Source organism: Amblyomma americanum, chromosome 10, assembly GCF_052857255.1.
Source record: "Amblyomma americanum isolate KBUSLIRL-KWMA chromosome 10, ASM5285725v1, whole genome shotgun sequence".
Taxonomy (NCBI): Eukaryota; Metazoa; Arthropoda; class Arachnida; order Ixodida; family Ixodidae; genus Amblyomma; species Amblyomma americanum.
In genome coordinates this window covers 69083383-69227099 of record NC_135506.1, presented here as the reverse complement: position 1 = coordinate 69227099, position 143717 = coordinate 69083383, and the positions used below count along the sequence as shown (strand labels likewise).

The window sequence follows — 143717 nt, the reverse complement described above, 5'->3', positions numbered from 1 at the left end:
CTTCGAGCTGGCCGTACGTGAATGAAACAAGAGGGCTGTAGCTGCGAATACCGCTAGACGCGCAGGTCACGTGGTGACCGACGACTGCACTTGCGCACTTTGGCCTTGTTGGAGCCTACAAGTATTACTATTTCATTACCGTTAGGAGAGTGCCTCAGTAGGAGGTAACTCCGGCACGCAGTCATTTGAGGCATGCCCCCACGCTCTCCCGCCGACCTTGACTGAGTTGCTTGCCTGAAAGGATTCCGTTGTCCCGGCTCTCTCTCCCAGGTCCCCTTCCAGTCTTCTGTAGTAGACAAAAAGGAAAAGCGATAAGTAGAGTTGGCTTATATTCTATGTTACACAAGCACAGTGCCCAAAGTAATAGATCTCTTAATCTTTTGTGTAGGCCCTTTTTCTGCTCTCTCTGTCTCGTTTGCTCGTATTGTTGCTCTAGGGTCGCAGACGTTTAAGACATTGAGCGAGGGGAGTTGTAAGGCGGTCCGTCACTTTTTGCGCAGTTCCATCAGCCCGCCCTTCACTTCTAGGCCCCGTTGCTGTAGCGCTCGGTAGCGCGCCGTTTCGTCATCGCGCCATGTCTAGACCCTTAATAAGAAAGTGCCGGACACGCTTTCCTGGGTTTTTGTTTCCAGTCGATCTTTTTCGCGTGTCTGTGCGCTCCACTTTCCGTATGTGGCGCACGTCGATTGCCGAAGACTAAGAAATATGATGTGATGAAATATGATCGATGAGATTAAGAAATATGCAAGGCTATGAGGGGGGCTACACCTGGCGCGGATCCGTGGTTAATGGGCGAGCTCTTTGTCTTGCAGAGAGAGTGTGTGGAGGGGGGAGTGATGAAGATGATGATAATGCCGGTACTTGTGGCGATTATGTGGAGAGTCTTCTGAAGTCCCTTTGGCGCAAATTGAAGGGCGGCAAAACAGTTTTTCATTGAGGTTTCGTTTCTTCAAATGTCTTTAAGACCACAGTTATTGGGCCAGTGACTAGACCGCCGCCATTGGCAAGCCATGGAAGGAAGACACTCAAAGGCTCGTCGAATGACCCCTGTGCTTATGATCGCGCCATCTCTTGGACCCATATATATCCCGTGACCACTGGGGGTTCGTCCTCAAAAGAGGCCGCTCCTCGTTTACACTGGCCCCATGCGCCGGGCCCACTATGATACCATGCCCTGGGCCAGCTAATGACCGCCGAGGTATTTGGTTGCGACATAATACGATGACGTCTAAGATACCAATAAGCTCACGGATAAAGCTTATTAGACAGTTTTCGCGGCGAAGGTTGACTACCACTCAGCAGCTTAAAGCACTGAACTAAGTGATGGAATACGGAACTTAGATTCCGCAGTGTTCATAGAATTCCGCGCGGTTATTTATTTGTTCGCGCGATGATCGGGACGGAGGAAGATTACTGATGAAGTAAAACACCCCATTCGGTGAAAACTTCGATATAATAGAGGTTAACTACATAGCAATGCCCGTTTTCCTATCCTACACGCGAGGACGGGGATGAAAGCAGTCATGCAAAGAGTTGAGAGAAATGGAAGATGAGAGCACAGTATATGAGATGTGTCCGTGGCAGCCGTCACTTTATGAGGACGCAGGATGCACATAGAGCGTCTGTATTCTCGTGTTCAAGCCAGTGTCCTGTAAGTATTTGAAGAGCGCAGCCTCACATGGCTAATAATAATAATAATTGGTTTTTGAGGAAAGGAAATGGCGCAGTATCTGTCTCATATATCGTTGGACACCTGAACCGCGCCGTAAGGGAAGGGATAAAGGAGGGAGTGAAAGAAGAAAGAAGAGGTGCCGTAGTGGAGGGCTCCGGAATAATTTCGACCACCTGGGGATCTTTAACGTGCACTGACATCGCACAGCACACGGGCGCCTTAGCGTTTTTCCTCCATTAAAACGCAGCCGCCGCGGTTGGGTTCGAACCCGGGAACTCCGGATCAGTAGTCGAGCGCCCTAACCACTGAGCCATCACATGGCTGCCAAAACACCGGATCTGCGGATGGAACCTTGAGACCCCCGCCTACATCGTCCGATCGCTCGACCAACGATGCTAACCAGGACGGCTAACAGATTGCAGGGGGAGTCCGTATTGATCGACAGTTCCAAATGGTGCGGCAGACATTTCATTTGTGCGTCATAGGTCCTTGAACTTTTTTGTGTGTGAAATTAAAGCTTTTGTCTTCCCGCAGCAAAACAGATGGTCCTGGTCAGTTTCCTTCATTGAAGAATAGCCGGGGAAACCTGAATCATCGAGTAGTGTCTACAAAGGCCCGAATTCTACCATATTTCTCGCTCAAGAAGCGGCGCCCGACATTAAGTATCCCCCGCGAATATCGAAACATATGAATCCGAAAATGAAGGTGGTGTATACAGGGTGTCTCATTTAATTCAATGCAGGTTTTTAAATAAAAATAGGTAAATAGCGCCGTTCCCGAGGTTCGGTTATCTGATCTAGCGGATAATTTGTTCAGTATGTGCGTCAGTTCAAGCTGGTTATTTACCATACATGCAGTACTTAATCCACGTTCAATAAAATGAAGCGCCAGAACAGTTCAGAACCGGTTTCGAATAACCGGCCCATCCAATCTAAACGGTCGAACGGCTTCAATTTCAGCACAACAGTGCATACAGCCTAACTCGCTTGTTTTAGCTTTGTTTATACTCGTTGCCGGCGGACTTTCCGAAACTATTACTCCCCCAGAAGCCGCAGCAGGAACTACGTGATCGACCATGGGAAACTCCTCGGGTGGACTTTATTTTCAGCTTGTTCCGCATGGTCGAATTCGGCCTGCTCGCTCCGTGCACCGCTTCGCCGGTTAAGATCTCGCCGTGTATGTGCCCTAGTTACGGGTGCCTGGTTCCTATGTTGCCTCAGACTGAAGAGACATATGTACAAACCCAAACTACACGCGTGTATATCTTAGTCAACTCAAGCAAACACGTATCCACAGCCCCCCCCCCCCCCCCCACCTTCCTGTCGGTGCAAAAAATTCATAGGGGCACTTCAGAGGGGCAAGACTGCTTACGTGCTGTGAAGGCGAAAGCATGTGTGTGTCATTGTGAGCGTTCGACTTCGAACCAAATTGCGTGCTTGTAAATGAAATGAAGACGCGCCTCCGAACGCTCATTCAACAAACGCTGAACCCACAAAGGTCCCAGTGAAACATTCGGTTGAATACATGTCACGGTCTGGACTCCAACCAGACTAAGAGACGCATGCCACATGCAACAAGAAATCGTAGATTGTTTCCAGGAAGAAAGAAAAGTGCACAGGACTGCTCACTGGCTCAATACGAGCCACAATCGCTACCACGTGCAGATAGCAAGAGAGTTGAAAGATCGGATAGAAAGACAGGATAGTAAAGACGCGCTAAAGACAAGGCCGATCCCGGAGGTAGTGCAATACCGGGCCAATCGGTGGCGGGAGTGAAGCATCCTTCAAACTCTCCGCCACATTTTCAAAAATAAGTCCAATTGAACCCGTATCAGATACTCTACGGGGTCCGGACAAATCGTATTACACCATCCACAACTATGTACGACGCACTGTTGGTTCACAGTTTTAATACGAAAATTGGTTTTTGAGGAAAGGAGGAAAGTAAGAGGTCGCCCCGACTGGAGGCCACCCTGGACTCGCCCCAGCGCCAACTAACCCCTTCCCTTTTATGGCAATAAAGTTGTAACCACCACCACCACCTCCCACCCTTGAACACATAGCTAAGGTGTACACTTGTTGAGAATCGCAGCGGTGGCCAAGTGGTTGAGCATCCGCCTTGAATGCGGGGAGGCGCGGGGGTCGATCCGCAGTGCCGCCAGGTACCCACCGCTGATACATTGGGTACAAGCTTTCCCCTGGCCTGGTGTTCGGCTTATTTGGGGCGAAATGCTTGGAAAAATGGGTCATTCACGCCACCTTGAGTAGTCGAAAACACCTTGTGCCGTGGCGCTCTTTGGTGATAGATGCCCTTGCACCATAAAAATTCATAATCACCATCGTCGTCTTGTTTTTTTCGCGTTTGCAAGAGCTCAAGAAAACACACCTCCCGATACCCTGCACACTGCTTATCTACCTGCAAGTGAACTGCATTGACCGAATTCACTGATCACCGACCATGGTCGAACAAAAGAATTACGTTTCGAGGGCGCTACAGCTCCCTTGTTCAGAGACGTAGCGCTTTCGGAACGTCATTCTTTCGATGGAGGCGAAACGCAAAAGGCGCCCGTGTGCTGCGCGATGTAAGTGCACGTTAAATATCCCCAGGTGGTCGATATCATTCCGAAGCCCTCGGCTACGGCACTTCTTTCTTCCTTTCTTTTTTCACTCCCACCTTTTTCCCTTCCATTACGGCGCGGTTCGGGCGTCCGCCGACATGTGAGAGAGTTACTACGTCATTCCCTTACCTGAAAACCAATTTTCATTTTTTTCTATTATGGTCAATGACAAGCGAACTTCATCAACCATGATTCCTTACCAGACGGTATGTCGTCGAACCATCGACTGCATCAAGTTAACTGCATGTTACGAACGAACCTTCTCATCGGGACGGCCACACTTCCGAGGACATCCCGCCAACGAGCATCAGCTACAGACATCTATAGACTGCCTCAGAAGCGCAGTAAGAGATTAAACTCCACAGCGCGACCGAAGGACAAACACGTTTTCTTTTGTGTTTTGCTGTGTAGTGTCTCCTTCATTGCAGCGCCTATTAGGCACTCAGTATGAACACCGACCAACTAGTTCCTGTCCCAGCCTTGCTCCAGCTGTACTGCGCCGTAAGGGAAGGGATAAAGGAGGGAGTGAAAGAAGAAAGGAAGAGAGAGGTGCCGTAGTGAAGGGCTCCGGAATAATTTCGACCACCTGAGGATCTTTAACGTGCACTGGCATCGCACAGCACACGGGCGCCTCAGCGTTTCGCCTCCATAAAAACGCAGCCTCATCGGGATACGTGCCATGTAAACGGTTCCTGTCTCTCTTTGCAGCTTCTAAAAGATGGTTTATGGTTTATGGGGGTTTAACGTCCCAAAGCGACTCAGGCTATGAGTCGCTTTGGGACGTTAAACCCCCATAGACCATAAACCATCTTTTAGAAGCTGCTGAGAGAGCTTCTAAAAGAGTTCGCTAGAAAACGAGTGTCGTCTTTTTCACCGCACATTTCAATCCGGCAGTGTCACCTTTATTTTCACGATGTCCCAGTATACGCGAGTAAAAAGCGTCTACCGTCTTTTGGCAAACCGTGGTTACAGCTATTATTGATGACTTTTAGACCCTGCAGGCCCGTTGCGTAAGCGCAGATAACTATTGGAGCAGCAAGCAACAATATCGCTTCGTCCTAGAACCGTGGCAGCAAAAGAGAAGCGAGCAGAAGCACAAGTGAACCAAAGGGCCGAAGCACGGTAGGCGAGTCTGCACGCAGGGCGCACGAGCGTGCGAGCGTCACGTATGCGTAACAGATACCAGCGCCGTTGATATTTTTTGCTCAACCGGCACGCGCTGGCGTGTACGGGTTTCCGCCCTTGTGCGGACCATTAGAGACTGCAAGTGGACACTGTAAACACAACATACCGACCACTGGAAACCTTGACCAACGAGCAACCCGCCTCTGACGCGCAGACAGCTAGGGCTCGAATTAGCTGCAGCCAAGTGAAATGCGAACGCAAAGTCGGAATCGATTCGGGCGACTGGATGTTTGCTGTGGGCCGGCTGCACAGCTACACAGCTGACGTCCCTTGGCATTGTTCGGATTTCAAAGCGGTCCTATACACCTCGTCTTTGCGAGCACGTGTGACGCGATCGAATCTTTCGCCGGGCAGGTATAGATGCGTTCCTGTCTGAAGAGCGTGATAGGCGTATTTGAAAGGCATCGTGGCGGTATCGGTAGATTTCGTCGCTTCAACCGTTGATTTTGCGCTTTCCGGCCGGCGTTAAAGAGCGACTCCGGCGGTTTTTCCAACATTCTGAACTGATCGCACCGCATTTCTTGGATCCCCACAGCTCCCAAACTTGCTGCAAAGGGTAAGGGCGGAAAGGAAAACAAGAGTGAAAGTTTCGTTAGAACACGTACATCTCTAAAAACCCCTGGAGTTGCCCTGCAAGGTTGCTGCCAGAGCGGCCTGCCAATCAATCGTGTGCTTGTTCGGAGCTGGGTGCGGAATAACTATATCTCGAATTACACGATGCTCTCCAAAGTCGAGGCCAAAGCTTGGGAGAAAAAACAAATCTTCAAACTTTGAGAAAGCATGGTTTACCCGGTGGTCGAAATTATTCCGGAGCCCTCCACTACGGCACCTCTTTCTCCCTTTCTTCTTTCACTCCCTCCCTTATCCCTTCCCTAACGGCGCGATTCAGGTGTCCAACGATATATGAGACAGATACTGCGCCATTTCCTTTCCACCAAAAAAACAATTATTATTGAGAAAGCATGGAACGTGCATGGGCAGCGCCATTGGATATTATATTGAGCTCGCATGCGTATAGTCAAGTACTTTTTCCGCATATATGGCAAAGGTAGCAAACAAGTTCTAATGAGACGTCAAAATCTCGATACATGATTCGGGTCTACTCATGATCGGGCCGTATAGGCAGTAAACCGCTGCCAGCGTACTGATCAGGAAACCCATCTGAGCGCGGCCCTTTGCCGAGAACACTGCGCAGAAAGTATTTAAAGAACAGTCTAAAACGTACGGCTTTGCTGCCGACACGTGCGATGAAAGTTCTACCTAGGTAAGACGAAAAGAAAAATGACGGTCGATTTGCGCAGTCGGTCCAATTACGAATTTGGTGGGCTCCTTCCACCCGCCGCGACCCGCCGCGGAGGCTCGGTGGTTAGGGCGCTCGGCTACTGATCCGGAGTTCCCGGGTTCGAACCCGACCACGGCGGCCGCGTTTCGATGGAGGCGAAGCGCAGAAGCCACCCCTGTGCTGTGCGATGTCAGTGCACGTTAAAGATCCCCAGGTGGTCGAAATTATTCCGGAGCCCTCCACTATACGGCACCTCTTTCTTCCTTTCTTCTTTCACTCCCTTCTTTATCCCTACCCTTACGGCGCGGTTCAGGTGTCCAACGATATATGAGACAGATACTGCGCCATTTCCATTCCCAAAAAAATTTTTTTCACCCGCCGTGGTGGCTCAGTGGTTCAAGGCGTCAAGCTGCTCAGAATGGAAAGCCAATGTTTTCTGATGCTAAGTATCGATGTATACCCTCGTCCTAATAGAAGAATCTTGTAAAAGAAAATTCTAGAGTCGCATCAGCATCAGACGACGCACCAAACTGCGTACGCGTCAACTCATCAGCGCAGAATAGGAGTCCTTTAACGTTTTTACATTGCTTATTATGTTATGCTTTGTTATTCATGATATTGATATGTGATTAAAGTGGTATATCATATGTATCCTGTGTGTTGTGTATGTTTGCACGGCGTAGATGAAGCACGGTAGTTACATGACACTATGTTTATTACAGCCGTTCTATGCATTCATATCAGTCACGGCTCCCCTGCTGCAGAAAATCCAGCGTCGTCGGCGTTGTCGACGTCATCCTCGACGGTGTTGTGAGCTGTAAAGCAGGTGGCTCGTCTGGCACCAAGGTCACATGACCTTGGTGCCAGGTCTCATGATCTGTCACTACCTGCCCTAACTAGACGTATTTCCTTTACCACTTTCAGCACCTCGCTGCCAATTGTGAACTGCTGTTTCCTTGCTAGAGTGTTGAACATTACTTAGGTATTCTGCATATTAATTTTTAAACCCACCGCTCTGCTTTGTCTGTCTAACTCATTGATCATGATTTGCAGTTCACCTCCTGAGTGACTCAGAGAGGCAATGTCATCAGCAAATCGCATATTATTCAGGTATTCTCCATTAACTCTTATCCCCAACTGTTCCCAATTCAGGCCTCGAAATACCTCCTGTAAACATGCGGTGAACAGCATTGGCGAGATCGTGCCTCCTTGCCTGACGCCCTTCCTTATTGAAATTTTATTGCTGATTTTGTGGAGGACTAGGGTAGCTGTGCAGTTGCTATATACATCTTCCAGTATTTTGACATAAGGCTCTTCCACACCCTGATTCCGCAATGCCTGTATGACTGCGGAGGTTTCCACCGAGTCGGACGCTTTCTCATAATCAATGAAGGCTACATGTAGTGGTTGGATATATTCTGCTCATTTCTCCATCACCTGATTGATAATGTGAATATGATCTATTGTGGAATATCCTTTACGAAAGCCTGCCTGATCATTTGGTTGATTAAAGTCTATGTGCAGATGACATTTTTTTGCACACCGCTTTCATATTGCTTACTGAATTTGCTTACCTGTGTGCATTTAGTTTGCTTCTCCTCTGCACCCTCTTGATGTGCCACCATGTTTATAGAAAGTAGCTGGCGAGCTGGTTACGTACTGCATAAGCTGCGCATTATGTTGCTGTTGCTAAAAAAAGGTACGCGTGGAAATGCGTAAGGCGTCTTGCACCATTGCAACAGCGTCTTCTAATCTATCGCCCTCAAGTAACGTGGTTATGTATTGAAATGTCACCTTGCCTGTGTATTGAAATGCAATACATGTCAGTTATGTTCTCTTCAGAGTGTGTTAGTAGCATTGACGCCAGCTGTTGAGGTGCTCAGAGGTCTAAAACAAACAAACTGTGTTGTAGATTTGAGGCCCAGTGCTTTCTTTTTTTGCAACATATAGACCTCCTTCATCCCGCGACGTCACGAAGATGCGGTGGCGCTGATGTCAGCAGCGACTGTCGCATGGTAGGCAAAACAGGTTCCGCCTGCCCGTGCCCACCGCAGCTGCCGCAGCTACCGGAGTCTGAATCATGCCTGCGCACTGCCGAAGCAGCATGCATTGACCAGCTTCATCACCGTTGGATTCACGTAGTAGCATAAAAGGAAATTTAAATGAACCTCGATAGGTTTCTCGCAGATAAATACCGCATTAGGAAACTGGCTAACAGGGAATGGGCTGCGGAAGTAAAGCGCGAAGTCTGGGAGTCGACCGGCACTGCCACTCAATGTACTTAATAGCATGCAAGTTACTGCGTCCATTCACCTGAACATCAGCATAGTGCGCTTATAACTGCGCAAGGAAAAAAAAAGCTCGTATATAGCTGCACACGTATTTATCACCCTGAGCTGGTGTGCACGGGGCGCCGGCAGGTTGACTCGCCCCCAAGGAATGCGTTCTTTTTGTTAATAGCACAGCATGTTTGAATGGCGCATTTTTGTGGCATTTAATATATGCTTGAAAGTGTTTTCTATTATGACCGTAGTACATGATCGCGAAGCTTGTTTTGAAAGAAGCAGCCGCGGGCGTGCTGCTAACATACACGTGGCGAGATTGAGAGGGGACGCGGCAATGAAAAGTGTTTTCGTTATTTCTGCATGCGCCCCGCCGCGGTGGCTAAGTGGTTAGGGCGCTCGACTACTGATCCGGAGTTCCCGGGTTCGAACCCGACCGCGGCGGCTGCGTTTTTATGGAGGCGAAACGCTAAGGCGCCCGTGTGCTGTGCGATGTCAGTGCACGTTAAAGATCCCCAGGTGGTCGAAATTATTCCGGAGCCCTCCACTACGGCACCTCTCTCTTCCTTTCTTCTTTCACTCCCTCCTTTATCCCTTCCCTTAGGGCGCGGTTCAGGTGTCCAAAGATATATGAGACAGATACTGCGCCATTTCCTTTCCCAAAAAACCAATTATTATTATTATTATTATTATTATTTCTGCATGCGATATGTAAATAAATTTGATGCAAACAAGAAATTGCTACTCTAGTTTCAGTGATTCGTTTTATTTTTAGCTATACCTGGTGCAGTTCTTGGGTAGTTATAATTAATACCCTCGTCAAGTCATCCCAAGGTCTTAAATAATTGAGTAGAAAGTTCGCAATTTTTTTTACACGACCATGTTCACAAATTCCTGTTCTGTATGATGACGCTATTGGTTCTCTTTTTAGATGATCATGCACTTATGAATGCGTAGTTACATGAAGACGTTTCTCGCAAAAATAAATGACATAGTACTGCACGTGTAGGAAAAAAATTGAGATATTTATTGCACTCCTCAATGTCTCAGCAATCGTTTGCGACAAATAGGATCATTCTATTTTCATGCGTTACGAAATTACGAAGGGGTGAGTCTTACCAATGGCAGAAAATGTGAAAGTTCAGAAAACGAACCTTAACGTTTATTTCCTCGTTTTTGGCCTCTTCGCTTGCGCTTTGGTCAAATAAATGCGGCACAGAACTCAAAGAAAGTATCAAAGAAGTCAAAGAAATTACCTCACAATTTTCGACGACCACAATCTAAAAAGCGTAGTTTATAAACTCCTATTTTGCTATAATTTTTCGCCACGAAACAGAAGACTTCGAGGCTAGCGAAGAAAATAATTCCAGAAATAAAAAATATTCACCAAATCGACCAGTTTAACAAGGGGAGAAGTCGGCCTGGCTGGTGTGTGATCTTGGGGCTAAAAACAGCGCTTAGGAGATCGGGGACACGACGATGCCCTCGCTATTCGCACAGCGCGACCCGTGTGTCAACACACGGTAAGCGCACGTCTGCTACGCCGAAACAATGCCAGCACTTCCCCTCACTACTGTCCCGAATTAAAATCATTCCGGCAAGTGCAGAGTGTCAAAAACTTGTTATTTTATTGAATCCCTAGCTTAGAAATCAATGACCGAAACGTTTTCTGTTTACTGCTAACCATATATACAATACACAGTGGCGAACTATTTCTCTGAATACGCCGCACGTTACCAACGCGAGCTCGTGTACTTCGAGAAATTACTAAGTTGAAAGCATCAACCATTGATGTGATTCGCAGAAACTGAAAACGCGCCTATGCAAGCCTTGAAAACCCGCGCTCAACACCTGTCCGCGATGCCACTCCCTAGCTTTTTGCCTACCGCGAGCCCGCTAGCGACTGCAGCGCCACCTCGTTTGTTTGCAAACATGCAGGAGGTCTGTAGGCCCCTTTCGGGCCGCATTCCGGCCTAGTGCTCGGTTTGCAATAGGCTCGGGACATTGAGTGCGCGGTGCCTTCTCGCCAAGATCGGCGAGGGACGTGGCCATCGCAGCTGAAGCTCTGCACAGCCTCATTGACGGAGCAGGTACCGCGCACATAATGTCGAGAGCCTGCTGCTGATCGAGCACAAACCCGGGATCCGGTCCACGTCCAAGGCAAATAAGTTACCGCAATCCCGAAGACCCCTGTGAACACCATGCATGCACACGCTTGAACTGCAGGTGGTGAACGCGTTCAATTCTGTTCTTGTAGCTCTCCAGTAGCGGGCACAATGGCTCCTCTCGCCTCATCGTCCCGAGAAGATGCCGGGGATGTGTCACTTTCTCATCCACATCATCTACTGTCATCTATTGCCTTGCTTCACGGTTGAACATCTCTTGTGTGGAGGTCCTGTTTGGCGAAGAAGGGAGGGCGCTGCGCTGTAATGAGGCTGCAGCGATCGGCAGCCTCAAGACGAGCAAGTCACTCGAGGGCGGAATATGACTTTCCAGCGCAAGCGTCTTGTTGCCGTTGCCCCTGATCCTATGTCACTCTTTCCTGCTTCTCTTTTACATCTCCTCATCCTTTCCCTCAGTGCACGGTAGCCAACCGGAACGCTCTTATGATTAAGCTTCCTGCCTTCCCTCTTCCTATTTCTCTATAGCGGTCTCTCAGTCGGATCAGCCTAATGCGTCGTCACACACCTTACTGCATCTGCTGCAGCCTGGTTCTTCCTGATAACAATTTTTTTCTTCTGTTAAATGTCAACAAGCACCGATCCCCGTCGTACTATACATGGCACGTACCATATATGGAACGACGGGGATCGGTGCTTGCGAAGTTGGTTAATTGATCTCGACTAATTATGCAATTAATCAAAATACAAAAAGTAGTTCGACTTGCTCCATACAACAGCCAGCCACATGCATTTGGTCGCGTCGTCTTAGAGTGCCGCGGCATATTTTTAAACCCTGGCTAATGTTATCTGGGGCACCCTGTGTATCCTGCCACAGGTGCCTGTCCAACGGAAAGCGCACCCCAGTGCAGAGCGACCTTCAATGCAATCTATACGCCAGAGCCACGTACGCAGAGCATGCCGCAAAGTGCCCAGCACAGGCGGAAAAACGTGCCTCTGCAATTCGAGCACTACACGCGCGCCATCCAACAAAAGAAAGCAAAAGGCAAAGAGTGGCACAGTGGACACGTGGCTGGAAAAACAGCGCACGGTGGAGGCCGCCTGGACGGTACTCCGTCTCGTAGCTTGCTCGCATTTGCAGTGGAACAGGAGGGCACAATCGAGCGAGGCAACGGCTTCCAGACCAGCGTGCTTGGCTCGCGTGCGCCTGTGTACACCGCACCTGTGGAAGGCGTCGGCCCGCGCCTACACAAAAAAAAAGGTTGTAATGAAAGGAATGACTGCAGTACTTCATTAGGGCGCTCGGAGGAGGAGGAGGTAAACTTTATTAAAGAAAAGGTCTTTGGCGCGGGTTGGGGTGACGTTCCCCTCCCCGCGGTGGGCACCTCTTCTAGGCCGGACGCCAGGTGGCCGACCGACGATGTCGCTCGGCGACCTCTTCGGCCCGCTCCGTGACTCGGAGTTGAACCTCCGGGTCCGAGCTGAGCAGCGCGGCCTCCCACTGCGATTGGGTAGAGAGCTGAAGACTGTTCGACGGCTTGTCTTGACGACATGAGTATAGGATGTGGGGTGTGTCTGCCTTATGGTGCCCACAGAGAGAACAGATGGGGCTGAACTGCTCTGGAAACCATTTGGAGTACATGTACGGATTAAAGAAAGTGTTTGGGGCTGCCGCCAACTGACTTGTTGTGTTTTACTTAGAGATCTATGTGGGTCTGGGAAGATTTGTCTTTATTTCTTGAAGTGGGTAGTAATTTCTTGGTAGGTCGTCATTCGCTCCTTGGCCGACCTGAGCTCGGGGTAACGCACCTCCCGGTTAACTACGAATCCTCGGGCAAATTGATGCGCCGCCTCGTTTCCAGGATGGCCCGAATGGGCGGGGACCCAGATCAATGTGATCTGGCGGGTATTGGAGATTTTTTGTAATATTGTCACGTGCTGCGCATGGGCTCTGAGGAATAAAGAAGACGTGCGGCGGCTGGAAGTAGAAGAGGAAGTAGAAGAGAAAGTCAAGTATTCTGCCGCCGGCGCACCAGGCTCCTCTCGACCTGCCTTGTAAATATTATTTGTAAATAGAACCTGTAACAGTGTGGTGGAGGTGCTGGATCGATCACCACGGATCCCTCTCGCAACCGCTGCAGCCGACGAATCGCCGGATTGCCACCGTTACCCGTGCAAATGCCCAAGGAAGCCGACGCACGTCCGACCGGCGCCGCAACGCCCGCTTGGCACCACTACCGTGAGCCGCGGACGTTTTCCGGGAAGGCTGGCGAAGACGTGGATGATTGGCTCACCAATTACAAGCTGGTGAGCAAATACAACGGCTGGGATGCCACTCTTCAGCTGGCCAATGTCGTCTTCTTTCTCGATGGCACCGCGCTAACTTGGTTCGAAAACCATGAGGCATCAATAACAAGTTGGGACCGCTTCATGGAAGAGCTCCGCAGCTGCTTCGGGGATACTGTTGCCAAACGAAAATGCGCTGAGCAGTCTTTGCTTCAGAGAGCGCAAGTGCCTGGAGAGACCTGCACGACTTACATAGAAGAGGTCTTGAAGCTGTGCAACGTCGTTAATCCCAGTATGTCCGACGAAGATCGCGTTGGTCATCTCCTCAAGGGCATCGCAGAGGATGTCTACAGCTTTCTTATTAGTAAAGAAAATTTAGACTCGCCCACGGATATCATCAAGCATTGCCGCACCTTTGAAGCTCTAAAACTGCGTCGAATTACTCCCAAGTTCGGTCGCCTGCCTAACGTCACCACCGTCGCCAGCGTGGATTTACACGAGCCTGTGAATGCGGCGACTCTCCCTGACGTCATTCGTCAAATCGTGCGTGACGAACTCTCCCGGCATCAAGATCTTGCGCGCCGCAGTGAGGTCCCGTATGGGAGCTGTTCTCTGCAGGCGGCTCCCGCCTACCGCTCCTCCCAGGCCATGGTTAACAACATGTCTGCCCAGGCCCCTACCAGTGCTACTCGCATTGATTACAGCGACGCTACCCGCATCACCCGCCCCGGCCCCAGGGCGCCAGCTCATCCGCAACGTCACCTGCGGCAGCCGGAGTGCGATGGTCGTTTCGACACTGGCTACGAGGAGTGTTATCCCGAGTGCCCCCCCCCCCCCCCCCCCCCGACCCACCACTTTGTTACCGCTGTGGTATGATCGGTCACATCTCTAGATTCTGCCGTCGCCGGGGCCAGTTTTCCCGCTCCCAGCGCCAATGGTCGAACCCTCGCCTGAGTTTCAATGCGCCTGTTCATGACCGTGTCTTCACATCGTCTCAGCGCCCATCCAGTTACGCGCCACCACGGAACGACTCCCCTGCCTCTGACCGAAGTCTGACTCCACCTCCGCACCGCTCTCGCCGCTCGCCTTCCCCCCAACGTCGTTCCCCACCGTCCCCGGGAAACTAGCGTGTGCGGCCGATGGAGGTGCGGTCGCCGGATCATCGATAGTGCCAATTCCTCTGCCCATTGTTATGTTAAGGAACCGCCTTGAAGTTTTAGTGGACGGTATTTGCGTCATGGCCTTAGTGGACACTGGTGCCACGGTGTCAGTGATGAGTTCAACTTTCAAGAACCGTCTGGGTCGTAAAATAATGTTCGCTTGGGATCGTGCTGTTATATTCCGGGGTGTAGGGGGAGAATCATTGGTTCCGATTGGTATTTGTTTTGTGAATGTAGTGATCGCTGGCCACATGTTCCGAACTGAATTCACGGTGCTCCCTCGTTCTACGCATGACATCATCCTCGGTATTGACTTTTTGCACCAGTGCGGCGCTACTCTCGACTTCCGCAGTGGTGGCATATCGTTAAGTCCTGGCCTTCGGTCAGCTCTCATAGAAGACTCGCCAGTGGTTGCCCAAGTGTTTTCTGTCTCTGAAGATACCGTCGTTCCAGCAATGTCTGCCATATTCGTTCCCGTTGTGTCCTCGAGCACGATTTCTGATGCCTTCGATGCTGTGGTGGAACCTTGTTCCCTTAACTGTGCAAAGAAAAGTGTGCTAGTACCCCGCAGCGTCGTCCATGTGACCAAGGGCCATGCCACTCTTTGGACTGTCAATCATTCCAACGAACCTGCAGTATTGCCATGTGGTTTAAAACTTGCTGGCTTTGAAGAACGTTTTTCTGTACCAGTTGCCGCGATCACTGACAACGTGTCTCGTCCAACTAGACGCCGCGATCTGAGCGACTCTCAATTCCTAGCCATGGTTAACAAATCCCTACCCACTAGCGACCGCCAGGTACTAGTGGCCGTTCTTATGAAGCATGCGGACGTGTTTGACTTTGGTCGCGACCAACCACCGCCGATTCCAGCTTCCCGTACCCATCACATGATCAATACTGGATCTGCACAGCCGATTCGCCAGAAGCCATACCGCGTCTCGCCTTCCGAACGTCAGATAATCGATGAACAAGTCCGTGACATGTTGCACCGCGGCATCATTCAGGAATCTTCAAGCCCGTGGGCTGCTCCAGTGATCCTTGTCAAAAAGAAAGATGGCACTTGGCGATTTTGTGTCGACTACCGCCGGCTTAACACTGTCACAAAAAAGGATGTTTACCCGCTCCCGCGCGTTGATGATGCCATTGACTGCCTCCACTCAGCCTCCTACTTTTCCTCGGTGGATCTACGGTCCGGGTACTGGCAGATCCCGATGCACCCGCAAGACAAAGAGAAGACAGCATTCGTGACACCTGACGGGTTGTATGAATTTAATGTTATGCCTTTCGGCCTTTGCAACGCTCCTGCCACTTTTGAACGATTTATGGATACGCTTTTACGTGGCCTGAAGTGGCAAGTTTGCATGTGTTATCTGGACGATGTTGTTATTTTTGGTAGGACCTTCGCCGAACATAACAGCCGCTTAGCCATTGTCCTAGACTGCATAGTGAGAGCGGGCCTCGTGCTGAACTCGAAGAAGTGTCGCTTCGATGAACGCCAAATTACTGTGCTTGGTCATCTCGTTGACAAGGATGGCCTCAGACCCGACCCGCAGAAGGTTGAAGCTGTAAGCAGTGTCAAAGAACCCAAATCAGTGAAAGAGCTCAGGAGTTTCCTAGGACTTTGCTCATATTTTCGGCGTTTCGTTCCCAAGTTTTCTGATTTAGCCTACCCGCTTACAAGTCTCCTGCAGAAAGACGCCCCTTTCCACTGGACTCCCGAATGCGACTCCGCGTTTCGGCAGCTCAAGTTTCTCCTCACCTCGCAGCCAATATTGCGTCATTTCTGCCCGACAGCACCGACTGAACTCCACACTGACGCCAGCGGCATCGGCGTGGGTGCTGTGCTTATCCAACGCCATGAGGGCAATCAACACGTTGTCGCTTATGCAAGTCGCACCCTCAGCAAGTCGGAACGCAATTACACTGTAACAGAGCAAGAGTGTCTCGCCGTTGTTTTCGGCGTACAACGGTTTCGTTCGTACCTTTATGGACGTGCTTTTACAGTCGTCACAGACCATCACTCTCTGTGCTGGCTCGTCAATCTACGCGACCCCTGCGGTCGGTTGGCCCGCTGGGCGTTACGCCTCCAAGAGTTTAACTTCAAAGTGTCTTACAAAAGTGGCCGCCAACACGCCGACGCAGATTGCCTCTCGCGGCTGCCGCTCCCGGTTACTACTTCCGATGATGAAAACTTCGATGACTATCTCGCTGCCGTTTCCCAAGAGTTTCCAGATCTTGGCACTTTCCAGATGGAACAACGCAAGGATCAGCACTTGGCGCCGCTTTTTGCCGAAGCCCGTGACCCGACATCCGCAAGCCCTTTCTGCGTTCGCGACGGTTTACTCTACAGAACGAATTACTCGCCTGGAGGTGCGCGCTTTCTCCTCGTCGTTCCGGCTACTCTGTACTCCTCTGTTCTGCAGGCAATGCACGATGACGTCACGGCTGGGCACTTGGGGTTTGCCAGGACCCTTACCCGCATCAAAGAACGTTTTTACTGGCCAAAAATGCGTCACATGGTTCAGCGCTACGTGGCCACCTGCGTGCAGTGTCAGCGGTTCAAGCTTCCCACGACTTCTCCGCCTGGACGCCTGCATCCTTTGCCACCTCCGAGCACGCCACATGAACAAGTTGGACTCGATCTGCTCGGCCCGTTTCCCCGCTCGTCCAACGGTAACCGCTGGATTATAGTGTGCGTTGATCACCACACCCGTTACTGTGAGACCGCCGCCCTACCTTACGCCACCGCTGCTGAGGTCTCGCTCTTCCTTCTTCGTGCTGTCATCCTCCGGCATGGACCTCCTCGAGTTGTTATCAGTGACCGCGGTCGCCAGTTTACGGCAGACGTTGTGGAAGAGCTTCTGCATCTTAGTTCATGCCATTTTCGCCACTCGACGCCGTACCACCCCCAGACTAATGGACTGGTTGAACGTACCAATCGGACACTCACGACCATGCTGGCCATGTATGTCGATTCCCGCCATAAGAACTGGGACGACGTGCTTCCCTTCATTACATACGCCTATAACACGTCGAGGCATGAAATAACTGGTTACAGCCCATTCTTCCTTCTTTATGCCCGTCCGCCTCGAAGCTCCCTCGACAGCATCTTACCTTTCTCTCTCGACCCCAAGCCTTCTATTGCCAACACTCTATGTCGCGCTGAAGAAGCCCGTCGGATTGCCCGGATACGCACCTTGGCATCACAGCATCGCTCTAAGCAGCGTTATGACCGCCGGCGCAAGGATGTCTCCTACCTGCCCGGTGACGTTGTATGGTTGTGGACGCCCCTACGCAAGCGTGGCTTATCAGAAAAGCTGCTATCCCACTACACAGGCCCGTTCATCGTTGTTGCTCGCCTCAATGACCTCAACTATGTCATCTCTCCCCAATCAACGCAAGGACGCCGCTCAAGGACAACCCAGGTCGTGCATGTCGCACGGCTGAAGCCATTCCACTCTCGGGACCCCGATTGATTGACTGGCCCGGAGGGCTTCGTCTGCGAACGGGGAAATGTCACGTGCTGCGCATGGGCTCTGAGGAATAAAGAAGACGTGCGGCGGCTGGAAGTAGAAGAGGAAGTCAAGTATCCTGCCGCCGGCGCACCAGGCTCCACTCGACCTGCCTTGTAAATATTATTTGTAAGTAGAACCTGTAACAATATATTGATGGCTGCTGAGTGGGCCCTTCCTTTGAAAAAATTTCGAATTGCGGTTTTAGAGTCGCTGATGATGTATTTGGCAGTGGTGGAGGTAATTTCTAAAGCTATGGCAGCTTCTTCGGCCTCCTCCTGAAATTTTGTTTTATCGATTGTCGCCGATACGACGGGAAAACCTCGATTAGGGCGCTCGGCTACTGATCCGGAATTCCCGGGTCCGAACCCGACCGTGGCGGCTGCGTTTAGATGGAGGCAAAACGCTAAGGCGCCCGTGTGCTGTGCAATGTCAGTGCACGTTAAAGATCCCCAGGTGGTCGAAATTATTCCGGAGCCTTCCACGGCGGCACCTCTTTCTTCCTTTCTTCTTTCACTCCCTCCTTTATCCCTTCCCTTGCTGCGCTGTTCAGGTGTCCGCCGATATATGAGACAGATACTGCGCCATTTCCTTTCCCCAAAAACAAATTATTTTTATTAATCGTACTTCACAGTGTACACCTCAGCCGCGCCGTGAGCTAGGGAAGGAATGGAATTGGAAATTGGCTTTTGGGGAAAGGAAATGGCGCATTATCTGTCTCATCTCGGCGGACACCTGAACCGCGCCGTAAGGGAAAGGATAAAGGAGGGAGTGAAAAAAGAAAGGGGTGCCGTAGTGGAGGGCTCCGAATAATTTCGACCACTTGTGGATCTTTAACGTGCACGTACAGCACACGGCCGCCTTTTGCGTTTCGCCTCCATCGAAACGCAGTTGCCGTGGTCGGGTTCGAACGCGGGTACGCGGGAAGGAATGAAGGAGAGAACGAAATACGGAAAAAAGAAAGGGCGGTATATAGTCAAGACCTCGGAGATGATTTCGATCTCCGGGGGCTTTAACGGGACGTTCCGCCACACTCAAATGTATTTTCGTATTTACCCAACTGAAAGAAGGAGGAGGAGGAGGAGGAGGAGGAGGAGGAGGAGGAGGAGGAGGAGGAAATGAAAAGCGCAGTAATTGTCAGCAAAAACGACACCGTGTTTTAGTATTGGTGAAGGACACGGTCAGGCCCGTGCAAGCCTTCATGATATCGAATATCACGTACTAAGCCCCGCATCTGGCGCTTTGGATGCAGTCATCCGAAAAGCCTTCAAGCGGGCGCAAGGGCTGCCCATGCAGAACTCGACGGAGAAGCTGGGCGTACACAACGCGGTAGTAGTTCCTAATAAAAAGTCAATGATTTCAGACATCGCACTCATCAGGAACTCCTGATGACTTCTGCGCTCAGTTTCTGATGCACTGGTTATTAATACTGGCCACCAAGTTTATTATTAAGACGTGATGTGTGTTTCCTTTTCGAGGTTGTCATTATTTGTTTTGCGTACATGCTGAATTCATTATGCATTTCTGAACGGTTTATGATGCATTCAATCTTAGCGTTGTGGCTAAAAAATGTCGTGAATTCTATTTACGGCTTTTAATCCACAGAAACCGCTGCGGTGAAGCTCTCTTACATGTAATTTAAACATCCACTAACTATTCTATATGTTACTTTCGCTGAAACGTGGAACCGCAATCTGCCAATCACTTCTGCAAACAGCTTCCATCGACCCTCTGAAAGAAGCAAGTAACAAGGTCGAGAAAAGGGAATTACAATCTCTGGAAGTACATGCCACACTAGTACACTCGCCTGATGTGTTATTCCTGACAGAGCGGGCTCATGCTTATGTACTCCCAATAAGACTCCCCCTAACAAGCGTTAGTGAGGAGCTGTTAATAAGTAGAGTTTTCTGGTACAATTTTGGCGTCATATACACAATCTCCAGCAGGTACAAAGAAAGAAACCTAACTGCAAAGTTCTGTTAGTTGATGTGCATCATTGCTGCACGAGAAATTGAAAAAAAAAATGTCTGAGGCAGTGCTTCAAAAAGATACTGCTCTGATGTCTTCACGCATCAGGAAAACTATTTTTTTAATCAGGAAAGGTCATGCAAAACACATCAAAAATTTTGTTATCAGTTCGGTCCCAAAAAGTTAATGCGAGAATTCATCAAGAATTTATTATGTCAATCTGGTGCAAAAAGTTACTGCAAAAACTCGTTTAGAATTTGTGATGTCGGGCTGATGCAAAAACACGATATATGTGGCCTTTGTGATTAATTTCTGATTACTCATCACAATTATATCATTAAATATCAGAAATTCAATATCTATTTTTGTTATGAAGGTAACTTTATTTTCCTACAGATACAGGATTGGCTTCATCCCATCCACCTAGACGACGGCCTGGAGTCTTCGGACCCGGGAAGCGCACTCGGCAAGTCGGACGATTCTCAGCTGAGTTTCAGAGTCTGAGCTATGCATTAGAGTCTCCCAAAGATCATCCGTCCTAGTTTATTTGTGTGCGTCATATGTTCTAGGACAGGTCCATACAATGTGTAAGAAATCTGCCCTATCCTAGCATAACCGATATCTATCTGTATATACCACTGGCTAAGACAAGCTAGGTTCGGATAAGTCCTCGTTTGTAATCGTTACCAGATGTTTTCCTAATTCTTATTTAATTTGCTATCGGCTGGCGGGTATTCTACACTGCTGAGCCGATAGTGCTGCGTGATGTCTCTGTAGCTGACTATCCTATCTCTCCCGAGGGTGTACTGAGGGCTTGAGCCTGCCCGGAAAGTGAGACCACGGGCAAGCTCGTGTGCTCTCTCGTTACCGTGGAGCTTAGAGTGGGCTGGTACACTAAAATTCCTCTTTCTTTCTAGAGTGGGCTGGTGTCCAAATTAGTTGGATCATTCTGTCGTCTTGAAGAGTGTCGAGAATTCTTTTCGGTTTCGAAGGGATCCTTTCGTAACAACGTACATGGAAGATAACAACCTTTTCCCCCACAGTATGCTCGGCTTTCGTGCGCATCTATCTGAGCAGGACGCCTTACTTCAAATTACGCATGGCGTGCTTGATGATACCATCTCACACCACACTAAAGCTATCCTGGCAGTTGACCTCACCAAGGCATTTGACAGAATTCGACACGATGCCATCTTACGGGAACTGCAGGCTTACAGGTAGGCCCTAAAACCTACAACTACGCTCGCGCCTTTCTCTTGGGTCGCACTGCCTCCCTGCACATAGATCAGATTACCACACCCCCTTCTACACTCGGAGAGCTCGGAACCCCTCAAGTGGAGGTCCTTTCTCCCCTTTTCTTTAACGTTGCTCTCGTACCCCTAGCTCACAAACTGGCTCTTATCCCGCACCTAAAGCATACCCTGCACGGTGATGATATTACCACATGGACCACTCATGGCTCTGACGAGGAAATGGAGAAAACTCTTCAGTTAGCAGCAGACACCATCTCCTCTCACGCGTCATCAATCGGGCTCGGATATTGCCCCTCTAAGTCCGCGCTCTTCCTAATTATGCCAAAATCTGGCGCTAACTCGCCCATCCAAATCGCTTTGAAACGATCCCCTGTCCCCATCACACCCGCCCTCCGCATCATTGGCCTCCACTTGCAGGATTTTGGACGAAATTAATATACCCTTAAAAGACTCAAGGCTTCCACGCAATCCGTTTTGCACCTTCCACGCCGAGTATCCTCCCTTAACAAGGGTTTAGACGAAGCGGACAACATGATAGTAGTGCATGCATTTACGCTTAGCCGCATTCTATACGCAACCCCATATCTCAAATTGAACCGCATGGAAACCGAACGCGTGAACGCCATGAACCGCCTTGCGACTAAGGCAGCCCTAAACCTACCTCGTAGCACTAGCACAGCCAAACTCTTTGCACTAGGCATGCATAACACCATTCAGGAACTAGTTGACGCGCACCTTCAGACACAGTACCTTAGACTTACCACGAGAGCCACTGGCTGCCATATACTCTCCTCCCTTCTCATCAACATACCCGCTAACCAGTCAACCCTTATAGCCATCCCTCGACACATCCATACACCCCGAGCTGTGAAACCCATTCCTCGAAACGTCCGTCGCCGATATCATATCCCTCGCCGCGTAGCTCGCGCTAATGCCCTCCATAAGTATTATGGGCAAGCCCACGATGCCGTTTAGGTAGACGCCGCATGTACAGCGCATGAAGCGGTAGCAGTTGCCTACAATCCAACCCTACCTCAGCCCCTAACTCACCGTCTTCCCTCGGGCTCTATGCCCGAGGAGGCAGAGGAGACCGCCATTTCCCTAGCCCTTGCACATTCGGACGCCCAATACATCTTCAGCGACCCCAAACCGGCTCTGTCCAACTTTGCCAGGGTCAGGTTTCACACCCCTGTCTGGCAATTGTTGAACACCCCTACCCAAAATTTACCGCGCAGAGTAGAGCTCCAGTGGGTGCCGGCTCACTCTGGGAACCCTGGAAACGAGGCTGCCGATAAGTTGGCCCGAGGTTTGATTTTTCGGGCTCAGGACAGTCTCGATCCGGGATTCTCGAGGGAGCGGGCGCACACCTTTGTGAAGCTCACGCAAATAGCCCGATTGGACCGTCGTACTTACCCCCTCCCCACCCCTCTCTTACGCACTCCCAACAGATCGTCTTCAGACGCCTCCAGACCCGCTCTCTGTCATCCCCTCAGCTGTTATCGCACTATTGTGGCACATCCCCTGCATGCTCCCTATGCGGTGACCCTCACGCCACACTCCCACAAATTTTTCGGCTGCCCTGCTGACCCTCCCCCACAGGGACAGCACGCCATCTCGAGCTGGGAGGACTGGGAGGTCCTGCTCACGTCTGTAGACCCGACATCGCAACTTGCTGCGGTGACTCGGGCTGCCGACGTCATGTCCCGACATGACTTACTTGATGCAGTGCGGGACCGCGCGGTGGCCCAGGTACCCAGCAGGGTCTAAAACTCACTTGCGAAATAAAGTTTTTCTGTCTGTCTGTCCTCAAGAAAGTTTCCGAGCGCTGTTTTCGAACCACTTATAATTGTCTTTGCTGTTGTTCCCACCATCGCGAGAGCAATGGCTCGGCCGTTTTGGCTATGCTCGTGTTGACCGGGCCACTCACTCTTGGGTTTAGCCGGCCGACAAGTTAATCGACGCACTTCGCAACACACAAGAGGGTGACATCGTCACGCACTTGGGCTACCCGCAAAGAGCTGGGCAGACTCGGCATCCCATCAGGCACGTAGCCAGGAATTTTTTTCGGGAGGAGCCTGGCTGGCGGGGGCGGGGGGGGGGGGGGGGTCCTTTCGGCTCTCCCTTGGACACTGCCTGCATCCCATACGATGCCTTCAGTTCTCGCCTATTCGCATTTCCTCTGAATGATGCGTCGAACCGGGTTCGGTACGCAACTGCGCCGTCTCTTTCTGACCGGTGACGCAGAATTTCTGACGCTCGGAGCCGCTGCTTCGATGTGTGTTGATCGGTATTCCTGGCTCGGAGCTTCTGTTAGTCGTCCGATGCAGCCTTTCAAATTTTTTTGTTTCTCCGTTTCCCAAAGTTGGGGACCGACCTGCACGACGCATCAACCAATATGCGAGTAAATACGGCATAGTGTCCATTTGCTTCCGTAAAATATTCTATTTAAGCGCTAGGGATGGCTTTTCACTTCTATTTCCGGCAAAAAAAGTTCGCGTTAAGTTCGAGTAAACACGGTACAACGACTAGGCTGCAACGGATACAGCGAAGTAAGCAATTCAGCATGATTGCGGCATGCATGGCCTTCGTTCAACGCAGACAGGAACGACAGCAACATTTAGAATTAGTCCACGCCTTATCGTGTACCATATATGTTCCTGATACAGATAGTCATGAATTTGTGCGATGCAAGCGAAGTTGGTAGGGTTATATTAGGAGTTGTGCGTCGCTACAGCTGCGATTATAGTCCCTCTGCGTTGCGTGTTCTTAATATCTGTTGCCTATATCGCAGAAAGAATAGGAAGCGGTTTCTCTCATATTTCTTTTAACCCGAACTGAAATTAGTTATCATCTTGTAATTTTTTTTTTACTTAATTTTGCAACATCCGCTTTAACAGACTACTGGACGCGCTGTTTACACGGCATGATCGCAAAGTTGATAATACAGTCCATAGCAAAGCAACACAATAAAATGAAAGGTACACCATCGGCGTCAAATGAAATGCGGACAAAACAACTGAAAAGCGAGCTCAAACAATAAGAAATATTAGCGCCTCGGAGGAAAATAGAGGCATGGCCTGTTAATACTTCCAAAGAACGGTCTTTGTCTTTGATGCGAAAGTCACTCGATCTAGTATATGCCTCCCAAGTGTATAGTATCTTCAAGTTTTGCGTTCGCGCTTCAATTCTCTTGTACGCGTTTCCTTCGACGCTGATAGTACACGTCAACTCCTCAGATGCAGAGGGGGAGAACGCTGGAGATAGGATTGAGCGGACGCAGCTTGTCTGCGCTCCGTGGATTTCTCGTCCTGTGCGCGCAAGATCCATTCGCAGTTCCACATTTTTGTACGGATCAGACGTATAACGTCGAGGACTACTCGTGGATACGCTTTGATCCCAAGAAGTGACTTTGTTGGCATTATGCGGGACTTTAAAGCCCAAGCCAAAACGTGGGATCGCTAAGCCTCGCAAGCACTTCGGCACCGGGCCCGGCGTCCGTTGCCGCGTTCGGCCTGACCAGCGAGCAGCTACTCCGCTACGGCTTCGACGATGGATGTGGACCACACCCATGGCTACGACCCCGAGTCTGGAGGATTCGGAAGTGTTCCGAGCAGCAGCAAACAAGGCGAGGGGACCTTTGATAATTCACAGCCAGAACCTGGATGGAAGACGATATACCTCAGGGCAGAACAGCGTGCACAAGGGCACTGGGCACTGAAGACATACGATGACGACCCGAAGTCACCAGCAGCGGATCCCACGAGCCGCAAAAGGCCCCCGAGACTGCCTGACCTCGACAAGTAGGAATTTAAAGTGATTATCAAGCCGAAAGACCGTTTGGACCTAAAAATGTGGGGTGGGAGTGTACACCCACTTAACGTCGCATTCGAAAACGCGTTACGTGGCAAGACGCTACGCGCCAAACCTTACATCAGAGTTATCGAAGAGCAAAACATCATCATCGCGGCAACTTCCCATGTCGAAGACGCCACAGTACTTGCGAAGATCGATCACATCAACCTAGACGGGAAAAAGTACCACATCAATGCCTACGTGAGAACACCGCAAGACTCATGCAAAGGGGTGGTGCACGGGATTGACCCCAACGCATCAGACAGAGACCTAGAGAAAGACTTTTCCTCAGAAACCCACGAAATATTACGCGTCCGAAGGCTCGGCAGATCCAACTCAGCGGTGATACTGTTCAGTGGATACAAAGTCCCTTTCTTTGTTACGTACGGGTGGATCGAGCGAAAATGTTTTCTTTATAGGAAAACTAGACCGTTTTGCGTACTGTGCGGCAGGGAAGGACATAGACCGGACGTCTGCCCCAGCCCAGCTGAATCGAAATGTGACTCGTGCGGCAAGCTGAATCCCGGGGAAGCTCACGATATCACCCCAACTTGTGCGGCATGCCAGGGGAATCACCACACCTACTCAAGGGAATGCAAAGCAAAGTTTCTGGATCCCATCAATAAGCCTAGGAAACATCAACATTTCGATGATCAGGAAGAGAAACCGACAACCAGTGGCACCAGCAAGAGCTACGCGGCAGCTGTACGCACCAGCCGAAAAGAGCAGTTCGACAAGAAGGAATCCAGAAGAGCGGCCTCCAATTCTACGTCCAGGTCCAGGTCAAGATCTAAGTCTAGTCAACGTCGCAACTCGTCAGGCCGATCCGGAACGGAAGAGTCAAGACATCATAAAGAGCAGGGGACCACCAGGTCGGTCTCCTTTGCACCTAAGGCGGATCCACCGGCACAGGAGACGCCACGCACCCGAGAACGCGGACCGTCTTCTGAGAAGCAAGAAGACTCAAGACACATCGTAAAGGTGGGCTATGCTGGGTTGCCTCCATCCCTCCCCGGAAACGCGATATCTAAGGAGTTTAACGACCTGAAAGCAGAAATTATTCAGCTAAAAAAACAGAACGAGGCGTTGCGAGCTGAACTTAAATTGGTCAGGCTGCAGTCACAAACAACTCACGACAAAACACCCGAAGCCCGGCCAAACTCACAGTCAGTTTATGAGCGCGTCATTGCAGAGCTGAGGGCTGACAGAGAGGAGCAGAATAAAAAGTTCCTACAAGTTATTCAGATGGTCAAAAACGAGCTCGCAAACGAGTCCGCCAACACTAGGAAATACATAAACTCTGCCATTGCCACAGTCCGAGACGAATTCAAATCGAAACTCAACGAGTGCAACTTCAGAAATAGGAAATCCAAATATGCCGACAGGCACCCCTTCCAAAAGAGGACGAATAAGGACCATGGCACATAGGGGACAGGAAACAATTATTTGGCAATGGAATTGTCGGGGCTTTAAAAAGAAAAAAGCAAGCCTTCAATTTTTCATCGACACGTCGGAGGCGCCACCTGCTGTAATAGTACTTCAAGAAGCAAATACGGTCATCAGCATGAAGGGGTACAAAACTTTCCAAGACGAGCATAGCCTAGGAATACTTGTTCACAAGGAGTTTACCGCAACGCTGCAAGAACCGCTAACCGAAAATATCGAACATGCTTACATTGAAATTCTTCCCAAACACAGGGGAAAACGCAGCTTGCACATACTGAATGTGTACAGTCGCCCCAGGGACTCAAGTCGTCAGATAGCCACGCTATTTAATAATTTTATCAAGAGGGCAGGTAAGTACCCCCTCGTCATAGCCGGTGATTTCAATGCGCCCCACCAAGCATGGGGATATCACTTTAACAGCCCGAAAGGCAGGAGGATCCTTGAGATCGCTAACAAAGAAGGGCTCACAATCTTAACGGATCCCCTGCATCCCACCAGAGCGGGTAATAGCGTCAGCAGAGACACCTGTCCCGATCTCACGCTTGTGAAAAACTGCCTGCAGTCCACCTGGTCTAACACTGGCGAGTCCCTGGGCAGTGATCACTTCATCATATCCTGCACTGTTCAGGGAGTTAAATGTCGGAAACCATTTGGCAAGGCTAAGATTGTGAACTGGGACAAGTGGAGAGAGGAACTCGCACGTCTCCCGGACGAAGATATCACAGATATTGAGGCATGGACAGCGCTGCAGATGAAAACCGTCGCCAGGCATTCTGCGACAGTGAACACCACGGAGGAAACTCCGGCAGTTGACCCGCACCTGTTACACCTGTGGGAAGCCAGGAGATCTCTGACAAGGAGGTGGAAAAGGCAAAAGTTAAATCGCAAGCTGAAGACCAAGATTGCAGAACTCACCAAAGAAGCGGATGACTACGCACATAACCTCGCTAACCAAAACTGGCTCAAGCTGTGTGATGAGCTCAACGGTAAAATGGGCACGGCTAAAGCATGGGGACTCCTCAGATCCCTTATCGAGCCGAACTCAAACCGGAAAGAGCAAACAGACACGCTCTGTAACGCCTTGCACAGCTATAAAGGGGACAACGAAGCCCTCATTGCAGAACTTGCACGGAAATTCCTCGATCTGGGATCCTCGTACCCTCTCCCTGCGTACACCGGTGCACCCAATGAAGAGATGGACCAAGACGTAACGGTTGAGGAACTGAGGGCGGAGCTTGACGTCATGCGCAAGAACACCGCTCCTGGACCGGACCAGATAAACACCAAGATGCTCTTTAATATGGATGACATCTCTTTAAGAAAATTAGTGAAATACTTCAACACGCAGTGCTGGCACAAGGGCCAGATCCCCGACTCCTGGAAATTGGCTTTAGTGCGATTTATTCCCCAAGCCCAATAAGCCATGCGATATTGATCATTTACGACCGATCTCCCTGACGTCGTGTCTGGGTAAACTGTTCGAGAGGGTCGTGAACGCCCGACTGAAGCGACTCCTGAGGAAGACTGATATCCTCCCTGACACGCTGTACGGGTTTAGAGAAAAGCTGTCTACACAGGATATTCTCCTCCGTATCAGAGAGGATATTCTGGACAACCCCGGTAGATGTCAGGTCAAGGCCATCCTTGCGCTCGATTTAAAAGCGGCATTTGACAATGTCAACCACCAGGGAATACTGGATGAGCTTAACAGCGTCAACTGTGGTGACCGCACATATAATTACGTGAGGGACTTTCTCTCCAATAGAAAAGCGTCAATAAGTATTGGTGATCGGACCTCCTCTCCGTTCAATCTAGGTTCCAAGGGCACTCCGCAGGGAGCGGTCTTGTCTCCGCTTCTCTTCAACCTGGCCATGCGTGGGCTACCAGAGAAGCTAGACCGCATCCAAGGCATTGAGCACGCTATATACGCCGACGACATTACGATCTGGTGTTGCAGCGGTAATGAAGGGGAAATTCAAGGCCGGCTTCAGGAAGCAGCGAATGTCGTGTGCCAGCATGCGGCGAGGTATGGGTTAACGTGCTCTCCCGAGAAATCAGAGTTACTCCTGATCGACCGTGGCAAGAGGCAGAATACGGGGCTGTTGCCGTCCACTCCCTCTGTCGCCATTACGGTCCAGGGTATGAGCATTCCGATCAAGAAAGAGATCAAGATCCTGGGAGCCATCATACCCAGCGGCAACACTAACACCACTACAATCAGACAGCTCCAAGCCTATTCCGAACAAGTCTCTAGAATGCTACGCCGGGTAATCAAGAAAAGAAATGGGCTAAGAGAGAAGGAGGCCCTAAAATTAGTTCAGGCTTTCATTCTCTCTAAACTAACATACGCCACCCCGTACTTACGGCTTAGCAAAAAGGAAAAAGACCAACTAGATGTTATTATTCGAAAGGCAGTTAAGACGGCGCTGGGACTCCCTTTATGCACATCCACTAAGCGCTTACTACAGCTGGGGATCCATAACACCATCGACGAACTAATAGAGGCCCACCGTGTAAATCAAATTGTCAGGCTCTCAACATCTAAGCCTGGCAGGAAAATATTACAGAAGCTGAGAATCAGTCCACCCCGGGAAGTCGCTGACAAGATCGACATGCCCATGCAGATGAGATCACACATTACGACTCACCCCATACCAAAACGCATGGATGAGGAATATAACAGAGGACGGAGACTAGCCAGAGCTAGACACCTCTCTAAGCGCTGGGATGGAAACAAGGACACGATCTACGTCGATGCGGCTGGACCCGCTAATGGAGTCGCGGCAATTGCAGCAGTTTCACCCCGGGGAGATATCATTGCAAGCAGCCTTATCCAAGCGGTGGATACCACATCGGCTGAAGAAGCAGCTATCGCACTAGCGATATCAAAGAACAGCGAGGCGACGGTTATGTCCGACTCACAAGCAGCGGTACGCAATTACCTCAGAGGCCGCGTTGGCGCTCCGTGTTGGGAAATTTTGGAAAGGTCTAATCCTTCCAACATCCAGATCTTCTGGACGCCAGGGCACCTCTCAACGACGGGCAATGAGGCAGCCAACACAGCTGCTCGAGCTCTCCTCCTCCGAGCATCTGGCACGCAGCCTCTCTCTGACATAGTTGACAACCCCTCACCCTTACTAAGCTACGCAGAAATTACGGAGTACTATAAGATCACAAAAAGGGAATATCCTCTTCCTCACAAAACCCTAAGTAAATATGAAGAGCACATAATCAGGCGACTACAAACTAATACTCTGCCCAATCCTTACCTAATGAGTAAATGGTACCCAGAAACCTACAATTCGTCCTGCCCCTTCTGTGGAGCAGTTGGCACACTCTTTCACGCGGTTTGGGAATGTCAAGAAAACCCAGACTTGGACAGCAATCCCGATCCGACTCATGAGCGCTGGGAGGCAACCCTTCATAGCCACAGCCCACTCGACCAGAAATTGCTGGTTGAGAGGGGCCGGATTATGATGGCGACCAATGGGTTCTCGTACTGAACCCACCCAGTTTTTGTGCTCTGAATAAATGTTTTTCCTCCTCCTCCTCCTCAGCTGCAGATTCGGACTGCCAATGTTGTTATAAGGTAAAGAGTATAGTGATACCATTTCTGGGATACCGCAGAACTCTCAGCCACGGCTGCATGTAGACAAATGCGCAGTCGGCCGCGACGGTTGATGGAATACGGGAGCTGGGGGAAAGAAAAGCTGCAACAATATTTGCTCTCCGCCCGGAGAGAATGAAAGGACAGGAAAGGTGACCACGTGGGCCTTGTCTGGTGACGTCATAAGGGATCTATTACTTCAGGAAGGCTACCCGGAGTAATACTCTTGATAGGTGCAGCTTCTGCACGATTGCTTTGCAGCTAGTGAATGTACAGTGAATGAGAAAAGTTTACGAGTTACCGATATCAGGGCAAAATATTGTTCTGTGTTGTGTTCGTTCGAGCAGCTGGAACACATACGCATTTCCTTTCATGTTTTTATTATTTACTTTACAATCGACTCTACAGTACCAGGCTAGAGAGAATAGAAATCGACCCCGATTTACTAAGATGAGGTACTATAAATGTTGTCCCGGAAAAGAGCGCTAAATATATCAGGAAACGAGACCGAATTTCGTGTTTAGAGTATCTGAGATATGCACGAATCACTTACGTACGCTGAGCTGTTCCCAAAGCGGATCCAGACACGGATAGAAAAAAGAAGGAAATTCGCCCGGCAAACAGTACTCACGACATGCTGCAAACGAGCCCTCTATGGCGCGTGTGATTGGTGGCCATTATACTGATCGACCCGGAGCTGTCCCGCGGGCCTTCTCATTGGCTCTCGCGTGACGCGTCTGTGTGATTGTGGCGCGTCACGCCAGCCGGCTGGTTTTCCGGGCACTCATCACCAAATTCATGCCCCATATTATATTGCTCCGGGAGGCGACCTACGCGTCCGCTCATAGACCCGACAGGGCCGCCAATATACGCGTACAGTGCTGCCGTGTGCTCGGGTTATTTGTGCGCACTGCACGGCGATATATTTTTGCCGCTGTCCTTGCGCGAAACTCTGGCGCAGTGCACGCGACATCATTTGATAATTCCTATCAAAATCTTAACCGCGAGCCAGCGACGTAACACAAGAACCACGCGCCACTCGCGCGTATCGGAGAAAGTGCGTTTGCCAAACAAGTTGACCTGCACAGCGTATGGGCGCCACTCAAACTACGCCGAGCTCCTCACGGCGAAGGCGTACGCTCGAAAACAAAGAAAAATAAAAAAAAATACCGCGCGCCACATTGTACAAAAAAACTGCGCCTGCCATGCCCACAAAGTGTCTTCGGTTTCGTGCTCTACGGTTGCTCTAGAAACGATTCCTCTTAGCACGGCCTTTTTGCCTAATGCCCTTTTGTTCGCGGCTGAGCCGAGGCCGGCAGAAACAAGGGAAGACCCGCCGCAAAAGCGGGGCGCACAGGGAAAGCCAAAAACATAATACTCCATGAGCACGAAGTGCCCGCGAGCCGTAATGACTTGTTTCCGGACAGCGCAGAGCGACCGCGGCGCCACACAGGCACCTAGCGGCATCTGCGGGAACGCGAGTCGTACTGCCCGCACGTATGTTGGTGCGTGCCGCACTGAGCAGGGCGGCGCTTTTTTCGTGGCATCTTTTTTCTTTATTTTCGTTGCGAAGCCGGCGCTGCTGCTGCTCTCCGAGAGGGCTCCTCCTCCTCGGAGAAGTCGGCGCGCCGATGGGAAAGACCGGTTTTCGGACAATGAGGGCCGATGGGGCCACAGGATCCTTCGAGATGTCGTCGTTGGCATTCCGTGCTCTGAGTGACTCGATTCAGAGCGGCTAGTGGCCCTAAAAGCAGCAGCGGTTGACAAGCCAACGCGTGCGATATGCCTCTGCGCTGTCACCACCACTACGCACGCTTTGTTCCCGGAGTGTGGCTTCACCCCAACGCCGATCGATGCAAGGTGTGTGCGTGCGCGCGGTGCGGTCGCAGAAACCAGCGCAATAATTGAAGCGAGCCGCCGCCGTGGCCCAGGAGGATACTGCGCCATGTCGGCAGAGTCGTCGAGCCTGAGGCGGCTGCCTACTTTGGTCTTTTGCGCGACGACGATGCGACCGAGCTCCGGAGACGCCGTGGACCCCGCGCTTGTTGTGGTTTCGGCGTGCGCGCTCGCCGCCGTGCTGTCATCGTCGCCGGCGTTCGCCGTGCAGTTGTTGTGACATGGGTGAGGGGGTCGCGCCGTCGCTGCGACGGTCGCTGCTCTGCTTGGCGTGCCTCTTCACGGTCGCCGACTCTGTTGTGACCTCCGTCAGCCCCGCGGATAACCGGCGTGGCTTCGCGGTCTTCCGCGCGGCACTTCGGCGACCCGACGAGCCGCCGCCGTGGACTTATGATCTTCGTGAGTCGGACTCGGCCGCCGGTGAACACCTGTTCGCCGTCGACCGTCACACTGGAGACGTCAGTCTGCAGAACCCCGTGCAGTGCGGCTCTCTTTCCCAGAACCCCGTACCGGTAACCGTGCGTGCTAGAAGGCCTTGTTGTTCGACCGAGTGGACAACATGGGTGCGATTCTCAGGGTGCGCGGCCGTGGACACCTCGCTGGACACCTTGGATATAGTGCGCGTCACATTATATCAGCTCCAAGACAGGTGCTTCGTGCGAAGCGAACTAATCGTAAGATTAGCAGATCTATTGCCGCGCGTTGGGAATTGCAGCCTTACGTTCCGATATTCGCCATCGAGCCAGTGTTGTGCCATAGAAAGAGTTGGAGGAGACCTGGTCGCCCACAGGGATTTTTGTGGACCCGTGACGGACACTGTCACTACGAGGTTTACATCTTGTGGAAATACTAGCTATGACCTTACTGTGGCCTTTGGGCACCATCGGAGCAGGCGCCATACTCTTCATTTTGAGAAAAACCTTTACATTGCTTCAGTACCAGAAGGAAAAGACCGTGGCTATGTGGTAGAAACCATGACGGCATCATCTGGTGGTACTTCATCATCAGAACTGTCATATTCACTTCATGCCGTACTTGATGCAAGGAGCCAGGCTATGTTTAACATCGATCCTCTCTCAGGTGTGGTGACAACGACCACTGTCCTGGACAGGGAGTTTATGGATGTTCACTATTTAAGAGTTATTGCCATCGATGGTAGCGCACATCCACCCGTAACTGCTAGCAGCACTTTGCAGGTGAATGTACTTGATGAAAATGACCATGCTCCCATGTTTGAGCAGTCAACTTATGAAACCTCGATCAGAGAGTCTGTGCCAATTGGTTACACTGTTGTCACAGTCAGGGCAACTGATCAGGACTCTGGTTCGAATGCCAACATTGACTACTCAATTCTTAATCCCGATGGTACAAACAGTGCTTTTGGAATAGACTCAAAAAGTGGCATCATTACAACGCAAACATCTCTCGACAGAGAGATCATTTCCTTCTACTCGCTTATTGTCCAGGCAAGCGACTCAGGTCCAGTCACTGACCGGAAATCAGCATCAACAACAGTTGAAATTACCATCCTTGATGATAATGATAATTACCCTCAGTTCTCTGAGCGTTCCTACTCTGTGAAAGTCTCTGAAGATATCAATTGGTTAAACCATCCAGAAATAGCAAGAATCCGTGCTGTAGATGCTGATGAGGGCGCAAATGCTGCTTTGAGGTACAGTCTCATTGGCGGGAACACGCAAGGCCACTTTGCCATGGACAGTTTCACAGGTTCTGTTACTGTGCTGTCGCCACTGGATTATGAGTCGGCACGCAGCTATCGCCTAGTAGTCAGGGTCCAGGATGGTGGGACACCCTCAAGGTCTAATACCACTCAGCTCCTTGTAAATGTCCTAGATATCAATGACAATGATCCGAAGTTTTACACCTCACTCTTCCATGAAACAGTTCCTGAAAATGTTCCCATTGGTCATAGTATTGTAAGAGTCCAAGCATATGATGCGGATGATGGGCCCAATGCCGAAATATCCTACACTCTGTCTTCTGCCGAGCATCCAGATTTACCCTTGCGGATTGATGACATCACTGGTTGGGTTGTAACGACTCGAGAGCTTGATCGAGAAGAAAATGCAAACTATAACTTTCAAGTGATTGCTAGGGACCATGGTTCTCCAGCACGATCTGCCACAGCCACGATTCTTCTCAAAGTTCAGGATGTGAACGACAATGACCCTGTATTTGATCCCAAGATCTACGAAGGCACAGTATCTGAGGCTGATCCTCCTGGAACTCCTGTGATGAGTGTTACAGCATCAGACCGAGACGAAAATTCTCGCCTTGTTTATCATATCACAAGTGGGAATATAAGGGATCGCTTCAGCATCGTGAGCCATAATAGGCAGGCAGTGGTGTCTATAGCCCAGCCTCTGGACTACAAAATGGAGAAACGGTTCGTGCTGACAGTCAGTGCAACGGATTCTGGTGGACGATCTGACACAGCTACTATCTACCTCAACGTAAGCGATGCAAACACACATCGACCAATCTTCGAGCGAACTCCGTACACTGCAACTGTGCCAGAGGACGTACCAGTGGGAACAACTGTTTTGGTAGTGGAAGCACATGATGGCGATGTTGGTCGAAATGCGCTCATTACATATACGATGGAAGAAGACGTTCCAGAGTTTAGAATTGACTCAACAACTGGGGCCATCGTAACCACGAGGCCTCTAGACCGAGAGAAAACGAGTGGTTATACTTTAGTTGTCATGGCTCAGGACAATGGAAATCCCCCATTGTCAGATACAACAAACGTAGAATTGGAAGTGGCAGATGTCAACGATAATGCTCCCACATTCCCGACTGCTGGTTACACAAGCACAGTTAGTGAAGACGCCCTCATTGGAACAAGCGTTGTGCACATTTCAGCAACAGACAGCGATCTTGGCCTAAACGGTCAGATTCGTTACACTTTCCTTGGAGGGAATGATGGAAGCGGTGCCTTTGGAGTTGATCCAACATCAGGAATTATTCGGACAAACAGGGTTCTCGATCGTGAGACATTGGCTGTGTATCACCTTGTTGCCTTCGCTGTCGACCGTGGGTCACCATCACTTTCAGCTTCCGTGCCTGTGACCGTTTATATCGAAGACGTCAACGATAGTCCCCCACGTTTTTCGGCAGATCGAATTCGACTGTTTGTCCCAGAAAATAGCCCGATTGGTTCTATTGCAGGAGAAATAGAAGCACATGACCCAGATGAAGGACCAAATGCTATCATACAGTATGCCATCGTTGGCGGCCCCGATGCCGATGCTTTTTCACTTGTAGCAAGGCCAGGAGAACCTGCTGAGATTGTTACAAGGACAGACCTGGATTATGAATCTCCCCACAAGAAGTACACACTGATTGTGCGTGCTTCTTCACCCCCGCTCCGAAATGATGTTGAAGTTGAGGTGTGGGTCACAGACGTCAACGACAATGCTCCTGTTCTCAAGGTAAGTGTCCTTCTCAATGGCATTTTAGGGTCTCAATGCAATTTTGAACTGGAGGATCTGCAAAAAAATTTTTTATGAGCACTTTATAATTTTAATGTATGTTAGAGCTTTTATAACTTTCATACACTGAGTTGACACATAAAATGTTTAAAAAAGACAGTGAAGAAAACTGTACATGATTTTTGTTCTTAGTAGACTGATTCAGTGGTTTTTTATGGCTCTGTTGATGTTTGTTCAGGAGGAAAAGATGTATATATTGCTCAGGAATTTACTTTTTAAAAGGGAGTACGTTTTCTCACCGCCTTTCTTGTTCCCAATCCACGCACACAGCTCTGCTTGAAATAAAAATATTGTGATTCATAATATTGAACGTAAGCTTTACACTGTTGGTGTATTTCTTGGCTTTACCAAAGCCTTCGATTCCATTAAGCACAACATTCTGTTTCATAAGTTGTACAGGTATGGTATTTGTGGAACACCTCACTGGTTACTACAAAGCTACTTGTCTAACCGCACTCAATACACGAGTCTCAATGATGCCGTATTCAACTCGGAAATAATAAACTTTGGCATTCCTCAAGGTTCTATACTGGGGCCCTTTCTTTTTACATTATATATAAATTACCTTAACATTCAAACTCATTCTAACATCGTTTTATATCCAGATGACGCGAACGTTTTCTTTTCCGGTTCTGATCTCAGCCAACTCGAGCGTCGTTCCAACCCTTGGCTACATAAACTGATGCTGTGACTTGAAGTGAACAAATTGGAATTAAATGTTAAGAAAGCAAAATTCATGTTTTTCCAACTCCAGTTCAACAATACCTTGATTAACTCTGTAAGCTCCTATAAATTCCTAGACGTAATTTTTCGCAGTGGCCGAGGCTGGGTTGACCATGTAAATCATGTTCGTTTGCATTTAGTTCGAGCTATTGATGTGCTCAATCACATTAGGCACCTGTTGCCCAAACAGACTAAAAGGGAGTTGTATTTTTCTCTAATCCATTCTAAACTGGCATACTGCAATTTAGTCTGGGGTACATGTAACAAATCTGACTCAGATTATTTGCTTTACAAAAAAAAGCTTTGCGCATATGTTCCTCAGACCCTTCTATGAGAGACCGCATATTTCAGGCCTTTCATATTCCTCCATTCCCACTGTGTCATACGTATTCTATTGCTGTGTATATTTTTCAGATAATTAAGCAGGGCATCACATCTTTCAGAAAAAGCATATGTGAACAGATATATAGACTACAATCTACAGTATATAATGCTTACCCTTCAATAGTCCATAACGCTTCAACTAGTAAAACTATTTTTCAATTTAAAAAGAAAATGAAATTGCTATTTTCACTTGTTCCTCATGTACCAATTACTTATGACATGTAGTGTTTGCTCTAGTCCCATTGTCTTTTTTTTTGTCACAAATTTTAGTGTTGCTGCTGTATTATATGTGTTTATAATGCCATGTGTCTTAATATCTAACTATGTCAAAACATAAATTGATGGTATTTGATTTTTTGTTATTTGATTTGTTTTTTTAAGGAAAATGCATTAGTCCATCCTTCTGCCGTTGATGTGTAACCAGGGGTGAGGTCTCGTCAGGAAGTATGCTATTAGCCTTCCTTTTGCCTCATCCTGTGGGCATGTACTGATTTGATTTGATTCAAACTCATGGCTTTGATATTTACATTGAATGCATTAGGCTATCTGTGTCCACCAACTGGAAGTGAATGGCAGATTGGTCGAACCATAGAGATTAGATCCACGAGAAAAAAATCACTCAACATCATTTGCAGCTTGTTTGTGAAAGTAAACTGTGATGGCAATACCTGCATTTCATTTCTTCATCTTTTCCAGCTTATAATAGCTCCGTTTTCAGTGAAGGTAGTCTTTTTGTCATTAGAACGCAGTAATTGGTCAATATAGGCTAACTTCAGTTTGCTCTGAGTGACCCTTTAAAGATAGTTATCTGATGTAAGGTGATTGACAAATGATATTATACTTGCTTCAAAAAAGCAGGTCTCACAGGACACTCAATTTAGAAGACAGAACGCAAAGTAAGCCGATGGTCAGTGCGCTTCATGTGTCATGGTATTCCTAGCTGTCCATGCTGTTAATGTACCTTACTGTATTAGTAGTTTATATCTTATGGCTTTGTGAATCCTCATAGTGCACTAACTGAAAGCCTTGCAGAAGTTATAGATTTGGAATTTGTAAGTGGCTGCAGATAGTACCTTTGGCATAGTTTCATGCAGAAATCACGCCAAATTAAGCCAACTTTGTTATTACTCCAAGCTTTCAAAGGCGGGAAAGTATTGTAAAGAAAGACTTGCTCACTAGCAGTGTAACATCAAATAATATGTGTCGATAGTGAGTGTTTCATGCCAGGAGTCTGTCATAATGAGCTCAGTTGGCTACAAACTATTTTGGGCAGAAATATTCAAAGCACCACATCTTTTTAACATCAAGCAATATCTTATTTGCCTCGTGTCCGCTGGGAAACAAATTATATATATATATTATTTTTATGTTACATGCAGGATTTTAGCATCGTGTTCAACAACTATCAGCATCATTTTCCCGTGGGTTCAATTGGACGTGTGCCTGCTTGGGATGCTGATGTCGCTGATCAACTGCGCTATCGATTTGTCTCTGGCAATAATGCGAACCTTCTCATGCTCAACGAAACATCTGGTGACATCCGTCTAAGCCCAAGCCTTAACTCTAACGTTCACATCAATGCTGACATGGAAGTCAGCGTATTTGGTGAGCTGACATTCACAGTGCTGAATGTTGTTTCTTGAGTGCTTTGTGCAAGTACTGTCACGCTTTACAGCTCAACAAGGCATAAGTTTGAGGAAGCGGATATACGTTCATCTTCAAGAACCAATTGCACTACGTGGGCTCAAATCTGTGCCAATTTGCCCAACTTCCTGCCTTGTTGCAGCTGATTTCTGGGACAATGAGCCCTTTTTCCTATGCTAATTAAAGTGCTTTGTCCTGTCACTTTCTTCGTGTCTGCGTCAATGTAGTGTAAGTGCTTCTTGAAGATGAACATTAAGATAAAGCAAATGTGACATGTCCAAAAGTAATTTTCACAAATCCGGGAAGGGAGCTACAGTTTGAGGGATTGGCAGCAGCTACATATAGTACACATAGTATTCAGGCCAAGCTGTGATTGCAAATCAGAACAGTAAGAAAGAAATTACAAGGAGTTAGGTTATTAAATCGTATCTGGAAGGCACATTGAGCTTATGAATAGCAGCTTAGAGATATCGATAAAAAGTGTAGACAGTTGTGTTGTGCCTATTTTCATCTGTGGTGCCAAAACATAGGGGATAAAGAAAAGGCTTGAACTTATATCGGAGACGGTACTGTGTGCTATGAAAAGAAAAATAATAAAGGTAATGTGGATGAAAGAGCAAACCCAAATTAATGATATCCTGGCAGAAACCAGGAGGAAGAAATGGACCCGTGTGCAACATGTAATTTGGCAGACATAACCGATGGTCTGTTCGGATAATAGAGGGGATTCCAAGAAAAAGGAAATGTAGATGGAGACAGCCAAAACTTCGGTGGAAAGATAAGATCAGAAAATTTGCTGGCTAGCCTTTGTTCTGCAGTGGGCGTATCATGGCTGATCATGATGATGAAATTAAATTTGATCACTTCTGTTGTACACATTCTTAAAATGGTATTCAGTATTCTTGTTAATGTGGTGCTAAGAGACATATTCCAGTTCTGTTTGCAGCCCACAGCCACTGCATACAAATATGGTGCTGCATGTTTATATGTAGTTAATAAAAATAATGCTGCTCTTATTCATCGCCTTGATTCTTCCTCTGAGTGATTTGTGCGCTGTCAGCTGAAAAGAAAATGAGTGCCGCTACAGACCAACAGAATGTTCTTTGATTAATTTTGACCTCCTGTGTGCATTCTACAATTCTATTCATTCCAGTTGCAACTGACCACTGTTGCTAAAGCCTTTAAACAATGTTTCTGAAGCTTGGTTCAAGTTTCATAACTTGCGTTTGTGGCTTTTATGGTGTTTGCCCTTTTACATGTGCTCCCTTTCCCATCCAGTCTCTAAGTTACATATTTTGTGTCTCTTCTGGAACGAAAGCAGTTATGTTCTTTGTAATAAGAGAGTAATTGGGTGGATTAGAATGAATAATTACTCCATTATTACAAATCTACTTCATCTTGGAGGATTCTCCCAAACTTAGGACCAGCTTGTGTTCTTTGAAACAATATTTGTAGTGCTCTCATTTTGTGTTTCCATATTACAAACCTTATCGAACCGCTCTCTTGATCAAGTATGGCCATCTATTGAAAGGCCATGCATCTGACCTCTTTACTTTACATATATCTGGCGAGTCAAGGACCTAGGATTTCTTTCTCAGTTTCCTAACATTCATAGGATTGCTCTCATGGCTAAAAATTTTAAGAAGTCTTATTTTCGAAGTTGTCACTTGCCTTATCTGCTGAATGAAAATGTGTTCCTTGTTTTGCTAGAGCGACCTTTCAGAAAGACGGAAATTTCACAAGTGTTTTATCGTTAGTCTTTAATATTATGGAGGCAGGGCCCTAGTTGTATAAGGGGCTTGTATCATACAAATGCTGAATTTTTCTTGAGCGAACCTTTGAATATACAATATGATGATGGGAAAGGGTAGACAAGAACTGAGAGCAGTGAAAAATTTCTGAAAAATGGCACAATTTGCTACATGTTTTCGGCTTTGAGTGAGAGTACCGACTGTTGCGTAAATCAGAGAAAATCGAAAAAAATTTCCTCGGGCTATTTGCACATTTTTTTGGGCTCAAATTTCGCACAGAGGTTACATTTGGTGGTCAGTTTTGTTTTATACTACATTTATGTGGCGTACTTGCCTGATTTGGACAGAATTAATCGAAAATCTCCATCGTCTGCGGTGACGGCGGATCAAAACGGGAAGCTTTCGCAGCAGTCATACCCGTAGCGCCATCTGTGCTCACCGAAGCACTCCACCATTAGGCTGCAGCAAAATGCAAAGGGAAAAAAGCGACATCGTGGTTGGTTTGAAAGCGCTTTCTCGGCTATTTTATCAAAATTGGGCACAGAAAACGCTGTTGCACGTAACTTCCCCCCTCCCCGCACCTTGCATTCCTCCCATGAGTTTCTCCGCAGCCTCCCTTTGTGTGAATTTTGAGCGCCAACAAGAGGACGGTTAGGCTGACGGAATTTTTCCTATTTGCTCTGATTTATGCAACAGTCGGTACTTCAAAATGCTTATTTGCTTGAATGAAGTGGCGTAATTGAGGTAGCAGTGTGTGGTAGCATGTCCCGGAGTTTTATCACAAAAATCAAAATGAGAATGATTTGCAGTTTGTTCAAACCAGTGGTGTAGATGAAACCGACAGGAGTGCATATGATAAATCATGTGCTCACATCCTATGCATAAACCTTCAAAAAGCTTACAAATTTGAGAGCTTTTTGGAGGGACATTAGACAATCCGACGAATCACTTTGCAGGTTGAGAGTGAGTGCTTCCAGTCTTATACCACACTTTTCTTAATTTTACACGCAGATGGTATCAACGAGGTGTCGGCCATGTGCCACCTCTCAGTGAGGCTTGTATCGGAGGCTATGTTGTTCAACAGTGTCACTGTCCGTCTGGGAGGCATCACCAAGGAACAGTTCCTGTCACCGCTTTATGACCAATTTGTCAGCGGTCTTGCAGCCATCGTGCCGTGTGCGAAGGAAAGTGTCTTCATATTTAGCATCCAGGTAAAGCCATTGCTTCTATGAATTGTCACCATAATTGCGTTTCACCGTATCAGTCAGCCTGAGCTTATCTTTTAGCATAGTGCTTGTAGGCAACATGCAGTGGACAGCCAGAATATGTCGAGATGTGTGAGCCAAATAAAATTATTATGCTTCACATTCATCTCTTCTCTTTTAAATTTCATGTCATTGAGTATAAAATCTTTTTTTCTATTCAGCGGGAAGCTTCAGAAAAGAAATTGCATCTTTTAACTTTCTAAATTTGCCTCATATGCAAGCACATTGTCGAGCTCGCTTTCGCATTTGTGATTGTGAAAAAGCAGTGTTTGAATTTAGATAAAGACGGTAAATTTTGCAACATGAATGCTTCTTGACCTGTGAAGGTGTTAAAAGCTGTGCAGTTAATTTTTATTAACATCCAACTTGTGTCAGTCATGTGGTTGCACTAAAGCTGTGGCTTGTTCTCATGTGGCTCATGTGTTCATGTGGCTTGTTCTCTCTGATTATTTCTTTCTCTGAGACTCACTCCGCTATTATGGACATATATATATAGTATGGTGGAGCTGCCATAAAAAGAATGTAAACCAATAAGCTCCTGCCTGCACCACTGACGTATAACAGGCTTGACCCAATCGTAAAATAAATGAAAAGGCCCGAAGGCAATCCATCGTTTTGCCACCCGTAGGTGGAAAAGTAAAAGAAAGGGGGGGGGGAAATGCTACAAGCAACCCATCGCCGGGGGAACGGGCCCGGGGAGACTCCCCTGATCTCCCCTAGGACGTAGCGGAGGGGGTGGGATGTAGGGTATGGGAAATTGGAATTGGGAAAGGGTTATGGGAATTTGGATGGGAATGGGGACAGCGAGATTTTGCTCTGATCCTTCATTTGACATCGACTCCATTTCTGGCCTGCCTGGCCATGACAGGTAGGGCATCAAGCTTTTCCAATGGTGCGGCTCCCTCACGGGATGCACGACCACCCACTGGCTCCGACCGTCGGAGACAGGAAAGAAAGAAAAAAAAAAATTCCTAACTTGGGGTCCGCAGCCACCTGCTCCTCCACGATTTTAAGGATTGGATCGGACCGGCCGGTTACTAGCCGTCGACTGTGTTTCGCGGTTTTTCAGACTCCGGAAGTGTGTGTGGTGTGGTCCGGCCAACAGAGGCCCAGGTCGTCAGCCTATCGGCGCTTGGTCCTCGGCACCATAACCCGGTAACCCTGGGGGACCCACCTGTGCTACCTTCCAACCACCTTGCACTTATTTCCTCCCCTTGCTTGCTCCACACCTACTGAGGAGGGAGTATTCAAGGCCGGGCGCCCGGGCCACGAACCAAGAATCAGGCATAGGGTGAGATAAGCCGGGCCTACTCCACCGGTACTCCACACATCGACGGTTTTCGCACTGGTCCTACTGCACACCCTTTACCTCGGCGTCCCCGGTGGTACCCAAGACTGGGTCAGCCTCGGCGTCCGCAATATGCCACCCATCATAAGCAATCCGCAATGAGACTGCTTCCCCGAGGACATCGATTCCGAGGAGCTCGGGCTGTCGGAACCCCCACGCGGACCTGGCCTCTATGTAGCCAGAAACCGTGCATCGGCACGCTACCGCGCGGACCTGACCTCTTCGTAGCCAGAAACCGAGCATTAGTAGCCATGCACGTTCCCGTGAGCGGAGGTTTTTGACTTTTGACATTCCTTTCTACCGGATTTCGTGGGTCCAACCTGGTCTGCCTCCAGGCCTGCCTCCGCACAGACAACGGACCTCACGATTCGGCTGGCCCTCACAGCCGTGGGAGTCGCTGCAGCTCCCAAGAGGATGGGCCCCGGACAACCCATCCCCACCGCTGGCGTTGCACCGGAACAAAGCCTAGTAGCCGAAACTACACCGGCCCGTATCCGGCGGCAGGGGGGGGCCTCGAGCAGGCCGCACAGTCGGATTTCCCCCCCTAGCTATTATGGACAATTCACCTAAATGCTTTGAACTATGTCGCTTCATTATCAAGCACTATATTTTTCCCTTGCTTTGCCACAACTGTTAGCTTTCTTAGCTGAGATGATGCAGTAACTTCTTCCACCTAAGAAAGGGATGTGGAATTCACTTCTCGGAATGGTGCATGTTTTACTTCAGATAGAAATTTCCATTGTAACAACATGACCATGTGGGTAAACATTAATTCTAATTTTTTCCCTCTCAATAACTCTTGTAGAAAATTCTGGCATAATGCATTAGAAATCCACAGTGTCATCACAGGGCATTTTTTTTTCTGAATGCTTGTAAAGCTATATCAGGCACATTTGTGTAATTCATTTCTAGTTTTAATTGTTCTCAGGAGACCGTAAGAACATGCGTATTTTAATTGCAGGACGACACCGACGTTGACAGCACAGTTCTCAACATCAGCTTTTCAGCACTAAAAGGAAGCGAGGATGACTTCTTTCGACCGCAGTACCTCCAGGAAAGGGTCTACCTAAATAGAGCCATACTCGCCAAACTCACTAATGTGCATGTAAGTTTCTTGCCGTCTTTGTTTCCTTGGGGAATCGTGTTCTTGGATTTACATGCATAGACGCAAGTTCGTCAGCTGTTCTCCACGATTCTAATTGCCATTCTTTTGCATCTAGTCTAAACGTACCTTACTCTAGCCAGTAAGGTTGTCAGTACTGGTTCCATGTCAATTTTTTTTCTGGATATGGATTATCAAGGACTGAAAGTGAGCTGCTTCCAGCTGAAACATTAAACAGTTTTTGTATGTTGACTGGTACAGCTATTTGATGGATAGTAAAATGCATCACGGTTATGTTTTGACATGGAGAAATGCTTTGTTTTTTACATGATGTTGTACACAATATAACTTTTCCATTGGCTTTCTGTATGCCATGGCCTTGTGTACGCCATGAGATGTTTGGCTAAATGCAAGTTGTCATAAACTTTTGAATAAAGAATGAGACGGCCCAGATCAAGGGTGTATGAGAGAAAAGAGAATGCCTACCCTCTAAAAAATAAGTTAAAGGATATTGCTTATGCAGAGACAGGGAAGCGTGAAGAAAAGAAAGTCTGGGGCAACTTATGAGGTGTCGTAAAATATCAGTGCATAAAAAGCATAGTTCAAGCTAATTCTTAAGGAGAGTTGAAGGCTCTCGCAACTGGCTTCTCCTCACTAAGAGAAAAGAGAAAGAAGAGACATTTTGAGTGGCTCAAAACAATGCTCCACTTATACATGCTTATAATAAGTCAGGAAAATTTTAGAAAAGTGGCTGTATAAAGCAATTTATATATGAGTGATAAGTGCGTAGCCAAGCAGTGCACATAAGAATGTAATTGTGAGCGTTTTCATGGATAGACAGATGCATAATGGGCATGCACGGAAACTTGATGTTTGCAAACATTGTAATCTACACTAGATTTGGATAAAGGTTGCTTCTCCGAGACATCTTAAAAAGTCCTTACAGACATTTGTATATATCCGTACTCTGCCTAGCAATAGTACATGTTCACAAAAACCTTGCACCAAAGCTCAAATCGCGTAAATGAGGACGTGGCATACATTCGCATGCCATGAATATACGGTATGGGACTGGACGGGCCAGAAAATAAGTTGCGACAAGGTACAGGTACTTACATAGCAAAGTTACATAGCGACCGCAACAAGCTTGTTAAAATGCCAATGTCAACTATAAAGCCTGCATTAAACCAAACAAGGGTCTGTACATTAAAGCAAAAAGTCACTAAAACAAAACATTTAGTTGGGAGAGATTTCTCATAGCTTGGGGATTGTTAGTGTGCTGTTGCCCTGCTATTTGTGGTAAAATGTGCTTTGCCTTTTGCTGTTGCAGGTACTGCCCTTCGATGACAACCTGTGTGTCCGTGAGCCCTGCATCAACTTTGAGGAATGCCTGTCGGTGCTCAAGTTTGGAAACGCGTCCTCGTTCGTCGCATCAGACACAGTTCTTTTCCGACCCATCTACCCTGTCAACACATTTGCCTGCCGCTGCCCAGTTGGCTTTACGGGTACATGCCACTCTGAAAGCTGCATATTTTTGTTTTATTTTACATTCTAAGCAGATTTATAACGGTAAAAACAACTTTATCTTCATTTCACCCCGAAAAGAGGAAAGATGTTTCGTCAGAATAAAAGAAAAATGCAGGCTGCTACAGAGATTATGTTACAATAAAGCAACTTAATGAGTGTACTGATAACAGGAACTTTTTTGATTAAAGTGAAATCCAGTTGGAATGTCACAGAATACATTCTTTGGTAAGACGAAAAAAAAATGAATTGGCAAAGATGATGTAAGAGCAACTTGTGGTGGCTGGTGGTATAAAAAAATGGTTGTCTAATTAGTTGTTTGTACCTGTTTCTCTGCCTAATTTGTTGCACGAATATGGACTCTATATTTTCACCTTAATTAGTTTTTTACTGTAACGATTTCTATTAATTTTGGCTTCTTTGATGTAAAGCCCTAACTTCTGCAATAACAATATTTCCAAAACATTTTTTGATCTTAAGCTCCATGTCTCAGTTTTATTTATGCTTCTGAATGTCCTATTCACCAAGTGTGGTCCGTCATTTTCTAGTACCTGTTAGTTAGCTTCTGTTCAGTGATAATAGTGCTGTGGTCTTCCAGTAGTAAACCATTTGTCCATTACCTTGTGACTTCGAATTTATGTAATGCATGTCGAATGATGGTTTCCCTCTTGTGTTCTAGGTATGAAAAGGAAGTATGACTGCGACATTGAGATAAACCTGTGTTATTCAAATCCTTGTGGCCAGAACGGGACCTGTGTTCGACAAGAGTCGGGATACACTTGCATCTGCCAGGAGGGCTTTACAGGTTGGAAACATCTCATTGCAGCAGCATGCTGTACCTTCTGCAGATGAACTTGTCATCTTGCTGAACTTGTCCTTTTGAGTGGGACTCTGTGAATTTTTTCAACATATCCCAGTGAATATTTGCTTTTGTCAATATGGGAGCAGCTTGTGGAACAGCTGCCAGTGATGCCCAGTCACGTGCCGAGGACAAGGCTCTAGTCTGCCACCTTCCAAGGAAAACGTATGATACAAACCGCCTAATTTTGAAAAAGGGAACTGTGGAGTGAGGTACAAAGACATTTATCGACGATCTCTCTCCATAAAAAGGTAGATTACCAACTCTTGGCACAAGATGTCAACAGATCCTTTTCTAGAGCTCGCAGAATTCAGTCCGCGTTGGCGCTCTCTTAAGCGCGGAAGGAACTTCAATAACGCATCCGGTTCGTCGACGGCAATGGCGAAAGCAACCAAAATATCTTCCTCGTCATTTTCAGATGTTTCGCCCCTTTGCATATAAGTAGTGCGGGAAAGCCCTCGCGGCGGCTGATTTTCGCATCGCTGTAGTTCGTAGGTGCTTCGCCCCCTTTCCCTTATGCACCCGCAAAGAAACATCAGCGTTTCTCCTCTTGTCGTGTCCCAGCAAAAACGCCTGTCTCGAATGCACAGCGCGCCGTTTTTATTTTTGTTGTTGATGGTGGTAATGGTGGTTGTGGTGATTATGCTTCACCTCCTTGCATCCAGGAACCGCAGATAAGCCAGCGCGGCAGGTGACTGCCGCCGTATTTCAGCTTTTCATGTCGCGTGCCCTCACGTTTGGCACACTTGTATGTTTATAACATGTGCAGTTGGCCAAGAAACGGATTATACGACCACAACTTGTCGAAATTTTAAATGTAGTAGCCGGGAAATTGTGTTATCTGGGAACATCCATGAAATGTCCGTGGTTTTGAACGTAGGAACCAGGAAGTCGTATGTACCGGGAACATATCAACGAGGTTTTACTGTACTAGTAATAAGCTTTTCTATCTCCGATTTGTCAGCCGATGGATATTCACTGAGTATATCTAGCAAGTCATTCAATTCCTTTCAAAGTTTGAATGGCTGACACGAATTTGATGGTTTTTAAGATGGACGGTTGCATTTGTTTAAACTTCTTAGAACATAACAATTAAGTGTGCTCACATTCACTATATTTTGTCATAATAGTTGCATCATTTCTTTTCATCGAATCATGTTTATCTTTAATTAGATGCACTTGTTTGCTGCAGCTAGAGGACAACTTGTTTTCTTAGAGGTATGACCCTACCAACGTTTTCTTTTAGCATGCAGGCAACAGTTGCCTTGACTGCAGCATACACAAAATATCTGATATGTGGTGGCCTCGTAGTGTTATTACCATTATCTTATTGACATTAAAGGACTACATAGTTTGGTCAGTACTATAGTTCAAAACAATGTATAGTTATAGGAATATTGCTGCAGGTTTGTGAGCTGACTACTGTGTCTGAAAAGACATCAGAAAAGGGCGAGGGGGACTTGCTTCTAATCCTTGCATCATGCTTGTCCACAGATATTGTACTGCCTCCAGTGTGAGGCAGTTGTAAATTTACCTGTTTCGCTTTGTATGTAACAAACAGGGACAAACTGTGAAATCAAAGTCAAGACCTGTGGCCAAGACTGTGCCAACTGCACGGAGGACCCCCTGTGGACAAATGGCGAGTGCCAGTTGAGGGCACGGAGCTTCAATCGTGGCTCCTATGTCACCTTTCCATCTCTGCGACAACGCCACCGCATGCATCTGCGCCTCAGGTGTGTGCACGAGCCTTTAATGGTTATGGCAGCTCGCATAAAATCTAGTCCAGCTTACTCATATTTGGGACTTTAAGGTAGCATAAATCAGTGCCAAAAGTGCAGCATGTTTTTATCCGTTCTGGTTTCCAAAGAGCAGACTGAAAGGTTGAGTGCTGTTGCGGGCTTTGCCAAACTCCAGCCTAACAAAGACATTAATTTCATGGTACAAGGCTTGCTATTAATGAAACAGAGCCCAACTTCAGGTTTGGATTTCACTCTTAAGTTTGTGTGTATAAGGGATCTCTGAAATCATTGTTTTTGTTAAATTGGAAGATTAAAATAGGCATTGTTCCTTGTACAGTCCAGTGTGGCCCAGAGTGTTTGGTATGATTATTTTTTGTGTTTAAGATCAAGATAGCTGCTAGGATAGCTGCGACCATTAAATGGTAGCTATGCATTCCTGGTCGTATTCAAATAAAATAAATAAATAAACTTTTTGACTGCATAATCTGCAGGACATTATTGCTCACTCTTCGATTATGAGAGCCTGGTTAATGGAAGGTGCTGTGTTGAGGATAGTACCATACTTACACATATATAACGCGACCACGAATATAACACGAAGAGAGAGTTTGAGACCTCGCGAAAATTTTAAAAAAATAATTTATTCAAATACTCATTTTTTCCTTGAGCAACACGAGAATGGAACAATCTAAACATAGATATTTCTAACAGCTCATCATTAGGTGCGTTTAGTGCCCTGATTAGAGATCACCTGTTTGTTTCCCAGTAGTTACTCTCATTTTCCACACTTTCCTATTCTGCCCTGTTTATTTTTACCATTTCTTTTTGTGCCTAGACTGAAATTGCAGCGCTAACTACAGCCGATTTTCCTTTCTTTTTGCTTGTCACAATGTTTGCAGCCTATTATTTGGACCTCAACTTGAATTCTAACTGATTTTGTAACATTTTGTACCATATGTTATTGTTCAAGTAGTTTTACTTACCAATATGGGCTGTACACCTGGTTGTATTATTCACCGCCCTTCCTTTTACAGTCCCTGATGAGACTTACAGTATCAATAAAAAAAAAGATATTACGATTATAAAGTACATGATCACAGTTTGTTCAAGCTGACTACAACCGGAGTGCGGAGGGCTCAGGAAAAAAACGGAAATGGAGTGCAAAAATGCTGAAGCAGCGGAGTCGTCGATGTTATTTAAGAGGCAACACTTAAAAAATATGTGCGACATCATCGACCGCTACAAAGCTCCGATGCTTTAACGCACGTGGCCTTCTACACAGCAGTGGCCCGCTGTCATCGCCGTTCCACTGCTGCTTCGTGTTTTGTGCTGCCAGTCCTGTGCCCGTTTGCCTTCATTTTCTTTCCTTACTCCTCTCAACTCTTTCAATGCCTTCTCTAAAGTGTGGGGTTTTAACGTAGCTAAACCAAGTAGACGTGCGAAAGCATGTGCTAGCCTGGTTGGCTCATGGTTTTGCTTTTCTCGGTCGTCGGCACGTGTGGCGATGACATTAGACTAAGGTTAAGCTCTGATCGAGGTTCAGCTTGGTCTGATCTGTTCGCGCCGCAGATGGAAGTTGATGTAGGTGACGATGTGCAATACACAACGTGAGAGTGTGTTGCAGTTTAAGACAACGCGTCATCGGCTGTGGCGATAGCATAGTGCTCTTGTGCAGTGGCCAGCAAAGCAGAGCTGTTAGCGCCGCTGCAGGTTCGAATCCCAGTCGCAGAAATATTCATTTATTTATTTGTTCAAGGTCAAGGTCAAGGCTTCAGCGGTGAATCGGCTTTTGCAGCTTTAGTCGTAAAGTAGAGCTCTCGCTCTAAAAATTCGCGTTAAGTTCGTGCACTGGTTCCGAATATAACGCAAGGTGCGTTCTCCAACAGATGAACTGAGGGGGAAAAAAACTTCCATTATTTTCATCTCAATACGCTAATGCAGCTCTTGATATTTATTGCGTCTCTGATTTAATTTCTATTTGGTCACCTAGCCCTACCCACTAGCCTTCACCTATTGCTGTTAGTTTTGTTTTCTAAGTTAATGTCATTGTGTATCATCTTTGGCTGAGTTTTCCACTTGATTTTGGTCATTTTCTTGCGATCAAAAAGTTAAAATTCACTGCTATATCAGTGGTTTTCAACGTTGGCAACAGCTTGCATGCTAAGGCATCTATATACACGGTCATAAATGCCTTTCCTTTTCCTTTTATTTTTGCGACCCAGTTTTGCCACTCAGAAACGAAATGGACTGCTCCTTTACAATGGACGTTACAATGACATGCACGACTTTGTGGCCCTGGAGATTGTGCAGGGAAGCATTGTGTTCTCCTTCTCTACGGGTGTCAACATGAGTCAGGTGTCAGTTGCTGTGCCAACTGAGGTCAGCAACGGCCAATGGCATCAAGTTGAAGTCAGCTATTACAACCGGGTAAGCTGATTTACTGCTTCGTGTGTTTTATTTTACGTCTTGCAATATGTCTTATTTTATGTTTTACACTAGTTTTTTTTTGTCATTTGATGACATGGCATGATAAAATGCCAAGAACTAGTTTATTTGATGAGGTAGCACCATAAAACGCTATGAACAACTTTATTTGAATAAGACAGGTTGATAAAATACTATAAAGTGGCGTGCAACTGCTCTTGTTACCTAATATACTAACAAGCTCGGCCTAAACATCGTTATCTTATAGTTCACACCTTGTCTTTATGTATAGTTAATGCCTTATGATATTTACCATGTTCACCCGAATCTAAACCAATGGTTCTGATAAAAACTGCAGGCTCTAAACTCACAGGTCGGCTTAAATTTGAGGATGCAACTTTGCCAGCACCAACTTTGCCAGCACAGTGCAGCATAGGCGTGCTTTGGTTCCGATAGAGGCGATGACTTCAACTAAGCAGTGCCACCACACTCCCACCTGTCTTCAAACTCAGTCTTCTTAGCAGTTAATATTTAATTCACTCTTCAAGTGCAGCAAGGGTACAATGTGGACAAAACGAATGTACACCATTGGTCAAAATCTTCATGCTGACGGTCTGCTTCTGAGCCGTGGTGTGCTGAGTTTACAGCAGCCCTGAAGCTCTAAATCTCTGCAGGGGAAGGGTAACCGTCACCTTCGCCTTTCTAGACCTTGTGGTCTTTAGGGATGCCTCATGGGTTCCACTACATGTAGGCTCGAGAGCTAATCATGTAACCATGTGGCTGTACATTGTTGAAGCCAACAAGTGCACCTGTTCAGCTGTGCGACCACATGAATGACGCTTTCAAGACTGCAAAGAGGTCATTATCATTGAAGTAGCGGAATTGGATGGCACCAAGGACAGCCCCTTGTAGGATGCAAGAAGTGATCGAGGAATACCTAGTGACGACATCAAATGAGTGTTCAGCCAGGTTCAGCATGACTCACTAAACGTGTTGTTTCGGTTTCGGCTATTTATTTTCTGCTGATCAGTATTTGAGAATATCCTTTCTTTTTTTGTGGCTCCACGGTTTTCCTGTGTCGGCTTAGAGTTGAGGTTGGTTTAGGTTCAAGTAAATACGGTATAACTTCATTGTGGAACAAAGCCCAGGCATCATAGTTTCAGAGCTCTTCTGTTTTTTTAGCTAGAAAGCATTGGTTTATAGGTAATAAAAGTGTTGGTTTATTTAAATGCCTCTATATAGCCAGTATTGAGACCAGCTTTAGAAATGGCCTTAAGCATGGCAAAAATGACATTAAAGATTTCATCAGGTGAGAAAATATACCTTTTTTGTTGTACTCCCTTGGCCTTGAATGCTTGTAGAGTCATCAAAATTCGCTGTACAAATTAGATTTCCCCTTTAATAGCACTTCCTAATTATGGCAACATTTTTTTTCCCATGTTTTGCAGACTGTGACACTGTCTATAGACGGCTGCGATTCTGTGCTGGCAACTCGTTTTCAAAACCGTCTGGGCAACTACAACTGTGCAAACAGTACAACACACTACCTCGAAGACAGGTGAGTTGTTGATTGCAAGTGTGCAGTGTTTCTTTTGTGACTAGTGCTTATGGTTCTAGGTGCCACTTTATTAGTGTAAAATTGATGCAGAACTAAGCATTAGGAATAGTCAGCTTGATCATGAATGGCATCAAAATTGAAACCATATTACTCTCTCCTATTTTGTGGGTTTCCTTGTCCTTTAATTTTGTGTGGTCCAGTGAATATATCTGCCATCTACTCACACAATCATGCCTGCACGCTCAGTATGTAGCAGGCACCAAGGTATCTCACTGGTTGTATGTGAGTGGTGTTTCTCAGCTGGAGCCAACACGTGCCACTGGGCTCCCCGGTTCTATAACTGTAGTTAGTCATGCAAACAAATACTAAGCATGTAAGTTGGTGTCAGTGAATTTTTGCATAATAAATAACGCCAGGGAGAAAAGACGCCCAGTTCCATTATTGCCCTTGGTACATGCTACCTTTCATGTAATGATAACATGCATGTCATTCTGACCACGTAGAAATGGTTGTGCATAGTAACGAGGCATAGGCAGCATGACCAAGCTGTGCAAAGTGGATGGGGTTTCGTGGCTGTAGCATTATTTATTATAACAGTGCTGTTATAATAATGCTTTAGATGATATCATTATTCAGCCTGAAAATAGGGAAACACAAACGGCCTGGTTTTATTTGCTTTTTGCCAAAAGAATTTTTGCTTTCCCACACATGATGGTTATGAGCACAGTCCAGGGACTCGTAATCTAGAAACAAATAGATGGTGAGGTGCAGCTGTACTAAGGGCATGGCAGACTGTATTCTGGAACTTCTGCGGAGTCTGCAGCTGCAACTTCCAGGCTGCGCACCTCTTGTTCTTTTCACTTCATGGGAAATGTTCTTCTGAGCTGCGCTGTGTTTTTTTGCTGCCTGCACCATAGGTGACCGTGGTTCTTAGTATTCAAAATGCGCCATCGAAAGCCTCTAAATTTCCTACATTCCGCAGGTGTGCCGATGTGATGCAGACCTGCTACCGCTTTCTGGACCTAACTGGGCCATTGCAGATTGGGGGCTTGCCAGACCTGCCTACACATTTCCCAGTTTCACAGATGCACTTCATTGGATGCATCCGTGACCTCTATGTCGACCACCAGCTTGTTGACCTCAACAAGTAAATCTTGCTTGGTCATTTTTATTTAAAAATAACCTTTGGCGCTGCATTTCTGTTTAAATTTATAGCTCCTTAGAACCTCTCTTTGTGGCACTCACTGCATTAATAGATGCCAAGCACTGTCAGTCATCGCACTTTAACAGATTTATTTTCTTTGAATTCGAATTGAACTTGGTGCTTGAGCAGGAATTGGCGTTCTGTTTAGTGATACATTAATGCTTGTAATTATCTAGTGCAGTAAATAGACTTCTGTTATATAATTAGACATTAGTTGAATTGTGTTTACAGTTCACTTCTTTTTTTTTCTTTTTTTTTTTCTTTCTTTCTTTCTCTTTTTTTTTTAGCATGGGCATCCATCACACCTTTTGGAAGATGCCCATGTTGCTCTGTCGGGGGAAAAAAAAAGCAATAGGGGGCATTTTTGAACCCAAAATTTTGGATATCAGTTGTTATGAACGAGATATCCATTGACCAGGAGACTGTGAGCTCTGCGAGTTGTGCCGAAGGCTTTAAGTGAGAGATTTACTGATCAAAAAGTAGTGGTTGTGCTGACGGGCACAGTCTATTTGGGTACTGTATAGGCGCCCATCCAAGTTTTCGGAACACAAAAATTACAAGAAAGCCTATTTGCTGGACCGTCTAAGCATACTGCTAAAATGAAGGGTGCACTTTGTGACCTGCACAACTGCACAACCCATCCCTCGATGTTTGCTTGCACCTCTAGGCAGCGAGGAACTTCAGCTTTTTCGTGATTTTTTTGTGTTCCAAGACCTTTTGTGGGCACCTGTACATAGCTGAGCTAGTTGCAATTCTTTTTTCTCAGAAACAAGAATGCACAATGGAGAGCAACATGAACTAGAGGCAAAAAGCAAAAAAGTGCGGTCTTTTTTTCGGTACTCGCCATTCTACACTTCTATCTACTATAATTCTATTTGAATTAAACACACTCAAGCATGTAGAATGCTGTATGCACAGGGTACTCCATAAAAGAATAAGAAAGAAAGAAAAGGATTAATGAAAGTCTCGCAGTTGTGACAGGAAAAAATTTGAAGGGGCGTTCATTCGAAGTTCACATATTCTAGTGAAACTTTTACTTTAGGTTTTCCTCCCCACCCTGATCATTTCAACCAAGCTTGGCAGGCAAGTGGTGGTTCATTCCTGCACAAATTGATTTTAAAGTATGCTGTTTCCGTGGTCTCTGTTCGAGTGATTTCTGCAGGCAACACTGCTTTAGTGACATTGTAAACAATAATCGCACATTATTGCCCTCTCCCCACATGAAGAGCGAATTGTAAGGCTTTTATTAGGTCGTCTTTTGCATTCGTTGAACGGAGTTACCATTTCCAGTAGTTACAGCAGCCATAGAAGGTACATATGAGTGTTTTTCTAATAATATCTGTGACGTCATTGCAGCATTAATCAGCGTCATCCTTGCCCATGAACCGGGTTTCAGTTTACTGTTTTAAAATGGGTATAAATGGTATATTTTGAAAAGTAGTTTGTGATGCCGGAGGCAGGGGACTCCATGTGTTGTGGTGTGGTAATTCACTCAGTAGGTTGGGAAAAAAACCCCAAAGTTGCCTTTCAAGGTATTTAGTAGGTCATGTGTAAGAGGATTAATGGAATCAGTTGGTCAGATGAGTTATCAATCACATGGCCAATGGGTCACATTGTCACTGGGTCATGTGTGACCTGTTACTGCTGACATGCGAGCAGTACTGGGTATAGTCATTAATGGGTCATGTGACCTGTTAACTCTGAATCGGTGACGTTGATCTACTGCTGCTATTAAACCTCTTAAACATGGCCATGACCCCATTGCAATGGGACCCGATGATAATGGGTCTTATGACCTTGCTATGTGATGACGCCATTTCATCCGGACGACAACCATGAGACGTCGGGGCGATAAGAACACAACAGGTGATTATGTGAAGACGGCGTGCATGCTCATAAAGCTGCTCATTTGTGACAGCAGCTTGTAACTGGTCCATACTTTACCTGTTGTATCGTTGCCTATTGTACTTGGCCAGTCTACAAGCCACGACATGTCATGTATTTTTGCAAGAAAACGGTGTTGTGAGCCTGGCTTCTGACTAGTTGATGTAATGGAATACATTTGCTGTGTTGCGCATTTATGGCAGCAGCTGCGATGGTGACAGCAGTGCCCAGAAACCATGATGAACAGTTAGTTATGTGATAACGTCGAATATGTTATCTGGTTATGTGGAACAGCTAATTATGTGATTAATGTGGAACAAATTATTTGGTTATGACCATGCAGGATCACACTTTGTACATGAGTGTGCTGGTATGATTTAAAGAAGTATAGACACCTAATTTTAATGGCACATTTTCTTCTCTACATTGATGCCGAAGACACTACTACGTATGAATCACCAGGTGATGTTCACTTATGAGTCATGACCGATAAATAATTTACAACTGAATTTTTCTGTCATGCTGTTTACTACGTATGAATCACCGGGTGATGCTGGCTTATTACCGCTAAATAATTTACAATTGAATTTTTTGTCATGCTGTTTCAGTTTCAACAGCCGAATGATGACTGTGACGTTGACGTGTGCTTAAGGGTCACGTGAGGCATGAAACAAACTGCAATATAATAGCTGCTTCTAAATTCGTTGTCATGCCGTCTCTTGAGGCAGGCTGACTTCAGTAATGTAGAGAATTAAAATGATGAAGCAGCGATTATATTGCAGTTTTTTTCATGCCTCACATGACCTATGAGCACACGTTAACATCGTTAACAATGTTTAATAATGCCTTACACATCATTACAAAAATGAAAACACTCACCCAAAAGAGTTTACTGAAACTGCTAGCCTGTTTATACAGGTGGAGGCACATATAGGTCATAATGAAAACAAGGTATCTGTGGTTTATGACCGTCTAATTTACGATGATTTCGAATTCATCTTTCAATTGTAACGTCAGATAATTCAAGCTGATTTTGCATGTTCCAGCTAGGTCAGAACAAAGGAAGTCTGCTGTACTGTCTAAAGGTTCATTTATTTCTTCGTCCTGTCTGTGTTACAGATTTGTTGCCAACAACTCAACAACGGCTGGCTGTCACGAGAAGCGCGGTTTCTGCCATACCAGGCCATGCCAGAATGGTGGCACGTGCTCCGAGGGGTGGAACACTTACATCTGCAGCTGCCCACTGGGATTTGGAGGGCGAGACTGCAGTGAAGGCAAGTGCATCATTTTTTTTAAGTACCACAACCTGCTTTAAAAATGTTCATCTATCTTATCATCTCTCTCACCACCTACCTCACCATGCAAGATGCAATTATTACAGTCCCATGTATTTTTCAAGGGGAATCACCTTATGTGGGTAGATTTCGATTAGCGTAGTAATTACTCATGAACATCCACTTAACCACTGTTTGCAGCCATATGGCCACGCTTGGGTGGATGCTAATGTGTAATCACTAGGCATGTGCGAATAGTGGCTTTTTTTGGTTTGAATCGAATTCAAAGTGAACAGTAATTTTCTTCTTCGAATATTTCGAATACTTCTGGCACGCAGAAAACGTTGGACGGCAGAATAGGCATTTTCAAAACGCATTTTTTTAACATGCAAGATGATTACATGAAAAAAAAGAACGAATTGAATTCCTAGGATTCACCACTTAAAAGCAACAGCTGCACAACGAAGCAACTGCAATCAAGACCGGTAGTTGGAGGCCCCACATATAGGTCTTGCACCCCGCAGATACCTCAGCACCACACGCAGGCTGGCGCCCCCAATTTTCGATGGTCATTTTTGCAGAAAGTCGACACAGCTTCGAAAAGAGCGACTGCAGCAGTTGCAGTCAGCCCAGACTCATTCATAGAAAGTCAAAGGAGCCGCGCGTCCCAAGATTAGACAGATTTAGCATAGCTGGATTCGTTTCCATGAAGAGCCACTGCGCATGCGCAGATCGCCCCAAGGACGCCACAAAGCTCTGACTAGATGTTTGCTTGCCTGCCTCATTGGGTTCAATCAGCGCTTGCACACTGGTGGTGCGCGGAAGCGGATCGCAGTATTCTAAATCGCTGTTAATGCACGCCACCATGCTGGTTACGGTGTGTGCGCACTGCAGGTACCGTGGCTGCAGACACCAGGCAGGTACAGGTGCGCATGTTCACGTTTATTGCCGTGAGCATGGGCAGACCGGCTCCAGTAACTGCACAGGAGCGCAAGCGCGCGCGCAGAGTCGAGGCTTTTAGTTGCGCACACGCCGCTATGCCGTCTCGGAGGAGGTACGCTGAACTGAAACCACATGCAGTGAAATGTTCTAGAAACGTTATTCTCTCGAGACAAATACTTCAAAATTTCACACACCAAACATTCAGTATTGGAGTAATCGAGTATTGAATACTTTACTATTCAATCGGATATTCGAAATTATCGAATATTCGTAGATAATGCATAATGGGCTGTTTCTTCAGTTTTAAGAGTTGCTGGCAGCATCTTACCACTCTATGGGTTTTTAATCTTTAAGCTAGCTTTGCACTTTATATGGTGCACTTGCCACTTCATGGATCACGTGTTGTTGTGGTCACATGATGCTCAAGTTCCAGAAAAGAATATGATAAGTTCTTCAAAACAGGATCGCCAAAGCACTGCACGTAATTTAACCTTTTTTTTAAATTGACTCGACTTTATGTGCATCAATTTTTGTTCAAAGTTCAAATCTTGGAGGTTCTGTGTACAGGGAGTAGTTGTTGAAAGGACTTTTCTTCTAACGTGGACCACTTTTCCACCAAGGTTACTATATTAGCCGCATTAAGTTGGAAGGAAATAATGTTGTTTTTAAGAAATTTGTGCTTTTGTCTTGTATAAAAACCCCGGCTAAGCAAAGGATTGAGCTCTTGTAACCTGAGGAGTAAATGTAAGCTTTTTTTTTTTTTTCAAGTCATAAAGATACGTTCTACACGTAGCATGGTATTACTTTGTGTGAAAATGCAAGAAATTATTTTCCCTGAGCTGTCTTTTAGTTTCATATTTTCCAAATTATATTTTTTCTTGTGGCTCATCAATCTCCTTTCCCTCCTCATTACCACCAAAAAGTAGCTCCGTAGTTTTATGTCGTTGTAGATTGTGTTTCTCTTAAAGCAGCACTGGGGAAAAACTCCATGCAATTTTTGTTTGTAAAAATTGATTGTTGCGCTCTTTGTGGCCATGTTGATGATCGCCGGTGGGAAGTGAATTAACTGCAACCAAAAAATAAACCTTTGACGTCATTGCAGTTTACAGATGAAAACAACTGATGGCAGCAAAGCTGTGGTCTTTCATTTTTAAGCCTTTTAGCTTACAAAAGCATTTTTCTCAGGGAGACTGGCCTTTTTGTTATTAAGACATGGTATTCTATCGATACAGGCTAACTTCATTTTGTCCTCAGTGTCTCATTAACAATGCTCAATGCAGTGTGTAACTCTTTGGCTTTAGCTGCCGCAGTGGCTGAGTGATTATGGCGTTCGGCTGCTGGCCCGAAAGACGCGGGTTCGATCCCGGCCGCGGCAGTTGAATTTCGATGGAGGCGAAATTCTAGAGGCCCGTGTGCTGTGCGATGTCAGTGCACGTTAAAGAACCCCAGGTGGTCGAAATTTCCGGAGCCCTTCACTATGGCGCCTATCATAGCCTGAGTCGATTTGGGATGTTAAACCCCTATAAACCAAACCAAACAAAACCAAACTCTTTGCCCTTTGCAGCTGCTGTGGCTTGATTAGAGAAAATCGGCGCTTTCTTACAGGTGTGGAACCAGTCCGCCGGTTTGATGGCGATGGGTTCTTGGTCTTCAACCCGCTGTTGCGCCCAATCCAGTTTCCCTGGTCTCTGGGGCTAACATTTCGCACGAGGGCAACCGTGGGGCTCCTCATCCATGTCCACGTAGGCCAGAGCTCGGAAATGTCACTTCACGTATGTAGGCGTTTCTTTTTTCTTCATAGCTACCCACATAAAGACCACAGCCTGAGGCACATCTCTGAAGTCATATTTTATTTACTGTTTCCCTCTCTTTCATTTTATTCCTTTCATCTCTTTTTGTCCTATATTTTTCTCCTTTCTTCTTTTTTATTCCTTTTACTCCTGTCTTCTTTCTTGCTCTGCGTCTGTCTATCTGCCTTTCTATCTTTCTTGCTTTTTCTTTTCTCAAGAATCAATACTAGGTACATCGTGCTGTTAAGTTCAAATTCAGCTTGTTTTGTACCACAACGACTCATACTTCTTGCTGCAGTCTAACATTATTCCCGAATGTGTGTACTTTCAGTGTTGCTGTTACTTGAACAGAAGTTCAAAAAGAATGGCTTTTCCACTCTTTGACTTTTGATTTCATGCTCACTTTGGTTTCATGCCTCTCGGTCTGACTAGCATCAGTGCACAAATTATGAAGTTGCTTCAGACAGGAAGTGCTTGTCTTGTGTTTTGCATTCATGAACTTTCTTTTTTCCAGTGTCTTAGAAAGAACTGGCCCAACTGAGTAGATTAGTGCTAACAGGGATCTATAAAATGACTTGTGGTGTAGAATGTATGCACTTGACAAAGCACATCATTGTTGTTATATTTTGTTTGCGAAGGTGTAAATAAAATGCACTCGAGGCAAGTTTGTAGAACCTTTGTATATATGACGTGCTCTATTTTATAGAATCTATCTCGTCACACCTGTGGCCAGGTAGTGGCTATCAAACGCTGTAGTCATAATATAGAGGAAATTCTTGCTATTGTAAAATGGAAAAATGTCTGCATTGTCGTATTTACACGATTGTAAGTCGACTCGAATGTAAGTCCACCCCCCCACATCACATTTCTGAAAAACAAAACAAAAAACATGGAGGTCGTTTACGCATGGCCTTTAATAACAGAACGCGATAGCACTATCCTGCGTCCTCCACTTATCACCAACCGCTATCGGCTGCCGCACGCGGGGGTGCCCGTGGGCACATTTCAAACTGAAAATGTATTAGTCACTGGACTAGTCCACACTTGCGCCATCGTCCTCACTAGTGCTGCCGTCGTGATCGCTGCTGCAGTCCCACAGCTCGTCGTTCTAACGTTGTCGTGCAGCGCAATCTCGCACTTCGCAAACAGGCACATCACAACGTGGCTTGGAAGAGCTGAAAATTTCGCCTCGCTGCAGCTGCCACACCTGTATCACCTGTTGCAAACATCGAACTTGCGCCCCGGCGCGCAGTTGTTCGTTTCTTCGGCGTAAAGAATGACAGCAATCTTGAATGTAGCCGTGAATGAGCGCCGGTTGCTTACCAGACTCGGAGCACAAATGACGAGGCACAACATTAAAAATTTGTGAAACGCGGCTGGCAGTAGTCAAATGCGTCAAAGCCAAAGAGAAACTACGCGTGAGCGGCGTTGGCTCTTCCATCGGCTACCAACACTCCCCGGCACCTCTGCGGTTACAAGTGGCGGTGCCACTACGATTGGAACAGCGGCCCTGCCATCAACTATCGAAGCTCCCTTGAGCGCCGAATCCGCAGTTTAAAGTAAACAAAATAAAACTTGGACGACACCTATTAAGGTGTATCCAGATGGCAAGCCACGGACTGGTCAGCGGAACGGTCCCCTGAGGCTGACCGCTCGTGGCCCGGCCGATCCGGGCCGGCGACAGCAGCCACACGATGGACCAAATGAGCAGGCAACAAGGCGGGCCAAAGCCCTGTGATCTGCTTGCAGCAACACTCTTCTCTCGCTTCGGCATTCGGCGGCGAGAGCAAGCAGAATCCGCCGCCTCAGCAGATTCCGCCTAAATACCCAGCGGAAAGCCTGATCGGTCCAAGACAGATTTCTGCCGCGGCGATGAGGAAGTTGCATTCCCACGGCGACAACATGGCGGCAGGCTTGAAAGCAGGACTGCTCGCTTTAGACTCAATTCGTTATTGTTACTGCCTTTTTTGTTGCTTTCACTGGCCATAAATGGGGCAAACATTTTTCGCTTGGTCACACCTCACCTGTAAGAAGACGTATGAGTGAAAGATGTGCTTTATTTTTCAATTTAGGGTGACGATTCCGCCCCTTCTAGGCTTAACAGGGGCGTAGGTTTGTTGACAGAAATAGTTCCCATCCTAACAACCATATGGCGCCACTAGACTGAGCTTATCATCACGTCTGTGCTTGCATTATCATCATCATCAGCCTGGCTACACCCACTGCAGGGCAAAGGCCTCTCCCATGTCTCTGCAATTAGACCATTTGCCTGCAAACTTCTTAATCTCATCCGCCCACCTAACCTTCTGTCGCCCCCTACTACTCTTACTTTCTCTTGGAATCCACTCCGTAACCCTTAAGGACCAGCGGTTATCTTGCCTTCGCAGCACATGCCCTGCCCGAGCCCATTTATTTCTCTTGATTTCGACTAGGATGTCATTAACCCACGTTTGTTCCCTCCCCCACTCTGCCCACTTCCGGTCTCGTAACGTTACACCTATCATTTTTCTTTCCATGGCTCACTGTGTTGTCCTTAACTTCAGCCGAACCCCTTTTCGTTAGCTTCCACGTTTCTGCCCCGTAGGTGAGTACCGGTAAGATGAAGCTGTTGTATGCTTTTCTCTTGGGGGATATTGGTAAACTGCCACTTATGATCTGAGAGAACCTGCCATATGCGGTCCACCCCATTCTTATCCTTCTGTTTCCCTCGCATGATCCGGATCAGCTGTCACTACCTGCCCTAAATATTCTTTACCACTTCCAGCCCCTCGCTGCCATTTGTTAACTGCTGTTTGTTTGCTAGACTATTAAACATTACTTTGGTTTTCTGCATGTTAATTTCTGCATGTTCTCATGTGTGTGCAGGTGCATGTGTTTCTGCATGTTCTGCATGTGCTTGCATACACTGAACTAAATGTGGGAATTATGAGAAAGGCTAAACGTCCCAAAAAAATACCTGTGTTTAGCATGCATAAGCGTGCATGCGCTTATGGTACGTAGACAGCGTCAATTTATGTTCTTTTCTAACCACATGTGTGTATGCCGAGAGCGCCCACATTGCGACGAATTTCGCTCGCTCTCGCCGCCGAATGCCGAAGTGTCAACGAGCCATAAAGCTGTACTAAGGCTAAAAAGTAAAATTTAGCGTCATCCGACCACGTTGGTGTGTTAACAGTGGACGCAAAACTATTTTCGCTTGTGTTGCCTCGACTACCCAGAGCACTGTAGCCATCTGTAGCCGGGAAAGACCAGTGTGGTGTTGTTGCCAGACTTGATGTGTGCAAGTAGGCTGAAAAGTCCTTGGTGTGCCGCCAGAAGGGAGTGCCCTAGCATTACTCGCACGATTAAGTCCGCCGGCCTCGTAGACCGGAAGCCATACCCCATGTGACTGCTAGTCGGCGGGCCAAAACAGGTCCGTGGTCCGTCGTCTCGATACACCTTTAAGAGCAGAACGTGAATGCGTTATCGGGCCGCCACTGCTTATCAGCAGACGCAATCTGCGGCCACGTGTGGGGATGGGCTGGTGCCGGTTTGCTACTTATCGACAGCCACCATCAGCTGCCACATGTGGGGTGGGGATGCCGGTTCTGCGCATTGACATAGCAGCTGCTCAAGGCCATCACTAAGAGCGATACGACGGAGCTGCGCAGCAAAAATGCAACCTAGCTGTAACATGCCTAATATCTCATTTGTCTCGCCTTTATTTATGGTGCGATGCTGCGGTTTCGATTTTAAGTCGACCTCCTCTACTTCGGATTTTCAAATTTTGAAAAATGGGTCGGCTTACTGTCGTGTAAATACGGTAGTCTTGAGTGCAATGTGACGATGCCCTCTAGGGCCTACGCATTATTCAGCTTTAACTTGTAAATTTTTCAGGCACCTGTTTTTTCCAAAGCTCTCACATGCTCTTTACATGTGCAAATCTATAGGTTCCTAAGTTTTTAGTACTGCAGATAAGAAACAAACAGAAGTTTAACATTAAGTACAAATTTGTTTGAGGTGGGGTTGTATTGGTAAGGCCCCTTGATTCCCGCGATTTCACAGAAAATCGTGTATTTAAGCCTTTTGTGCGGAATTGTTATTTAAAATAAATATCATTAAAATTATAATTCAATCTTAAACTGTCAGACCAGCCATGTAGCCGATCCCCCACCCTCCCCCCAAAAAATACAATTCACATTATTTTCATACCATGATTCTGAACATAGCCCAAGGTGCATTCCAAAGCATTATTTGATGTCTCCCGCGGAATAATTGCATATTCTTTGTTCTCAATTCACGGAAATGAAAACTTTCCGCTGCAGAAAGTTAGGGGTTGGTTTTGAGCACTGTAGAGCAAAAACTGAAGCAAACTGTGTAGCAAGGCTCTAAAACATAAATACCAACTGGGGGTATCGGAGTCAAAAATAAGTCCTCAAGTGCTGGCATTGTACCGGTGGTTTTTGGAGTAGGAGCTTGAATCATTAGTTGGTTGAGACAGAAGGAACATATTACTGTATGATCTGTAATGTAGAAGTACATTAGTGATGTGTGATGTAACACAACCAAGTTTCTTCACATGGCACCAGATAGTGCTAGGTGCCCACCGCAATGCGCTCAACGCTTGCAGCTAGACTTAGTGACAAGGCAAGCGAGTATTTTGCTTTGCTTCACTGTGACTCATTGCTTCACATTTGTTTGATGTGCAGGTAGAAGGTGGCCACCTCAAGTACACCATAGATGGCGAAAGTGTCTCACTGGAGGACATTCGGGTCAACGACGGCAAGTGGCACAATGTCGCTGTCAAGTGGATGGTGGGTGATGTGTGGCTCAGCCTGGACTACGGCCAGTATGAGGTGCGTGCATAATGTTGCATACTCTTAACACAGGATCCATTTAGGGGCTTCATCTCAAGATTTATTGTTTGTAGTTTTTGTGAGAAGTTTACAAATGTGCCTGCACTTTAGACGCACATAGTAGGGGTCATAACTGATATACTATCTCCATAAAGTTTGATCCTGTCACTATCTAACAGTAATTTTTAAGTCATTAATTGTGCTTGCATAACTTGAAAAGATGTAATTAAGGCAAGGTGCCTGATAGCATGCGTGTTTATAGCCCCTTTAGACACCAAATAATCATTTCACCTATCATAATTGTCATTGTCACTATTATGGATCATCAGCATTGTTGCCGGCAGCTTGCCTGGATGGAATGCACTCTGCAGCAGACAGTCTCAACAAGAGTGAATTGGATTGCAAGTTTCTCATTGTGTGTTGTCAGCACAAGCTGCAAATCTTTGATATTTCAGTAGCTTGATGGTTCCTCTGCTCATTAAATTTTTAAATGTGTTGACACAGCAGTTTCTTGAATATACCCATGGGTACAGCATCTTTCACTACAATTACCCAGTGTTCTTGCACCATGCTTGTTTTTCGCAAAGTGCATTAGAGTTGGAGTAATGGTGTAATAACCGCAGCGTTAAGCATTTAGTGACACATGATGAAGTGTTCTTACAGTTTTTGCGTTACACCTCGTCCTACCGGTTCTGAAGTTATCCTTGTGCTTTAGAATATGCTTCAGAATAATACTCCTGGCATTGTAGCAGTGCTGAGACGGAGAAAAGTGTTTGAGCGTTTTGACACATTGATATTATAAATGTTTGTTTTGAAAGTTTTGAGCTGTCTTGAAGCAGCCTATGCCACATGATAGACATTGCCACTTGGACAATGCAGGTATCCAAGGAGTTTGCAGCTGCTATTCAGGGACTGTACGTGGGCAAAGTCTCCCTGGGAGGGCTCGAAGAAGGCGGTGCCAATTTCTACGGCTGCATTCAGGTAACCAGACTGGGATCTCCGCTCTTAGCCTTAGCTTTCCACTTTTTTTTTGATAGCGTTGCTTATTGCCTCTGGGCATAAGGGGGTTAGGAAGAAAAGAGAAAAGAAAGTAAAGAAAAGAGTGGGTGGGTGTTAAATAAAGCAGGAAAGATGTGCCGATCTAACGAAGGCGAGGAGGGAGCGGTGATGTGGCCCCTGCGTCCAATCAATATATGAGGACGGGTTGTCTGGGTGAAGACCCGCTGCTGCCAGGTGGCGAATTCTAGTTGGCTGCAGTGCCAGGCAATCCCACAAGTGGTGAATGTCAGCCTCAGTGTCTTGTGAGTTGCAGACTGCACATCCTACGCGGGGATATAAGTGACGAAATTGAGGCCACGTCTGAGTTACGGCAGGAGTGAGGGCAACTCCGACCCGGATCCTCCGGAGCACAACCTCCTCTGCACGGGTAAGACCGCGGGGGAGGGTTATCGCACACGGAGGGACGAGAGCACATGTGCAGCGCCGGAGGTGTTCCTTTCTTGTGAAAAGGAGGGTAGCATCATTGAATTAATTGAATTGAGTTGAATTAATGGCATTGAAGAACAGGCAATTTGGGCAGAGGAGATATTTATATCTGTGCATGATAACAGTGCAACATGCTGTTTATGGGATGTGCCTGTGTGTGTCAGGATTGTTTCATTTTTACTTCTTCATATTTGAATTGAAAACCTTAACCCAGTTTCTGCCTCTTTTTTTTCTTTCTCTTTTTTCCTGACCGAGAATGGGAAGACAACTATAGGCTTATTTGCCCAGTGAAGATTTCCTAACCAAAACACTATCTCTGCGTCAGGTTAGGTACTGGGCCTGTCGTTAACCCTCACATTGAACGACGCAGGACGTGCGCATTGGCACCAGCAAGGAAGCCTGGCTGCGTCCCGTGATGGAGCAAAATGTCCGTGATGGCTGTCATGTGCCGGACCCCTGCCTCTCGAGTCCCTGCCCCCAGCACAGCATGTGTGTGGACACCTGGGAGGAGTTTGAGTGCCGCTGTGACGCAGGTGACGTCATCTTATATCTCACAGTCGTCTTCTTCCACTTTTGTTGAATGAGACAAAGGAATTGTCAAGCTGTATTAGTGAGGCATTGTCCAGTGATGGCTTTCTTGTCTGCTCATTGTATGGTTGCCTTCCATCCTCTTGGGTTGGCTAAAGTGACTGCTAGCAAAGGATGTCCACAAGTGACTGCCATAGTAATCAGTGGCAGCTCAGTATTAACAATTTTGTTAAAAGGAATAGCGGAAAAAAATTTCTGGGAAGTGTGGTTGCCTGGAATGCTGGAGCAAATAAAAAAAAAAATCTGCACAGAATGATTGCCATGGATTCACCGTGTGTTTACATGAAGCAATGAGATAACGAAGACTCCCCTCATGTGACTAATTAATACAAAATTTTCTCTTAAAAAAAAAAGTGCTTGAAGATATTAAAACGTGAGGATAAATTACAGCATATGTGTGCTTTTCTGTGCATCCATTTGTGAAGATGTGTGTCAATTATTTTTAAAATTCCAGAAACGGGAAGTATTCGGTACTTGAACAGGGTAAAGAACTTCAATACTTTCACACCTCTAATTAAAAAAACATAAAAGCATAGGTTCAGCTTTAAAGAGAATCTGAGTAGAGCGCCTTCTAATTATTACGCTTGGTTAGTATCGATTCTGTGCCTCTTTCTGTCTGCGTTAATGTTTGTTCAGGAGCAAAAGATGCATTTATTGCTGAGAAAACTGGATTGAGAGTTTTTTTCCTCCACTCGGCTTAAAGTCTTGATGCTCATGTTGAAGAGGACTTTATGATCACCATTTGGAAGTGAATGACAGTGTAAACTAGCTTAAGGGATTCATGAGAAAAAAAGTCATGACACAAAACAGTTTCTTTGCAAAAATGGAGGCGGGGGGGGGGGGGGGGGGCAACATTTTTATTGTATTCACGGCCTTTTCTATCGTATGGAAGCTTCATTTTCAGTTTAAGTATCCTCTTTGCCATTAAAATGCGGTAACCTACCGATGAACGCCATCTTCAATATTCAAGAACAGCTTCCGGGGCAGCTTCGGGGGTTTATCGGGCTTATCATATTCTAATGAAACTTATACTGTAGGTTTTTGTTCTTGTCTGCAATTATTTCCACCATGTTTGGCAGCCATGCAACATTTCATTCCAGTGCAAATTTATTCTCAAGTTTTCACATTAATGTACCCGCTCTCTGCTTAAAAGTAACAAAATGTTGAGGCTTGTATTACCACGCAAAGAAATGTTTTTCTAATAATGTTCATGGCTTCATTGCTGCATCATGCAATGCATCGTCCCTGGCCACGATCTGAGCTTCGGTTTTAGAGTGCTGTTTTTGCTTTCTTAAAAATGTACCACTCGCTGTTTTGAAAGACTGTTGTGGTGCACAGGAATGTGATGTCACTGTCAGCTCAAAACGTTCATAAACCCTTGAGTTGCATCTTAAGATGCAAAAAAGCCCCGGAGTTACAGTTTAAGGTGCAAAAAAAAAGAGAAGCATGGATTAGGGAACAGACAGGAACTGGTGATATCCCAGATGAAATTATGTGACGGAAATTGTCTTTGGCAGAACATGTGGCACGTAGAAGAATCAGCTAGTCTCTCTTAGTATGAGAGAGGGGACCCAGAAAATGGGGTACATAGTCGTCAGCAGAGGCTCATGTGGAGCGTATAGGTTAGAATATTTGGTGGGACAGGGACACTGAAGATGACAGAAGACTGGGGTAGTACACAATACAATAGTATCAGTGGTAGAGGTTTGGTGATGGTGTCGACAGTTAGTGTAGAATCTTGGAGATACAAATGTCGCGAGGTGGCGAAAAATATTCATATAATCCAAAACAAATCAAAATTTGTATACTGAAGCACGAGAAATGCATTCACGCAAGTGTGTTTATGGTTGGCAGAATTTATTTATGGCTGCGCACTATTGCTCAGTGCTCGTGGTGCATATCAACCCAATGGGCACTGAAACTTTCTTAGACGTCCAGGACGTCCATGGGATATCCAAGGGAGCTCCAGTGCCCATTGGGACGTGACTGATGATCGTGGAATCGGCAATGTACAAGCCACGTGCCTCTGCTCACTGCTTGTGCTGTGTACATTACGACTGGCGATCGCATGTTGGCGATATGCGAGCAGCGCCTAGTACTCATTCGTAGTGGTGCGGGAGAGTTTTCGGAACACCCTTAATTTTCGCATTGTACCCAGTGCACTTAAGCCAGGGAACTTTATGAATTCATGTCATCCTGAATTTCATACTGGTCATGACTATATTCTACTGCCTAAGTAAAAATGACATCACCAAAGATGCACTGCCCCGCCGCGGTGGCTCAGTGGTTAGGGCACTCGACTACTGATCCGGAGTTCCCAGGTTCGAACCCGACCGCGGCGGCTGCGTTTTTATAAAGGAAAAACGCTAAGGCACCCATGTGCTGTGCGATGTCAGTGATGTCAGTGCATGTTAAAGATCCCCAGGTGGTCGAAATTATTCGAGCCCTCCACTACGGCACCTCTTCTTCCTTTCTTCTTTCACTCCCCCCTTTATCCCTTTCCTTAGGCGCGGTTCAGGTGTCCAATGATATATGAGACAGATACTGCGCCATTTCCTTTCCCCCAAAAACCAATTATTATTATTATTATTATGCACTGTTTCAGGGGTGGTATTCTGCCATCTGACATACTGTCGCATAACGATGACGGCACTCAAGAGAGGGACGCTGAAGTGATGAAAAACAAATTTGTAATTGGTATAACTCGTGCCCTCAAGAGAAACTGAGTTTGGTGGCACTAATAGCAACACATGCACTAGGCTGTCTACGGGATAAGACTGCCAGTCGTTCTCGGCCGTGCTCAACTTAAGGTGACACCGAGCTTTCGAGATAAGGCTCCTAAAACCATCTCAAATATTGTGTAAATGGTCAAGTATGATCATGACTGTTCCAGAACACACTCGGCACATCTCACTTAGCAAACAAAAGTGCTAAGGCTGTGGTCTGGAGACAAAACAAAGAGAGAACATGCAAAAGCAAGTAACAAAGCTTCATTGCAGTGTATTAAAATTGCTTGCTTGGAACCACAGGTTACGTCGGCGAGCAGTGCACAGCCTCATGCAGCCTGGACCCCTGTGAGGCTGACGCCAAATGCCTGGTGTCTGAGAAGGACCCTGGTGGCTTCCGGTGCCAGTGCGGGGAGGACCGCTGGGGCCGCTACTGCGAGGAGGCAAGCACACAGCCATGCCCCTTCAACTGGTGGGGCTACCCCGTGTGCGGTCCCTGCCACTGCCCCGTCGAGCGCGGCTACCACGCCGACTGCAATAAGACCACGGGCGAATGCTACTGCGAGGTGAGCCAAACCCTGCTTCCTCTGTTTTTTCTTGCTCCTTCAGGAATATCCATTTCGAACGATTAAACACTGCTTTATGTTGTGGGGTTTTATTGGGGAGATAAATAGTTTTTCTCCGCTTAATCGCGGCTGACACAAAACTGCCAGACCCAACCCCGTGATCGTGTGCGCTACCAAGCGCTCACCGACCACAGCGGGCCATGCTCTGAAGGAACAAAGGAACGACACATTGGCTGGCACAAACAGGCATTTATTGCTACATCAATAAAAATGCCAGATAGCAACAAGATATGCTAATGAATCAAGGTTTTTGACTCACCAGCAAGATTTCGATCGAATGTTCACCCACACTAGGGCAAGGGATACTCTGAAGGCCGGACGGGACGAGATATGGGAGCCACTCTTCCCGCCGCTTCCATGCCCCGCTGGCGAAGCACGGAACCGTGAACGACACGTCCGCTCCCACCGACGATCCCAGCCGAAGAGCCTCATGCCTTCTCCCGCGCACGGGCTGCTAGCGGTCTCTTGCGCTGCTTTGCTGGCGCCCTCTCTTGCTAGTTAATGTAACTGACAAGGGAATGTGTTCCTCCTCGAGGCGAGGCTGCTGCTGCACGTTGCCTCGCGGGAAAGCAAACACAGGAGACTGCAGGGCAGGTCCCCGCAATGTAAGCCATCAGGAGATGACAGTTACTTCATTAACCCTTTCACGAGTTTTGTGTGGGAAGTATACTTCCAGGCAACCTTTCGCCACTGCTGGTACTACAACAAGCACACTTCCCACTGTTGCAGCCTAAAAAAAAAAAAATCAGGGGTGCCATCTAGTGGTGCAAAAATGTTTTATGCACTTAGACCTCTCTGCATGATATCAGCAAGTTAGTGTTTCTGCATCCAATCTTCTTCCAGCTATTGCAGTGCCTGAAAAAGTGTGTGGTAATGTTGATCCTGTTTGTTCGATAAGCTCAGTAACCTAGTTCAGCTCAATAACTATCTTTATCCATTCTCTCTTTCTCGCAGGAGAACCACTACCAGCCAGAGGACAGTGATGTGTGCTACCCATGCGACTGTTACGCCAATGGATCCTACAGCAATCGCTGCCACCCGGTGACGGGGCAGTGTCGCTGTCGACCAGGGGTCATAGGAAGGCAGTGCGATGCCTGCTCCAACCGCTTCGCTGAGGTCACGCTTCGCGGTTGCGAAGGTTGGTTTTTTTTTTTTCTTCAGATGTTTTAATGCTTAGCTGCACAAGCGCTTAGGTTGACCTTTATCCACAGTAAGGTGATGTGTGCGATTAATCTCACTCCCGCTGTCGGCAGTTATCTACGATGGGTGCCCAAGGTCATTCAGTGAACGAGTATGGTGGGAACGAGCCCTCTTCAACCAGGAAGTGTCGCGAAGTTGTCCCAAGGGATCCCAAGGTAAGCTTTTCTCTTCACACAAACATTTACTGCTTTAACTTAACAAATTTCTTGCGGTTATTTTACGTTAACTTTGTGTGACTGAGCATGCCTTGTTGAGTCATACTCGTAGTCATGGCTTTTACACGATTTGGTTTGTTTGTCTCAGTCACTGAGTGGTTGTCTGTCATGGCTTTAAGCAGGACAATGCAGGTAATCACAGCTGCAAGATTTTAGCATCTACTCTATTTGCTTTCAACACATCAAGAATGAATAACTGTGTCGTTATCTGCTAAGTAGAGTCCACTACGTGCAAAGAACAAACAAACAATGGGAAACAATGTCTGTGTGGCATCACTCACCTCTATGCGCAAAATAGTGCGACACAGATTGTGTTTCTTCACTGATGTGTTGAGGTAAACAGACAGTGGAGCAACTTGCCATTGTCGCAAGTTTCCTGTGTTATGTAACTTGTGCCACATCACATATCTATAACAAAGCTTCTCACTTCAGAGAACCGAAATTTAAGCTATTTTATCGCATGCACTGAGCCATGCTGGCCTTTAATGTGTATGGCATTGTGATTTCTGGCATTCTGTGTATTATGAAAATGACGACCTGAAATTTGTTTGAAAAATTCTCAGAATTTGATCAATATTTTTATCGCTACCTCTGAATCTCCATCTTTTCTATCTCTCAATTTTTTTTAACAGGCAAGGCAACTCGCCTGTGCGACCAGGAGAGCGGCTGGCTTGAGCCAGACATGTTCAACTGTGTCTCCGACGTCTTTGTGCCGTTGTCCGAGCAGCTCCGCGTCTTGGAGCGCGACAAGCTTCCACTCAACACGTACAGTGCCGTCCGCGTTGCCAAGCAGCTTCGGACCGCCACCAACACGACGCACTCTGACCCTGTTGGTCTTTATGGAACTGACGTTTTGCTGACGTCCCGGCTCTTGCACCACGTGCTCTCATACGAGAACCACCAGGCGGGGCTCAACCTGACCCACCGGCAAGACCGCGGTTTCATCAGGAACCTGGTGAACACGGCAAGCGTCATCCTGGATACACGATACGCAGCACACTGGGAGCGCGTTGTATCACTCACGAACCAGGGGCCGGCACACCTGCTAAAGATGTTCGAGAAGTATGGCCACACGCTCGCCTTGAGCCGGCAGGACACTTTCACGGAACCGTTTGAAATCTCGGCTCCAAATGTTGGTAAGTTTGCTATTTCTATGTGTGGTGTTGCAGTTGGCAAGGAGAAACTGTTTTGTGTTGGACTGACTACTATCAGTCGTCTCATTTATTTATATTTGAACATTTCTTACTTTAAACCTCCTGACCTAAGGATGAGATGTACTTAAGTAAACGCAGCAGAATCAGGAAAGAGAGCAAGATAGAAAAGAAACATGTTACAGTTGCAGTAAAATTCAGTGCAGAAACAAAACAAAGCTACAGAATAAATTTTAGTAAATCTTTTTTCCAGTGTGCACAGATTCAAAAATATAGAACAATAATATAGTTCCCTGAGAATCCAAGTGGGAATGTGGTCGTAAATAGTTCAGACCAGCTAATATTTTCTCCGATGTTTCTTGGGGGCTTTCCGTGGCATCTCTTTTTAAGATGAAGTGCTTTAACTGCTGCAATTTCATTTGTGCCTACAGTGACATAGAAATATACAGCCATCCAACAGCTTCTGCATTGGGCACAGTGAAAATTATTTTAATTAATAAAGCATGAAGTACTTCTAGGTCTGCTGCAAAGAGTGGCACCCCCCCCCCCCCCCCTCCCCCTGTTCTATAAAGTCTATATGTTTGCTAGAAAACATGCTTGCAGCCTCTCCGAAGGGAAGCTCACTGGCCACTACAGCTAAACAAGAACTCTTTTTTCATGCAGTGCTTGGAATGGACACAATATCGCCAGCAGAAACTAAAGGCTCCTTCATCGAGCATGGCTCCTCGGAGGGGCCATCCATTTGGTTGCCAAAGTATAACAACTACGTGCTTCGAAAGCCCAATCCTGAAATCACCTCAGTCTCTCTTTCACTGGCCTCGCTTGGTATCTCTACAAAGTCTGGTAAGTGTCAAGGCGGAAACCTGCTTTTACATGCCCTTGTCGCCCCAGCAGGCAGCCATGTTAGCCACAATGCAAACATACAAAGTCACACTTCAAGTCTTTTGTGGGTTGCAGAAGATTAAGCTTGAGAAGAGACCGTTGGCAGTCTGCATTGGTGCAGGCGTTTTCTGCGTTAAGTAGCACCAGTTGGCAAAATCATTTGGGATGCTGCATGCTCATTTTTGACCAAAAGTGCAAGGCAAACAAATACCGTAAACCAGGGCATCTTAGGCTCTGTTCCTTGGAGCTGTTGGATGTTTTTTAGTGCTTAATTTGTGCGTGCATCAACCCCATCTTTTCCTTTTACCCACTGCATTGTAATCGCTGATAGCAGAGTCTTTCACTATGCAGCCAGTCATTGTTACTAATTGGACTTTGGCATTTTTTGAGAGGCCGCTCAGCTGCATGTGCACACATATGCTTGTGTGTGTGCTAGGCAGGAAGAAGTGAAAGCCAAAGTACGCATGCTTCCTCAGTATCTTCTCGAAGCCAGTGAGGTTTCCCAAGGCTGGTAAAGATTAGGAACCCCTACTGTAAATGTTAGAAATTTGCATGTTTTACTGCTTCTTGGTCATTTGAGAAACATGCCCATTGTGGCTTAAGTGAATTGTTTGGAAACTGTGGTGCCGGTCATTTTTAAAACTTCCAGAACCGCCTCCACGTGGCTTCGGAAAGAAGGCAGTTGTTGTCTACAGTGTGTATCCAAACCTGGATGGGCTCTTTCCGGCCGCTTATGACCAAACCATCAGGTGGGTGCAGGATTTTGCTTCTTTGCAAGTGTACATGGTACTGCATAACTTTTGGTGGCTCAGACAGGTAGCTTATTTATCGAGCTTCCACTGTTGCAAGCACAGGCCATGGACCATCGAGCGAGTCGACACAGGAGGGAAACCCCACTCCTCGGCACAGTGCTGCAGCATTACTGATGCTTTGTTCAACTTGGCACTGGCAGCATCTGGTAGCTGGAGGAAGAACCAGACGCGTGCACTTGTCATGTCTGTTGTGCCTGCAGCTTTGCCGTTAGCTGTTTAATTCGTGCCATTAAAGGGACACTGCGGACAAATCGAAACTGGCCTTTATTGGCTCGATTATCGCGTTCTGATGACTAACAGGCTAGCTGCACTGAAAACAGAGATTTTATAAGCTAGGAAAGGCTAACACATTAAATACACATATCACAGCCAGTTGTCACAAACAAAAACCGCAACGACATCAGTAGTTCTTTGCTTGCAGATCCCTGTGGCTAGACAGCACTGCTATTCAGTTCTAAATGTACAACTCAGTCTCTTTTGTTACTGACGGCATCTACCGTCATCACAAGTTTCATTCGAGTGGTAGGGAAAAAAAAATCTTCCATCTTTAAATCCAACTTTCTCAGCAGTCAACGTGTCCATTACTGTGAAAGAAACGTGAACCTAGCCACGAAGAGCCAAACAAATTATTTTATTAAAGGCTTATTTTTATTATTGTATTGTTAGATTATTTAAGTATTGTTTTTTAGTAAAACTATTAAGCATTGAATTTTTACTTGTTTCTTTTAATTGTTTCCACTTGTTTATAAAATTTTATGCATTAACTCTCTTCTAAATTGGGGTGAGTTGACCTCAGCGTCCCTTCCAGCACTTGTCAGACACCTTGAAACATGCCTAGCAATTATGTTTGAAGTTGCTTCCACATCCACATAGAGCACTGCGAAGCCTACATGGATTCAAGATGCATGCGCCCTCACCAATGCAAATGTTATATTGCCTGTGCGACGAGGAGATCATTTTCGGTGTCTGTCTGTGCATGCTTATCTGCTTTACTGCGCCATAGTACGGTTCCACGCTATTTTTCTTCAACTTGCAGGCAGAAGTTTGGCGTCGAACTGGCACTCGGAAGTCCGGTGACTACACTGGTGGTTCAGCCTGCAAATGCCGGCACACCCGTTGGCCAGATCAAAGTTCGCTTCCGCTTTCCGAGGACTCGATCACGTGGCGAACACCCGCAGTGTGTTTTCTGGATGTTTTCTTCAAGGTGAGGATGACCGTGGTGGCAGTAATGGAAATTATCTGTGCATAAGAATGCTGAACATGCGAAAGAGCTAATGAGTAGTCTTTAAGCACCAGTCATTGCTCTTTGTGTTGATGTGGAACATTCCATTCTTTGTTACGAAGGACCGTACAACTGAAACGTTAATTTAACTTCTTCACTACCTTGATAGCCTTTTAAGTTCAGTGTGATTATGTGAGCAAGCCACTCTGGGCTGTAAAGTGATTTTGGAGCGGGCTGTTGTGAGGCAGTCTTGTTTTCACTTAAATAACTGTACTGCAATCAGCTTCCACAACAATGTGTGAGTTTTTATTCAATAATTGACTGTGAAACTGCAGATTGGTATTACCATACTGCATACTGCTTGCTGGCTTTCTTGTAGCAGAATCATAAACAAATGTGATGGGCAGTCTCAGGCAAAGGTGTTGTGCAGGTCACACATTAAATTATGATGCGTCACGAATATTCTCTGTGCTAAAAATTGGAATCTTTGTAACAATGATATTACAACCACCTCAGCTTGTGAAAAATATGCAGTCACGAAGGTAATAATAACAAAATTTACATTCTTTCAAATATTCTGTCATGTTAACAACAGATGAGCTGGCTGTTGTCAAATTTGATTAAACACAGGAGCAACAGTAGTAAACATAATCCATAGCAGTTCAAGAAAGAATGCAGTAAGTTCAATGTCTATAATTTCTGCTTTAACACTTGGCAAGTGAGCTTAACCTCATATCTTATTTGTGCACAAGTAAAATATTATAGCTTATACTTTAATCTTACCAAGCTTGGTGACAGTGCATTGTAATTATGGATACTGTTTGCACTTGGTTATAAGGTCAGCATGGTAATGTCAAGCACCCTAGCTACATCAATAGGCTGATTCTTGTCATCCAGTTATGGCACTAACCTAGCACATTGCAGTAGAACACGTTTTGAGATCTTGCAGCATGAATGAGGCCCCAATTTTCTGCAGCGGAATATTTTAAATTTCATGAATTTAGTGCAGAGAATCTGCAGTATTCCGCGGGAAGCCATTCGTGCAGCGGCAGCCGTTGTGCTGCCATTTCTTGCCTTGTGTTTTGTGTTGCACAGTTCTATACCTGTTTGTCCTCTTACCCTTTCCTTCAACCCAGTGGCTCTTTCACTGTTTTCCATTCATGCTCAGTGGCCTGTATTGCCTCCTTTCCACATTTGTTACAACTATTTCTCGCCAGTGCATGCCACACGCTTTGCCTCGATGACTGTAGGTAGCAGAGAAATTGGCTTTTTCTTTCAGCTTACCGTCCTGTGGCTGAGCTCGCTGTGGGTTTCTCGAAGAACAGAGCAAAAAAAATTTGCATGATATTCACAGCTTGGTGCCAAATACAGTAAAATCTCGTCGATACGTTCCCAGTTCGTACACTGAAAATCGTGGACATCAAAAATATTCCATAGAGTAACACTATATTTTTCCCTGTTAGTACGTTCCTGGGAAACACGATTTCCCGGCTACTGCGTTTAAAATTTTGACAAATTGTTTTCGTATTATACGTTTATTGACCAACCGCGCGTGTGCAAACATACAAGTGGGAAGAACGAGAGAGCACGCGACATGTTTTTTGCGGCAGTCACCTGTGCGGCTTCTCTGCGGTGCCTTGATGCAACGAGGCGAAGCACCATCGTCATCATCACCAAGAACAAAAAAATAAAAACTGCGCGCTAGCATTCGCGACGGCCGTTTCCGCGGAGACGCGATAAAAAGAGGAGGAACGCTGAGTTTTCCTCACGGTGCATAAGGGAAAGGAGGCGAAGCTTCTATGATCTACAGCGATCCGCTTGAATACGAATGGGCAGGGTCTGGGAAACTGCAACAATCAGCCGCCGCGATGGTTTTCTCACATTACTTGGGTGCAAAGGGGCGAAGCAGCCGAAAATGACAAGGAAGAGATTTTGATTACTTTCGTCACTACCGTCGACGAACCGGACGCGTTACGAATTTCCTTCCACGCTAAAAACAGCGCGAACGCGGACTGAATTCAGCGAGCACTGGAATAAGATCTGTTAAGCTCTTGTGCCAAGAAATGCCAGTAGACATTTTTATCAAGTGAAATTGTCAATAAATGTCTTTTTACCTCATTCAACAGTTACATTTCTCAAAATCAGGCGGTTTAGGTCATACGTTTTCCCGGATAATGTTTTTTTTCCTCAATTAAAAAAAAACTTATCTACGAGGTTTTACTGTATAACGTGAGGTGCTTTCTGAAGCAGACAATTTAAGAAAAAAAACGGGCTCTTATATTTGAGCAAATATGGTAATATTTCTTTCAGCAGGCGCCAGTTTCGTGACTCTTCCCTTACAAGTTTGTGAGCACTGTGCTGCCAGAACAGCAATGCTTGACGCACTAGCTTGGTTGAGCGTATGGGGAATCAAGCATGTCAGGGCATGGGCAGAAGTTTGTTCATTACCAAGGCCTGCCTTTGAATGGAATTCATGGGATTAAATTAAACATACGAGGTCTGTTAGAAAAGTATCCGACCTTATTCTTTTGGTGTGAACACCTGATGGATATGAAACAAGTGCGCTTGCATCAGCCGACCTTGAACCTTAATGCGCATGCGCGAATTTTTTCCCGCCTGCCGATAGCATCAGTCGCTGGGACGCAGCGTTTAAGTGAGGTAGTGCACAGTGCTCTCGTCGGTTTTTTATTGCAAGAAAAATGGCAGAGGAACTGGAGCAGCGCTACTGCATCAAAATTTGCCACAAACTGGGCGACAGCCAAGTGGAAACCATTCGGAAGATTCAGACGGCTTTCAGTGACGATGCTATGAGCAGCACACAGATTAAGCAGTGGTACAACTGGTTTAAAGACGGCCGCAGATCGGTGGAGAGCGAGCCACTCTCCAGTCGGCCATCAACATGGCAATATGACCAGGTCAGTGCTGAAGTGAACGCTGTGGTGATGCGGGACCATCGTGTGACTATCCGAGAAATTTCGGAAGAGGTGGACTTCAGCACTTTTTCTGCACATTCCATTATCACCGAAGACTTGCCCATGAAGGCAGTTGCAGCAAAATTCATGCCAAAGCTGCTCACGGTGGAGCAAAAGCAACTTCATGTTGAAGTCTCACAGGACATGCTGGGCTCCACAAGCAGAAACCCCGACTTCATGAACACCATAACCGCCGGTGACGAGTCTTGGGTGTACAGGTACAACCCGGAAACCAAATCCCAGTCGTCACAGTGGAAGCATTCCACGTCACCAAGACCAAAGAAGGCCCGCCAAGTGCGCAGCAACGTCAAAGTGATGCTGCCTGGTTTCTTTGGCTCCCGCGGTGTCGTACACCACGAGTACGCACCACAGGGTCAGACAATCACTAAAGAGTACTACAGGGATTTCCTCCGTTGCCTACGTGATGCTGTGCGGCACAAGAAACCGGAGTTGTGGTCAACAGGAAATTGGACCATCCATCACGACAATGCTCCTGCACATTCCTTGCACTTTATTCAAACTTTTTTGGTGAAAAACCAGACTCCTGTAGTTCAACAGGCTCCTTACTCCTGATATGGCCCCCTGCGACTTCTGGCTGTTTCCCAAAATCAAGAGGCCATTGAAAGGAGCGTGATTTCAGACAAGAGAGGACATTATGGCTGCAACGACAGCTGAGCTAAACTCCATTCCGAAAGAGGCCTTCTCGGAATGCTTCCAACAATGGCAGCACTGCTGGGATAGTGTGTGGAGTCCCAAGGAGGCTACTTTGAGGGTGATTAGGTTTCCAACGCTCTAGTTATGCCAGTTTTTTTTTCTTCGGTCAAAGGTCGGATACTTTTCTAACAGACCTCATATTCATCATTTGTCACTCCCGCTGATGTCCGCAAATACAGTACTATTATAAAAATTGATCTAACTGCTAAGACATAATACTGCGAACAATACTAAAATCTACTATTTCTCACGGAATCCCAGAAAACTAAGGTCTTTAAGCGTGAATCATATTGGCACTTGCTGTGTTAAGTGAGAGTGGATTTATATAACCTTTCTTTTTTTTTTCCAGTCTTGTGCTCAGACATTTAAATTTACATGCTTTTTTCTTGTCTGAAGTGGTCGTGGGAAATGGTCAAGCCGTGGCTGCAAGGTTGAAGGGCTTGATGCTATGTACGTCAACTGTTCCTGCGACCACCTCAGCAGCTTTGCCGTACTGACAGACATTGTCAGTCGAGAGGTGAGGGCAGTCTAGTGTTCACTCCTTCTTTTGTGCAAATATCACTGTTGCGTATGTTAAGCGTGGTCCAAGCATGACATCATTGGACCACATCAAGAGGTTAGCCTTGATGTCTGGGCGGAAAATATAGTACTTACATACTGCATGCCGACCGCAGTATTGCACCTAATCAGTGGTGAAATATTACACCTGAGAACGATGTTTTATTTAAAATTATTTCAAGCCTGGTTGAATAGTTCACTCTAGAGATACTGCTTCCAAATGAGTGAATGTATCGTGCCACTTTCCATAGCTTCCATAGCATAATGTTTGTGTTCACCTTTTATTTTGGTCGTCATTCGTGTTACATTTTGGGATTTATTCTTAGTGAATTTTTGAATTCTACTTTTAATGTGTCCTGCCTTTAACAAGATGGTTTTGCTTATTATTTCAAGTGATTGTGTGTGTAGTTGATTTTGTTATTCTTGTAATAATTTGCTTAATTTATGATTTTATTGACACTCTTACACAATGCTGAGAGGCATTTCAGGGAAGGTCAACGAGAAAGTTAAATTGTAGGCAAAACAGAAGTTTAGGTAGTGAACAAAGCTTGTGTCATTTTTTGTGGTGTGCATCTACTGCATTCAAGACAAGGAAATTGACTGTCACTGACAGATGCACTAATCATGGGGCTAACCATAGAATTCGCTTTAGTTCTGAATTCACTTTGTCAAATTAAGGGGGGAACCTGGTTCTGAAACTAACTTTTTGTTTTTTACCTATTTTTATGAAATTAAACATACTTGTACAACTTTTCGCACTTATTTCAAATATTCATCCAGTTTTTGCATAGATCACTTAGTTTTGAGATAGTCAGGAATTAATTACTATTTGTATTCAGCCTTAAGTGTGAGAAATTGGATGAAGAGAAATTTCATTTTAGCTCATGGTTAGATAGCCCAAAAGATGAAAAATCCAATGTTGGAAGTAGATTTTTAAATTTCCACCCTGAAATTTAATTATGTTGAACTGTTTTTGACACTTAGTTTCTACATTTCAGAACTAAAATTTGATGCAGCATAAATTAAGTAATTTTAGTCAAATTAAAAATCCGCTTCCAACATTGGACTCTTCATCTTTTGGGCTATCTAACCATGGGTTAAAATGAAATTTCTGTTCATCCAATTTCTCACAATTAAGGCTTAATACAGTGATAATTAATTCCTGACTATCTCAAAAAATAATTGATCTATGCAAGAACAGGATGCATATTTGAAATCAGTGTAAAAAGCTGTACAAGTGTGTTTAATTTCGTAAAAATAGGTAAAAAAGCAAAAAAGTAGAATCAAAGTAGAACCCTTCAGAATTTCTTGTTTTACCCTATTTCTAGTGCTTTATGTTGCCTACACCTTGTCTCCCACTTGCCAGCACCTGGCCGAGGTGTCGACAGCGGAAGGAGCAGTGGCCTGGTCTGGCCTGGTTGGCGCTCTCTTCATGCTTTTCCTGACTTGGCTGGTGCTGAGCCTGCTCCGAGGGACCTGCACAAACTCCAACGCAATCCACCGGAACCTCGTCGGCTGCCTTTTCATCTCCCTGCTGCTCTTCTTGGTGGCCCTCAAGCTGCGCCGAACACTTCTGTACCAGGAGGTGGGCATTGTCGTGCAATGCACGAGTGGCACACCTAGTTCTAATGGGGAAGGAGTGAGTCTGAGTGGAATTAACGGAAGCTCTACTGTCTGACATGCTGATGTCAGGTACTCCAGCAGTTAAGATCTTTCATCCCGTGCAAGCGGTTTAAACGGTCCCTAAAGCACCTATTATTGGAGTTTAGTTTTAGGCGTGAAGGAGTGCTGGTTGTAAAATCTGCTGTCAAAAAGAATTTTCAAGGTTTTATTTGTGTCAACAGGATTATCAACAATCCCCTACTTTCATCATACTTAGTATGTGCGGAAATGCACAAATCTGTTAGAACTGCAAGATAACTTGCAGTGCTCTACACAGAGAAGTGGTGTGCTGCTGTTTGTATATTTTTTTCCTTTCTTTCCCGCACGCATAAACTGGTTGCCACCTGCTTGAGTTGAGCACAGCAAAAGAAACCAAAGGCATCGTTAATGACAGCTTTCAGTTGTTTTCACTGACATTTTTTCACATCAGTGGCAGACACCAACAGCCACTGAATTCTGTTCATTGCCTCTGCTCACAAAATGGTGTCAACTTGAAGCTTTAACATTGTTATTTATGAGTTCTAGAGAGAAATGGGCATATGTGAGGGTGTAGGTAGCTGTGAGGTACCATATAATACATATATGTAACTGTAAAATCCATTTAACAGCTTCCACCTGTCTCTTGTGTCATGACAAGCCCCTCATTTTCCAATTTTTGTCTGTCTATCGTGACACATAACAGGCATGAGCAATGACAGAGGTTGGACTAGGCGCAGGAAATGTGATCTCCGAAGTGGAATTGTAAACTCTTGGCTAGGCACGGGGAAGCTGTGTTTGACTCATGTGTCCCTCACCGCATTAGTACCCTGAAGTTAGATGCCTGCTGCATTGTAAGAATTTTTTAGGGTTTTTGTAATGCACTCATGTAGGTCTCTTTTTCTGCCTGTTACATTGCAATGTGCAGCGTAAGAAGTTTATTTTCTGCATTGCCATGTGGAGAGAGTACATGGGGCCCTCTTGTCATCTTTTTTTTTTCCAACATGATCTGCATGTACACTTAATCTTTTGCCACTATGGGGAATTCTCCTTTCTTTTCACCTCCTTGGTTTTATGTTGAGCAGAATGTTGCAGCTTGTCTTACGGCGCACTTTGCTGCAGTTGAATATCGTGATTGCTAACCGATCTGTGAATAAGGTTCAGGTTCACATGTGTGTTATGAAAGTCGTTTTTGCAAAGCCAGTGGTGAGTGCCAAATCATTTTGTTGAACTTTAAGTTCCTTCAAATGGGACAATGTTAAAGGCAGTTGACTGCCAGTAAATTTACTTGTTCATTGTACTGTGGAGTCTTGTGAATTAAAAGTCGCTTAATTCAAACGGTCAGTTTATTTGAAGCAATGCTTTATTCCTGTCATTATCGATTGCATTGAAAAGGCTTCCCTTAATTTGAACTTCAATTAGTTTGCCCAAATTTTGGGTCCCTTTTGAGTTCAGACTGTCCAGAGTTCGCATAGCTGAATTTTGCGGCGTCAAATTTCTGATGGGCCTTAGGAGTAGTGTTGGTCAAAAAGAATGCTTAAAAGCCGTGCGAGTGGGAAGCAGGGCATCACATGAATTTTAGTTTTTAGGTGTTATTCATAGTCAACGGTCCTTGCTCACTATTTATCCTGAGTTGATATTGCTTCCATTGATTGTGTGCAAGTTTTCTTTCCTCATTCTCCCTTTCTGTCTGCAACACTGTCCGCCCAAACATCCCAAGAAAACAGTGATGGCGAAGAGCTGAAAAAGAATTAAGGGCACTGAAGTTAAGCCCTACGGTCTGTTCAGGTAGCAGAGTGGACTTCAAAGGAAGACGTAGCAGAGTATGGTAGAGATTCAGGTGGAGATGTGAGAGTAAGATGCTTACCTACCAGGATATGGTGGCTGCAGCTGGCACAGGACAGAACTATAATTGGAAATGAATAGGAGAGGCCTTTGCTCCGTGCATTAGACATAACTGAACTGACGACAAAACTAATAAAAGTGGATTTTGAACATCCTGAATGGAATGATATGCGAGCTACATCAAGTTCATCACCTCGGCCAAATATTTCACAGATTTAAATGCAAGATCACATGCACTCTGCCAGGGATATTGCAGGTGCAGTGCCACGGCATCAATACAGAAATGCATTCACTGACTAGCTAGGAATTCTTGATGAGTCGAACAGTGTATTGAAGACATTATAAAACTAACGCTGCTAGAAGTGGAGGTTCACTGCACCACAAGAAAAAAAATTTAAAGGAAGATAAAAATCATGTTGCAGTGCCCAAACGCATACATGCATCTCTGTAAAGACCTATAGACACAGGGTACATGACACAGTGAAGGTGAGCGTGGCAAGACCACACAGCAACCAGAGTTATGTTTCATTGCCTAAAATGACCGTAACTCTACACTTGCAGTTTCTTTACATTTTCAACAGTTTTTTTTTTTTCCTTGATTTTTGGGAGAGTACATCATGCCATCATGCAACTGCGACATCATAATAGAATTTTTGATGCGGTGTACTTTGGAGCCCTTTAATTGATGGGACACATTCTTGCTTTGCTGTCTTGCGTTGTCCAGTTCCCCTGCAAGCTTCTGGCCATCTCGCTGCACTACGGCTTCCTGTGCGTCTTCGCTTGGCTTTCGTTGGATGCGGTGCACCTGTACCGCATGCTGACCGAGATGAAGGACGTCAACCACGGGCACATGCGCTTCTACTACTCCCTCGGCTATGGGGCGCCAGCCGTGGTTGTTGGGCTGGCCGTGGGAGTGCGGGCTGACCATTATGCCACCCACAACTTGTGAGTTCAGCAGTAGACTTGGATTCCACCATCACTTGGATGTGGCTACAAAAACATCAACACTGACATTTTTCAGAACTCAAAAGTTTGTGTTCTCAGTTCAAAGCAGAGAGTACAAATCTGACCAGCCAAAATGGAATGAAACGTAGGTATGGCCTGCTAAGTGTGTAAGGAATGCAGGATGGTTGTGGCATGTGCTGAAGGTGAGCTGTCTGGATGTTCAAGCAGAACTTAATCCAATGCACCCTTGGGTCCTGAAGTTGGCAGCTAGAACTCAGAGCCACCATCTGGGTCTTGCACCGGATGTTCTCCCGCATATCTTTCAGCATTCTAGGCTTGCTGTTTGAACACATGCTTTAGTCTTGACAAGAAACACACAACCCTCTATGGTATACCTTATATATGTAAGGGCCACACCCATGTATGGGTCACACCCTGTTTTCCCAAACGAAATTTTAAAAAAATATTTGCGTAAGGACCGCACCCAAACTTTCCACGACCCAGGCGGGAATAGCCTTCGAAATACACGCGCCGTAGCCTCCACGATCAGTTCAGGCTGCGGGCAATGGTGTGCTTGATCACAGAGGCGACGCATGCGCACAGGAGCTTTCAGGTGCCGCCCACGGATGGCGCCCGAGGCAGCGGCTTATTATCATCATTGTCAACTTTTTACTCTGCCATGAGCTCCCGCTATCCATATCAGCATAGTGTCCCAAGCTCTAGCCTTTTATGGCTGTCAAAGGCACAGGAGCTGTGGTAGTAGCGTGTTAGTTCACCGTAGCTGTGGCTTTCGCGTGCTGCCGCCGAGCGTTGCAGTTTTAACATGGTGGGCAAGCACTTTAATAGCTGCACGGCTGGGAGTTTGCTTTCGAACATGGCAAGCTTACGGTAGGCAAGAAATTCGACGTGGCCAAGAAGTGCATCCGACGATGGTGCAAACAAAAGTATGCATTGAGGAACACAAGCTGCAAACTTTCCGAGGCAAGCCGTGCAAGCTTCCCGAACTGGAAGAAGAGCTGCTCTGCTAAGTAATGGAAGCACGGAACTACGGCTACGTGTTGACAGCGGACGTGCTGCACGACTTCTTGTAGGATGAGCGTGCACCGGAGCACAGCACCAGCTTGGAGTCTGAATACGTCGCGAGTGACGATTACACGCAGAATAAATGCCGCTCATTCCCTGGTTCGTGTATTCTCACTTTAAAAAAAAAATCTTTCTTTTTCACCCCGAAAATTGGCCCTAAAATTTGGCGAAAAAAAAAAGTGCGGCCCTGTCATGCATTTATACAGTATTTTCACCTGTCAAACAGTTTCGCTGGCTTCAGGAAGTCCTCACTCAAAATAGTTGTCGCTGGGTGCGAGCAGATAACATTTCCTATTAGTATGTCCTGTCCCCTGCCATTTATTCCTGCAGTACTATTGCCATTACTTTTTATTTAAACTTGAAATGTCATTGCATGGCTCTAATTCAAAACAAACTAAGACAAGGAGAAAAAAAAAGCAATTTTCGAGTGTGACATACTGCACAATCATCATTAAACTGAGGTAACACAGCTTTGCTTGTATAACTGACCTTTGCTTTACAAAACCTACATTTTCAGGTGTTGCTATATAAGATGAAAATAATCATTTTTGTGCAGACAGCCATCAAGTAAATAGTGAAGATGAAATTCCCATTTGAATTTTTAGTAATTTGCAGCTATCTGAACTCTAGAATATGGCTTGAAACTGTCCCTCTCAGTAATCATGCTTTATTTTAAGGCTGACTTCTCTCTGCCGTTGTGTGTTGTTGGCCTTTAAGAATGATCTATCCTGAATAATCCAAGTCTGTGTTTTGCTTGAACAGCTTTTATGCCATGCAGCTGTGCATGTGGATTTGCATATTGTTCCAAGATCACTTAAGCTGAGCTTTCAGCTTTTCGCAAGTGTTTAGAACAATAGGTATTCTCCTTGTGTTGGCTCACCTTGCTCCACTTATAGAATTGATTGTTGCTCACAACTTCACATTTTGTCATAGTCAAGTGCCACAGCAGATGTGAGTATTCAATGAAACAAGACATGATTTGGACGTACAGAAATAGTCTAGTGATCATATAAAACATAGAAACGGAAACTTGAAATGCGAACAATGGGGCAGGGCAGAGTTTTACTCTGTTTAATGAAACGTGCAGTCAATGCTTTTAATCATTCTCCTTTCTGAATTTTCAGCGCTTCAGTGCCCTTTGAGTTACCGCTTAGGAATCAGACCAGGAGCCACAGTAAAAAAGTGCTGGTGAAGTTATAGTTCATGTGAACGAAACATGGGATTCAATTTTTGTCCTCTTTTTTCCAGCTGCTGGCTTTCAATGTACGAGAACATTGTGTGGAGCATGGTGGGACCCATCTGCGTGATGGTCTTGGTAAGCCAAATGGAAATCTCCTTAAAGCTTTCCCCACCGAGCATCACATTTCAGGCTTTCCGAGTTGACTTGGCAGTGGTGGTTAGCAGTGGTCAGTAATTCATTCATGTTCTCATGCAGGCAACTCTTGTGATCTTCTCCATGTCGATCCGGGCTAGTGTCCAGATCAAGGATACTGTCATGGACTTTGGAAACTTGAGGTCAGTAACGGTCTCTGAATCATCAGTGTAGACTTTGCAGTAGCAAGCATGTCCTTGAAAGTGAAGAGGAGCAAAGTAAAAACAAAGTGCACTTCAGCTGTTTCTTTATTTTATTTAAATGTGTTGTAGGAGATGCTTATGCTCTCAAGAGCACTGGATACTCATCACCGCATTGCATTTACTGGAGCATCTGTTAACACTTCTGATTTCTTCCTTGATTTGTTGTGCAGAGTAGCTGTTGGCAACAGTATGTTTTTGCCCATGTATCATACCTTTCGCGGTAATTTATGTAGAAAGCGGTGAGTTATGTGCATTTAAACATGCCCTTTTCATCGGTCTGATGTGACCATAAAGCTGCCTCAGTCATTCTTGTCATAGTTATGTTGCAAGCATTTGTAGCCTGGAATCCAGACTACGGCATAATTAATATCTACCAAACGAACCAGGTATGCACTGCTCAGGATGCACTATTAAACGAAATCTATTGCAAAATGCATCTGCCCACTCTATGTTGCTTGAAAACAAGCTGGGGGTATATGAACAAACGAGGTTTGAAAGCTACAAGGACTGAGAGCTAGTAATGTCGCTGAAATGGCAAGCTCCCCCGCCAAATGACCGCTTCGTTGTGGCAGGGTCCTGCTTTGGGTGAGCGTACTTCTCCTGCCCCTCGTTGGAAGCTGCTGGACACTTGCCTTGCTTTCGGTCAGCGACGAGCCACCGGCACTGCGCCTCGCTTTTCCGACCGTCTCCCTCGTGACCGGCATCTACATCTTCCTGGGCTACTGCATTCTGAACCGAAGAGTATGCCCACACCTCTTTCTGTAACACATATATCGTGCCTGGCTAGCACGCAGTGATAGCGCACAGTGTGTTTTACATGTGTTAAATTGCAGCTCAGAAAAATTAAGTAAGTCGGAACCTTCAGAAACTTGACTGGACTGCAGGGACAAATTGGTATCCAATTGGCTCCTGTTGGTTTTCAGTTGGTTCTGATTGTGATTATGGTAGCTCTAATTGTTCTTTTTGACAGGACTAGCTGCGCATTGCATTGCAATAGTTTTCATGGGCAAAGTTGAATTCTTGTTTCAGTTATGTGTTAAGGGATGTAATGCCCCAGAACAGTCATTTTGGTCGTGCGTGGTTCATTTTCCTTTTCTTTTTAATAGGTTCGTCAGCATCTCTGCTATGTTTGGGCGAGGTTAAGGGGCAAGAAAGTCCCTTACGACGAGAGCCTGAGTGGAACAAGGGCGTCCATGATATCGGTCAGTGATGCTTCACTATTCAGCCATTTTTCTGTGCCGAGAATATCATGCGTGCATGCATCTGACAGCACCGCACAGTGGACTTCCTTTTGCTGATGGAATGTGTAAAGCTTCTTCAGGGAGGCTGAAATCCACCGAAAACTTATTTCCTGTGCACTGCTCCCCTAGGCATGACAAATTAGTAGTGTGCAAGCATGCGGCGTTTTTGTTAAAAAGGTTCAAGGCATTTGTTATTCACAGCTTGCATGAATAACTGCTTGTGACTGGGAAATCAATATCTTTTCATGGGTATTTGAAGTGATGTCATAATTTTGTGTGTCCTGACGTCTTTTTAGCGATCAGCGCTGGCTTACCACAACTCTTCATTTGACATACTTCACCGCAATGTTGGCATCTCCACATCGTCGACAACAAGCCGTTCAACAGCAAAGACCTCAAGTAGCCCTTGGAACAGCAATGGAAGAGTTCACCATCGAAGAAGCCACGTGCACAGTGGTGAGGCATCTTCAAGTTGTCATCAGTAGTTGTCAATCTAGTTCAGACTACTTAGTAAAGTACATAAAGACAGAATAGGAGCTTGGAGTGGGTTTTTAGCAGCTGTGTGCATAACTAGCAGGGTGTTTGAATCTAAACCTGACTAGCTATATAAGACTGTTTTGTTGATAACTAACAGAACGATATTCTGTGGAGTACATTTTCTTAGCCTTTTGCAATATAGGTACTTATTAAGGGAGCAGCTAATTGAATCACTAATACTGCAAGTTAGTTCAGTATTACATATTATACTAATATTACATTCAGTGCTGTAAGCACAGAATGCCGCCCTGTGTAGTATATTACTGTTTGATGCGTGATGAGACGCTGTAAGAAAACTCACACACACTATTTCATACTTTATAGGCTGTACAGGAGGCCTTGCAAATGTTACTGGTTTCAACAATACACTGTTAAAAAAGAAAAAAATGTGGAGTGACTCTTCTGTATCAAGGTAAAGCATAGATGCACCACTTACATATGTAAAATAATCTCCCACCAGATCCTGATGCAGGAGAAGTGGTGCGAAAGCGCCGAACCACATCAGACTCAGACTCGGAAATGTCCTTGGACCATGCCTCCCTGGACCTCGCTTCAAGCCATTCCTCAGACGAGGAAGAATCTAAGCCATCCTGGAGAGACACTGCTGGCCTCCCCACAGTTCGTGAGGAAGGTGGGACTTGGTGCTTGTCACGAAGCACAAACCCCTCAATTACAGTGAAAGTTTGTTGTTTCGAACTTCAATAATTCGAATTTGTGGGCAATTTGAACTGTACTTGGTCCATCCATGCTCTTTTGAAGTCTGTATAAAATTTGGTCTGCTAATTCGAATGCTAACCAGTTCTGCCACCTATAATTTGAACTGCACTCCTCCATGCCTGGGCAGCCTGGGCCATGCCAGCACTGCAGTGCATCACTAGCGTGGATACAACATATTCTCGCTTCTATGTTATGGATAAACTTGCCTATTGCCAATTTTTATATTATGTCGAAATATTTCGCGATCCCCTCGAGGTCGATGTATCCGGGCTTGATTGTAGATTTATAGTATATCCTAAAGTGAGTACAATTTCGGCTGTCAATTAGAACGTAGACATATGCCTTGACGTTATTTAACAATGGTGTCAACATAAAAGCATTAACCAAGGGAACAACTGCATTGATTCTTTCAACTCTGCTTTCCAGATGCACCGCTCCCCACCACGACGCTACCACCTTTGTCAGTGGCTCCTCCGGTCACAACCGCGACTGACATCATGTCGCCGATGATCTACAGCAGTGGTCCTCTCTGGGACTGTGGACTGCCTCCCCAACTAGGACAGCAGCAGCAGTCACTTACTTCACCACAACTGGGGGTGTTGACGTCTCCCCAGAACTACACCGCTAATGCCACCATGGCCGGAATGGCTTCTCCCTACAACCAGTCATCATTGGCGACACTCTCGTCACCGCAGGGTTTGCTCTCTACATCCAATGTCCAGTGGGTCGATGAGGACGGGGAGTTTAGGAACAACCTCGACCAGCCTACCAAGGGCAAGGAAGGCATCTGCCACAAGCCAAACATGCCACCGCTGGCCGCAACATCAGATTCCGAGTGAGTAGTCAAATTTTCACATTCTTTAGATCACGAGTCGCAAGGAGCCTGCCTGATTGATGCAATTTTCAGGGAAAATTCCAATTTTTACACCCATATTTGAGGTGAAATGTGTGCCATCAGGGCGGCTGTTTGGGCGAGCTGGTTCATCATCATAAAACCTAGTACTTGAAAGACACGGACACTAGATACTTATTTTTATTCATTGCAAGTGAATCTTGCGATATGTAGTGACTTGTGTTGGTATAATCTGCTGGAATTCTGTTACTTTAGTGCTCCCACAGTATAAAAACGGGCACTACTTGCAATTAATAAAAATCTGTTGAAATTTAGCATATGTGTTGTCTACTTTGTATCAGTCAGTGTCTTTCAAGCGCTGCAAATTTCTTCAGGGGTACCATAGTCTGGCAGAGAAGGTCCAGGGCCATTGTAACTGGTCTGCAAAGGGCAAAGAAGCCAGTGGGGAATATTATTACAGTGGACTCTCGATAACTTGAACTCACTTAATTCTTCTTGCTGCTGCTGTCGCAGCACAAAGTGTCAAAAGAGTTGTAATGTTCAGTGGAGACATATTGCAAGCTGTAAGAAAATTGAGTGTTTATCATGCTTTTTGTTAGTATTTGTTGCTACTGTTGTAATCCTGCTTCGGCAATGCTTTTTGCTTTTGGTGCTGTTTTCTCGGAGCCTGACATTTTTTAACAATTCCTCTCCCGTAATGGCCCTCAAGTGAGGGCTACAGTATTCATGAATAAATCAGTAAACACCTTAGACCCATCATATCAAGTGTGTTAGAAATGCTACACCAATTTCTACCTTTAAACAAATTTTCGGTGTCCTGTATTATAAATTTAAGCACATCATTATTTCCAAGTTACATGCCATCGGAATAAGGAAGCATCCCTAGACAGTGTCCTGCTTGTAGTGGAGAAATTCACAGACAATATCCCCCAGGGAAGTTTGAATACCACTGCAATAGGTGCAGGAGTGGACCATTTTCTGATATTTGGCTATGCATCAAAGGGACTGTGCAATGAATTAAATGTCGCTTGTAAATGTTTTCAATGCTTAGAAATCATGCTAAGAAGCATCCACACTAAGTATGTGTCTTTGGAACTGAGCAGTCAATTTATTGTGAATTTTTAAAAACTGTTTTTTTTTTTAAATTCGCAGGCTGATTGGTGTGTTCGTAGTGACCGATTTTGGAACTAAAATCGTGAAAATAGACGTCACTAGTTCAGTGACATCGGCAGGCCACCACACACTGTCATTCTCTGGAGCCACGACGTCACGGGCACTCTTCCGGTAGTCGTGAAAGTCATCCGCTCGTGCTGCCGCGCAAGCCCCTGGGGCGAGCGCGAGCCTGGTCATTGCTTTCGCGCATGTGGTTTCAATTTATCTCTGCCGCCTCTTTCTGTCGGGAGTTCCGCAGCCACGTGCAGTGTCTTTTTCGTCCGCAACAACAGACAACAAGCAAAGAAATCCGACGCGCGCCGCAATCCAGGAAGGGGAAGAGAGGCCGGAGAGACGCTGCCGACGCTACTGCTGGGGCGCTGGGCGCGAAAACCGGAAGTCGCAAACCAAACATCGGCAGATGACGTATTCACGGGCAAGCCCAGTCCCAGAGCAGTTTTCTTAATTTTTTCTGGTGCCCCACGTGTACGAGTTGAGTGGGGAGAGGAGGAGCGTAATTTTTAATCGTATATATCTTCGTTGTTATTGATGCTAGCTCAAAAATTCGTGCGCTGGAGTGACAAGTGATGGAATGCCCACCTCTCGTCTGCTTTATGTAACCTCAATTAATTTATTGCATAGTCCCTCTAAGCCTGTGGTTAGCACATGTGGTCAACTGCCAAAGTAGCAGATGTGCCCAGCACAACTCCAAGGTGGAACGTAACTGCCTTTCACCCCCAGCAACCAAGAGTGAATCTGTTGCTTCTGTTTTGCTACAATTGACTCTTTTCTAAACTCAAAGCTTGGTTTCTCAGTGCTTAGATTTCAGATTATTATTATTTTTTTTTTTTTCTGTTAATGCGAGACAAGGGATGCTGAGAATTGCAAGATGCTCAACTTCTGATCGTTTTGCGGCAAGCTCGAAACACAGAAGAGCACTTTTGTGCTGCAAAGGAATTGGCTGCCACACATACTTAAAAGTAGGCTAGAACTGTGGCTTTGATGAAACCCATACCCGTAGTTTAATTAATAACCCTGAAGAGTGATGATGTCCAGCTGTGTAAATATAGTGGCAAAAGACATGCTTCTCCCAGTGTGCAAGTGTTTTAGCGTCCTATGCGAGCTGCTTACCTTGAAATTTCATCAACTTTCTATTATTACTGCATAGAAGGGTAACGAGACATATCTAATGTAATTTGGCATTTTGGTAGCAGGATTTGTCTAAAAATAGCGTCAGAGTATATTCTTCAATAAAGCCTTGCCTTGTGTATTAAGAAGAACCCAGGGGCAGTTTTAAACAGGGTAAGACTACATTGTAATGTTGGTGCTTCTGTACATATGCAGTCAAGCCCACTTACAAGGGGACTCCATTGATGTGTTCATAATATCTGACAGTTCTTGCAGGTAACCTTTTTAGAACCAAGCAAAATCTGTGGCAACAAAAACAGTAGCAATTCCAATTTATTTCGGTAATGCAGACCTGATAACCGTAGTTGCCAGAATGAGTACCATGCAGACAGCATTCATTACTAAGTCTAATCGTAAGCTGATGCACTCACAGTTAACAATGTCATCTTCAGATTTCATCTACTCTCTCCATATGAGATTCTTAATTTGTCTGTTAGCCTTAAACTTCACAGATGACGCCTTTTTTTTTGTGCAGCACCACTATGTCAGGGCATCATTCTCCGCACAAACACAGTTTTCCAGTGAGACAACAGAAATTGCTGGCTTCATGTCGACATGTTGCCTCCTTCGTCAAGCCTGTAACTATTATACATTTTTTTGAAGGTTCCACAATTACCTTCCCATCAGCTACCAATGAATTGCACCTCACACATTGCAGAAGTAACTGCAGTAATTTGCGGAAAAGAGTTGCATTTTATGTACTATGAACAACATTGTGCATAGCTATCTTTGTTGAAGGCTTCACTTTGTTCGTTTCTTTTTTGTAATTGTCATAATCGTCGACAATGGAGGACAAGGCAAAGAGCCCAGTGTGCAGAAATAAAGGCATTGGACAATCAAGCGCTTTGATGCAAGCTTTTAAGAGAGAAAAGCATTTCAGTGTGATTAAAAAAAAAGAGAAGGGAACTGCCTTTTCTTTGTCTGCTAACAAAAGCTTTTAATAGGGGAGTAATTACTCATTAGTGTCCACCCACGCAGAGCCATACAGCTACAAAAGAAAACTGTACAACTTCAACAGAAACTTCACAGTTCAAGAAGAATTCATCTACTCCACTTTGGAGGATTCCCCTAAACATTGGACCAAACAAGGCTTCAGACAGAAAGACGACTTTCCCAGCACGGGGGTTCCAATGCTAAAGCATTAAAGAAGAATGGCTGCACAGCTATCTTCTTCGGCCATGGTGGCAGAAGCGTGCCCCACTGCGTTATGCACAGCACACATGGCGAAATGCGAGGACAATTTAAAAAGGAAAGCGGCCACGAAATGAAGATTGCCACTGTGTATACACACAAGCAAGGGTGCCCTGTGCATTTGTGATAGTGTAACAGTGAGTCTGGTTACAACTTACGCATGGCACCATGTCACTGTCTGTGTCTGTGAAAAAAAAAATAGAATTCATCATTCATGGGGCTGTTCTATGAAAAGGCTCAACTGTTAATTTTTTTGTGCAGACATACTGAATCCAAACATGTTAAAGACTATTACATGATGAAATTATATTGAGCACACAACAGGACTTGGGTTCTTCCGAACAATGCATCATTTTATTGGTCATTCTGAACGATGCATGTTTTCAACTCAATCTTTCACCGTGTTTCTTCTTTTTTTTTCAGGGACAGCAACGAGACGTCTGTTTAGAAAGAGAGATAAGATCTCAGGGCAGCACCTGTCGCATTCGCTACCCTTCTACAATCGCCGTCAGCCAACTCTGTACATATGACAATGCCATCAAGAGGAACAAAGCAAAAAATGCATGGCAACGTAGCGATAGAACGAGCAAGTCTGATGCGAACCGCCTTGCGGCAAGGAAGCGGACAACAAACTTACATTCCATCCACTTTTAGGGACCAATCACCGCTTCTTTTTCATGCGATAAACACACACACACATGCACACACATAAATCCAAGGGCCCTGTATTACTGCCCAGAGAATCCAATAAAGACCAAATCATTGCTGTGTGTATACTGCTCGGTCTGCTACAACTGCCTCCGAACAAAACATAAATGCTAAAAATGCATCTTGTTCAAACTCAAGTCTGCATAAATGCAGTCTCTCCTACCTGAACAGAAAGGGGGCACAAGTTGAATAGCACTTAATCTGAATTGCAACATCAATGCACAAGATCACTGGGAAAATGTGTATAGTGGGTTGACAACAGCGGCAGGTAAACTCTACGTCAAATGCTTCAACAGGTGCTCATAGCTTTGCCGATAATTCATTGTTTCAATGCCAGTTGCACTGCTCTGGTTTTGTAGAGGAGTTTATAAGTTACTTCTTGCTTTCAGGTGATCATCCACATTTTTTTTTTTTTGCTTCAACTAGCACTTGGTGTGGCCCATTTTGACTGGGAATGTTTCATCTGTCCATATTTAAATTTAACAAATGATTACTCCTGAACTTAGAGTCTGGCTGTTACTTGTGAATGCTTGGCAAGAACTTTTGTTCTTAAATATGGGTGGTTCCTGGTGGTTGTAACAACATTAGTGAGTTTTGAGGAAAGGAAATCGTGCAGTAACCATCTCACTTCTTTGTGGACACCTCATCAGTGCCATGAGGGAAGGGAGAAAGATGTCGTAATGGAGGAGTCTGGAAAAATTTCGACCTCCTGGGGATCTTTGAAGTGCACTGACGTCCCACAGCACACGGGCGCCTTCGCGTTTCGCGTCCATCGAAATGTGGCCGCCGCGGTCGGGTTCGAATATTAGGCCAAATGATACATGCTGCCGGTTCAGTAAAGAGCACAGTTGGTGTGTCACAGTTACAGCAATTTTCTGCCTCATACAGATGTTGGGTTTGGAAGAGCCAGCATTACAACTAAAGATGCTTTTAACATTTGCCAGAGAGAATTTTGGAAGCCACCACTGCAAAGCCGAATTCAGCTAGAACAGAAAAATATCAAAATTACATAGTCATATAGACAAAAAAACAATGGCATGATCCACGTGTTTAAGATTGCTTGAATCTTTTAACTCTTCTTGCGGAATAACACTAGCATTATAGTGTCTGGAAATGCATCATACACTTTTGCAGTATGGTCCAATAAGCAGCCAACAATATTGCAAAGTAGCCCATATCATTATTGCTTTCAACTAGATATAAATCGCACACTTTGGTGCTTAAGCCATTAACTGCTATGCTTCGTGCTTTTATCCTCGGCAACACACACTTGTAGGGAAGAAGCACATTGGGCGTTGACACCTAGTGACACGAAGTGCAAATTGGTCATTCTACAGACAGACATGGTCTACCAAATCATGAACTTCTAATCTGAGCAAACAATTCAAGGACAGCACCCAACAGTGCTGGCCTGAAACTAACCGATAAACTGATAACAAAAGCATGATAACCCAACATCTCTTGGGTCGCGTGCATAACCCGCCACTGCTGAAGTGCTTTGAGGGAACAAAAAAAAAAAAAGACTGAAGGTTGTTCTCACTACATGATTCTCCAGATATGCATCCAGTATCTCAGAGAATCCACCAACGCCCCGTTTTTCTCTGTTCTGCTTTGAACATGGCAAGGCTCTCTCTCTTAGTGACCACCGCAGCTAATGCCAGAGCAGGAACTGTCCACTTTATACAGGCTGTATGGCTGCCAAGAAAGAAGAAAAAAATTATTGCCTCTAGCTCTTATTTTTTTACCCTGTACAGATGATATGAGCATTCCTCGCCAGAAGATGGAAGGCTGCGTACAATTGTGGACACAGTTTACAGGATTCGGGGTCACGGGAAAAATTTTCTGTTAGGCATACCTCGGCACCATGAGAGGTGGCTTAAACGCACTCACGATCACTCGCACTCACATCCACTCAGTCACACTGGCACTCATGGCCGCTTGCACTCATGACCACTCGCACAAGCACTCACTCACACTTGCACCCATGACCACTCACTCTCACAATCGTTCACTCACGCTTATGTCCACTGACTCACGTTCACTCACTGTTTCCTTGTTTGCTAACAATGGAGGGGATGAGAGAATTGCTGCCGCGGGCGACTGCGCTCGTGGCGTGCCCGGCACAGCCTTGGTCCCACCGAAGTGGTGGTGAGTCGCGCGGGGCTCTGCAGAGGTCTTTAGACAATTTTCAGTTTCGATGCTGTAAAGAAGCGGTAAGTTATCACGCATCTCCCATGTCCCGAATGAATGTCACGCACGTATGCTCCCACGTTTTCTGCTGAGACGATGAGTGCTTGTTTAGCTTCAGCCAAGATGCTTAGACACATTTTTCAACGGTCGATATCTAAGTAACAATAATGGTTTTGCTTGACAGTGGCCTTGGATGGTGTTTAAGTACCAATATTGGGTTTGCCTTAATAACGACGTGTCCGTAAGTCTGCATGAACACATTGGAGGCAAGTGGCGACTATAGGTACTTTTCTGTGGCGTGGGAAACAGAGAGTGTTTTTGTAAAAGATCCAGTGAGGTCGTCGCCAGAAGGGCACGAAGGAAGACTATTTAGGAGTGGAAACTCCACTGTCTGCGGCGACCAGAAAAGGTCACAAGCCCGCGGCGCCATTATCATGCTGGCAGCCTGGAAAGAAACTACTGCCGTTTCGTCAGACCGTGTTGCTCCCGTTCAGCCGTGCGCGCCTGACTTCTATTGAGGGCACTTTCGCGCGCTTCTTTACCGCTGGTAGCCCGAAGAGCAAGTGGTGCTACGCTTCAACCATTTCAGCGCAGTAAAAAATAAAACGCGTTCTTTTCCATGATCGCTACAAGATGATCTGTAGCTTCTGGTTGTACGCAGGGCTTTTGTTTGACACCCGCACGATGACTTTGATTGGATGGGTATAAGCGCTGCTGAAATTTGTCGAAGGCAAGCATGCCTTCACGTTCGTCAAGTATGTGACCATGCTAAGTTTCAAATGCTGGAGGAGAACGCGGGCGTCGTACGGCGCAGCATTTATGACTACACGTCAGCCGAGAAGGCAACAAGCGGCAACAACTTCTCACCTTGCTCACCTTCTCCCTGCGACACTTGTAACCACTTTTGCAGTTTCGAACAAAACACCTGCGTTCCATCTTAGTCTAGCAAATTCCGAAGGAGGCCGCACTGCGCGTAGCAGCGCTGTTAGTATTACGGCCCTCGAACTGACACCGACAAGAACTGTAGCTGCTTGACTTAAGGGCGCAGAAATACAACGTCCCGGTGTGCCCGCAGAAGCAAGCACCCGTGTCATCTGCTTGTCGTCTGCTCTGAGCGCGCGCCGCTGGAGAGCACGCCGAAGCCGCCGCCAGGCGATGCACTTTTTTTTTTTTTCGCTACGACTTCTACGAGTCGCCGCATGGCGCCGCCACTGCATACGGCCCCGTCGGCGCGTACAATTGTGACTTTATCTGGTCGCCTGCGCTCGCTCGCGCTGACGGGAGCTTCACCTCCTATATAGTCTTGCTCCGTGCCAGAAGGGAAATTGCTGGAATAGGTGCCAAGTACAGATTTGCCTCCAAGCCTCTTGGGCTTACTTTGGGGTGTAGTTAAAAGCAGGACAGGGCTGGATTCTTCTAGCTCCAGAGCAGGTATGCGTGACAGATCTGTGGACATGCCTGCCGTGCAGTACGTTGTCTGCGCTCCACATAATCCCCATCTGAAGGAGCGTTTAGAAACCACCACGGTGTTTCCGCTTGAGGCCGTTGTGTGAGGAGACCACAGGCGCATCTGAGTGGTAATAGGGCATGCTAACACCACCTAAATATTGTCCCATAGTTCGCCGCGTCATTGGTCGAGGAAACGTCAATCGTGGAAGAATGCGTATACAGCTAACTTGTGAGCCATTTTGCAGTGCATTCCCTTCTGAAATACTAGTGGTACGTTACTGAGAAATGGCCCTATAAAGAAGTTTTTAGAGGAAACCATAGTATCCGGTTCAAAAGACTCCTCATGCTGTGTCCAGATATCAGTGCGGGAAGAATTGCTGAAATCGGAGTGTGCAATCAGAAGTTATTCCATTAACAGTATTGAAAACACAAACATAAAAAAAACGCACTTCACTCGCCCACAGCCGAAGATTGGGTCTGACAATTCAGAACCACGCCTTGCACACATGCAGCGGAAGCTTGTATGCAGTTGTTGAGTTGCCAGGGCAGCCTTCAGGAGCCCAAATTGCCGGCGGCGTACTTGTTCCGCGTACATGATGCCGACTGGAGCCTTTTCATGACCCTAAAAAAAAACGGTCTTTAAAACGAAAGCTTTCCTACGGCATGTCCCGCAAGTTTCACCGATTGCATTGCTTTGACATGCCCTTCAGCCGCTCCGGAGCTGCACTGGATCAAACATGTAACTAGCCATGTCACTCGCCGCAGTGGTTCTGCCACCACAGCTGGAGCCGCCGTGCATGCACTCTAACGCTGTCAGACTGGGCGACTCGTCGCGCGCTTGGCCGCGGTTTAGAGGAGCGCACCACTTGCCTAGGCAGTGTGCACTTTGCCATGGATCTGAGCGAAGCTGGCAGTCTCTGAACGTTATGCAGAGGACATTGCAACATCGTCAGTAAGCCACATCTGATCACCCCGCAGATATTGTGAGGAAGAAGACGAACTGAGCAGTGGCGCGGGCAGGAGCGCTCGCGCTATGCCAGAAGCCATTAAATCATCTAATTGCCATCGATCATCGCGTCTCCTTCGACTGGCCGCCGCATAACAATATTGCCCGCTCTGACTTTGTGTAACTAGGTTTTGAAGAGTTAAACCGTCAGCAATTTTTTGGACTCGGGGGAGATCGTGGGGTATATAAACCTCAACTCGTTCCTGTTCCACGAGTACAGTCCAGTGTCAAACATGCCGACGCCCTTCGACCTTTTATGAAAAGCTTATTGCCCCCCTACCCCCCCACCCCCCACACACACATACACCGCCCTCTGCCTTCAGTCCCGTTCTCTTCTCATCAGTTTCGGCTATAATGTCCGTAGGACGGTTTTTTCTCCACTGCCTTCTCGGTATCGGCGGTTTGAGCAGCAGCACTCGCTTGTACGATACTTTTTGGCAAAACGAAAACTGTCGCCCCTAGCTTGATTCTTATTAGCTTTCATTCACCTGTATTTTTTTTCTTCTGTAGTTTTTTCTCGAGCGAAAAAAAGGTGACAATACTCAGAGACATTATATTTTGGATCCCTTTTCATAGTACAGAAGAATTAAAGGGGCTGTGAAAGGGGCTGTAATAAAGTTGCAGCATGCCTGGGATGTTAAAGCACGCCGCTTCAGGAATAGTGTCCAACAATAATTTTTTAAATGCGCTTTGTAGAAGCTGAGTTATCAGTAGTCAAAATTTGAATTTCAGCGTCTTTGCGCCTTTCCCTCTCCTCTCGTCACTTTTTGCACGCTGGAAAATAGGTGCTCCTCCACCAACCCCCCCCCCCCCCCCCCCCCCCCCCCCCCTCCTCTGAGAGCGGAGCTTCCTGACCTGCCGGAGCAAAGCGGCTTATTGGCCGCCGCCACGGTAGCTGCCTGACGTCTGCAAGAATCTAAACAATGGCCACATCTCACCTTGTCTACACAGATGTGGGGGACGGAGGAGGGTGCGAGCATGAAAAAGTCGCCGGGAAGGGCTCGCCAACTTTGACGCGTGATTGTGGGTCGTCTGCTGCATGTAGAAGAGTATTATTTGGCTCTGGTTTTCATGGCAACGCAGTGCAGTGATTAAGTGAGTTAATGTGCTCTCCTCGGAAGGCGTTTCAGGGCCCCTTCAAGTCCGAAATGTACGTCCAACCAATCAAATAGGGTGCGGCCAATTTGGTTGCTGCCTCATATCTACTGCCAAAAATCAGCGATACATTTCGTCAAAATCGGCGCGAAACGATTATTTCTAGAGCAGGTGAAAACATTAAATATTACCACTCCAGCTATCTCCTTGGAGTCAAGGCATCACCATGTCTGATGCTGTGCATACAAAAAAATAAAACCACAGGCTTAATTTGCGATGCGGGGCTCCTTCAAGTACATGATAAGAACAAGAACTTCTAGCGTTACCGAAAAGCACGCTTGGTTTCTTTGTCATTTCCGGGCTTGAGCCGAGCTTGTGCAGGTCAAGAGCCGGGCCAAATGGATCGGATTCTTCTCGTAGGTATGATCTAATCGAAAATTATGGCCAGAGCAGAACTCTACAGTGCACACACCCAGGCACAGAAAAAATCCTAAGCGTCCATTGCAGTACTTGAGATCCCACCTTTCGCTAGTTATTGCCGAGAAGCAGACAATTGTTTCAGCAGCAAGCGTCGGAAATCTGCGCATGTGAGCTCGAGCCGTGTAAGAGGCGTGACAAGAGACATCTACCTTTCTAGCAGTGGCAAATAAAATTCAATCAAAGGATCTGACAGCTCGTAACAGTTCATTGCTCCCGCGAATGGCCTGCACGCAAGCCAACGGTGAACTAGCAATGCAAGCAGCCACAAGACTGCCTTTCCCACGCTAGAGAAATCCTCTGCTTCAGTCGTCAAAGACACCGGCATGATGCCTTATGCTGCCTCGAGCACCCTCTGCAGTGAATATTTGCTTCTCTCGGCTCTCGGCAACATGAAAGTAGCTAAGCGGAGACCGTCGCCACGGAACACACGCGATAAACTTCGCTGTCGCGTCCGCTCGCCACTCATGTGCACTCGTAACCACTCGCATCCACTCATATGCACTCACACCAACTCCAACCCACTCGTCACTCATGTCCACTCACAACACTCACTCCAACCCACTCATCAACCATGTCCACTCGCCACTCAGATCCACTCACACACACTCATGACCACCCGCACTCACATCCACAAACTCTTACTCACACCACGGTGTAAGAATATATGTAGGTGCTGACAGTGCACCTGGGGGCACGACGCACGACCAGATCTTGTTCGCTGCTCCTTGCACTTCTCTCGAATACGGACAGATGGCGCCACACGATGGGGGCGTCTAGTAGCTGAGCTGCGGGTAACGCAGGTGTTGCGCGATCGTTCGGTGCCACGGTGTGAACGTGTGCTTTGTTAAACAGAAGGTTTGAAACAGCTGTCGGCACCAAATAATTTTAGCCGACTTCGTATTTTACTTGTTGAACTGCATGAATGGGTGGAACAGCAGCGAGGACGCTGCCCTGCGATCCTTCCGAACTCGTTATCGAAATGCATTCACTGCAAAGCTTTTTCGTTCATCCGCACGAATGCTAAGAGCGTAGTTAACTATACCGACTCCTAAATATAAAAGGTCGGCCATCACATGCATGCTCCCAGATTTGGGCCAAAGAGCCTAGGCGTACATTCAGACTGCTTGAGCAGTGTAATGCGCGAACGCTGTGAGATGCCTGCCTGCCGTGTAGAAAACATGGTTAACTTCAACCAACTGTAGTTCTTTAATGTGCGGAGAAACCTCAAAGACGTTTCCGCATTTCGCCTGCATCAGAAATATTGCCTCCGCAGCCAGGAATAGAACCCGCGCTCTTGTGCTCCAGCGCTACACGAACGAGCACAGGTATTGAAAAAAACCAAGTGTACATTTGTGATGTTTTAATGGCTAGTGCAGTGCACTTTTAGCTACGCGACGCAAAAATAGTTAATGGATATTCCTCTGGCATTCCTCCTGCCAAGCTCATCTTTTACGCCGACACCGGCTGTGCTGAGCTGTTGTCTCCCTCAAGGCAAGACTGGCGAGCATGCGCAGAGGTAAAATACTTATATGACTCCAAACTGCGATTGGCAGATGTCAGTTTAGAATAATTGCAGTTGGCATGGTAAAGCAACTTGTTGACAATAATATCGGGCCACGAAATTATCCATCGCGCGTTCTAGGGCCCGGCAAATAATGCAGCTGCATATTTGTTATAAATCTTACCGGCATACCTTCTGCCTTTCATACCATCATGTTTTGTTGCACCAAAATATACAGCGGGCGGAAAATGGCCACAAGATTGCCGACTGAAATTAATTGCTACGCTGCCATGGCATGTACAGGTAATGCTGAGCACCTATAGAACGTTTAAGTACCCGGACCAGTGCTCAAGAGAACAAACTTTAGCATCATGAATGCCGATGAAGACGGAGCTTGCACTTAAGTGAGGAGGTGCACCCAAGTTTACATGGTAGAAGAAGGACGTGTTCCTTGATCACCGGATAGGCATGATGAACTCTAGCTACCTGTGCGTAGTTTCTTTTGAGGGCTCCATGCTGGATCGGCGTCTTTTTGTTTTTCACAGGCTGTCCCCGAGGGCAGCGTGGCAGCGGCGGCTGCGGACCGCTTGCTTGCCTGCTTGGCACACGTGGCTGCAGACCGTTGCTTTCTAAGAGGCTTTCTTGAATTTGCCTCTTTTGTCAGAGATTTGGGACACCCGGGAAAAATACTGGGCTCAGCATTCAAAGACAGCACCAGTTTCTTGGGTGCATTTAAAAGTGCATTGCTATTGAAGTCAGTGTAGTGCGATTTTATATTGTATGCCCTGGAAAGTGCTTCGCACAGACGTAGTCGCTCGGTTGCAATATTCTATAGTCCGTTTCACATGCAAGCGAAAATGCTAGCGAATCCTAGCACTGCCGCGGAAAATTTGTTTTGAGTCGTCGCGGCGACGAGCGGCGAGGTTTCAACAAGTTGGAAATTTTCGCTGCGACGCGCCACTCAATTGCTCAGTTGCTTACATGTGAACCAGCCTTATCTGCTCTGGTGGTAGCCTGGTGCCAAAGTTTTAGGCAAGCAGGCTCCGATGGAGCTTTAAAGAGTGACGCTTGGTGCGGACAACTCCAGTAGGTCGATCTACAGTTGGTAACGAAGCACTCGCATCTAATTGGCTAATGAAACCGGCTGGATCCCTGAGGTGTGCCACCGCAACAACCAATACATTACAGCCACTACGTATATAGATAGGCCGCGATGACCATGCATGGCGTCAGCTCGCACCACCATGTGCGTTTGCACAATGATCACTGCGGCTGGCCCTAAATTGCGACACAAAAAGCTGGTTCTAGCAAGCTTTGTTCATGCACAGTGATTAACACAACATGGAAGTTGAAAACCTCACGCCCACACCTTGTGACGCACTGTGGCAGCGCAAAAAACCAACAAACACAGCCTAAGGCGGCACCGAAAGCCGCACAAATCGCTTAGCCGCGTCCGCCGCTCCGCAAGCGAATGGCCCCTTCTCCGCAGCACCCCTGTGCCGCTGCGGTCGGCGCATGTACTAGAGGGCAAACATGATCTGTGCACGCTCTCCGGCACGGCGGGCGGGCAGTGTCAACACCTAAAATATTGTTACACCATGCTCACACTCGCGTCCACTCACTCTTACATCCACTCGCCCGCACTCACGTTTATGACAGCCCACACCCACAAACGTGAGTGTGCCGACCTATGCTGTTCGGTCAGGCAAACAGATTACTGAAAACCCAGGAAGCGTGAAAGGCTTGCGTCCTCCCTTCCCTAAAACAGATACCAGCTAACCCGGTAACAAAGTGATGCAGAAATAAATTCTTTACCGCACACCCACATCCCGTAAACCTTTGCCCATGACCACGTACAAACAATACGGGGCCCCGCACAATTGCCAAAAGGACAGCTCAACACCACCGCCATTCGCATGTCGTGAGGACAGATGAAAAAAGTTGGCCTCACTTTGCTCACACTGTTTGAACACTGCAACATCCTTCTTTTTAAACAAAGCTGAATGGGTTGCAACAATAATGGAAGAACACCAGTGTGCAAATAAAAGAAAAAAAGTCTGGAGGGGGGGAGGCACATGACTGCACATTAGTTTTTTTTTTTTCTATTCCTATCCCGACGTAAATGCTGTATGTTTGCAATGTTTGCTGCAAGTTTGTTTTTTTTTTTTCACATTATACATTACAAACCGCAGCAATTAAATAAAAAAAAATCGGAGCACAAGAAAGTCCCTGGCAGCTGCTACCCAAAGTCCTCAGAAGGATGGACAGTTGCGCGAGTTTATTTTCAATTGTAACAAGAAATACAGGGCAGAACGGGACAAAGAACAAAGGAAGACTGGACAACAGACAACAATGCTACTAACTAGAACTGCTGTATTAATACACTTCTATTAAGGAAGAACATACGTTTCATTCCTTAGTGTTTTGCTTGGTTCGGTTTTATACTCTTCAGCGTGATATACAAAAGTCGTCAGCACACTGAGATTATCATGCATGATTAGCATTCCTCAATTCTTGGGGCAAGCAAATGGAAACAGCAGTGTGGCATGCATTTCCTTCAGGTGACTGTACAGAGGTCGAAACGGAGAAACATACGCATGAGAATAAACTTGAGGAAAAGCGGTGCCGTCATCAGCGTCGCCTTTTGGGCTTTGGCCGGCGCTTGCGGTCTGGCTGCTTCGGTAGCAGGCGCCGCTTGGGCTGCAGCTGCTGCTCGACCAGGTCGGCGAGCTTGCCTTGCTCGGCAAGCATCGAGAGGAAAGTGCAAATGAACTGGTCGTAGTTGTGCGTTCGCCGACAATCGTCCACCTGCGGAAAAGTGGTGCCGTCCTCACCTTCAGTAAAGCGCTTATCAACTATTTTCATCAATAGGAATGCGACTAAGGAGGATGGGGAAGAACGCCATGGTGACAGGGCCAGTTTTGCCACATCTGGAGATTTACACGGACGTTTGCAGATATGTTTTTGAGTGGCACGGTGTTAAGGTTTCTGCGGCTCGAGGCAGCATTGCTAAAAGATTATGACGGCCATTTATTTCCCTCTTGTTCATGGGATGTCTCGTATGACTTCCTAGATCTAAAATAGGCTGAATGCCATAGCTACTCAATCATAGGTTTTTCACAAACTGACTCATTTGACAATAAACTATTAGATAGTTTAAGCTGGCCAAAAAGACAGAACTGGTACTCATTATGGGTGCCAGAAATCACCATCCTGTGTGCTTTTATGTTCAAGCCTACACCACCTGTCCTAAAGACACCTAGCAGTAACTTGAGGAAATAAGGCCCAATATGATGCAAAATTAAAGGAAAACGATAATTAGTGTCATGCACAGGGAAATATATTTATGCCTAAGGACCCTAGTTTCCCGAAATTCCACGAAAAATCGCGGATTTAAACATTTCTCACGTAATTTTGAATTGGCAGCCAAATTCTCATTTTTTGATACAATTGTTGTTGCGGATATCAGTAGGAATGACAGAACAATGGGGAAATGACAAATTTAACTTATTTGCATAAATACTATAACACGAGAAGGAGCTTGAGAACTCAGAAAAAATTTAAGAAATAGATGTCAGTGCGCGTTAAAGATAATAATAATAATTGGTTTTTGGGGAAAGGAAATGGCACAGTATCTGTCTCATATTTCCCTGGACACCTGAACAGCGCCGTCAGCTTTACATAAGTCATGCCATCACTGTGCTGTGGACGCAATCTTGTAGCAGGTTTCAAAGCTAATGGCAGCTGGGTTCCCACTTGCCCATCTCACTAACCTGTCATAGCATGTTTTCACTTGCTCGAGGGTAAAGAACACATACTCGGATGATGCTGTTATACTTTAGCTCCAAAGTATTTCAGTCTCAAGAAAGTCGCGGCAAAGCGTAATGCTGCGAAGTGCAAGACAGGAGGCCTTTGCGCCACCATTAAAAAAAGGCTTGATAAAACTATGGGTAATCGTCCACAATGGACAGTGTCATAAAAAAAGGTTCACCACTTGCAAAAGTAATGGAGTTTATTGCGTTCCACTGCCTTATGGCTGCAACTACTATGGGCAGACGGGCAGATATCTGAATTTGCACCTGACTGAGCACTTTAATGTGATTGTAACGAAATTCGAAATTCTTCAGGCCACCCATAGCCTACGGAGGATCTGCTGCAGGTCAGGTTTCTATCAGGTTGTAGTTTGCAAGCGAGCCTAAACTTAGTCAAGAATCGTCAGTCATAGCTGCCAAGTGGCAAGTGTACCTGAAATCTGCTCAAGAACTGAAATCCAGTGACAGAGACCTCGCACTGTTTCTTTCTAACGACCAAGGTGACGATATCAACATCCGTCTTTCTGGGCAGGAATGAAAGCACTGACCCCAACATTCTGTTCCATTGCACTCAAATATTTGTCCATCAAAATCAACTCTGTTGACTCAGAGTCGTCATTCAGTTGTTATGAAGGTCTAGTATCAAACAAGTGTCATTCTTTGAGTGAAGATAGCCGAGTTACAACCACCATCAATTTTAGAAGAAGGACCTCCGCAGCATGCAAGGCATGTGTGTAAAAAAAAAATAAACTTGCACGTTCCTTTCATTCGTCGTATGCTTCCCGTGGAATTTCAGGGATACTTCATTGTACATCCGCAAAATTTATGATTTTCCATTGAAAAAAGTAAGGGGCTTTATTAATGCCTTTATAAACGCATAGTAGCAACAGTGGATTGGGTGTGCTCAACAGAAGATGTACGACCTGACAGCCATAGCTCCGACTAAATGGAAATCATGTCCGCTGCTGTGCCTAAAGGCATGGGATCAAGTCCAATCCCACATTAAATGAAGGAAAAATGCAAAATGCCCACATTCTGTGCTATTTTAACACATGTTAAACAACCTCATAAGTGCAAAGAAGTGCCATTTGCAAATACACTCACAACATATTTCCGACGCTTGTCGACTTCGTCCTTGAGTGCGCTCTCACAAGCGTTGATTTCAGCCTCAACGGTCTTGAGCAGTGCCAGCAGGTCGTGTGGCGCAAACGGATGCTCCTCGCCAAGCCTCACCACGACTAGCCGGTCTATCTCTCCACTACTCGCTGCTCCTGAGGCGAGAGAGACACGGTAATAAAAAGTCAGTCCTGTAACCATGCCGGGAACCAGACATGAAACAATCAGAAACTGAACCACACGTCACCGTTCAATGGAACTATCTGTTTTGGGCTCACTGCCACCACTGTAATCACTCTTGGAAATAAAGAAATGCAGTCACTCACCAAACCAGAGAATATGGGACTGACTTTTCAGAGAGCCCATATACATTCCTTGCTCACGGGTTCCCAGAAGTTCCTTATGAACTAAGAACCTGTATGAGCTCCAGCATCTTTTACATGGTCAGTGAGTGCACTTCTTCGTTTCCACTACGATACCTGACCAGATGAAATTTCTTCAAAGTCTGGACTATAATACTCATTGTCACTGTAACATCTGCCCATTCCGCCAATATTGACAACATATTCCAGAGTCTATGATGTAGCTGTTCACTATTGGCATATGGTACGTCTTAACCAGAAACTCGCCTGACACTGCCCCTGAGCAAACAGTGTAATTCGAGTCTGTGGTATGTCCACTGAGAATGCTGAGGCATGCAGCCTCCATGTGATGGGTGTCAGCTATACCACTGCCTCTTCACCAACAGGGGGTGGGCAGAAAACACCTTGCGATTTTGACGCTGCCTCTGAATATTTCATGGTCTGAAACTGTGCTTCAGAATGCAATGTCAAGAATACACCACTTCAACTGGACAAGTTCTTCTAGAGCTTTGTCTCAACAAACTTTTCACCGCTACACATTGCTTTACCTAAGCTTGTATATTTGTTCTCCGTGATCTTAAAATGCACTGGTGTCTCGCCAAAGCAACCTCACCTGTTTTTTTTTTGTTTTTTTTATTGCGATAGTGTGCCTGGTGGCATAAGGTATTTACAAATATAGGTACACAGTGGACTCTACATCTGGTGGACGGCCTATGGGAGGCCCACATCGGAGCAGGTGTTTCTGCCGGACAGCACCAGTTCGACAAGCAAGCCAACTGTATTGAAACGGGCAAAAATTCCTTGCAAACTTGGTTTTTCTTTCTTTTTTTTAGGAAGTGATATATTAATATCTGGACCAGCACACATTTTGGTCGTCACATGCGTTGCTAAAAACTGCAGTATGACACAGCTATCTATACCTGGTTACTTTACCTTGGCCTCTAACAGACACTGGGGCATAAATGATGAACAAAAAACCAGCCCTGGGCAATTCCATCATCATCATCATCATCATCAGCCTGACTACACCCACTGCAGGACAAAGGCCTCTCCCATATCTCTCCAATTAACCCTGTCCTTTGCCAGCTGCGCCCACCCTTTGCCTGCGAACTTCTTAATCTCATCCGCGCACCTAACCTTCTGCCGCCCCCGGCTACGCTTGCCTTCTCATGGAATCCACTCCGTTACCCTTAAGGACCAGCGGTTATCTTGCGTTCACATTACATGCCCTGCCCAAGCCCATTTCTTCCTCTTGATTTCGACTAGGATGTCATTAACCCGCGTTTGTTCCCTCACCCACTCTGCCCGCTCCCGGTCTCTTAACGTTACACCTATCATTTTTCCTTCCATGGCTCGCTGCATTCTCCTTAACTTAAGCTGAACACTTTTCGTTAGCCTCCACATTTCTGCCCCGTAGGTGAGTATCGGTAAGATACAGCTGTTGTAATGGCAATGTTACATGAAACGGAGTGAGACGTCCATCCAGTGAGCTAATACAGCATAAAAGACAACACAAAAATGTGAGAAGGATACAGCTCCCACACGTTACAACAAATGGTGACAACCTTCCTATTTGTTCTTTTTTGTCACTGAGGACTGCTTTGCCTGCATTACATTCACTTGTCATTACAGTATAATGTTTATGAGCGTATGATGTACTTTTGAATATTTTGCATACTACTGAAACACAATTGTGATTTCTTACAGTTCACATTAAGTCCTTTTTTTCATTCATGTACTGCCTCTGTGTACAGCTAGCTCTGACATTTAGGGCATTTGAATAAATAAATGTGCTGTTCCTTAAGCGTCTAACATGCCAAATTTTTTGTTGTACAGAAGTTTGATTGTGGCCTCTTTTCCACATGAACCTGACACCTATTGCGGAATCAAGGCAACACTGTTACGTCCAAGAGTTTCTTCTTGCAACTGTTAATTTCTTCTTTTCTAGTGGAAGTGAGAGGTATGTTCCAAGCTTTAAATTCACTAGCATTCAGAGTACATAATGCAAACATTTTTAGAGATACTACTGCACACATGCAGAGGCCATAAATCTAAACTGCCAGGTAAAGAACTATACATTAAGATAAAAAACTGAACACCAAAACTGAAATTCATAGAGTCAGGAAACAGCACTGTTTTCGTTATATTAATTTGCTTGTTGAGTATCAGTATTTATGCTCATTGGCTACACAATGTTAGTAAGCATAGCCAAGTTGCAATGGCTTTCTTGCCTGAGGACTGCTGCTGCTGTGGTTGCTGCTGTGTCTGTGTCTGCGGCTGAGGCTGAGGTTGAGACTGAGGTTGCTGTGGGGACAAGGCGGCCGGTTGTGGAGGTGGTGATGCACCCGGCGGAGATGCTCGCACAGGAGAGTTAAATGCACTTCCAGCCTCCGAAGCCGTGTCCGTGCTCGAAGAACCCGAACTGGGGGCAGGCGAATGTGCTTCCATGAGCGGGCTCTTGGCATAGTTGTGCCCATCAAGTGCCGGTTGGTCCCGAACCTGCAGAGAAAATGCAGCGTTACAGCTCGCTACAGTACCATGAAAGTCGTTGGGACAAACAATCGGACATCTTCTGCGCCAAGTTTTCCGATTTGCTCTTCCAAGAAATAAGTGGTTTGGCATCGTGCACTTTTTGAAAGGAGTCCTACTCCACCTTTCACCTTCTTTGTCAGTCAGTACTTCCCCCTCCTGCTGGCACCCCTAGTGAGTAAAAGGACAGTTCTACAACGCTTCAAATGCTCGGCATGACATATCCAATGCCATAAAGTTACACTCCATTTTTCTTATCTTCTTTTCCAACACTGTGTTCATGAATGTGTTCTTCAAGGAAACAAGCGAACAGTGAAATTTCATTTGCACTGACAAAAGAAAACTTTTTCTGACATTTGTGACAAACTCTGTGAAGTTTTGTTTGGGACGGAAAGAAATAATAACAACTGGGTACGGATTCGGTAAGGGTTGGGATATGGTTGAACGCAGCACATGGCCAACCAAAGTATTTCAGCTCCCCTTTAAACAATAGTAAGCTGCTCATTTTCTGGTACAGCATTCTCAGTTTAGTAAGCCAGCAACATCCTGCAAGTAACTACCAACCAAAAGCTATCACTGACATAGAACTAGCCCAAAACTGGCTAAGCGAGGAGCATTTACCATTTGCTGAAGCGCTTCCAGAACAATGCCGCGGTTTGTTTTCAGTGTCCGCAGCTTCTGTTCGTACGCTTGTCTTCTGTCAGGGACAACGGCCATAAGGTTGAAACGAATATCCCCTCCACCAAGCCGCTCTGTGATGACCTGTGGCAGTACATTCACTAGTGAGGCAGGCGAAACTTCAAAGCTGAGGTTTAGCATAAAGCAAACATGTATTACGCACAATATACCACATGTTTACAATTTCTACTTTGAAATATCACTGAAGCTACGCTTCTGTGCGCATCCATTTTTCAAACATTTCACCAACAGCTAACTTTCATGAAGGGATACTGGCACCGAATCAAGGCAGCTGCTTCTATTCTCCATTTTTTTCAGATTTGAATTAAGTTATTTAAGAGTCACTGATAATAACAAAATGTTGAATTTCTGAATATATTAGAGGTTTTTGTTGCTTTCAAACATTTCCTACCACGGCTTCTATTTCCCAAAGACAGGAATCCGGCATAACTTCATAAGCCAGCGCTGACACGTCTAATGTTAACAGCATGAAAAAAAATCTAATATCTAATTGCACATTTTTGACTGCTTTCTAAGCCATAAGGCAAGTACTACTGAGTTATGTTCCACATCAAGTTTCACAAATCATGATAATTAACTACATGCAATGCATCTGAGAAGATTTCTCAACCAGTCTTACCATATCATGCTGCTGTTGACTGCACTATGTTCAATAATAAGGGAGTAATAAGGGACGCCAATGAGTAATTACTCCCTTATTACAAATCTACTCCACCTTGGGGGATTCCCCTAAACATCTGACCACCATGTTCAATAGTTTCATAAATCGAAGCCACACTGTGACCATACCTGCCACAAATAGTTATTGCCCATTGTCACAATGTGCAAAGCAGGTGTGGTAAAGAAAACACCCTAAATATTTGGCACCTGAATGCTGCAAGCCACAACTAAATTCTGGCATATGATCAGTGTAATCTACACTGAGTAACCTAAACCACTAGTGTGTCTGTCAAGAAACAAAGCAAAGCATTCTTGCCATGCGAAACTTGTCCGTCCAGTCTTGGCCAGACTGCCACGGTCCATGGTCAATGGGAAACGGCTTCAGACCATCCAGTTCATAGAGGCGGCCATCAATGGGTACATAGCTGACAAAATGGAATGCTTCCATGGTCCGACCCATAGGAACACCGTGGGGCTTCTCTTGGGGCTGCCGGGGTTCCGGCTTGGCATGCGTGTTATGTGCCCTCGCCAATTCGGGTGTATTGCCAATGGCGTAGCCTTTGCTCTGTGCCAAGAGAAAAAAAAATCATGTGAGACAGTAGCCATTCTGGTTCGCTTGGATGAATGCTAATGAGTAATTACTCCTACATTTCAAATCTACTAGGCCTTTCCTGCTTCAAGTTGTTGATTTATTCATCCTCACCCTGCATTCTACAAGCTGTCCAGAGCCATCCTGACTCAGAATGGCTTGTAGAAGGCAGGGTGAGGCCGAATCAATCAACAACTTGAAGCAGGAAAGGTGGAGTAGATTTGAACTGTGGGAGTGATTACGCATTAGCATCCACCCAAGCAGACCAATATGGCTACTGTCTCACATTCTGACTAGATAAGTTGGTAGAGTGACTGCCCCAGAAAGGCAGTGGTCCCAAACTCAGTCCCAGGACCAGATCACACTTTATGTGAAGTCTGTAGAGCTTTCTTACACAGCCGGCCATATGGCTGTGCTTGGGTGGATGCTAATGAGTAATCACTCTCTTATTTCATATAAGACAACGATGCATTAGAAACTCATGTAAAGCTTAAACAACGAGCACTGACGCAAGACCTAACAGTAAGATCAAGTTGTTCTCTGCACGGATGGTGTGTATAAACATCACAGTGGGTGCCATGTTGCTGAACCAGGACAGCAGTGAAAGCCTGCAAGCTGAGCTTATCTGCTTTTGTCACCAGCTCTGCTGTGTGCACGTTTGAAGCCATACGTGGTTCACCACCACGGAAGCCGTTATGCCACACACAAGCATCTACAGAGGGCGTGATTCCATTTAGAATGCAAACACAGTAAGTGACAGTGCAAGAACTATTTTACTGACAATGCACTATAAGCGAAATAACATCATGCGAAATCATAAGCACACCTTACAAGGAGCTGGAGTGGGAACGACACACAAGTATTCTACCATTATAACGTATGGTAAAGAGAAGGCAGAAACATGGGGGGCTTGACAACACAAAACAAAATGAACAAGCGAAGAGGGGGTGACTCAGTCTACTAGTCAATCTATCAACAAGAGGACGTCTTCAACTTGCCGTCGGAGACAAGTCCACTTGTCGAAATGTTGGTTAACAGACTGAGGCTCCCCCTCGTACTGTAAAAATACACGTATGTTTATTTTTGCTCCCTCTCAACCATCTGCAATCCCATCTTTGCTCAGCAGGGTCTCATAGTGAGGTGGTATTTAAGTCACAATATTATTTAATAAAGCGACAATATTGCTAGGTTGTGCAGCCTGTCCTATGCTCTCCCCTTTGAGGTCATACACACTGACGCAAATTCGAGGCAATTTACAGAGCAAGAGCAGTATTGTTAAGGAAAAAAAAATCGAGTGTCTTGTTTACAGTGACGGCTGCAATTGAATCTGCAAAGCGCAAAAATCGAGACACTACAAGAACTACATGTTTTTATAAATAACATGGCACAACATGAATATGACTGCGATATTCACATTTGTAAACGAGGCTAAAAGAGACCAAACCTTCCTGTTCAATCGTGCCCTTACCTCTGGATCCATGCTTTTCGTGTGCTCTTTTAACCTGGTGAGCGTCGAGCCCAGGTATATCTTGGAGCAGTTGAGCAGGATACTCAGTAGCGAATGCGTGGCGCAGGAATTGGGCACGATCTGCAACAGGGAATGGTGAGTCGGCGTACCATCGAGCTGTCACTTCGGCCAGCACGTCTACTCCGACATACCTGATGCGCAAAAAAGATCGAGTTGACAATCTCCTCTTTTTCGACAAACTTTTCCTCCTGGACGACAACTTTCCTCCGGGATCTTCTCTCTTCGATCCATTTGAAGAGGAATATAAAGCCGTAGACGGGCCTGCGAAGCGACCATATGAAACAGTTCGTAGTTTACCTGTTGTGTTGACGCGCCCGAGTGTAATGCCTTAAACAGATGACATTAAAAGTGCAGAGCTCACCCTTCTATAGACTTTTGAAGATCGTATATTTCATCCACCTGCACGCCCTTCACGCCAAAATCCTCCAGCAAGAGCGTGAACAAACCTGCAAGTGTGCCAAAGAAGAGAAGATGTTGATGCCCGCAATGTTTGTGTGTCGATCGGTTACAGCTGCCGCGCTCGGAAGTTAGTTGATACCTGGATCGCTTTCGAGTTCAAGCCAGCCATCAGCGAGGCGATTGAGATCCACTGGCATGGTGCCGAAAACGGGTTATCCGTTACCGCTTATCAAAAACATGCTGACAAACAGCCGGCGAGCGGCAAAGCCGGTCAAAAAACTTTGTGTTAGCGTGGCTTCCACTGCCACATGCCTGTAACTGCGTTTTCACCGTCGAGCAGAATGTCATAGTTAGCAGACGAGTAACTTCACATATCTCTAAGCCTAGCAGCATTTTCCGCAATTTTTTTCTCAAAGCAATCATTACGGGTTACAACTCTTGCATTTTCTAGCAGTCGCAGCGGTATGGACATCAGACAAGTGTCGACTGCTAGTACGAAGGTTGGAACGTGCTTTGCGTGCGCGTTTCTTATCTTATAATTGTAACGACTACCGATTATATCATCGGCAAAACTTTCGCGGGGCTACTTGATGGAAACCTGGTCACCATGAAGTACGCGAGTCTACTGTTTCCTCGGCTGCGCATTAGAAATGTGTTCGGCGTTAGACGTGTGACAACTCTATCGGACGAGCTGCGAGCGAAGTTTTCAGCGTTCAAGGGCGGTGCTGTCGAGCTGAAGAAGGATGACCACACAGGCATCGCTGAGCTGCACTTCAGCAACCCTTCGAAGCGAAACTCCTTCAGTGGTATGCAGCGCGGTTTGTTATCTGTCTCGGGGGAGCGTGTTCAGCAGGTTGAACATTTTAGCTTCTTCGTGTACCTGGAGTCGGATTCGCTGGGTTTTTTTTTGTTTTTTTTTTTTGCTCTGTTGTATCGGTGCATGCAATCCGTGGTTCTATTTGCCCCTTATGTCCTTAGGTGAAATGATGATCCAGCTTCACGATATCGTCGCCGAGCTTCGCTCTTGGAAGGAAGGCAAGGGTCTGGTGTTTCACAGCGGTGAAGGCGTATTTTGCTCCGGCGGGGATCTGGACATGATGAAGGCATTGAACACGCCAGAGTTGGGAGCACAGATGGGGGGCATCATGCATTCAGCCCTCATGGGTCTTCGAGACCTGCCTCTCATCAGTGTGGCCTTGATACAGGGCAGGGCCTTAGGTACGTTCAGATATAGTGTACGTGTTGTTCACAGTGCATAATTGTCAGCGATATCTGCATTCTCGTCTTCACAAGAATGGTACCGTCGAAACATTGCAACAATGTTACTTTTTTTATGTTTTGGTCAATGTTAATTCCCTAGCATTAGTTAAACATGTAAACACCATTAATGCGGCATTTTTGAAAATGGTAAAGCACCCCTGCAAGCATGCGGGCCCGCCAATTGTGCAGTTACAGAACCCAACGCTTTGCAAGGGCCAACAACAAGGTCAATACTATATGTGCTATGCAGGAGTGACTGCAATGGATATGAGGACATTTTGGTGTAACGTTTTCTCTATACATGGCTTGCACCAATATCACATCTGCAGCCATGTTGGTGTACCAGGAGCTATAACCAGAACTTGTACGTTTCTATATCTGCTCCGGCTTGCACCAGGTAAGGGCCTGGTTCACCATATATCATGGTGATATCACATGCAAGCCATAGCTATAAATATTTGTCTACATGCATGCTGGTCCCTTGCACTTAGCCATTACGCTTGGGTGCAGCTATGGTGAACTTAGGCTACTAATTCAGGGTCACGGATTTGGCAGAGGCTTTCGTGAAGAGGTTGGTTAGGTATAAATTTAATCAGCCATATCCCAATATTTTAGTGAACCCCAGAAACTTATGCAATTCTAGGACTTGTTGCTACAAATTTGTCGCATGCTGCAGTTGCCAAGAGATAAAACCTAACCTGTTTCTTTGGGTACAGTGATGTGTTGCATACATGTGTCTGATTTAGTTATATATGAACTCCTCTACATTGTGGCATGCAGTTTGCTTGCCCCCTTTTGTCCTCTGTGACGGTTGAGTCACCCCGCTTGCGTCTTTGCAACTAGAATGAAAGCATTTTACTTGCAATTTAGTGTTCAAATACACGAGATAGTGACTCCAGCTTTCTGCAGCTTATTTTGGCATTGTCCATGTGATCCAGTTATGCTAGACTGAAGCTTTTGCATACTATGCTAAATACAGAGCACTATTTGCTTATCCTTTTGTCTTTGTTAATGATTTCTGGTTCTTATCTACAATATGAGAAGGCAGTTTGCATTTTTAACTTTACATGTAAGGGAAGTAATGTCACTTGTTAGTGAACTCTGGTTCCTGAAAAAATATATATAGTGATTATTTATTTAAAATAACAAAAGGAAGGTAAAAGATGTTTGCTCACCCAGGCATCTGCCATCACTAATCGGCGGCACCTGAGCAGGGGTAGCGGAAATAAAGGATAGCAGGCAGTTTGAAGAAGTGAAACGAAAGAGGTGAGGGGATAGCAGGAAAGAGATAGGGGTGAGGGCATTGGTTTTTGGGGAAAGGAAATGGCGCCGTATCTGTCTCATAGATGTTGGACACCTGAACCGCACCATAAGGGAAGGCATAAAGGAGAGAGGGAAAGAACAAAGGAAGAAAGAGGTGCCCGTAGTGGATGGCTCGGGAATAATTTTATTCACCTGGGGATCTTTAACGTGCACTGACATCGCACAGCACACGGGCACCTTATAGCGTTTTGCCTCCATAAAAATGCAGCCGCCGCGGTCGGGTTCGAACCTGTCATTTGTGCAGACACAACAAAATCAGCGCTTAGGCTAAAAGAACATTTATTTCGGAAGAGAAGAGTTAAGGCATAAGGGGTGGGAGAGAGAGAGAGATTTGGAGCTTCTGTGATCGGTCTTCCCTATTACAGGATCCCGTTGGCCTCCGCCGCCACCTTGGCCCTAATCACCAGCATAAGCTGTGTGCTTGGGTCACAGTCAGTCAGGAGGGCCTCCCATGCACTGCTCTAGACTAGGGCTAATTATCTTGGGGCCAGTAAAGGGCTTTCTCCATCGCCCCAGTAGACGTGGTATGTCATGGCATGGCCCCCACACTTTTTCATGTATCTATTCGGCCACATTTTGTGATATATGGCTCTGCTTGGGTAGGTGTCTGTTTCCAGTCTTTGCAGTCCGAGTGTGGTGGCCTGCTCTCTGTTGAGGGCCGGAGCCGAGTACTTCTTCCATGCTCCTAACAACACCTTCACTGCCCCCCCCCGTAAGATTCTGGCATGCTGAACGGTTCAACCGGCAAACCTGACCTCCCATCCATGAGCCCTTGGACAACGGTGTCTTCATCTCCCTCAACCCCAGTGTTTTAACCTATTCAGATGCTGCTTGCCATTTTAATTTTATTTTTTCACTTGTACACTCTGTGCTGGCCTGTAGGGAGTCGTTTAGATAGCTTTGCAGCACAAAACACTAAATGTTAATTTTAGATTGTTGTGTGCAAAACTTGTGCAATAATCGGGAATTGTAACATCGAAAACACCAGAATTTGTTAGATAAGTAGTAGCGGGATGATGAGATCAAATATTGTTTTTTTAATAAACTCAAAATATGTATTACAGGTGAAAAAAATCTGTCTAAATGGCTATGTTGAAGGATGTGCAGCCAGGCTCATTGTTTAGCATAAAAAAGCACATAAGTTGCAATATGTTTGCTTTACTCTTAGAAAAAGCTACAAGTTTGCTATAGGTTAAGCGGACTTTTCTTTTTTTTTAGACACCTCGTAGCTTGTTCCATTAAAGTCTGCTGTAGTGTAGGGTTTAGTTGAATTGGCCCAAGGAACCTAAGAATCACAGAAGATTTGCCATATAGTATTCATGATTTTTGGTGTTTTATTAAGCTTTTCCATAATTCTGTACCATCTTTCTCTACAAAAACCTTGGAAATTAGCTCATGAATGATGGTTTATGGTTTATAGAGGTTTAATGTCCCAAAATGACTCAGGCTTTGAGGGAGCCGTAGTGAAGGGCTCCTGAAATTTCGACCGCCTGGGGTTCTTTAATGTGCCCTGACATTGCACAGTACACGGTACTCTAGAATTTCGCCTTCATCGAAATTCGATCGTTGCAGCCTGGGTCGAACCCGCGTCTTTTGTATCAGCAGCCGAGTGCCATAACCGCTCAACCACCGCGGCAGCTAACTCATGAATGAATTTCTTCTTTAGGTGGAGGAGCTGAACTGACAACAGCCTGTGACTTTCGTGTTATGGTACCTGGAGCTGAAATCCAGTTTGTCCAGGTGTGTGTCCGACTTATTTCCAGTAAATAAATATATGTTTTGTGTGCACGTGCAAAGAAATATTTTTGAGGTTGGCTTGATTGAGGGCAGATTTAAGCTGATCAAGTTAAATTCAGACAAGTTGCATTTAAGCAGGGTAGATCAAATAAGTGCAGTAAACACATCTGCACCCAATATTGTGTTTAATAGCATGAGATTTATAAAAGCCCACCAATACAGTTTACAGCAGGTGAGTTAGAACCGAACACTAGCCGTTGACTGTTCTGCTATCAACGATGCTCTGACAAGGCTGCATAAAGTAGCCACGAGTAAGCTCGGGAACTGATTTAATTTGATTTGTAGACTTTTGTCTGCAAAACAACAGCGAGGTGTATCTTATCGGGGCACCCTAGATTCATTTGAATGAAAGCTTTTATTCTCAGTATGTGAGCATTTTCTTATTTCAGCTCCGTCCCAATGTGACTGGGAGCCTAGGCCATTGAGTTGAGTCGCAGAATGTCGCAGGTACCGAATAAACACTGCAGTCAAAATTTTAAACTAATTGGTTTAAGACGCCTTTATTAACTATTTAGCATCCCAAGAGGAGTGCACGACCTTTGAAACAATGGCATATGTGTGGTGGTGTTCCTTCTTCAGTAAATCTGATTTTTGTGTGAGCAAGGGAGAAGTGCAGTAATTGTCTTATTCAGGGAAGGTTTGAAGTAGGGCCATAGTGGATCCAGATTAAGTACAGCCACTCCGGGTTCTTTAGTGTACACTGACATTGCAATGTACACGTATTTTATCATTATGCATCCTTTGAAATGTGGCCGCGATGGCTGGGATTTGACCCTGTGTTTAGCTGCCTAATACTCTATAGCCTCTCGGCTAGTATGGTGAGTCCTTTCTTTATGATATTATCCATTTTTAGCGCATCCTGTTCCCTACTGGGCCCTGTCTAAACCAGCAGTCAAAGATTATTCTAGCAAGCGACTGAAGTTTGAAGTTTATTTGACATCGATTTGTCAGAGGTGACGGGACAAAAGGCAATTCATTTTTGCCTGATGTGGCCCCGTCACCCGTTACATTGCTCAGGGGGGTGGCAAATTATACAGCAAAATACACAAAGCAAAACAAGAAAAGTAACAACATCGCATACGTACTACATGAATTATATGTAAGGATCAATGAGTTACACATAATTAACACAAATGCAATGAAAAATGAAGGAAACAACAACGCATAGCTAAAATGTCTCTAGGACAGAACAAAAAAATTGACATAGCAAACAATGAGATACACAGAATTAACATACAGGCAAGGGGAGAAATAGCACGCAAACCAAAAACAATGAAAACCGCATCGCATGTCTCCTACGTCTTTAGGACAACAAAACCAAAAATAGCTCATGAAACTATTAGTATTGTGTAAGTACTATGCCAGCCAAAAGCTAATAAGTGGGAAATTTTATTGTTAGCAATGCCAAAAGGTCACAGCAGAAACCATAACAGCCAGTGACAAAAAAAAAAAGCTATACTTGGTGTGCAAGTGACAACAATTTAGCACTCTAGTTAAGGCTGTCTCTGGTAATTCCACAGTGCATTAAATAGTCCAACTATAGAGGAGTGTCCATAAGAAAGGTAGCTATCACATCATCTATGTTGAATGGTAAACTTGCCCAAGTACCTCTATTTAGCACAAGGTGGCACTACATGCGCCATTCCAAAGTATTCTATGCCCATGCCTTCCCTTCACGCTTTTGTGACACTATTAAGATGTGCCTTTATCTCTGTTTTTAACATTTTGCCACAACGTATTATATGAGAGCTAGTACTGCATGCCTTCTCTTCCAGGTACGGATGGGTCTTGTCCCAGGCTGGGGAGGAACAACACGCCTAGTGAGGCATCTGGGAGCCTCAGAGACACTCAAGCTTCTCTCATCAGGCCGCAAAGTTGGTGCAGAGGAGGCTCTACAAATGGGCCTAATAGACGACATCCTGCACTGTTATGAGAACCCCCTGCTGGAAACCAAAAAGTGGCTAGGACAGTACATTGCTGGTGATGCACACGTCGTTCGGGTACGTTCATTAGTTGCTATTGCGAGTGATGGCAGTTTTAAGGAACGAAACAGCGCAACTAAAACGAAGGACCAGGAAAGGAGATACACGGACAAGCGCTGACTTACAGCTGACTGTTTTTATATGTTAGTAGTTTGTGATGATGACGTGAGGATGTGACGCAGGGATCAGAGATTATTTATATGTGGTTTTCCGATTAAAACAGTCAGTTGTAAGTTAGCGCTTGTCTGTGTATCTTCTTTTCTGGTCCTTCATTTTAGTTGCGTTGTTTCGTTCCTTAAGATGCAATACCAACTTGCCCACTATGCTATGTTGAAGGCAGTTAAAGGGACTAGCAACTGTCCAAACTGTGTCACGAGATTATGTTGAAAATAAAAACATTTTATCTCGTATTGTATGGATCGAGCACTGTAATATGCAAGAAAAGAGGATTTATAAGTTTTATTTGGCCTCTGAAAATTGTGTAAAACAAGCTGAAGTGACATTATTGTTGTATCCCAACATGCCACCATATGCCGGTAAAATATGGCTGATATATGTGCTTTTAAGTGCGCACTATTTTTTTCTTTCAGTAGTGCTCGTCGTATTGTATTATAGTTTACATTCTCTCAAGTGCATAAAATTTTGTCTTCAAATCAAATCAAAGACTTATATTTCTTTCTAACCAAGAAAGTGTAAGCTGAGGCAAACGGCCAGTAGTGCCTGACGAGGCCTCAGCTTCCTTGTACAGTTTGCAGTACAGTGCAGCAGGAAAAAAAATTGAACATGTTACAAAGCAAACAAAAATTCAACATATTAGCGAGCAAAACAAAGAGAAGGGGGCTCGCACATTGCATGAAACGTGACCGCAGCGGAGCAACAAAGTATGACATAAAATCATACTTCGCTTGCGCACAGAAAATAAATAGGTGAAATACAAGACTGTTCAGCAGTAGTAATATTGATCAGACACAAAAAAGGGGCTGTAAAAATTTGTTAGGTATGCTAAGATTGTGTCAGAACGCCAGTGCACTAAAGTTTAAGGATTAAACATGCCATTTTGCATTAAACATGCCATTTTGCATCCAGTAGCATTTGGTTATTGCATTAAAATGTTTGAGAGGAACCCTAGAATCAAGATCACACGAAAAATTATTTGTGGCGGTAGGTGCTTGATAGTTGCTTTTCTGTTTCTCATAGTTGGTACGAGTCCTGTGCATGTTGTGCATTCCTTTTAATCTACTCTTGGTGTGTTAAGGGGGCACAGCTTTCGTTGTCATCTTCCACAGATATTGTTTCTGGTAGCGAGACAGGTATTCAAGGTTGAAATTTACTTCCATTGAAGTCTACTCCTGTAGGCTGGGGTAAACGTGAATTTAAGTGGGGCAGTGATCACATCCAGTGTGCGGGAGCATTCTTGGTGTGCTGCCAGCAACACTCGTGACGTTCAGCCAGCCGTGCACTATTCTATTTAGTTTTTGATGCACTTATGAACTGACTGTCCTGCTCTTCTGTGAGCAGAGCTGTCAAATGACGGCATGTAAATGTGCTCATTCGTGCCTTAAAAACCATCCTCATAATGCATAATTAAGCCAAGAATTAAAGTTGATATGTTAGTAATGAACGAGGAACAGGAGTGCTCTGTAAGAATGTCATAAGGTAGGGCCACATTTTTGAAATTCCTTGGATGTTTTGGTGTGAAAAAAAAATTCACCTTTGATTTTGTCGATCTTGTGTTCGCTTTTGCAGACCCTGAAGGAAACTGTTGTCAAGGCTAGGGAACTGTCCACGATAGACAGCCTGCGTGAAGAGTTGCGACTCTTCTCCACTGTGTGGAGTGGGCCAGCCAATAGGGAAGCTCTGAAGCGAAATATAAAGCATTGAGATGGATGTTGCCACCTGCGGCAGTTCGTCTTACAGCCTGGAACAGATTCCGAATAAAGAGAGGGCTAGCATCGATGTCTATAGTGCCGCTCAAGTCATGTATGTACACTATGTGTACGTTTTGTCACGTAAGGCTGAGAAATGAACTCGCATATTTAGACCAGGCATGCCTGAAACAGGCTGTGTTGGCACTGTCCATTTATGCCTCTATCAAAATATGTGTCATGTTATTGTACTACGTTTGTATTACAGCTGTATGCCCACTGCCACGTACTATCTTTGATAGAGTTGAACCTGGTGACACACGAGGGCAGATTTTATTGTGATCTGGATTGTGGATGTATTCCATTTGTGATGATTTTTTTTATATAGGAGGTGGATTGAGCTATGTGAAATAAAAAGTGCATAATATGCCGAACCTTTGTGGTCATGATTTCCTAGCTGACATATGCTCTGGCGAGTATGTGCAGCTGTTTGCACTAGCTGCAGGTAAATGTATGCGATAAGCGAGCGCAGCTGGCACAAGCAGGCGGTTGTGACATGATGGTCTTTGATGGAGAAGAACAGTAAACTAAGCCGGGGCACAACAAAAAAAAAAATACGGCAGAATCGCTTGCTTCGAGGAAACCACTAAATAAAAGCACTTCATTACATTCCCTTTTCTCGCTTTCGAGAAGTTAGAAAAGCCCGCTTTTGACGCTGTCGATGTCGCAACGTTCGAGAACCGGCACGCCGACGACGAACAGTTTTGAAAAATGTGCTAGAATAAATTGCAGTGCTACTGCAAAACAGCTGTGCGAGCAAAACGCCCGTCTCTGCATGCATTCGCCTGTCACATGACAGAGAGAGCCGTAGAGAAGTCGCCGCGGTTGTGCAACTGGTGGTATACTGTGGCGCAAGTTCCAAACGTAGTAGGCTGGACATGATGCCCGTCATCAGCGAAGAGTTTCGCCTCAAACTGAAAACTCTAAAGTCGAGCGGCGCGATCGAACTCACCGAGGAAGTCGTCCCTGGCATCGCGTGTCTGAAAATTAATGACCCGGCGAAGCGGAACTGCATCTCTGGTAAGCGCGGGCGCCGTAAACAACGACTGTACCGGCATCATGTTCGTTTGAATGGACGCCGGAGAATGAGCGAATGCTCATCCAAACAGCGGTGCTTGCTGTGCATTTACGTCGTTTGTTTAGCCCACTTGCCCGTCAGAAATGCTTTTCAAGAATTTCGCGTACCTCTTTCAGCTGGGGTGTGAACGCACTTTCGCGAGTTGTTGTCCTCTATTGGAGTATTACAGTCAAACAATCGTGAAACATTTAGGTATAGTCGAAGTTCAATTTTTAACGTCCACCAGCGCTTCGATCGTTTCTTCCGTAGCGCGTGAATTTGATGTCCGTGGCAAGCCGACGAGTCTGCCGTTTGTTTAGGGTCTGTGCGTGATACATGTTGTGTGGGAAATTTCGCTTTCAAGCGCTCCTCGGTCAAACTGTGAGCGCGAACCTATGAAAAGCTGTGGAAACCGTTTCGGCCATTTCTTACATCGAGTAGGTGTTGTTTACCTCAATAAACATGACACATACGTACGCGGACGATTGGCCAAGGTTTAGTTCACTCTGGCCAAGGTGTGGTGACACATACGTACGCGGACGATTGGCCAAGGTTTAGTTCACTCTGGCCAAGGTGTGGTGAATGCCAAGGAAAATCGTCTTTGTTGTTGTTAGCCTATCAAAAGATGGCACATACCCACACTGGGGGATCGGCCAAAAATCGGGTGGCTATTCACCTGTACGCAGTTAATGAAAAAGAAAAGCACGCGGGAACGCAACACCGATGGAATCTTCCTCAGGAAAATCGTACAGTAGCCAGCAGAAAGACAGTTTTCCTCGACGTCTTTCCTCACGATTTATGCGCTAATTTCATATGTGGCGGAGATCTTTTTGCAGCCCTTGATGTTTCGTTTCAGTCAGGGCTAGTCGATCATGTTTCGACAATCTTTTTTTTTTCTTTTCCGTGCTGAATAATCGCAGGTGAGATGATGCTGGAACTGGCCAATGCTGTCAAGGCGTTGGAGCTCTGGTCCCACATCAAAGCAGTGCTGCTCTGCGGCGAAGGCTCATTCTTCTGTTCAGGCGCCAACCTGGTCTCTATGAAAGCAATTTCAAGCCCCGATGAAGGGCGGCAGATGTCGGCTCTCATGCAGGACACATTAACAAGGTACCTTCTCCTCCCTCCTAGCTGTCACATCTGCTGATCTGAGCCTCACTGACGTCGTAAAAGTCGTAAAACGGAACGGAAGTTAAAACTGCGCAAACACCTGTGGTGGACGTCGTTTTTACTCTTATTTTTTTTTTGCTCTCCTCTGTTTGTCCTGCTTGTGCAGTTTCAACTTCCCTTGACATGAACCAACTGAACCCGAAAAATCAAATGCCTTACTAAAAACGGAAAGCCATGTGTGCTATCTTTTCTTTGCATGTGTGTCTATATACTGGACATGTATAATATTATACTGTCAGCATTAAATGAAACTCAAACATGACAACTGAAGCCAAAATATCAAAATGAGAAGATTTAATTAATGGAAACTAAATACTGGCGTATTTGGTTTTCACTACGATTGCATGAAGACCTCTGCATGGAAGTGTTAATGGGCGTTGGTAATTCATTCATTCATTCATTCATTCATTCATTCATTCATTCATTCATTCACAAATACTGCGTACCAATACAGACTCATGCAGGATTGGGGATAGTATAGAAAAAATATAAAAACAGACATGTTAATGTTAAGATAGATTTGCTGCCAGAACAAATTACCATCCCACATGTGCAAGACAAAACTAACAAAACTTCACATATGTAGAGTCTACTTCAAAACTTTGCTGTTCATGCTCTCCGCCAGCCGGCATGGTGGACTAAACTTTTGCAACGGACAATACATAACAACTACGAAAGGTCAAACTCTTTAATTTTATTAACAAACATTTCTATAGAAGTACTTCTAGCTATGACATCATCCTATAATTTGTTCCAATGAGAAAAGGGCAAATGATAACATTGAGTCTAATAACAATGCGTCAAATTGGCTGGTGTATCATTTTACTGTGATTTGTTTGTGATGAGTGCCTGCACACTTTAAAGTGACATAGTACAGGAGGTAAATAAATTCTTATCTTGAGGTCAATATGCACTACGAGAGCATCTGCAGGTTTGCCTTGATCATTAAATTAGACATGCTGGAGCAATGGCTGCAGATTGAATATATGAAACATATAGAGCTAAATTCTGTGTTTTCTGAATTTTTTTTATTAAGTTCTTTTGGTACACGCTTCAAACAAGGTCCATATATTCTAATTTAGACCTTACAAGTGCTTTATATTCATGAAGTTTTACTTTGTTAGGGGAATTGCAGAGCCTGCTTCCCCTTTCCAACAGGTAATATTTTTGTGTTCTCATGCTCATGTTACAGTTGTTCTGTTTGCATTTCATTTGACATTGATAGTGCATGCATGTGCATTCACATCATCATCATCATGAACCTTACTATGCCCACTGCAGGGCAAAGGCCTCTCCCATGTCTCTCTAATTAACCCTGTCCTTTGCCAGCTGCGCCCATCCTATGCCTGCAAACTTCTTAATCTCATCTGCCCACCTAACATTCTGCCGACCCCTGCTACGCTTGACTTCTCTTGGAATCCACTTCGTTACCCTTAAGGACCAGCGGTTATCTTGCCCTCGCATTACATGCCTGCCCAAACCCATTTCTTGCTCTCTATTTCGACTAGGATGTCATTAACACGCTTTTGTTCCCTCAACCATGCTTCTGTTCGCTTAACGTTACACTTATCATTTTCCTTTCCATGGCTCGCTCTGTTGTCCTTAACTTAAGCTGAACCCTTGTCGTTAGCCTCCATGTTTCTGTCCCGTAGGTGAGTACTGGTAAGATGGAGCTGTTGTACACTTTTCTCTTGAGGGATGATGGTTAACTGCCATTCATGATCTGAGAGAACCTGCCATATGCGCTCCACCCCATTCTTATTCTTCTAGTTATTTCTTTCTCGTGATCCTGATCTGCAGTCACTAGCTGCCTTAAGAAAATGTATTCCCTTACCACCAGCGCCTCACTACCATTTGTAAACTGCTGTTCCCTTCCGAGACTGTTGAACATTACCACACACACGCACATTCACAGCTATACCTATACACATGACTAAGTCATAAAAAAGGAAGGACACTTTGCCTTAAGAGTGGAACGCGACAGCATATTGCAGTGCAGCCAGGGAGTCCACAGAATGCCATCGCCCGTTCGGCGCGACACCTTGCCCATTGGAAACATCTTTGAACGCATTTTATGTTATTTTTCCAACTGCTTCAATTAATTAATTGATCAATTACTCACTAAATTTTCTTAATTACCATCATTATCAAGCATTGCCTTTTTCATTCTGAGCATTTTGACACCTTTGAACCCCTTTTTCTAATTTTTAGTCTATTAACCAATTAACCAATATTTAATTAACCAATTAATGAATTATTTGCAATTATTTCATTAACTTGCATCGCCTATCACACACCAATCAATCGTCAATCACTAGAACCACAAATTACCATGATATGATTTTTTTTTCTACGCTGCCCCCGACTATTTCCGACACGTGGTGCCGTCTACTACTACGCTGACGGCTTTTCAACACAACGAGCTATATACGCTATCGTGTAATATGCTGGAACAGCAGTCATTTCTAATTTTGGGTATGCACAACATTCATTGCTAGTTGTTCGCTCATGCATGTTGTTGCAATTCCTGCAAAACTAATGTTGCTAGAAGCTAGTATTCATGCATTTTATTTCAAGTGTGTACCATCACAATTGGAATGAGAATGAAGTCACTGGAAGAAAATGTGAAGTGAAGTTTATTGCTGTGATTTTTGACGTCCTCATAGTAAACAGAGGAGTGTCATGTGCAAGTACTCTTTTATCCTCAACAAAATTGAAATGTATTTTTTTTTTTCTCTCTTATGGTTTCACAGAAAAGCCATGTTATTGACTGCAAAAAATGCTCCTAAGGTCTGAATTTGAGATACTTGGTCAGCACTGGCAAAAATTGTTAGTATGAGAATGAGAATGTTAAGAATGGTAATTTTGGTAAGTGATCAACATGTGTGATTTTGTTGTCACTTCATTGCTTTATAGTCATGCTGTTTTCAGTATGCCAAAGAAGCAGTTCTTTTTTTAAACCAGGATTTTTTAAATGGTCCTATGGGCTGGTTCCAATGGGCTATTTCACTGTGCAAACACAAGATCAGTGAGATTTTGATCCATGGAGGTTAAAGGAGTAGTAATAAAAAATTGTATTAATTTTTCTAGCCCAATGAGTTGATATTTACCTAGTAATGACTTTTTACCCAATAATATAATGATCATTGTAAAGAAGCTGGATTACTCCTGCATATAGTAAATGCTGAATATTATTTGTTACTAATTAATATCAGTTATGTTAATATATCCAATTCTTACTATTAGTTTATTTTTAATACAGTACATCAGAGAGAAATAGCTGCAGTATGACAACAGGCATCCAGGCGAACGCAGCTGTTTGTCAGCTTGTAAGCCTCTGACATTGCACGCCAGCATTACAAATGAGCCAGTTGTAATAGCAGTGGCAATCTCGGCTTATAACGTGGCGATATCCATTAGCCAGTGCTAAAAACGAGCAAGCATACTAAACACAAAATATGTTGCACCTTACAGCCGATTGTCTTATGTGCATGTCGTGGTTGATTTTTTTAGTACGGTGATGAGTTGATATTGTAGTTTAAAATAAACAAATTCATTTGCCAGTAAGCACCTGTGTTGTGTGTTCCTTTGTCCTTGTCTGTTGCATTGTTTTTTTCATTGCTGCAAATGGAACAACTAGACAAGAGTCCTGCTCTCAATCTGTGATCTATACTCCCATCTCTCAAGTATTTTGCAACTGTGTGGAACCCACAGCTCTCTCGTCCAATCAGGGCTGCAGGAACACAACAAATAGTCCCTTGAATATCTGAGCAGTGTAGAACTATTTTTGAACAGTTAATATAGTAATTGAATAGGTAGTTCTGTCTAGTGTCTTTCATTTAACTGCAGCGAGTGCTTCAGTCACGAGTTAACTTAAAGAAGAAAGTTCACACGGACACCTCTGCAGAGGCCTGCTGCGAAGTGGTGCACCGCCATTCGCAAACGTGGTGTCCACTTAGTCTGTCATGTCTCCTGCGCGCCATCCGTCGAAAGGGCAGTGTTCCCCCAAGCAAGAGAAGCAGCTAGCCTTGAAAGTCCTCAGATCACCTCCACTTGGGAAAAAAGAAGAAAAAAATTAATATGGATTAGCCCAGCTAATCCAGGATATACAAAGCGAAAAGCGAGATTGAGGTCTCCACTGACCCACGGAGCCGGTTGTGCGCCTTTCCTTTCGTGAAAATGAAGGGAGTTTGCAAAGTTGTCAACGCCAATGAACTCTATAAACGCGGTCGCTCACTTGTTTTGTTTGGTTTTTGGGGAAAGGAAATGGCACAGTAACCATCTCACATGTCTCGGTGGAGACCTGAACCCCACTGAAAAGGAAGGGGTAAAGGAGGGAGGGAAAGGGAAAAGAGAAAACTGAAAATTTAAAGTAGGATTTTGCAGGGGGGGAACACCTGTGGCTCTGTGGTACTAGTGGCGCATGCGTAGTAGTGACTAGGGAGTGAGAGAGAGAGAGAGAGGCAGCGGCGAAAGGTCAGGGGATGGAGTCAGTGGTGCGTGACGCCGACATAAGCAGGCTCACGCAAAGCTTTGTGTTGACTAGCCTAGCTTTTCCCCAAGCACCACCTGCTGTGAAGGTAGAGTAACTGACTACTGTTACTCCTTCCTCCCCAAAGATGGAGCCACCAGTGGCGAATACGGGTGTAGAGGAACACATTTATGAAATGCGTACCATCCTATACAGTGCTGCAGCCTACTTGTGAAATTAAGTATAAGGCGCATTGTAGTGGAGGGCTATGGATTTATTTCAACAATCTGGTGTTTTCCTGTTAAACGTACATTGAGGAAAACGGTATCCAATCTTTCTTCTGCGTAAAAATTGATCTTGTGACTCTCTCTGTCTATCTTGATGTCTGTCCAGCACCAAAAGTGTATTTATTGCTGAGGAGAAAATTGGTTGCCTTGCTTACCGCCACTTGATTCAAACTCGTGACATTGAGGCAGTAAAGGGCTTCAAGATCATCCTTTGGAAATGAATGACGGTGCAGCCCAGTGTCGAGGATCTGCCTGCAAAAAGGACCAGTGGTAGAAATACCTGTATTCGATTTTTAATGTTTTTTCCTAGCTGATAAAAGCTCCGTTTTCATCTAAAGTGGCGTCTTTGTCATTAGAATGGGGTGATTAACCGACACTACAAGCCACTAGCATGTCTCCTCTCATCACAAGTACCTGTGGGCAACTCTTTGCTTGGTGTCCCAGTGGTAGGCAGACACCATGTTAACGCATTGTTTGATGTTAGGGGAGTTGGCAGTCATCATTTTAAGTATTGAGTTAGATGAGCGGTTTTGTTGTGTTGAAGCCTATAATTCAAGGGGCTGCGCTTTGACCTTCCATGATGTATATAAAATCAGAGAAATGTTCTTAACACTATGCAGGTCACATATCCTATAGAGTTCGTGTGTATGCAAAATGTGTCATCTTCATTGTATTGTGCAAGTACTGCTTTGAAAAATATCATGGCATGTGTGACTACTATGCTGTTATTCAACTCTCCACATTTGCACTGCGTAGTTTGTATTTAACTTGCGCATAACGGTGCATACTGTCCTTTTCCTCTCTTTGCACCTTTCACCTTGATGACACAGCACTGCCACGTTCCCTTGTGTGCTATTTAGGTTCAACAACCTGCCCATGATTACCGCTGTCCTCATAGAAGGCCGAGCGATTGGCGGCGGTGCTGAACTGACAACCGCGGCCGACTTTCGAATCATGGCTCCCGACGCTGAGGTCCAGTTTGTACATGCACGCTTGGGAATCTCTTCAGCGTGGGGTGGAATGAGCCGGCTGACGCACCTTGTCGGTGAGTGCACAGAATGCTCGCCAGCTCTGGCCAGTCTTTAGCACCAGGCCTCTTTGATTATACAGCCTGAATCTCAGAACCTTCTCAAATTATAGTCATCATGCAGCCTTATTTTAACGTGTACAAAATGGCATTTCTAGCAGGCTCTTCGCACCAGCGAAACATCAGACATAGACAGGCCAGTAAAGTTAAATTAGCTATTTGAGAAATATTTGAAAAGAGAGAAATAAAAAAAAAGCTTTCAATAAATTTTTTTTCTAGACAACGCAGAGCTTGCAGCTTATTCTATCATATTCTGTAAAAGTAAGTGGAATAGAGCATTTCAATCTCTATATTAGGAACGTGCCTTACATATTTTGCACATACTACTCTTAGACATGTCCAAAGGTGTTTGGTCACCCCCATGTGGCTGGGTAAATAGTTTTGGCACACAAAGGCTTTAGGCTGACAAGGTTCTTTTCTGTGTACACTTGACTTCTTTCGGCTGGTTTTGTATACTTCACTTCCGCTCTTCAGTCGTGTGACTTTTTTGGCATTTGTGGTCAGTCCAGCTCATTGCCAGCTATTTTATTACCTCTTCCACAACTATAACAAGGTCAGACCATAGAACCTAGTTTTTAAATTATGAATAATAGCCTCTGTATTCTTCTGGTAATGGTATGGAATAAGAAGAAGTAATATTTGGTAGCGAAGAAGAGAAGCCGTGCGATGTGGTGACCGGCTACTATTAGGTGTAGCTTGAGGGCCGAGGCAAGAAAGCAGAGAATGGGAAGGGATTAGAAGGCTTGGGCTGCCTGTCACTTTCGCAAAACAAACGAAGAAGGACATATTGATTACATGAGAATGTAGTAGTTATAGCATTCTTATCCGTTTCTTATTGCAAGAAGGGATACTTTTAATTAATCAGGTTTGCATGTAATAAAAGCTAAACACTGAAAAATGTTGGTGAGATTGTGTGAGAAATCTCAGTTGTTTGTAAAAAGCCTAATCCAGGGGCCTTGAAAGAAGCGCAGTTTTCAGAAATATTCTCTCATCAAGGAAGTTTTTATGCTGAAAAGTAAAAATAATTCACGAAATTCCAGCAGCCTATGCCATGGCCACAGCTGCTGCGGTTTTGGCCACATGTGCCTAGATTGACCTTGTGCTCCTTCGGTGTTTTTGCATCCTGGCATGGAATGAGGAAAATGAGGAATTTTCACAGTAGTTTCATAATTTTTATAGTAGCACTCTTTGCCTTGTCCCGCACTGCAACTTGTTAGCTTAAGATGTTCATGTTTTTGAGCTACTGATAATTTATTGACATTCTACAGTTAATGATTGATTAATAGATAGGTTAAAAATGTCTGTGTCTATGCAGCTCTGTCTAGAACGGCTGCATTGATAGATTTTTTGTAACGAAGAGCGTTAGTACCCACATGTCATAAAAAATTGTCCGGCGTAGGCGTTGGCGACCGTTTCAACCCTCGAAGCCAGACTGGCTGCTAAGGCCATCTACGTGCACCACCTAGGTCATGTGACCTTGTGGTGTCATCACAACCTGACCACCGAATTGTAAGCAAACTGACCACTGTGGCAGTTAAATTAATCATTGGTTGCGAGAGGTTGCTCGGAAAGAGCAATCTAGGTCGCATAAGCCCACTGCTGAACCACACCGTAAGGAGTGGTTTGAGGACTGCCTGGTATCAATGAATGTAAAGTCAAGAATGACCAATTCCTCATGTATAGGCATTAACCCATTAATGCTATCACATTCATACCCTTAACGCAAAGCTTAAATGTCCTCTCCCAGTTTTTTTTTTTTTTAACCATGAATTTTGGACGGATTTTTTGTCCACAAAGTTCTGTGCAGAGATTTTAGTCAGCAGTGAGTGCACTCAAAGGTTGAGATATTTTGTCTGTTACAACAGGTTATACGCCACTGCCTGACAAAATGATTACGTGTTAAGCTTAAATTATTTTTTTTTAAAGGCAGGGAAATATCAGCATGGTAGAGGACACTAGCCATGTCACTTGGGCAGGCTGCTGATGTAATCTTCGTTGTCTTGATAAGCTGAAGATGTCCAGTGTGTAACTGTTTAGAATAAGTTATGCATTGAGAGCAGTGCTCTTAACTTGCATTAGGGACTCTCGTATTGTAACCTTTCTAGCCTGCTGCAGAGGAATTTTTTTTTTGCACTACCCTTTTTGGAGCTTTTTTGCAACTATTGTGCCTAACCTGTATGATCGTTGTTATACCACACTCAGTGCTTTCACAGATTACTCTTTTCACTGGGAAGTAGCATTGCAGTAGAAAAGCAATGCAGCGACTGCTGTTGAGATACAACAATGCAAAGCATCACTCGCTTTCCATTCCTGCCACTCAGCCTGCGTGAAGCCATGAAGCCATCGTGCGCAGTAACTTTAGAAACGCAAACCAAACACCATAGCTCTCAGGGCCGTTTTTCTTTCTTTTCAAATGGTGAGGTCACTGTATGCAGGAAGGGTGGTAAACTGAGTCTCATGGCAGGCAGCATAGTGGCGCCACCTGTTGAAAAATATTGTGGCCGTTTTCTCCGATTTTCTAGAGGAAAACACATCATGTTAGCAGCATCAGGATGGGCTGCCACCTGTCTCTCATTGGGGTACAAATGGAGGAAAGTTGAGGAATCCATTTTCAATTTTTTAAGCTCGAAAGATAAGCTTTCATAACATAAAAGGCTGAAAATTGATGTGCAGGTGTCACCACCCTCAGCCATTTTCACTGTAAGCAAACTACGGTGACATCAATACTTTTTAAGAGCGTTAGCTCTTACTACTTACGTTTGTCAAGGACGCGTCAATCTGCAATGAAGGTCAAATTTACCAAAACAGTTACCACGGGACCACACTACATCACATAGCAACAATGGGCGCTTAGCAGCTCAATTGATACCTGTGCTTTTGATCTGTTATATATGTGCCAGTATGGCAGCCATCGAACCACCATTTGCATAAGATTTGGGGACCCCGTTTGACGCAGAATGTTCGAAGTAGTGTCAAATGACTTTGCATGTTCCAGAGGATAAAAATTACTAATTGAGATGAAGCCCAATATATGTGTGGGATTTGCATGACGACCTTTCCGTCCCCAAACCGTGCATTCCGAGGACGTTCAGACGGCCATTATGGCCGAACCGTTTCTCGCTGGAGTTTCCGGATGGTGTCAAACGATTCGTCGTGCTGTGATGCATACGTTTATAAAATTTATTAGCTGATATAATGAGGAAATATACCAGATATAGTGAAGGCGGCATTAGATCGCAATAGTAGTGCAAAATCCATGAGGCAGATGGTGCTGCTTGTGTCTTAGAACCGATGTGTTCCGAAAGGAAACATCAACGGATGTTTGAATTTGGTCTTCTCCACGTTTGCTTAGCATACCAACGTAAAGGCTTGAAGCTCTCGTAGCTAACGCTCTAAAGTCAAACATTGAGGCAGTGTTGGCGGAGAATTTTTGTGCGGTCCTCCAAGGCTAGACAACACAATCATCCACTTACTGCCAGTGGTCATCAAGTCCATGATGCTGTCAACATCATAAAAAACTGGGTTTGAATTGACTGGCGAAAATGTTTTGAACTCCAAAAAAAAAAAAAGCAAATTTCTCAGCTATAGATACGTCTTTTGCTACCTAACAAAAGTCAGAAGAGCCATAAAAAGCTAAGCAGTCAAATGTTACTCAGAAAAAAAATTATATAAATATCGATGGAGCTGCTTAATGTGGTAGTCATATTTTTCTCATCCCATTTGCAGCATATGTGGTAATCCAGGGACTTGAAATAAATGGTGCTCCTTAAGAAGACACTGAAGACAACTCCGTCCAATTCTTGGTCTTAGTAAAAATTGATTGTTTGGTTCTTCTGTATCCATGTTGATGACATTTGCTCGGTAGCAAACGACGCATTTATTGCTTTGGAAATTTAAAAGCAACATTTTCTTTTTTTTTTTTTCCAAGCACACGATTCATATTTATGACATCATAGCCAAAAACAACTTTTCAGTCACCATGTAAAAGTGAATGGCAGTGCAGCCCAACCTCAGGGGTCAACATGAAAAAAAAAACTATCTTGACCTTGCATCAGTTTGCTTGCAAAAATAGCTGGTGGTGGCAAAACCTGTATTTAATTTTTGGTCTTGTCATCAAATAAAGAGTTTAGTTTTTTAGGGAGTGTAGCCTTTTATTATCATGAGGACACAGTAATCTATTGATAGAGGCCAACTTCAGTGTGATCTCACTGTCCCTTTAAACATTCACGTCGCAGGTCCCACATTAGCATTAGACCTGTTCACCTCGGGAAGGCCGATGCTTTCCGACGAGGCGCTGCGGGTCGGATACGTGACCCGTGTCCTCAGCGGTCAGAGGGATGCCAAGGAAGAGGCGCTCGAGTGGCTCAGGGAGCGTGTCAAGTGGCCGACCGAGATTGTGCAAGCGGTGAAGCTCGGCATGGTGGCGGCCCGCACCCTGCCCTTGCAGGATGCGCTGCAGAGGGAGAATGAACTGTTTGCCAGCGTGTGGGGCCGAGACGCACACAACAGCGCCTTGAAAGAAAACATCAAGCACTGATGTTTGCTGCACGTTTAACTTGTTTTCGTCAATAGTGACCCACAGCATCGCCAAGGACTGAGTGAAGGAAGTCATATAGCTTGCACAAGCTTTGGAAACTTGCATTTGGAGTGCTGCCAGTGGCACTTATTGAGAACTGTTTCTCGGATGGGACTTCATGAAGTACTTTTTGAGAGTATTGTTTCGTAAGTTGATTTCGAAGTTCTAATTCTTGGTTAATTTGTCTAGAATGTTGCTTCTTGTTTAATAATTTCTTGTAATGTTTGCTTGTGTAATGTTTCCTCTCAAATTTCGATTCTCAAGTATTGCTCCTTTGATATTAGTTTTTGGATGTTGATTCTTTAGTAGTGTTTTCTTTTGATAGTTGTATTACGTTTTGGGAGTTTCGCAGCTGCGGGTATGCAAGCAGAAATTGGTGCGGGGTGATGGAAGGACAAATTTAGTAGTTCGTTGTCCGATTGCAGCGATGTTGTTGCAAAACTTGTAGAATATTTCCAAAGACAACACGTGGAGACATAGCACCACAGTTGTAAAATAGTGCTATAAAGCAGTTTCAGAAATAGTGACCTGGAAAACCAGCTCGAACTGCACGAAGAGTCTTCACTATAACTGCCTTGCTGACCTGTAGTCGTTGTTTCCATTGAAATTTTTTTAGCATGATGCGAGTTCTCTTTGGGTCGTGACTGCTTTATAAAGCTTGTTTGTGGCTGCAAAATCAAAAGCTAGGGTGGTCAATGTGAGTTTTGATAATGAGCAGTTTTGGTTCAATGTTCACGTTTTCATACTTCTCGGAAATGAGTTGCAGTAATGCATCGCAGTAGTCGCATCGTTTTGACAAACGTTGCTCAAGCAATAATGGTGGTGCCTGCGTCTTAAGAGCATGTGCTCTACTGGCTTGTTAAGCTGGCAGTGCTTGTGGCATGTTTATTTCTAGGTGAAAAACACAGATAATGCCAGTGACTACTAAGCAAAATGCAAGCTTTTTCTTTTTGCACTATAACTATAACTGGTATTGTTATAGTGGCCCACTACAGCTGGTATATGGTTTCAACCTAGAAGGAGTTTATCCTGTGTCATGTAAAAGATATGTGATTTCCGTAATATATTTCACGAATCTCGTATTTCTGCTCTTTGTGAGCAGTTGACCATTGTTGCGATTCTAATCTACATTCTTGTTGAGAGGAGACTAGTGTGGACCAGCACAACATAAAAATAAGAATTAGCATTTGTCATAGAGATGTCCTAGAAAATTTGGCAGATTACAGATATGTTAGCTATTCTTTCTAGTAAGTTTAGTTCAGTTTACTGAGGCAGCTGTTTTGCTTATTATTTTAAGATGGAAATGCAGCATATTTTTGTGTGCGTGCTGCTGCATAAATATCAACAAAAAGATAGCAGGTTTAGTGCTAACCACAGTCGTTATTAGGAAAATGAACCAGTGAACTGTATACAAGAAATAGACACTTTTACTTAAAATGTGTTTTATCATTGCAGAGTTTAGCTTATGAGAATGCGTTCCTCTTTCCTATGCTGCTTTTTTACTAGAGCTGTTATGGCTTTGGTGACAAACCTGCCATGGTTCACTGCCTGCACCCAGGTGGAAAAGTGTGAGGGGGAAGAAGGTTAGTGGTGGCTTGGGAGGTTATGGCGAGAGCGGAGGAATGCGCGATCAGAGTGTGGTTCTATATTAGAATGCGGGGCTGTACAGCTGAACCAAAGCTATGACAGCTTTCAGTGATTGATACGCTAAGCCGGCAAGCCTATATCTCTACAACTAATTTTCATTATAAGGTGATGAACATACTTTTCTGCAATTTTACTTGTATTCAAAGTATGCTTCATATTTGTGTTGTTTTAGTGCATTATTTCTATTTTTCTGTTCTGAAAAGTTTGCATATGTATTATTTGTACATGGCTATGAGTAGAAAACTGCCATGTTTGCCAGCTTTTGTCACACCTTTTAGCATTTGCAACTACAAGTGTGCCTTTTTAGAGAGGCCCAGTTTCATCCCTCATTTCAAACATGCAGTTATGTGTATGTATCTGTAGCTGTGCTTTAAAATGGCAGCTTAGGCTGCTGCTTACAATGTTTTAGAAATTTTTATTATACTAGTCAATGTATTTTTGCTGTTGTGTATTCTACAATGGTAGTAGAAAATACTTTATGCTTAGACATGTCCAAAGGTGTTTGGTCACCCCCATGTGGCTGGGTAAATAGTTTTGGCACACAAAGGCTTTAGGCTGACAAGGTTCTTTTCTGTGTACACTTGACTTCTTTCGGCTGGTTTTGTATACTTCACTTCCGCTCTTCAGTCGTGTGACTTTTTTGGCATTTGTGGTCAGTCCAGCTCATTGCCAGCTATTTTATTACCTCTTCCACAACTATAACAAGGTCAGACCATAGAACCTAGTTTTTAAATTATGAATAATAGCCTCTGTATTCTTCTGGTAATGGTATGGAATAAGAAGAAGTAATATTTGGTAGCGAAGAAGAGAAGCCGTGCGATGTGGTGACCGGCTACTATTAGGTGTAGCTTGAGGGCCGAGGCAAGAAAGCAGAGAATGGGAAGGGATTAGAAGGCTTGGGCTGCCTGTCACTTTCGCAAAACAAACGAAGAAGGACATATTGATTACATGAGAATGTAGTAGTTATAGCATTCTTATCCGTTTCTTATTGCAAGAAGGGATACTTTTAATTAATCAGGTTTGCATGTAATAAAAGCTAAACACTGAAAAATGTTGGTGAGATTGTGTGAGAAATCTCAGTTGTTTGTAAAAAGCCTAATCCAGGGGCCTTGAAAGAAGCGCAGTTTTCAGAAATATTCTCTCATCAAGGAAGTTTTTATGCTGAAAAGTAAAAATAATTCACGAAATTCCAGCAGCCTATGCCATGGCCACAGCTGCTGCGGTTTTGGCCACATGTGCCTAGATTGACCTTGTGCTCCTTCGGTGTTTTTGCATCCTGGCATGGAATGAGGAAAATGAGGAATTTTCACAGTAGTTTCATAATTTTTATAGTAGCACTCTTTGCCTTGTCCCGCACTGCAACTTGTTAGCTTAAGATGTTCATGTTTTTGAGCTACTGATAATTTATTGACATTCTACAGTTAATGATTGATTAATAGATAGGTTAAAAATGTCTGTGTCTATGCAGCTCTGTCTAGAACGGCTGCATTGATAGATTTTTTGTAACGAAGAGCGTTAGTACCCACATGTCATAAAAAATTGTCCGGCGTAGGCGTTGGCGACCGTTTCAACCCTCGAAGCCAGACTGGCTGCTAAGGCCATCTACGTGCACCACCTAGGTCATGTGACCTTGTGGTGTCATCACAACCTGACCACCGAATTGTAAGCAAACTGACCACTGTGGCAGTTAAATTAATCATTGGTTGCGAGAGGTTGCTCGGAAAGAGCAATCTAGGTCGCATAAGCCCACTGCTGAACCACACCGTAAGGAGTGGTTTGAGGACTGCCTGGTATCAATGAATGTAAAGTCAAGAATGACCAATTCCTCATGTATAGGCATTAACCCATTAATGCTATCACATTCATACCCTTAACGCAAAGCTTAAATGTCCTCTCCCAGTTTTTTTTTTTTTTAACCATGAATTTTGGACGGATTTTTTGTCCACAAAGTTCTGTGCAGAGATTTTAGTCAGCAGTGAGTGCACTCAAAGGTTGAGATATTTTGTCTGTTACAACAGGTTATACGCCACTGCCTGACAAAATGATTACGTGTTAAGCTTAAATTATTTTTTTTTAAAGGCAGGGAAATATCAGCATGGTAGAGGACACTAGCCATGTCACTTGGGCAGGCTGCTGATGTAATCTTCGTTGTCTTGATAAGCTGAAGATGTCCAGTGTGTAACTGTTTAGAATAAGTTATGCATTGAGAGCAGTGCTCTTAACTTGCATTAGGGACTCTCGTATTGTAACCTTTCTAGCCTGCTGCAGAGGAATTTTTTTTTTGCACTACCCTTTTTGGAGCTTTTTTGCAACTATTGTGCCTAACCTGTATGATCGTTGTTATACCACACTCAGTGCTTTCACAGATTACTCTTTTCACTGGGAAGTAGCATTGCAGTAGAAAAGCAATGCAGCGACTGCTGTTGAGATACAACAATGCAAAGCATCACTCGCTTTCCATTCCTGCCACTCAGCCTGCGTGAAGCCATGAAGCCATCGTGCGCAGTAACTTTAGAAACGCAAACCAAACACCATAGCTCTCAGGGCCGTTTTTCTTTCTTTTCAAATGGTGAGGTCACTGTATGCAGGAAGGGTGGTAAACTGAGTCTCATGGCAGGCAGCATAGTGGCGCCACCTGTTGAAAAATATTGTGGCCGTTTTCTCCGATTTTCTAGAGGAAAACACATCATGTTAGCAGCATCAGGATGGGCTGCCACCTGTCTCTCATTGGGGTACAAATGGAGGAAAGTTGAGGAATCCATTTTCAATTTTTTAAGCTCGAAAGATAAGCTTTCATAACATAAAAGGCTGAAAATTGATGTGCAGGTGTCACCACCCTCAGCCATTTTCACTGTAAGCAAACTACGGTGACATCAATACTTTTTAAGAGCGTTAGCTCTTACTACTTACGTTTGTCAAGGACGCGTCAATCTGCAATGAAGGTCAAATTTACCAAAACAGTTACCACGGGACCACACTACATCACATAGCAACAATGGGCGCTTAGCAGCTCAATTGATACCTGTGCTTTTGATCTGTTATATATGTGCCAGTATGGCAGCCATCGAACCACCATTTGCATAAGATTTGGGGACCCCGTTTGACGCAGAATGTTCGAAGTAGTGTCAAATGACTTTGCATGTTCCAGAGGATAAAAATTACTAATTGAGATGAAGCCCAATATATGTGTGGGATTTGCATGACGACCTTTCCGTCCCCAAACCGTGCATTCCGAGGACGTTCAGACGGCCATTATGGCCGAACCGTTTCTCGCTGGAGTTTCCGGATGGTGTCAAACGATTCGTCGTGCTGTGATGCATACGTTTATAAAATTTATTAGCTGATATAATGAGGAAATATACCAGATATAGTGAAGGCGGCATTAGATCGCAATAGTAGTGCAAAATCCATGAGGCAGATGGTGCTGCTTGTGTCTTAGAACCGATGTGTTCCGAAAGGAAACATCAACGGATGTTTGAATTTGGTCTTCTCCACGTTTGCTTAGCATACCAACGTAAAGGCTTGAAGCTCTCGTAGCTAACGCTCTAAAGTCAAACATTGAGGCAGTGTTGGCGGAGAATTTTTGTGCGGTCCTCCAAGGCTAGACAACACAATCATCCACTTACTGCCAGTGGTCATCAAGTCCATGATGCTGTCAACATCATAAAAAACTGGGTTTGAATTGACTGGCGAAAATGTTTTGAACTCCAAAAAAAAAAAAAGCAAATTTCTCAGCTATAGATACGTCTTTTGCTACCTAACAAAAGTCAGAAGAGCCATAAAAAGCTAAGCAGTCAAATGTTACTCAGAAAAAAAATTATATAAATATCGATGGAGCTGCTTAATGTGGTAGTCATATTTTTCTCATCCCATTTGCAGCATATGTGGTAATCCAGGGACTTGAAATAAATGGTGCTCCTTAAGAAGACACTGAAGACAACTCCGTCCAATTCTTGGTCTTAGTAAAAATTGATTGTTTGGTTCTTCTGTATCCATGTTGATGACATTTGCTCGGTAGCAAACGACGCATTTATTGCTTTGGAAATTTAAAAGCAACATTTTCTTTTTTTTTTTTTCCAAGCACACGATTCATATTTATGACATCATAGCCAAAAACAACTTTTCAGTCACCATGTAAAAGTGAATGGCAGTGCAGCCCAACCTCAGGGGTCAACATGAAAAAAAAAACTATCTTGACCTTGCATCAGTTTGCTTGCAAAAATAGCTGGTGGTGGCAAAACCTGTATTTAATTTTTGGTCTTGTCATCAAATAAAGAGTTTAGTTTTTTAGGGAGTGTAGCCTTTTATTATCATGAGGACACAGTAATCTATTGATAGAGGCCAACTTCAGTGTGATCTCACTGTCCCTTTAAACATTCACGTCGCAGGTCCCACATTAGCATTAGACCTGTTCACCTCGGGAAGGCCGATGCTTTCCGACGAGGCGCTGCGGGTCGGATACGTGACCCGTGTCCTCAGCGGTCAGAGGGATGCCAAGGAAGAGGCGCTCGAGTGGCTCAGGGAGCGTGTCAAGTGGCCGACCGAGATTGTGCAAGCGGTGAAGCTCGGCATGGTGGCGGCCCGCACCCTGCCCTTGCAGGATGCGCTGCAGAGGGAGAATGAACTGTTTGCCAGCGTGTGGGGCCGAGACGCACACAACAGCGCCTTGAAAGAAAACATCAAGCACTGATGTTTGCTGCACGTTTAACTTGTTTTCGTCAATAGTGACCCACAGCATCGCCAAGGACTGAGTGAAGGAAGTCATATAGCTTGCACAAGCTTTGGAAACTTGCATTTGGAGTGCTGCCAGTGGCACTTATTGAGAACTGTTTCTCGGATGGGACTTCATGAAGTACTTTTTGAGAGTATTGTTTCGTAAGTTGATTTCGAAGTTCTAATTCTTGGTTAATTTGTCTAGAATGTTGCTTCTTGTTTAATAATTTCTTGTAATGTTTGCTTGTGTAATGTTTCCTCTCAAATTTCGATTCTCAAGTATTGCTCCTTTGATATTAGTTTTTGGATGTTGATTCTTTAGTAGTGTTTTCTTTTGATAGTTGTATTACGTTTTGGGAGTTTCGCAGCTGCGGGTATGCAAGCAGAAATTGGTGCGGGGTGATGGAAGGACAAATTTAGTAGTTCGTTGTCCGATTGCAGCGATGTTGTTGCAAAACTTGTAGAATATTTCCAAAGACAACACGTGGAGACATAGCACCACAGTTGTAAAATAGTGCTATAAAGCAGTTTCAGAAATAGTGACCTGGAAAACCAGCTCGAACTGCACGAAGAGTCTTCACTATAACTGCCTTGCTGACCTGTAGTCGTTGTTTCCATTGAAATTTTTTTAGCATGATGCGAGTTCTCTTTGGGTCGTGACTGCTTTATAAAGCTTGTTTGTGGCTGCAAAATCAAAAGCTAGGGTGGTCAATGTGAGTTTTGATAATGAGCAGTTTTGGTTCAATGTTCACGTTTTCATACTTCTCGGAAATGAGTTGCAGTAATGCATCGCAGTAGTCGCATCGTTTTGACAAACGTTGCTCAAGCAATAATGGTGGTGCCTGCGTCTTAAGAGCATGTGCTCTACTGGCTTGTTAAGCTGGCAGTGCTTGTGGCATGTTTATTTCTAGGTGAAAAACACAGATAATGCCAGTGACTACTAAGCAAAATGCAAGCTTTTTCTTTTTGCACTATAACTATAACTGGTATTGTTATAGTGGCCCACTACAGCTGGTATATGGTTTCAACCTAGAAGGAGTTTATCCTGTGTCATGTAAAAGATATGTGATTTCCGTAATATATTTCACGAATCTCGTATTTCTGCTCTTTGTGAGCAGTTGACCATTGTTGCGATTCTAATCTACATTCTTGTTGAGAGGAGACTAGTGTGGACCAGCACAACATAAAAATAAGAATTAGCATTTGTCATAGAGATGTCCTAGAAAATTTGGCAGATTACAGATATGTTAGCTATTCTTTCTAGTAAGTTTAGTTCAGTTTACTGAGGCAGCTGTTTTGCTTATTATTTTAAGATGGAAATGCAGCATATTTTTGTGTGCGTGCTGCTGCATAAATATCAACAAAAAGATAGCAGGTTTAGTGCTAACCACAGTCGTTATTAGGAAAATGAACCAGTGAACTGTATACAAGAAATAGACACTTTTACTTAAAATGTGTTTTATCATTGCAGAGTTTAGCTTATGAGAATGCGTTCCTCTTTCCTATGCTGCTTTTTTACTAGAGCTGTTATGGCTTTGGTGACAAACCTGCCATGGTTCACTGCCTGCACCCAGGTGGAAAAGTGTGAGGGGGAAGAAGGTTAGTGGTGGCTTGGGAGGTTATGGCGAGAGCGGAGGAATGCGCGATCAGAGTGTGGTTCTATATTAGAATGCGGGGCTGTACAGCTGAACCAAAGCTATGACAGCTTTCAGTGATTGATACGCTAAGCCGGCAAGCCTATATCTCTACAACTAATTTTCATTATAAGGTGATGAACATACTTTTCTGCAATTTTACTTGTATTCAAAGTATGCTTCATATTTGTGTTGTTTTAGTGCATTATTTCTATTTTTCTGTTCTGAAAAGTTTGCATATGTATTATTTGTACATGGCTATGAGTAGAAAACTGCCATGTTTGCCAGCTTTTGTCACACCTTTTAGCATTTGCAACTACAAGTGTGCCTTTTTAGAGAGGCCCAGTTTCATCCCTCATTTCAAACATGCAGTTATGTGTATGTATCTGTAGCTGTGCTTTAAAATGGCAGCTTAGGCTGCTGCTTACAATGTTTTAGAAATTTTTATTATACTAGTCAATGTATTTTTGCTGTTGTGTATTCTACAATGGTAGTAGAAAATACTTTATGCTGCTTTTATTGGCATATCGATGATGAACACTTGCAAGAAGCTCCAACAAAGTATCAAGCTAATACAAAAAGAACAGAGTATGCACAAATTTAATCTTTCAATTATATTTTAACAAACCTGTGATATAACTGAGGTCTTGTGTAGTAATGGCAGGAAATTAGGAACATAACAAACGATGTCAAGAGGTTCCTTGTGTGCATTTTTCACAAATGTCAAGTGAGGACAAACGTTGTTGGTATTTTCATTGAAACAGCGAATGAGGAGCTTAGCTGCCAAACACATGTCCTCATCAGCTTTATGTCAAGTGCCTGGCATGCTTATAGTTGTGTCATATTGTTAGGTTGACTTTTTCTGTGAATGTTCTTTCATACTAGTTATGTCATCGTAGTCGGGAAATTATCTGTAGGGATTGTTGGAGAAAATAAATCTTTTAACCTGTTACTGCGTCGTCTGCATACATTTTTGCCATTTTCTTTATTTCTGCAGCTACACAGTGTAGCATTTTATCATGAGCATTCATTGTATCCGCCCATCTCTATTACACAAAAGTGTACATATCAGCTGTCGCATTGTTGTTTTGAAATATGAGAAAATTCTTGAGAAATGAGCTGCCGCAGTTTACCAACATATCACATTTTAATGCAGGGATGACAAACCCAAATTTATATTTTTGTATGCAATATCGCTTCATGTATGCACTGAGCGAAATACACGTAGAGCAGCGTGCTTGCAGATGCTGGCTGGGCCAATGTAGGTGTATTCGGCCCAGGTGGTACTACTGGGTCACGCGATCTCTCTGAATTGGTGCCTGTCGAACCGCAATGCGCGGGAATTAGACCGTCAACATGGTACTGCAATAACCCCTCGCATACATATGCAAGCACACATCCACTGCAAGTACTAGTACGCCGAACAGACACGTGCACCGCACAAACCGTGTGCAAGGACGTGAATGAGTCACCCATGCCGTGCGCACGTACACGTTTTTTTTCCCCTCTTTTTTGCATTTCCTTTGTTTCTTTTTATAGACGTGCCCGGCGTGCCACGCTGGTGCGTGCGACTGTCGTGGGTGGGGAGGGGCTGCGCGAATACGGACGTGCCGAGACAGCCTTCACAGGCCTCACTCAAGGCAGCGGCG

The 143717-nt window shown here is 45.3% G+C and overlaps 6 protein-coding genes across 6 annotated transcripts; 5 read left to right on the top strand and 1 right to left on the bottom strand.

The window, feature by feature from the left end:
* The first annotated feature begins 31809 nt into the window (after positions 1 to 31809).
* stan (Protocadherin-like wing polarity protein stan) lies at positions 31810 to 93793 on the top strand. Its single transcript, XM_077639290.1, has 33 exons — positions 31810 to 35593; positions 38140 to 38365; positions 41167 to 41366; positions 43730 to 43873; positions 45201 to 45375; positions 46074 to 46199; positions 47815 to 47986; positions 50215 to 50419; positions 51865 to 51974; positions 52957 to 53121; positions 56182 to 56336; positions 58884 to 59050; positions 63757 to 63903; positions 64783 to 64884; positions 65759 to 65921; positions 69006 to 69268; positions 70283 to 70466; positions 70582 to 70683; positions 71376 to 71879; positions 72558 to 72737; positions 73426 to 73525; positions 74625 to 74792; positions 78893 to 79013; positions 80421 to 80639; positions 83262 to 83482; positions 85814 to 85880; positions 86001 to 86080; positions 86713 to 86881; positions 87247 to 87342; positions 87678 to 87837; positions 88379 to 88549; positions 89062 to 89470; positions 93443 to 93793. Exons 1-33 carry the CDS (start codon positions 32360 to 32362, stop codon positions 93465 to 93467), a joined length of 8730 nt encoding a protein of 2909 aa, XP_077495416.1. The 5' UTR covers positions 31810 to 32359; the 3' UTR covers positions 93468 to 93793.
* LOC144107264 (protein GVQW3-like) lies at positions 77510 to 78355 on the top strand. The gene has a single exon (XM_077640266.1). The coding sequence runs from the start codon at positions 77510 to 77512 to the stop codon at positions 78353 to 78355; it is 846 nt and encodes a 281-aa protein (XP_077496392.1).
* Positions 93347 to 113485, bottom strand: caly (ubiquitin carboxyl-terminal hydrolase calypso). Its single transcript, XM_077639291.1, has 9 exons — positions 113282 to 113485; positions 113105 to 113189; positions 112875 to 113004; positions 112684 to 112803; positions 110943 to 111191; positions 109889 to 110029; positions 108970 to 109237; positions 106365 to 106531; positions 93347 to 104256 (listed from the first exon to the last, which is right to left on the bottom strand). The coding sequence occupies exons 1-9, from the start codon at positions 113337 to 113339 to the stop codon at positions 104080 to 104082; spliced, it is 1395 nt and encodes a 464-aa protein (XP_077495417.1). The 5' UTR covers positions 113340 to 113485; the 3' UTR covers positions 93347 to 104079.
* Positions 113486 to 113618: 133 nt separating this feature from the next.
* LOC144106216 (ethylmalonyl-CoA decarboxylase-like) lies at positions 113619 to 121803 on the top strand. The gene is made up of 5 exons (XM_077638958.1): positions 113619 to 113948; positions 114121 to 114360; positions 117392 to 117465; positions 119298 to 119522; positions 121251 to 121803. The coding sequence occupies exons 1-5, from the start codon at positions 113750 to 113752 to the stop codon at positions 121383 to 121385; spliced, it is 873 nt and encodes a 290-aa protein (XP_077495084.1). The 5' UTR covers positions 113619 to 113749; the 3' UTR covers positions 121386 to 121803.
* A 417-nt stretch (positions 121804 to 122220) lies between these two features.
* LOC144106246 (ethylmalonyl-CoA decarboxylase-like) lies at positions 122221 to 136146 on the top strand. The gene is made up of 4 exons (XM_077639006.1): positions 122221 to 122449; positions 123407 to 123593; positions 129272 to 129456; positions 133734 to 136146. The coding sequence occupies exons 1-4, from the start codon at positions 122308 to 122310 to the stop codon at positions 134033 to 134035; spliced, it is 816 nt and encodes a 271-aa protein (XP_077495132.1). The 5' UTR covers positions 122221 to 122307; the 3' UTR covers positions 134036 to 136146.
* Positions 135588 to 140411, top strand: LOC144108381 (ethylmalonyl-CoA decarboxylase-like). The gene is made up of 2 exons (XM_077641629.1): positions 135588 to 135657; positions 140110 to 140411. Exons 1-2 carry the CDS (start codon positions 135588 to 135590, stop codon positions 140409 to 140411), a joined length of 372 nt encoding a protein of 123 aa, XP_077497755.1.
* The last annotated feature ends 3306 nt before the right edge of the window (positions 140412 to 143717 follow it).

Excerpts from the sequence above, each read along its gene's own strand:
- stan (XM_077639290.1), top strand. The coding sequence starts at position 32,360 with ATGGGTGAGGGGGTCGCGCCGTCGCTGCGACGGTCGCTGCTCTGCTTG. Across the intron at positions 56,337-58,883 it reads AGGGCGAGACTGCAGTGAAG|GTGTGGAACCAGTCCGCCGG; the intron begins GCAAGTGCATCA and ends GCTTTCTTACAG. Across the intron at positions 85,881-86,000 it reads CCATCTGCGTGATGGTCTTG|GCAACTCTTGTGATCTTCTC; the intron begins GTAAGCCAAATG and ends GTTCTCATGCAG.
- LOC144107264 (XM_077640266.1), top strand. The coding sequence starts at position 77,510 with ATGGCAGAGGAACTGGAGCAGCGCTACTGCATCAAAATTTGCCACAAA.
- caly (XM_077639291.1), bottom strand. The coding sequence starts at position 113,339 with ATGCCAGTGGATCTCAATCGCCTCGCTGATGGCTGGCTTGAACTCGAA. Across the intron at positions 111,192-112,683 it reads CGAAAAGCATGGATCCAGAG|AGCAAAGGCTACGCCATTGG; the intron begins GTAAGGGCACGA and ends CTCTTGGCACAG. Across the intron at positions 110,030-110,942 it reads GGACGGACAAGTTTCGCATG|GTCATCACAGAGCGGCTTGG; the intron begins GCAAGAATGCTT and ends GTACTGCCACAG.
- LOC144106216 (XM_077638958.1), top strand. The coding sequence starts at position 113,750 with ATGAAGTACGCGAGTCTACTGTTTCCTCGGCTGCGCATTAGAAATGTG. Across the intron at positions 113,949-114,120 it reads GAAGCGAAACTCCTTCAGTG|GTGAAATGATGATCCAGCTT; the intron begins GTATGCAGCGCG and ends TTATGTCCTTAG. Across the intron at positions 114,361-117,391 it reads GATACAGGGCAGGGCCTTAG|GTGGAGGAGCTGAACTGACA; the intron begins GTACGTTCAGAT and ends TTTCTTCTTTAG.
- LOC144106246 (XM_077639006.1), top strand. The coding sequence starts at position 122,308 with ATGATGCCCGTCATCAGCGAAGAGTTTCGCCTCAAACTGAAAACTCTA. Across the intron at positions 123,594-129,271 it reads ATGCAGGACACATTAACAAG|GTTCAACAACCTGCCCATGA; the intron begins GTACCTTCTCCT and ends TGTGCTATTTAG. Across the intron at positions 129,457-133,733 it reads CCGGCTGACGCACCTTGTCG|GTCCCACATTAGCATTAGAC; the intron begins GTGAGTGCACAG and ends TTCACGTCGCAG.
- LOC144108381 (XM_077641629.1), top strand. The coding sequence starts at position 135,588 with ATGGCTTTGGTGACAAACCTGCCATGGTTCACTGCCTGCACCCAGGTG. Across the intron at positions 135,658-140,109 it reads AAAGTGTGAGGGGGAAGAAG|GTCCCACATTAGCATTAGAC; the intron begins GTTAGTGGTGGC and ends TTCACGTCGCAG.